General features: G+C 56.7%; 4 protein-coding genes across 6 annotated transcripts; 2 read left to right on the top strand and 2 right to left on the bottom strand.

Moving 5' to 3' along the window:
• Nucleotides 1–2,028: 2,028 nt before the first annotated feature.
• Nucleotides 2,029–77,138, top strand: ASCC1 (activating signal cointegrator 1 complex subunit 1). Of its 2 annotated transcripts, XM_054174727.1 has the most exons (9): nt 2,029–2,143; nt 4,006–4,108; nt 6,072–6,169; nt 10,702–10,880; nt 24,952–25,088; nt 31,056–31,175; nt 37,725–37,849; nt 43,364–43,443; nt 76,991–77,138. In XM_054174727.1, exons 1-9 carry the CDS (start codon nt 2,035–2,037, stop codon nt 77,105–77,107), a joined length of 1,068 nt encoding a protein of 355 aa, XP_054030702.1. In that variant the 5' UTR covers nt 2,029–2,034; the 3' UTR covers nt 77,108–77,138. The 2 variants fall into 2 exon arrangements, with proteins under 2 accessions (XP_054030702.1, XP_054030701.1); XM_054174726.1 differs by lacking the exon at nt 43,364–43,443 and having other exon boundaries at nt 2,035–2,143; nt 76,991–77,027.
• A 3,067-nt stretch (nt 77,139–80,205) lies between these two features.
• SPOCK2 (SPARC (osteonectin), cwcv and kazal like domains proteoglycan 2) lies at nt 80,206–86,844 on the top strand. 2 transcript variants are annotated; one of them, XM_054174742.1, is made up of 10 exons: nt 80,206–80,519; nt 82,715–82,760; nt 83,047–83,161; nt 83,249–83,351; nt 84,314–84,422; nt 84,511–84,630; nt 84,715–84,933; nt 86,123–86,185; nt 86,352–86,489; nt 86,584–86,844. In XM_054174742.1, exons 1-10 carry the CDS (start codon nt 80,316–80,318, stop codon nt 86,727–86,729), a joined length of 1,263 nt encoding a protein of 420 aa, XP_054030717.1. In that variant the 5' UTR covers nt 80,206–80,315; the 3' UTR covers nt 86,730–86,844. The 2 variants fall into 2 exon arrangements, with proteins under 2 accessions (XP_054030717.1, XP_054030718.1); XM_054174743.1 differs by lacking the exon at nt 80,206–80,519 and adding an exon at nt 82,409–82,585.
• A 2,184-nt stretch (nt 86,845–89,028) lies between these two features.
• Nucleotides 89,029–90,911, bottom strand: TYSND1 (trypsin like peroxisomal matrix peptidase 1). Its single transcript, XM_054174694.1, has 4 exons — nt 89,815–90,911; nt 89,625–89,732; nt 89,345–89,568; nt 89,029–89,246 (listed from the first exon to the last, which is right to left on the bottom strand). Exons 1-4 carry the CDS (start codon nt 90,834–90,836, stop codon nt 89,035–89,037), a joined length of 1,566 nt encoding a protein of 521 aa, XP_054030669.1. The 5' UTR covers nt 90,837–90,911; the 3' UTR covers nt 89,029–89,034.
• Nucleotides 90,912–92,898: 1,987 nt separating this feature from the next.
• Nucleotides 92,899–101,852, bottom strand: SAR1A (secretion associated Ras related GTPase 1A). Its single transcript, XM_054174675.1, has 7 exons — nt 101,737–101,852; nt 101,141–101,215; nt 99,881–100,000; nt 98,676–98,741; nt 97,289–97,392; nt 96,154–96,285; nt 92,899–93,049 (listed from the first exon to the last, which is right to left on the bottom strand). The coding sequence occupies exons 2-7, from the start codon at nt 101,196–101,198 to the stop codon at nt 92,933–92,935; spliced, it is 597 nt and encodes a 198-aa protein (XP_054030650.1). The 5' UTR covers nt 101,199–101,215; nt 101,737–101,852; the 3' UTR covers nt 92,899–92,932.
• Between the last annotated feature and the right edge of the window lie 242 nt (nt 101,853–102,094).

Below are 102,094 nucleotides of genomic sequence, written 5' to 3'. Positions count from 1 at the left end.
AACTGGAGCAGGGCAGATTTAGCTTGGCCATCAGGAGGAAGCTCTGCACAGTGAGAGTGGTGAAACCCTGGGACAGGCTGCTCAGGGTTGTGGTTGAGGTCCCATCCCAGCAGACATTCAAGATCAGACTTGGTGTGGCCCTGGGCATCCTGATGTAGTTGGAGGTGTCTCTGCTGAGTGCTTGGACAAGATGACCTTTGAGGTCCCTTCCAACCCAATGCAAGCTGTGAATCTGTGAATCTATACCACAGTGCTCTGGGGTGGAGGGCAGGAGGGATAACTGCTTACACCAGCCAGCACTGAGCCCTTGGTTTCCCTTCCCCAGCCACCTCCTAAGCAGATACATGGAAGTGGGTTTGAAAAGCTTTTTAGGCTGTTAAGAAAGGGAAAGTGGTGGAGGAGTATTTTGGAAGAGGTCAGTGTTGAGGGGGAATCCTTGCAAGAGGCTGGGGTCTGCTTGGGCTGCAGCTGTGGACAGCAGTGAGGTGAAACCACTCAGAATCCTAAATGGTGCTGAAGCTGGATATTGGTGGGGGCCACAATGGGTTTCAGCTAAACCCTGTAGAGTTTTAGGGAGTTCAGCAATCAACTGCTGACCTTGCAGGGGCAACCCCCCTGATGTGCCCTGTTGGGTATCTTACATTGCTTCATTTTCCCATTTTCCCCTGGATTCTACTTTGTGAGCTGACAAAGAGCACACTTGTGAGTTCATAGAATCATTAAGGTTGGAAAAGACCTCTAAGATCATCAAGTCCAATCTTCTACCCAGCACCTCCATGGCCACTAGAGCATGTCCCAGAGTGCCACATCTGCTTGGTCTTTAAAGCCCTCCAGGGGTGGTGACTCCACTCCCTCCCTGGGCAGCCTGTTGCAGTGCCTGACCACTTCTTCAGTCAACACATTCTTCTTAATGAATATCCAACCTAAACCTCCTCTGGTGCAGCTTGAGGCCATTTCCTCTTGTCCTGTCATTAGTTCCTTGGGAGAGGAGGCCACCACTGGCCTCACTCCAACCTACTGCGGGTGCTGGTTGATGGTAGGCTGAACATGAGCCTGCAGTGTGCCCAGGCAGCCAAGAGGGCCAATGGCATCCTAGCCTGCATCAGGAACAGTGTGGCCAGCAGGAGCAGGGAGGGCATCCTGCCCCTGGACTCAGCACTGCTTAGGCCACACCTTGAGTCCTGTGTCCAGTTCTGGGCTCCTCAGGTTAGGAAAGAGGTTGAGCTGCTGGAAGGTGTCCAGAGAAGGGCAACAAAGCTGGGGAGGGGTCTGGAGCACAGCCCTGTGAGGAGAGGCTGAGGGAGCTGGGGTTGCTTAGCCTGCAGAAGAGGAGGCTCAGGGGAGACCTTCTTGCTCTCTGCAACTCCCTGAAGGGAGGCTGTAGCCAGGTGGGGGTTGGGCTCTTCTCCCAGGCACCCAGCACCAGAACAAGAGGACACAGTCTCAGGCTGCACCAGGGGAGGTTTAGGCTGGAGGTTAGGTAGAAGTTCTATACAGAGAGAGTGATTGCCCATTGGGATGTGCTGCCCAGGGAGGTGGTGGAGTTGCCATCCCTGGAGGTGTTCAGGAGGAGACTTGATGGGGTGCTTGGTGCCATGGGTTGGTTGTTCAGGTGGGTTGGATTGGTTGATGGGTTGGTCACGATGACCTTGAAGGGCTCTTCCAACCTGCTTTATTCTATGTAATTCTACTTTCAGGTGGCTGTAGAGAGCAAGGGTTTTTTTCCTCAGCCTCCTCTTATTCAGGTTTAACAATCCCAGCTCCCTCATAAGAGCTGCTCTCCAGTCCCCTCACCAGCTCCATTGCCCCAGAGTGAGGTAAGTGAGGTAAGGTTTGAAAAGCTCCAGAGTCTCTCACTTGTATGCCTAGAAGGAGCCACTGCTGTTCTGGAGGTACAGACCTCCCTCTTGACTGCTGAGCCCCCAGGAGCTCCCCTGATGCCTCTTGCAAAGTGCCACCAGGAAACAGCAGCATTTACCTTTCCTTGGATCAGCTGGCAAAGCTGTCTGTGTTTTGTGCCACAGGAGGGGCAGGATGGAGGTGCTGAGGCCCACCCTGATAAGGATCGGGGAGAGAGTGTACAGGAAGAACGCCATTCAGGAGCAGCCCTACCAGCAAGAGGAGGAGGAGGACTTCTCTGCAGGTGAAGAGTGGTGCCTGTGGTGCTGCCTGGGTGAAATCATTGTCACTGGATGCCTAGGGAGCTCTTGGTGTCCTCTCTGGTGTCTTTGTGCACTCAGAGACCTGCCTGTGTGGTAGAGTGAGGTGTTCAAGGATGAGAAAAGTGCTTTGTGTGGGTGCCTGGTGATTCTGCTGAGCAGAGAGGATGTAGTCCTGGCAACCTCATGTGGCTTTGGGTGGCTGTGCTGCTGGCTGCCAGCTGTGTTTGCTGACTGTGAAAGATCTCCAGTAAAGAGGAGGAAAGAAAGGGAAAAAAGATCTCCATGGATCTGCTCTGCCCAGGTTCCTGAATCACAGAATCATTTTGGTTGGAAAAGGCCTTCAAGATCATTCAGTCCAACCATGCCCTGACTCTGCTCAGTCTGGTGCTGACCCATGTGCCTCAGCACCACATCTCTGCCTCTTTGAAACACACCTCCAGGGGTGGGGATTCAAACACCTCCTTGGGGAGCCTGTGCCAGGGTTTGAGAATCCTTTGAAGGGAAAAGTTTCCTCTAATGGCCAACCTAAAGTGCTTTGCTTTGCAGCAGCTCAGTTTGCAGGATGCTGTGCTGCCATCCTGAGGGCTGGCCAGGCTGGAGAGCTGGCTGAAGGGGAACCTCATGAAGTTTGAAAGGGACAAGCATAGGGTCCTGCATCTGGGGAGGAGCAAAACCAGGCACCAGTGCAGACTAGGGGTTGTCCTGCTGGAGAGCAGCTCCACATAGAAAGACCTTGGAGTGCTGGGGGGCAGCAAGCTCTGCAGGGGACAGCAATGTGCCCTGGTGGCCAGAAGAGCCAATGGGGTCCTGGGGTGCAGCAGGAAAAGTGTGGCCAGCAGGGCTGGGGAGGCTCTGCTCCCCCTCAGCTCTGCCCTGCTGAGACCACAGCTGGGATACTGTGTCCAGTTTTGGGCTCCCCAGTTCAAGAGAGACAGAGACCTGCTGGAGAGAGCCCAATGGAGAGCCACAAGGGTGACTGCAGGAGAGAAGGCTGAGAGTGATCTTATCAATGTCTGTAAGTACCTGGGGTTGGGGGTCAGGATGAAAGTGCCAGGCTCACTGGTGCCCAGTGTTAGCACAAGCTGGGGCACAGGAAATGTGACCTCAACATGAGGAGAAGCTTCTTTGCTGTGAGGCTGCTGGAGGACTGGAACAGGCTGCTCAGAGGGGTTGTGGAGTCTCCTCCCCTGGAGACTGGATGCATTCCTGTGTGAGCTGCCCTGGGGGATCCTGCTTTGGCAGGGAGCTTGGACTTGATGGTGTCTGGAGATCCCTTCCAACCCCTAACATTCTGTGATTCTGTGATCCCTGGCTGTGCTGGAGAGGAGACACAAACCATGGCCTCTTTCTGGAAGTCATGTAAGGTCCTGGCAGCCCCAGCTGAATGGCCCATGGGTGAAATGTGCTTCTCTTCCTCTGTGCTGAGGGTGGAGGAATTTCTCTGTTGGTTTTCTGATCCTGTCCTCACCTTTTCTTTACATGCTTCTGCAGCATTGAATTTCTGCTCAGGTCTCTGAATGGGATGGTGGCTTCCACCCTGCCAGGAGAAGAAACCATGCCCACTGGGTAGTTGCACAGCTTCCAACTGAGAGCAAACCTGGGCTGTAACTACAGCCCTCCTCTGCCTCCCAGCATGATGGGTTTAGAAGCAGTCATTATGCTTCCCAGAGCTGGTAGTCGGGTGAAACAAACAGCAGTTAGCCATAATGGAGATGAGTCCCTTTCTTCCTCTGTGTAACCTTGGGAGAAGGTGACAGTGAGATGTGGCCTACATAAAGCTCTGCCAAACTTTACAGAGCTTGTACAAGGTCTGGTGCTTTGTTTTGTTTTGTTTTTCTTCTAGTAAGCCCTGGTGACTGCTCAGATGAACCCTGTGATGCCTTTGTGGTGGAAGAGACTGAGAAGGGCTTCCAGTGCAGAGTGGAGGTCCCCAGCCCCTTATACAAGTGAGCCTGTGTGTCTCTGGTGTATTTGAGGAAGATCAGAGGGCTGGAGCTGCTCTGCTGTGAGGACAGGCTGGGGGAGTTGGGGCTGTTCAGTTTGGAGAGGAGAAGGCTCTGAGGTGACCTTCTTGTGGCCTTCCAGCATCTGCAGGGGGCTACAGGAAAGCTGAGGAGGGACTTTTGAGGGTGTTAGGTAGAGATAGGACTAGGGGGAGTAGATACAAGCTAGAGGAGGGGAGATTGAGATTGGATGTGAGGAAGAAGTTGTTGCCCAGGAGGGTGGTGAGAGCCTGGCACAGGCTGCCCAGGGAGGTGGTGGCAGCCTCCTGCCTGGAGGTGTTTGCAGCCAGGCTGGATGTGGCTGTGAGCAACCTGCTGTGGTGTGAGGTGTCCCTGCCCATGGCAGGGGGTTGGAGCTGGCTGAGCCTTGAGGTCCCTTCCAGCCCTGGCAGTTCTGTGATGGTGTGAGTGGCTGCTGGCTGGGGAGGAGGTGGTGGTTGAGCTCAGAATGTTTGGTTTGAGCCCAGAATATCTCTTTTGAGGTTGGGGCAGGGGTGAGATCTGTGAAACTTCCTGTGTCTGGGGCTGTGGAGTTTAGCACTTGGGAAGAGAAGATTGTTAGAAGCCTCTCTATTTGCAGCTGTGCCTCTCTTGACTCCCAGCCTTCCCTGTGACAGGGACAGCAGGGGGTGCTTTCTTGCTGGCAGCAGAGGTTCTGAGCCTCTCTTCCCTTGAACAGAAAAGCATCAGGGAGGGTGGGAGAGAGAACTGGGGCGAGCAGCCTGGCAGGGGGAGTTGGTGAAAGCTTGGAGAGGAAGCACACATGACTGGAATTGACTGTTGACTCAAATCTGCTGTTGATTTGGAAGCCTGTGGTGTTCCAAGCTTTGTCTAGTTATTTTTGACAGCTTTATTGGTTGAATAGCTTTGCTGAGATGGAGAGGAGCAAAGTGCTCTGTTGTGTGTTTGGACACTGGCAAATGACTACCTTGAGCAGAGCAAAATAAGCAAGAGAGCAAAAGGCCTTAGTTCTCCTGCAGCTGCTGTAAAAGCTGTGGCAGGGTGTGCTGGGCACAGCTGCCATGAACCAAATGACTTCTCTTAGCTTAAGCTCCTTGTGAGCCACAGCTCAGCATCGTCCCACGGGCCTGGGCTGCTCATCTGTGCAGTCCTGGGAGTAGCTTCTGTGCTTGGGATGAGTCCAGCCCATGGAGCTGAGTGTGTGCATCCCTCTAGCACAGAGAAACCCAGGCTGGGAGAGAAGGCCAATGATATCCTGGGGTGCATCAAGCAGAGTGTGACAAGTAGGTCTAGGGAGTTTCTTCCCCTCTGCTATGCCCTGGTGAGGCCACAGCTGCAATGCTGTGTCCAGTTCTGGGCTCCCCACTTCAAGGAGCACAAGGAGTTGCTGGAGAGGGTACAGCAAAGGGCTATAAAGATGGTGAGGGCTCTGGAACCCCTCTCTGATGAGGAAAGACTGAGAGAATTGGGGCTCTTCAGCCTGGGAAAGAGCAGCCTGAGGGGATCTCATCAGTGCTGTTAAGGATTTAAAGGGTGGGTGTCAGGAGGGTGGAGCCAGTCTGCTTTCAGTGGTGACAGGGACAGGACAAGGGGCAGTGGGTACAAGTTGAGCTTAGAAGGTTCCATCTAAACATGAGGAGGAACTTCTTGGATTTAAGGGTAATAGAGCCCTGGAGCAGGCTGCCCAGAGAGGTGGTGGAGTCTCCATCTCTGGAGATATTCAAAACCCACCTGATCCTGCTCCTGTGTGACCTTCTTTAGGTGAATCTGCCTTGGCAGGGGGGTTGGACTGGATGCTCTCCAGAGGTCCCTTCCCAGCCCTGCCATGTTTTGATTCTCAGACCCTGGTTTCTCTGTGGTGGGGTTCATCTGCTGGCTGGACACACTTCATGGAGTGACCCAGTGACACTGTGTAAGTGACTGTCTCATACTTTTATTCCTCCAGGTACATCATTGGGAAAAAAGGGGAGACCAAGAAGAGACTAGAAACAGAGACTAGAACCTCCATCAGCATTCCCAAGCCTGGAGTGGAAGGAGAAATTGGTGAGTTAGAAGCAGCACAGAATGGAAGCTGTCTTACCAACTCTTGCCCAGACACAGTGTGAGTGGGAAGAGGGCACAGGAGGTGTCTTCTTTTCATTCCTGCCTCTGACATGGCACTGACTCACTTTATGGCCCTGGGAAAATGGCTTCACTCTTCTCCTGAGTTTAGCTTCTCTGTCTATAAATCCTTATAAAGCAGGGTCAGGGTTTGTTGGGTCAGGGCAATCCTGAGCACCAATACAGGCTGGGCAGGGACTGGCTGGAGAGCAGCCCTGAAGAAAAGGCCTTGGGGTGCTGGGGGAGGAGAAGCTCCCCAGGAGCCAGCAGGGAGCACTTGCAGCCCAGAGAGCCAAGCAGAGCCTGGGCTGCAGCAAGAGAAGTGTGGCCAGCAGGGCAGGGAGGGGATTCTGCCCCTCTGCTCCACTCTGCTGAGACCACAGCTGGAGCTCTGGGGCCAGGTCTGGAGCCCCTAGCACAGGAAGGATCTGGAGGTGCTGGAAGTGTCCAGAGCAGGGCCATGAGGATGAGCAGAGGGCTGGAGCTGCTCTGCTATGGAGACAGACTGAGAGAGCTGGGGCTGTTCAGACTGAAGAAGAGAAGGCTCTGAGGAGACCTTCTGGTGGCCTTCTAGGATCTGAAGGGGGCTATAGGAAAGCTGGGGAGGGACTTTTGAGGGTGTCAGGGAGTGATAGAACTGGGGGGGATGGAGCAGAACTAGAAGTGGGGAGATTGAGATTGGCTGTGAGGAAGAAGTTGTTCCCCAGGAGGGTGGTGAGAGCCTGGCACAGGCTGCCCAGGGAGGTGGTGGCAGCCTCCTGCCTGGAGGTGTTTGCAGCCAGGCTGGATGTGGCTGTGAGCAACCTGCTGTGGTGTGAGGTGTCCCTGCCTATGGCAGGGGGTTGGAGCTGGCTGAGCCTTGAGGTCCCTTCCAGCCCTGACAGCTCTGTGAGTCTATGAAAAACATCCATTTGAAGCCTGTGAATGCTCTCCCTGAAGTTGATTCTTGGCCTTGATGAGTGGCTTTGGGATGGAATGTGTTGGATTTGAGGTGTTTTAGTCTGGGTATGAGAAGAATGCCATGGCCATTCATAAGGAACTGCAGTCCACATCCAGGACAAAGTTACCTTGCTGAATATTTATGTGGAAATCATCTTCAGCATCTGCTTGGAGAAGCATTTTGATGATGTTGCTGCCTTTCTGGTGCTGTCACTTGATCCTGAGAGTGCCAACAGGCTTCCTTGTACTGTGTGTTCCTTCTCATCCCTTCTTGTGACTTACAAGGAGAGGAGACATTGCTCATGAGGGCTGCCCTAGGTAGGTTTCTGCCTCAGTGCATCAGAGAATGGTTTGGGTTGGAAGGGACCTCCAGAGGTCACCCAGTCCAACCCCCCTGCAGTCAGCAGGGACATCCTCCACTAGATCAGGTTGCTCAGAGCCTTGTCAAGCCTGACCTCGATTATCTCCAGGGATGAGGCCTCAGCTACCTCCCTGGGCAACCTGTTGCAGTGTTCCACCACCCTCATGGTGCAGAACTTGTTTCAATCTCAATCTGCTCTGCTCTCATTCCAAACCACTGCCCCTCACCCTGTCACTGCAGGCCTTTGTAAGCAGTCCCTCTGCAGCCTCCTTGTAGCCCCCCTCAGGTGCTGGCAGGCTGCTATGAGGTCTCCCTGGAGCCTTCTCTCCTCCAGGCTGAACACCCCCAGCTCCCTCAGCCTGTCCTCAGGGCAGAGGTGCTCCAAGCCCTTTATATTTTCCCTGGCCCTTTTCAGGACCCACTCCACTGGGTCCCTGCCCTTCCTGTGTTGAGGGCTCCAGAGCTGGATGCAGTGCTCCAGGTGAGGTCTTAGCAGATACCTGGAGGGCCCCTTACACATGCCTGGGTGATCAGTAGCCTGATGGGAAGTTATTCCTCACCAGTCCTAGGGATGAGGGGGATCCAGCTGTGGGGCTGCACAAGTGCATGGCAGCACTTCTCAAGAAGTGGATCTTGGCTTCTTCCTGAGGAGCATGAAGGGCTATTAAGAAGGATGAGAGATGCTGAAAACATGTAATAATAGGAAGCTTGCTTCTTGCAGCTCTTTCCTTTCAGGCTGAAGTGTTCTCTGTTTGGTGCCCTGAAGTGCATGCACAAGTGATACAGGCCATCTTGATCTCTGATAGCCTTTCCTTTCTTTTTATTACTGTGACTGCCTTTCTGAACACTTGAAATAATGCCCTGAAGAGCTGCTGAGCTGGTGGAGTCCTGGTCACTGCTTTTTAGGCCCTCAGAGCTGACATTCTTGAGAGCAGAGGGATGCTTTGGATGGCATCATCCTGTCTGTACAGAGGAAAGCACAGCCATGTCAAGCATTCTCTGTCAAGCAGGGAGTCTGACAGGAGACTCACTGCCAGAGAGGGTTCTCCCCCTTTACTCCACTCTCCTTGGACCCCACCTGTAGTGCTGTGTCCAGCTCTGCAGTCCCCAACACAAGAAGGACAAAGAGCTCTTAGGGAGAGCCACAAGGATGAGCAGAGGGCTGGAGCACTTCTCCTGTAGAGACAGACTGAGAGAGCTGGGGCTGTTCAGTCTGGAGGGAGGGCTCCCAGGAGACCTCATTGTGGCCTTCCAGTATCTGAAGGGGGCTACAGGAAAGCTGGGGGGGAACTTTTGAGGGTGTTGGGTAATGATAGGACTGGGGTGATGGAGCAAAACTGGAAGTGGGGAGACTGAGATTGGATGTTAGGAAGAAGTTGTTCCCCAGGAGGGTGGTGAGAGCCTGGCACAGGCTGCCCAGGGAGGTGGTGGCAGCCTCCTGCCTGGAGGTGTTTGCAGCCAGGCTGGATGTGTCTGTGAGCAACCTGCTGTGGTGTGAGGTGTCCCTGCCCATGGCAGGGGGTTGGGGCTGGCTAAGCCTTGAGGTCCCTTCCAGCCCTGGCAGTTCTGTGAGTCAGTGATATTTGAGGTCCCTTTCAACCCAAACCATTCTATCTGATTCTATTTCTCTGTGGGTGGTTGGGGGGGTTAATGCCTAACCTTTCTTCAGAGAGCCCAGGGCTGGCAAGTGGAGAGGAGCTGCTGGGCAGGTTTTGCCAGCTCCCTCCTGGCCTCTCCTGGGTGAGATGCTCTCACAGTCTCACAGTATCACTAAGGTTGGAAGAGACCCCAAGGATCATCCAGTCCAACCTGTCCCAACAGACCTCATGACCAGACCATGGCACCAAGTGCCACATCCAATCCCCTCTTGAACACCTCCAGGGACGGTGACTCCACCACCTCCCTGGGCAGCACATCCCAATGACGAACGACTCGCTCGGTGAAGAACTTTCTCCTCACCTCGAGTCTAAACCTCCCCTGGCACAGCTTGAGACTGTGTCCTCTTGTTCTGGTGCTGGTTGCTTGGGAGAAGAGACCAACCCTCACCTGTCTACAACCACCTTTCAGGTAGTTGTAGAGGGCAATGAGGTCACCCCTGAGCTTCCTCTTCTCCAGGCTAAGCAACCCCAGCTCCCTCAGCCTCTCCTCACAAGGCTGTGCTCCAGACCCCTCCCCAGCCTTGTTGCCCTTCTCTGGACACCTTCAAGTGTCTCAATGTCCTTCTTAAACTGAGGGGCCCAGAATTGGACACAGGACTCAAGGTGTGGCCTAACCAGTGCAGAGTCCAGGGGCACAATGACCTCCCTGCTCCTGCTGGCCACACTATTCCTGATGCAGGCCAGGATGCCATTGGCCTTCTTGGCCACCTGGGCACACTGCTGACTCATGTTTAGGCAGCTGTCAATCAGCACCCCCAGGTCCCTCTCTGTTTGGCAGCTCTCAGCCACTCAGACCCCAGTCTGTAGCTCTGCCTGGGGTTGCTGTGGCCAAAGTGCAGCACCTGGCACTTGGACTTGTTGAATGCCATCCCATTGGCCTCTGCCCATCTGTGCAGTCGGTCGAGGTCCCTCTGCAGAGCCCTTCTGCCCTCTAACTGACCAACATCTGCTCCTAACTTGGTGTCATCTGCAAACTTGCTGATGACTGACTCAACCCCCTCATCCAGATCATCAATGAAGATGTTAAAGAGGATGGGGCCCAGCACTGATCCCTGGGCCCCAGCACTGATCCCTGGTGCCTGGCTGCCAGCTGGCTGTGGCACCATTCACCACCAGTCTCTGGGCTCAGCCTCCAGCCAGTTCCTAACCCAGCTCAGAGCTGCTGCTGTCCAAGCCAGGGGCTGACATCTTAGCCAGCAGTTTTCTGTGGGGGACGGTGTCAAAGGCCTTGCTGAAGTCCAGGCAGACCACATCCACAGCCTGCCCACATCCCCAGGCAGTCACCTGATCATAGAAGGAGCTCAGGTTGGAGAGCCAGGACTCTCCCCCTCCCGCTCCCCTCCAGTGCTGCTGATTCACAGTGCACAGGTCAATTGCATGTCCAGTCACCACCTGAGGTACTAAGCCAGCAGCTATAATAAAGACAATGACTCTTGGGGTGGAGTGAGGCCTGGGTGTCAGCAGTCTGCCTGCAGCTCCATGCAGAGGAGAGAGGCATTGCTGTGTCTGCATTGCAGTGATCACAGGGCAGCAGCGCAGCGGCGTCACCTCCGCCCGCACGCGGCTCGACGTGCTCCTGGACAGCTTCCGCAGGAAGCAGCCCTTCACACACTTCCTGTCCCTGCCTCTCAACCAGCCCAACATCCAGGAGAGGTTCCTGCAGTTCAAGGAGGAGGTGCTGGAGAAATGCTCACAGGTAAGAATCCACTGGAGAATCAAAGCCCTGCAGCGGAGTGCCCTTGAGGTAGCTCCTTGGTGTTCACCTTGAGGGGCTCAGAGGTAGCTCCTTGGTGTTCACCTTGAGGGGCTCAGAGGTAGCTCCTTGGTGCTCACCTTGAGGGGCTCAGAGGTAGCTCCTTGGTGTTCACCTTGAGGGGCTCAGAGGTAGCTCCTTGGTGTTCACCTTGAGGGGCTCAGAGGTAGCTCCTTGGTGTTCACCTTGAGGGGCTCAGAGGTAGCTCCTTGGTGTTCACCTTGAGGGGCTCAGAGGTAGCTCCTTGGTGTTCACCTTGAGGGGCTCAGAGGTAGCTCCTTGGTGTTCACCTTGAGGGGCTCAGAGGTAGCTCCTTGGTGTTCACCTTGAGGGGCTCAGAGGTAGCTCCTTGGTGTTCACCTTGAGGGGCTCAGAGGTAGCTTCTTGGTGTTCATTGCTCTGGTGAGACCCCACCTGGAGTATCACAGGATCACAGAATGTTAGGGGCTGGAGGGGACCTTGAAAGAGGTGACCAGAGCTGTGTCCAGTTCTGGAGCCCCTATTACAGGAAGGATCTGGACATGCTGGAAGGTGTCCAGAAAAGGGCCATGAGGATGAGCAGAGGGCTGGAGCTGCTCTGCTCTGGAGACAGACTGAGGGAGTTGGGGCTGTTCAGTTTGGAGAAGAGAAGGCTCCAAGGAGACCTTCTTGTGGCCTTCCAGTATCTGAAGGGGGCTACAAGAAAGCTGGAGAGGGACTTTAAGGTGTCAGGGAGTGATAGGACTGGGGGGGATGGAGCAAAACTAGAAGTGGGGAGGTTGAGATTGGCTGTGAGGAAGAAGTTGTTCCCCATGAGGGTGGTGAGAGCCTGGCACAGGCTGCCCAGGGAGGTGGTGGCAGCCTCCTGCCTGGAGGTGTTTGCAGCCAGGCTGGATGTGGCTGTGAGCAACCTGCTGTGGTGTGAGGTGTCCCTGGCCATGGCAGGGGGTTGGAGCTGGCTGAGCCTTGAGGTCCCTTCCAGTTCTGTGATTTAACTCTCTTCTCTTCCCCAGGAGTGCATTTTTAGCAGGCCTTTTCCTGGAGCTGTTGGATCCATTGTGACTTTGTGGAGTGCTGTTGTGAAATCTTCTGTAGAGTGGAATGGCTTAGAAGTTGTTAGTAAAGCATTTCTGTTGTGCTCCTCAGAGGCTTTCCTGGGCAGGAGGATGTCTAAGATGCAGAGGAGAGCTGGGGAGGTTTTGCTTTGAATAGCAAAGCCACTAAATAATGTAGCAGCCTTTGCTGTGCTTTAGATGATGTCTGCACTCCAGTGAGGCCAGGTAGGACTTCATAAGTTTGCTGCTGCTTCTTATGTCGCTTTCCTTTTGCTTCCAGGCAGTGCAGGAAGATGGGATGTCATTGCTGCAGCTAAGTGAGGGCTGGCTTGGCAGCACATACCACTCTGCAAGTGGCATCTCTGCCCTCCTTCCTCATGAGGCTTTGTGCTGACACTCCCTCCTACCTGCCTTCAGACCTTGCCTTGAGAGCAGCAGGGAGCAGGCACAGGGAAGGGAGGAGCAGACTGAGGTGGAAGCTGAGTGTTCCCTGCTTTAGTTTTGAGTGCTTCTGCTTTGCCAGGAGTGGTGTGGCAATGCCCAGGGCCAGGCTGAGGGGAGGGGATGGTGTAATTACCTTAGCACATCCTCTCAGTCTGCTGGCAGGACATCCCTAGGCAAGAGAGGAGCGTCCCTGTTGTGTGGCTGCTGCAGGTCAGATTGCACACTCACAGCAGGGCTTTGTAGGCTGATGCTCTTACCTTCCTGTCTCTCACTTCTGCTTGTGCCTTTTCAGGGGGAAAACAGACTCTTGCCAACAGCAGAGTTGAAATGGTTTCCTTCCCTGTGTCTCTGTGCTGTGGGTGGGAATTATTTGCTGTCTGGGAAGACACTGAGTTCTTGCCCAGGTGTTCCTGGGCACTTGCATGTCAGTTGTCTCATCTCCAGGAGCAGAAGGGAGCTGGCTTTGCAGTCTTGTCCTCCCTGGCAGTTCTCTTCTCTGCCCATCTGAGGAGCTTTTGGTCACTCAGGCTTCCCCCTGGTGTTAAATACAGCTGAGAGTGGCCAACAGGGCCAGGGATCAGCAATGGAGCAGTGCCATGCACGCCCTCTCCTCAGGCTGGGGGGATGTCCCTGGCTCTGTCACTTATCCCCAGCAGCCTCTGCCTTTGTTAAAGGGAAGCCCTGAAGGCAGGGGGATGGAAACATCAGCCTGAGGAAGCTTGGCTGGACAAAGAGTGCTGGGCCTCAGGCTGGCATCAGTGGTGGCCTAGCTCCCTCTGTTGGTTTCCTGTTCCAGTCCTTGTGTGGGGACACCAAAGTCACAGGGAGAGAAACAGCTCCTCAAGGGGCTGCTGACCTCAGCACAGAGCTCTCTCAGTGGCTGTCCCTCCTGTTGGCCCTGGGCTGAGAACACTGCTTCTGGTTTGCTGTTTCTTGTGCCCTTTATCCCCTTCTCCCTGGGCTTATGGCTGTTACAGACCTTTCACATCTGGCCCTACTCTGCTTGAGTTCTTGGCACCCTGGACTCTGCTTGATCCTCCTCCTCCCTCTAGCTGTCTTCCAGCAGGTCCTGTGGGTCTGTCTTGTCCCTCCCTGTGGACAGCAAAGCCAGACCTCCCTGCATGCACAGGGCAGGAGCCTCAGTGTCCTGCTGTACCTCTGGCTTCCAGGCTGCCTTGGTGTCAGGCAAAGCTTTTCATCTCTAAGATGTGGCCTCTTTTATTCACCTCTGCATCTGATGCTGTCATTTGTGTTCCCATCCAGTGTCCTTAATCCTTCAAACCACTGGCTTCATGCAAGGACTCTCCTTACAGAGCACTCCTCTTTCCTGCCTGCTGGTTTGGTGGCGTCTCTGCAGCACTCCACTGGCCTCAGCTGGTGAGCTTCCTTGCTCTCCAGACCCCTCCTGATGTCTCTGTCACATTGCTTGTCTCTTGCTCACTCTTGAGTATCAGTTTGCATCCCTGAGTGGGATGTTCATAGAGGCATTTGGTGCCTTCCCCAGTGCTGTCAGTCACATTCAGCAGGAGCTGCCTGGAGGCATCTGCAAGCCTTCATGTGCTCCTTGTCCTGGAAAGCTGCAGAACCTGGAGCTCAGTCAGGGGAGTGCTGAGACCCAGTGCTGGCCAGGCTAGTGAAGCTGGCATTCCCCCTCTTGCCTGCCTTTGTCTCTCCTGCAGCTTTTGTTCTGTGTCTGGGCAGCACTAAGCCTTGTAAGGCTCTGCTTTGTGGTCAGGGATCCTGCAGCATGGGTGTGCAGGGGGGACACATTTCAGCCTAAAGGCTGTTTCTGGCTTACAGTCTCACAGTATAACTAAGGTTGGAAGAGACCCCAAGGATCATCAAGTCCAACCTGTCTCCACAGACCTCATGACTAGACCATGGCACCAAGTGCCACATCCAGTCCCCTCTTGAACACCTCCAGGGATGGGGACTCCACCACCTCCCTGGGCAGCACATCCCAATGACGAACGACTCGCTCAGTGAAGAACTTTCTCCTCACCTCGAGTCTAAACCTCCCCTGGCACAGCTTGAGACTGTGTCCTCTTGTTCTGGTGCTGGGTGCCTGGGAGAAGAGACCAACCCCCTCCTGTCTAGAATCACCATTCAGGTAGTTGTAGAGGGCAATGAGGTCACCCCTGATCCTTCTCCTCTCCAGGCTAAGCAACCCCAGCTCCCTCAGCCTCTCCTCACAGGGCTGTGCTCCAGACCCCTCCCCAGCTTTGTTGCCCTTCTCTGGACACCTTCCAGCAGCTCAACCTCTTTCCTAACCTGAGGGGCCCAGAACTGGACACAGGACTCAAGGTGTGGCCTAAGCAGTGCTGAGTCCAGGGGCACAATGACCTCCCTGCTCCTGCTGGCCACACTGCTCCTGATGCAGGCCAGGATGCCATTGGCCTTCTTGGCCACCTGGGCACACTGCTGGCTCATGTTCAGGTGGCTCTCAACCAGCACCCCGAGGTCCCCCTCTGCCTGGCTGCTCTCAGCCACTCTGACCCCAGCCTGTAGCTCTGCCTGGGGTTGCTGTGGCCAAAGTGCAGCCCCTGGCACTTGGACTTGTTGAATGCCATCCTGTTGGCCTCTGCCCATCTGTCCAGTCGGTCGAGGTCCCTCTGCAGAGCCTTTCTGCCCTCTAACTGACCAACATCTGCTCCTAGCTTGGTGTCAGCTGCAAACTTGCTGATGACTGACTCAACCCCCTCATCCAGATCATCAATGAAGATGTTAAAGAGGATGGGGCCCAGCACTGATCCCTGGGGCACACCACTGGTGCCTGGCTGCCAGCTGGCTGTGGCACCATTCACCACCAGTCTCTGGGCTCAGCCTCCAGCCAGTTCCTAACCCAGCTCAGAGAGCTGTTGTCCAAGCCAGGGGCTGACAGCTTAGACAGCAGTTTGCTGTGGGGGATGGTGTCAGTAAGCTCAGGCTTGAGCTGTGCTCACAACCAGCACCCAGATGTGGATCCTCCTGGTAGCAGCAGGAGTGTGGCTCTGCAGATGTGCCTTTGGCTGCTGCCCAGTCACCAAGGTGCTTGGAGGAATCCCACAGAGTGGTGGCAGCTGAAGCTGCCCTGCAGCAGGACACATCCTGGAGGTGCTCAAAGTGGGGCTGAAGAAGGCTAGGGGCAGCCTGGTCTAGGTGCCCCTGATGACTGCAGAGGGGGTTGGACTAGATGGGCTTTGGAGGTCACTTCCAGCCCAGCCCGTTCTGTGACTGTGTGAATGGTGAAAGCAGAAGGCTGCAGGCCCTGCTGGCCATGTTGTGTGGGCACAGGGTGCCCTGGCCTGGAAGCTGCAGGATTGTGCTCAAACTGCTTGGTGCCTTAGGCCTCTCCAGAGGGCCTGAAGTGTTCCTGGTGCTGCTTACATCAGCTGCAGAGCTTCCATTTTGAGTTGGCAATGTGGAATTTGGCCAGTAGCAGCTCTGTGGGGGGTTGCAGATGTATAGCCTAGGAACAGAGAATCAACAATTGTTTGGGTTGCAACAGACCTCCAAGATCATCAAATCCAACCACCAACCTAACACCACCATGGCCTTCAAACCATGTCCCACAGTGCTGTGGCCACAGGTTTCCTGAGCACCTCCAGGGGTGGTGACTGCACCACCTCCCTGGGCAGCCTGTTCCAACACAGATGACACCAAGCTGGGGGCAGGAGTTGATCTGTTAGAGGGCAGAAGGGCTCTGCAGAGGGACCTTGACCAGCTGCACAGATGGGCAGAGGCCAACAGGATGGCATTCAACAAGCCCAAGTGCCAGGGGCTGCACTTTGGCCACAGCAGCCCCAGGCAGAGCTACAGGCTGGGGTCAGAGTGGCTGAGAGCTGCCAGGCAGAGAGGGACCTGGGGGTGCTGATTGACAGCTGCCTAAACATGAGCCAGCAGTGTGCCCAGGTGGCCAAGAAGGCCAATGGCATCCTGGCCTGCATCAGGAACAGTGTGGCCAGCAGGAGCAGGGAGGTCATTGTGCCCCTGGACTCAGCACTGGTCAGGCCACACCTTGAGTCCTGTGTCCAGTTCTGGGCTCCTCAGGTTAGGAAAGAGGTTGAGCTGCTGGAAGGTGTCCAGAGAAGGGCAACAAAGCTGGGGAGGGGTCTGGAGCACAGCCCTGTGAGGAGAGGCTGAGGGAGCTGGGGTTGCTTAGCCTGGAGAAGAGGAGGCTCAGGGGAGACCTTCTTGCTCTCTCCAACTCCCTGAAGGGAGGTTGTAGCCAGGTGGGGGTTGGTCTCTTCTCCCAGGCACCCAGCAGCAGAACAAGAGGACATAGTCTCAAGCTGTGCCAGGGGAAGCTTAGGCTGGAGGTGAGGAGAAAGTAATTCCTAGAGAGAGTTGTTAGCCATTGGGATGTGCTGCCCAGGGAGGTGGTGGAGTCCCCATCCCTGGAGGTGTTCAGAAAGGGACTGGATGTGGCACTTGGTGCCATGGTCTGTGGTGACAGGTTGCACTTGATGATCTCTGAGGTCTTTTCCAACCTTATTGATTCAGTGATTCTGTGCATGCCTGAGCACTCTTGCAGGAAAGGAAGTTTTCCTCATCTCCAACCTAAACTGCCCTGGCACAATTCCAGGCTATTTTCTCTTATTCTGTCACCTGACACTAGGGAGAAGAGACCAACCCCCACCTGGCTACAGCCTTCTTTCAGGGAGGTGCAGACAGAAAGGAGGTTTCCCCTCAACCTCCTGTTCTCCATATCACCTATGCTATAATCTGCACCTTCGATACTGGCTTCAGTTTTGGGCCCCTCACTACAGGAAGGACATTGAGGTTCTGAAGCACAGAACCTGAAGCTGCTGAAGGGTCTGGAGAACAGGGCTGGTGAGAAGCAGCTGAGGGAGCTGAGGGTGTTTGGCCTGGAGGAAAAAAAGGCTAAGGCAAGACCTTCTGACCCTCTACAACTCCCTGACAGGCAGCTGGAGTGAGGTGGGGGTTGGTCTCCCAAATAGCAAGTGTCAGAGTGAGGGGAAAGGGCCTCAAGTTGTGCCTGGGGAAGTTTAGGTTGGACATTAGGAACAATTTCTTCCTGGAAAGGGAGGGTTTGCAAGCCCTGTAACAAGCTGGTTGTGCTGGTGAGCTGATAGTGCTGGGCTGATGGTTGGGCTGAATGATCTCAAGGGTCTTTTCCAGCCATCCTTCTCTGCATTTCTGGTGCCTTATTTTTCTTGCCTTCCTGCCCCTGTTACCAGCAGAAGGAATCACAGAACTGTCAGGGAAGTGACCCCAAGGCTCAGCCAGCTCCAACCTCCTGCCATGGGCAGGGACACCTCACACTGCAGCAGGTTGCTCACAGCCACCTCCAGCCTGGCTGCAAACACCTCCAGGCAGGAGGCTGCCACCACCTCCCTGGGCAACCTGTGCCAGGCTCTCACCACCCTCCTGGGGAACAACTTCTTCCTCACATCCAATCTCAATCTCCCCACTTCTAGTTTTGCTCCATCCCCCCCAGTCCTGTCACTCCCTGACACCCTCAAAAGTCCCTCCCCAGCTTTCCTGTGGCCCCCTTCAGATCCTGGAATGCCACAATTAGATCACCTCAGAGCCTTCTCCTCTCCAGGCTGAACAGCCCCAACTCTCTCAGTCTGTCTCCAGAGCAGAGCAGCTCCAGCCCTCTGCTCATCCTCATGGCCCTGCTCTGGACAAGGTCCAGCACCTCCAGATCCTTCCTGGCATAGAGGCTCCAGAACTGGCCCCAGAGCTGCAGCTGTGATCTCAGCAGAGTGGAGCAGAGGGGCAGAATCCCCTCCCTGCCCTGCTGGCCACACTTCTCTTGCTGCAGCCCAGGCTCTGCTTGGCTCTCTGGGCTGCAAGTGCTCCCTGCTGGCTCCTGTTGAGCTTCTCCTCCCCCAGCACCCCAAGGCCTTTTCTTCAGGGCTGAAGCAAAGGATGTCTGGCTGCATCTCAGCCTGTCAGCTGCAGGAGCCCACTGCAGCTGCCTGTGTCCCTGGGTCGCTCTGCCAGCCTCTCTGGTCCCACTTCGTCCCGCAGCAGGGACAGCACAGCAGTGATGGAAAGCAGTCATTGAAGCTGTGCCTCCCAGAGCAGTAAGGGAGCTCAGGGATTTGTCCAAAGCAAGGGGGACTCTCAGGCTGCCAGGAGAAACCTGAGCAGGCCTCAGGGCCAGGAGCAGCCTGGCTTCTCTTCCTGGTGCAGTTTGCTGGTGCAGGATTGGCAGAATTAGGCAAAAGCCAAGCTTTGCTTGGTCGTAACAGTGAGGAAGGGAAAGGACCAGGGGGGTGTGTGAGAGAGGGAGGGTTTCTTCTGCCCATTGAGCATTTCTGAGGGCCTCTGTGTCTCTCTGAAGCAGTTGCCATGACAACCATTCATTTATCTTCCATAGCAGAGAGGTGTGTGGTGAATGCTTCTCAACTTCTGGGGTTTCATTCTCTGTGTGTCTTTAAGACCTTCTCTAAGGTGAACCTTGCGGTGAAATATGGAACTCCTCAGGCGCCATTCCTGCTGGTGCATGGTCAGGGCTGCCAGATGGTGAAGCAGGGCTGAGGGGAGGCTCTTTTGAGGCTCATTTAAGATAAACATGGGGAGGTGGCTCACCTGGGCAGGCTCTGCGCTGGTGTGGTGCAGTGGGAGGGTCTGGATGACCTTGCGAGTCTCCTCTCACCGCCGTGTGTCAGTGAGGAGGACTGAAAGCATCTGTCTGAGGGGTGTGCAGGTGGACTGTGCAGGAGTACTGCCATGAGGAATCACAGCTGGGGCTCTCAGAGCTGTGCAAACACTTACCAGGCTGCAGATGTAGCAGGGAAAAGGAATGTGATTGCTGGAATTTGTGGTGACCTGTGAGCATCAGACACTGCTAACGAGATTCTCTGTCGGAGTGGAAGGGACAGAAAGTGGGAGGGGTTCTCTCAGCCTGCAGCTCTTCAGTCACTCCTGAGGAGCTGCTGCTTTCCTGCATTGCTCCTTTGTCTGTGGAGCAGGGTGGGAGAGGGCATACTGCTGGCACACAACATCCTGGTAGTAAGAAAAAAAAGCCCAATCCATAGAGCTGTCTGCAGGCAGCAGGCACCTGTGCTACCAGGACAAGCTGAGGGGGCTGGGGGTGTGCAGCCCAGAGAGGAGAAGGCTCCAGGGAGACCTAAGAGCAGCCTGCCAGGACCTGAGGGGGGCTACAAGGAGGCTGCAGAGGGACTGCTTACAAAGGCCTGCAGTGACAGGATGAATGGTTTGAAATGAGAGCAGAGCAGGTTTAGATTGGGTGTTAGGAACAAGTTCTGCACCATGGGGGTGGTGGAACACTGCAACAGGTTGCCCAGGGAGGTAGCTGAGGCCCCGTCCCTGGAGCTATTCAAGGTCAGGCTCAACAAGGCTGTGAACAGCCTGATCTAGTGGAGGATGTCCCTGCTGACTGCAGGGGATTTTGGACTAAATAACCTTTGGAGGTCCCTTCCAACCCAAACCACTCCATGAAGCTCTTAAGACAATAGAGGAGATGCAGGCAGCACGGAAGAGCTGAGGAGCCTGATGATGCAGAAGGCCTGAAGTGTTTTGTGGTCTCTGGTTGCCCTACTGCAGGGCCTTAGATTTGAAGGAACAATGTGCTTGGGCTATCCAGAGAGAGGTGAAGACTCCAGAGAAGTCCTTTTCTGTGCTCCTTCTAAAGGAGGAGGGCAAATGTAGAAGCTGAAGAACCAGGAGGAGGGAAGACAAAGGATTTTTTAAGGCTGAGTGGGAATGAGTTGGAGTTTTTGGACCATGTCAGGGAGAGCCACAAAGTGAGATGGGCAGTCATCACATAGGGCTGGTGTGTGAAGGGGATCTTCTTCCTGCCTCTCAGTACAGCCTTCAGCAGCCAGGGCTGAATCTGCAGAGAGATGACAGAGTGTGGTTTATGTGTTTGTATCTCCTGGTGTGTTCCTGCAAACTGCTCTCCAATTCCCCTGCGGGATCTTCCCTCCTGTGAGCCCTCACCTATCCCCTCATCTGGTGCTCTGCTTTCCTCAGGGCTGGAAGCTCCTGCTTGCCACAAGCCCCTGTGATGTGTGCTGCTATGAGGGGTGCCCATTTCCCACTCCATGAGGGAGGAAACCAGGGGAAGGGAAGCTTGCTGCGGAGGGGCACTCAAGGAGCATCTCTGCCCATCTCTGATGGTGAATCTCACTCTTCACTCCTGCTTTTATGGTTGGAGCTTACCTTGAAAGGATACCTTAGGCATTTGGAAGGTGCTGATAAAGCCCCAGAATCACAATGTTGGCAGGGCACTGGAGCAGGTTGCCCAGGGAGGTTGTGGCTGCCTCCTTCCTGGAAGTGCTTCAGGCCAGGTTGGATGAGGCCTCGAGCAGCCTGGGCTAGTGGGAGGTGGCCATGCCCATGGCAAGGGAGTTGGAACAAGATGGTCTTTAAGGTGCTGCTCTTTGGGTCAGAAGGTCTGAACCAAACCATTCTATGACCATGTCTCTTGGGCTCGTTCTCCCTGGAGGAGGATGTGATTTTCCCCTGTGAACATATTCCTTGGCTCTGCGTTGCTGTCCTGTGGCCCTGCTGGTCAGGTCAGAGGACTGATGGCATTGGACAGGTGACTTCTCATGAGGTGACTCAGGGGTGGCTGATCTCATACCATAATCTGGGATTAGAACAAGGGGGTTCAACATCTCAACAGGCAGCACCCAGCCGTGATGGGCTGCTGAGAGGCCCATTGAAACACTGCCTTACCTCTGGTGCAGTATCTGCTTTATGCCTGGGAGCAGTGGGGTCTGCTGGCCTGTCAGAGTAGAGGTGTAAGCATGGCTTTTTAGGAGCTGCCTGAATGACTAGGGACCAAACTGGGAAGATTATCTGGGTCTTGGCCTGCTCACTGTGTGCTGCCCTTCCCTGCTAATCTCCTCAGCAGCGGCGGTGCGGCGTGCGGGGGGGATGTGCCATCGCTTTGTCATCTCTCGGCACACACTCAGGTGCTGGAGGGCTCAGGGGAAAATGCTGGGCTTGGGGCAGGTTGCACAGGTGGTACAGTACCAGTTATACTGAGGCAGAAAGCAAGGGGAGGGCTTTGCTTTCTCCTCGCTGCACATCATCTGTGGGAGTGACATCAGCTGCTTGGCCGCGGCGAGGCCAAGCCGAACTTTCTCCCAGTTCCCGTTACCCAAGCTGTTGTTCTGTCATGGGCCAAATATTCTCTGGCTACAGACAGTGTTGGGAGGAAAAAGGCTGACAGAGAGAAAGCATGTCCTGTCATGCAAGCTAACAGCAGGGTGAATGAAAAGGAGCCCCAAGATTATCACTGCCGAGAGGGGAGGGTGGGGAGAGGCGAGCTGGAGCCATCCCTCTGCTCCGCTCCTGCTTGATGTGCCTGATGCACTTAGTCTCTGCTTGTTTCAGGCTGCTGACTGACTTACAGCATCACAGTGTAACTAAGGTTGGAAGAGACCCCAAGGATCATCAAGTCCAACCTGTCCCAACAGACCTCACGACCAGACCATGGCACCAAGTGCCACATCCAATCCCCTCTTGAACACCTCCAGGGACGGTGACTCCACCACCTCCCTGGGCAGCACATTCCAATGACGAACGACTCGCTCGGTGAAGAACTTTCTCCTCACCTCGAGTCTAAACCTCCCCTGGCACAGCTTGAGACTGTGTCCTCTTGTTCTGACGCTGGTTGCCTGGGAGAAGAGACCAACCCCTACCTCCCTTCAGGTAGTTGTAGAGGGCAATGAGGTCACCCCTGAGCTTCCTCTTCTCCAGGCTAAGCAACCCCAGCTCCCTCAGCTTCTCCTCACAGGGCTGTGCTCAAGGCCTCTCCCCAGCCTTGTTGCCCTTCTCTGGACACCTTCAAGTGTCTCAATGTCCTTCTTAAACTGAGGGGCCCAGAACTGGACACAGGACTCAAGGTGCAGCCTAACCAATGCAGAGTCCAGGGGCAGAGTACAGCATGCTGCTGAGGTTTGCAGCCTCCTTTGCCACTAACAGCATGGTACAACTTGGGGACCTGATGGATCAGATCCAGAAAAGGGCCATGAAAATGATCAGGGGCTTGGAGCACCTCTGCTACAAGGACAGGCTGAGGGAGCTGGGGGTGTTCAGCCTGGAGAAGAGAAGGCTCCAGGGAGACCTAAGAGCAGCCTGCCAGTACCTGAAGGGGGCTGCAAGAAGGCTGCAGAGGGACTGCTTACAAAGGCCTGTGGCAACAAGACAAGGGGGAATGGTTTGAAATGAGAGAAGAGGAGATTTAGATTGGGTGTTAGGAACAAGTTCTGCACCATGAGGATGCACTGGAACAGGTTGCCCAGGGAGGTGGGTGAGGCCCCATCCCTGGGGATAGTCAAGGTGAGGCTGGACAAGGCTGTGAGCAATCTGATCTAGTTGAGGATGGCCCTGCTGACTGAGGGGGGTTGGACTGGATGACCTTTGGAGGTCCCTACCAACCCAGACCATTCTATGATTCAGTCAGCAATAAAGTAATCAGCAGCAGTGGAAGGTAGGTTCCTGCTCTCTGTCTTCTGGGGAGCACAGTGCTTTGCCAGCCTGGAGCTGCTGGAGGAAACCCTGAACCTCTGTGTCGCTGACTTGCTCATCTTCAGTCCAGCCCATAATCACTGCTGTAGAGAAGGGTATGGATTGCAGAATGCTGGGATGTGGGGCATTCAGCTCTGGCAGGCTGGGGTGCTGCAGCATTTAAACAGCTGACAGGGCTGGTTTCAAACTCTGAACTTCAAAGCTGTCCTCAGTTTTCAGCCTGAGAGAGGCTTTGGTGGCCTGGCGAGTGGCGGTGGCTTCTTCTGCAGTTCAAAGCGGAGGTTATTTAATGCCCTGATGGGAAATGGCCACTACATGGGAAGAATTGTTTTATTATGGGTGTGTTAACCATCCTCAAGGTATTCTTACAAATATCCTAGAACAAAAGAGCCTTTTTTTGTGTGTGAATGCCTTTAAAGCTGAGAGTAACCGCTGCTCCACCTGGGAGCGGCTCTTCCCCAGCAGCAACACGTCGCCCTTCTTGCAGAGGGAGTTTAAACTGAATTCATCTTGGCAAACTACAGGGCACATGGGAAGAAGAGAAATGTAATTATCAGGGCTGGTATTAGCTGTGCTTGTGTTGTGAGGTGCAACCTGTGTTTAGACAGGATTTAGAGACCATTTAGAGCTTGTTGCTGCAGCTGGTTCCGGCTTTATTGAGCAAAAAAACCAACATGAAATGGACTTCTCTCAAGCTGTAAATCTCTGCTGCCTGGTGCTGAGTTCTCTGCTGGTGGCAGCTGCCATTTGGACAGCTCTGGAAGTCTCCTCTCCAAATCCTGTGCAAGGCAGAGCTGCTGTTCCTGGGTCCTGAGGTAGAGCCTGTCTTTAATGAGCTTCCAGGCTGCTGCTCAGTAGCTTGGATGAAAAGGCAAGGGGGGGGGGGGTGGGGGCTGCACCTTGCCTGCTCACAGAGCCTGGGAAACCTTGTTCCTGCATTCAACTTTGAGTCACCACCAACCCCACCAGCAATGCAGATCACAGAGTGTTAGGGGTTGGAAAGGACCTCTGGAGATCATGGAGTCCAAGCCCCCTGCCAGAGCAGGAGCAGAGAATCCAGCACAGGGCACACAGGAACACATCCAGATGGGGCTGGAAAGGCTCCAGAGAAGGAGACTCCACAACCTCTCTGGGCAGCCTGCTCCAGGGCTCTGGCACCCTCACAGTGCAGAAGTTCCTCTTCATGTTTCTATCCATTGCCCCCTGTCCTGTCCCAGGGTGCAGGTGAGCAGAGCCTGTCCCCTCCCTCCTGACCCCCAGCCCTCAGATATTTGTAAGACATTTATTAAATCCCTTCTCAGGCTTCTCCAGACTGAACAGCCCCAGGGCCCTCAGCCTCTCCTCACAGGGCAGTGCTCCAGTCCCTTCAGCATCTTTGTAGCCCCCCCATTAGACTCCCTCCAGCAGATCCCTGTCCCTCCTGAACTGGGGAGCCCAAAACTCGATGCAATATTCCAGGTGAGGTCTCACCAGGGCAGGGCAGGGCAGAGCAGAGGGGGGGAAGATCCTCCCTGGACCTGCTGGGCACTCTCCTCTGAATGCACCCCAGGATCCCATTGGCCTTCCTGGCCACCAGGGCACATTGCTCTCCCATGGAGAACTTCTAGGTCCTTCTCCAGGGCTGCTCTCCAGCAGGTCACCTCCCAACCTGTACTGGTGCAGTCTGTCCTTCCTTCCCAGGCACAGGACTCTGCATCATCCTCGTTGGACCTCATCAGGTTCCTCTCTGCCCAGCTCTCCGCTCTGTCCAAGTCTCTGAATGGCCTCACAGCCTTCAGGTGTCTCTGCTGAACCTCCCAGTTTGGCATCACCAGCAAACTTGCTGAGCAGGCTCTCTGCCTGTCTGTCTGTCCCCTCACCAATGCCACTGATGCAGATGTTGAACAGGACTGGACCCAGCACTGATCCCTGGGGGACTCCACTGGTCAGAGCTTTCCAGCTGGGCTTGGCACCACTGACCGGCTTTGATATCAGTGGCTTGGGACCTGTCCTCTGTTGTATTTCCCCTCTGGTGGAGGGAGGGGGGTGTGTGTTTGTGAGAGAAGGCAGCCAGAGGTGACTGACTGACTCGTTTGCAGGACCCTGGGGTCAGCAGCAGCCTGTTCCAGAACCCTGCCAAGCTTCACCTGACCCTCGGGACGCTGGTGCTGCTGAACGAGCAAGAGATCCAGAGAGCCTGCGACCTCCTGCAGCGATGCAAAGAGGACTTTGTGGAGTAAGTGAGGGGAAAAAAGGGGATGTCATCTCCAAGGGCTTGTGTGGAGGGAGAGCAGCAAGCTGTCTTTGAGAAGGGACAGCAGAGAGAAAAGCAGCTCAGCAGTCTGTTTCAGTGCTAGAAAAAGGCTGAAACCTTTCAGGTGGGAGCAAGTAGGAGTCAGCAAGTGGTCCCCAAGTGCCTAGCAGCATCTTGCAGCTCAGCTCCAGCCCTCAGCTCTCCCTGCAAGCCTGCTCTGCCCCTTTCTTTTCCTCACCTGCTTCCCTATTCTCTTTGGGTGGGTAGGCTTTGCTGCTGTCCCCTGCCTGCTGCAGAGGAAGGATGAGCTCCCTTACCTTCGGGCGCCGTGTTGCCTGCAGCGGGCTCTGGCACGCTGCTTCCCTCCCGCCTCCCTGCAGATGCTGAGGTGTCCTTGACATGCATTTCTGGACGTGGGGAGCTGTGTGCAGGGAGACCAGCAGGAGCTGTGCAAGTAAGCACTCTGCAACCTTCAGTGCTGCTCCGGGAGCAGGGCTTTCTGGCTGCCTGTTAACACTGAGCTGCAGATGTTAGGGCTTTCACCATCAGTGTGGGTGAATGACACTGTAATTAGCTTATCTCTGCTCAGCTTAGAAATTGGAGGTGGCCTGAGGGATTGCTTTATTTATTCCTGCAAAGCCTTTTGCACAGGGACCCTCCAGCCTTATTTATTTCTTTGTTGCCCTGGTGCATGAAGAATTGGCCACGCCGTGCCAGCTGATACCTGTGGGAACTGGTGCACGGCCCACATTACCTGCCACTGCCTCTGCAGTAATGGCTCCACTTGCTCAGCTGTTCAGTCCTGTGTTTCCAGGAGAAGGCTCTGCCAGCACTGTTTGGAAGGTGCCAGCTGCCTCCCAACTTTGTTGAACCAAGGGGGAGAAAATCTTTACTCTCCCTTTACTCTGCCTTTAGTGGAGGGGAAATCAACACCCGGAGGTAACCTTTAGGTCTGGAGAGCAGGGCTGGTGAGGAGCGGCTGAGGGACCTGGGGCTGCTCAGCCTGGAGAAAAGGAGGCTGAGGGGAGACCACCTTCTTCTTTACAACTCCCTGAAAGGAGGCTGGAGTCAGGTGGGGGTTGGTCTGTTCTCCCAAGAAAGAAGCAATAGGGCAAGAGGAAGTGGCCTCAAGTTGCAGCAGGGGAGGTTTAGATTGGGTTCTGGAAGAACCTTCTTCACTGAAAGGGTTCTCAAGCACTGGAATAATGAGAGAGAGGGCAAGAGAACATGGCCTCAAGTTGCTCCAGGGGAAGCTTAGGCTGAACATTAGAAGAAACTTCTTCCCTGAAAGAATTCTCCAGCACTGGAACAAGCTGCCCAGGGAGGTAGGTGTATCCCCAGCCCTGGAGGTGTTTAAAAGCCAGAGATGTGGTGCAGAGGGAAATGGTTTAGCACCAGACTTGGTAGAGTTAGAGAATGGTTGGTCTCAATGGTCACAGAACTGTCAGGGCTGGAAGGGACCTCAAGGCTCAGCCAGCTCCAACCCCCTGCCATGGGCAGGGACACCTCACACCACAGCAGGTTGCTCACAGCCACATCCAGCCTGGCTGCAAACACCTCCAGGCAGGAGGCTTCCACCACCTCCCTGGGCAACCTGTGCCAGGCTCTCACCACCCTCATGGGGAACAACTTCTTCCTCACAGCCAATCTCAATCTCTCCTCCTCTAGCTTGGATCCATTCCCCCTAGTCCTGACATCCTAAACAGTCCCTCCCCAGCTTTCCTGTAGCTCCCTTCAGATCCTGGAAGGCCACAATTAGGTCTCCTGGGAGCCTTCTCCTCTCCAGACTGAACAGCCCCAACTCCCTCAGTCTGTCTCCATGGCAGAGCAGCTCCAGCCCTCTGCTCATCCTCATGGCCCTTCTCTGGACACACTGCAGCCCCTCCAGATCTGTCTTGTACTAGGGGCTCCAGAACTGGACTCAGAGCTCCAGGTGAGGTCTCAGCAGAGCTGAGCAGAATCACCTCTCTCACCCTGCTGGCCACACTTCTCTTGAAGCTTCACTCAATCTCAAAGGTCTTTTCCAACTGAAATGGTTTGATGACTTCCCTTGCCACAGCCACAGAAATGTACTTTGGCAGTGGGTTTAGGCTCCCAAACCTTAGCTGGCTTGCACTGAATCTGCCAAACAGAGGCAGTGCCACTTGAGGGAAGCTGTGCCCTTATAGCCCTGGTTTAGAAATCACAGCCTCCTGGGATGCTTGGCTGAGAATCTCAAAGGCAAGCTGAAAAGTGAGCAAGGTCAGAGCAAAGTCAGGCTCCCTTTGTGAGCTGGTGTTCATGCCTTGTGCCTGCCCAGACACTCTGTCAGCAGCGCTTGGGAGCTCTGGCTGCGGCGCTCTGCCTCCCTGCCACGCTCCGCCGGGAGAGGCGAGGAGGGCAGAGTGTGTGGAAGCAGAAACACTTCACAGTGTGTCTGCAGCTATGGGAGGGCATCTTCTCTCCAGCAGGCATTTTGGGTTTCACCTTCCTGCTGGAGGAGGTGGAGCTGGTGTTGGAGAGCAGCTCTGTTTGCTTCCAGCCCTTCCGAGCGGGTGCTGAGACGCACTCAAGAGCTGCCTCCAGCGCCCAGCGCTTTTCACAGCCAAAAGCAACGAGCTGGAGACCTTGTGTCATGATCACAAGAGAAGGCTGGAGCACAAGCTCTCTGGGCAGCCTGCTCCGGGGGTCCTGCACCCTCACAGCAAAGGAATTGAATGATGGAATGGTCCAGGCTGGAAGGGACCTCCAAAGTCATCCCGTCTGACCTCCCGCACTCAGCAGGGACATCCCCAGCTAGATCAGGCTGCCCAGGGCCTTGCTGAGCCTCACCTGCAATACCTCCAGGGAAGGGACCTCAACCACCTCTCTGGGCAACCTGTTCCAGTGTTCCAACACCCTCATAGGGAAGAACTTCGTGTTCAGATGGAACTTCCTGGGTTCCAGTGTTTACCTGTTGCCTCTTCTCTTGTTGCTGGGCACCACTGAAAAGAGGCTGGCCCCATCTTTATTGGCTGCCCTTTAGCTCTTGATCAGCATTGACAGATCCCTCCTCAGGCTGCTCTTCTCCAGGCTGAAGAGCTCCAGGTCTCTCAGCCTTTCTTCCTCACAGAGCTGCTCTTGTCCCCTCTTCTTGAACTGGAGTGCCCAGAACTAGACCTGGTACTCCAGATGTGGCCTCACTAGGCCAGAGCAGAAGGGGAGAAAACCTCTCACAACCTGCTGGCCACACTCTTCCTGATGCACTCCAGTGGCCTTCTAGGCCACAAGAGCACAGTGCTGGTTCCTGATGAACTTCTTGTCCACCAGCACTCCCAGATCCTTCTCCACAGAGCTGCCTTCCAGCAGGTCACCCCTCACCTGTACTGGTGCAGGAGGTTACTCCTCCCAGGTGCAGGACCCTACACTTGCCCATGCTGAACTTCATGAGGTTCCCCTCTGTCCAGCCATCCTTCATGCTCCTCCTGAGGCATTTCCCTGAGGAGTGAGAAGGAGCACACAGAACAGTCCGTGTTCTGCACATGTACAACGCTATTGATGTGTCTTCTACTGGAGCTCTGTGCTTGCTTTAGCTCTGTTTGGGAAGTGCAGCACATCAGTGCCTCACAGTATCACCAAGGTTGGAAGAGACCTCAAAGATCATCCAGTCCAACCTGTCACCACAGACCTCATGACTAAACCATGGCACCAAGTGCCACATCCAATCCCCTGTTGAACACCTCCAGGGATGGGGACTCCACCACCTCCCTGGGCAGCACATTCCAACAACTCTCTCAGTGAAGAACTTTCTCCTCACCTCCAGCCTAAACTTCCCCTGGCACAGCTTGAGACTGTGTCCTCTTGTTCTGGGACTGGTTGCTAGAGAGAAGAGACCAACCCCCACCTGTCTACAACCTCCTTTCAGGTAGTTGTAGAGGGCAATGAGGTCACCCCTGAGCCTCCTCTTCTCCAGGCTAAGCAACCCCAGCTCCCTCAGCCTCTCCTCACAGGGCTGTGCTCAAGGCCTCTCCCCAGCCTTGTTGCCCTTCTCTGGACACCTTCAAGTCTCTCAATGTCCTTCCTAACCTGAGGGGCCCAGAACTGGACACAGGACTCAAGGTGTGGCCTAACCAATGCAGAGTCCAGAGGCACAATGACCTCCCTGCTCCTGCTGGCCACACTGTTCCTGATACAGGCCAGGATGCCATTGGCCGCCTTGGCCCCCTGGGCACACTGCTGGCTCATGTTTAGGCAGCTGTCAATCAGCACCCCCAGGTCCCTCCCCGTGCTGTCTGTGGAGACATTGGCAGCTGCTTCTAACTTTCCAAACCATCCATGAAGATGATCAGAGGGCTGGAGCACCTCTCCTACAAGGACAGGCTGAGAGAGCTGGGATTGTTCAGCCTGGAGAAGAGAAAGTTCCAGGGAGACCTTACTGGGACCTTTAGTACATAAAAGGGTCTACAGGAATGCTGGGGACAGACAGGTCCTGTGGAGACAGGACAAGGGGCAATGGTTTTAAACCAAAAGAGATTTAAACTAGATAGAAGATGACATGCTTTACACTGACAGTGGTGAGACATTGGCCCAGGCTGCCCAGAGAGGTTGTAGATGCTCCATCCCTGGAATCATTGCAGGTCAGCTTGTTCGAGGCTGTGAACAGCCTGCTGTAGTTGCAGGTGTCCCTTCTGAGTGCAGGGTTGGACTGGATGGCCTTTAAATGTCCCTTCCCACCCAAACCATTCCATCAAAAAGCAGCTGGATGTGGAGAGCTGGTGGAGCTGTGGATCTCTAGAGTGCTTTAGAAGTCCCTTCCCAACCCAAACCATTCTGTGGTTCTGGGATTCTATGGTTGCTGTGCTCACAGGGAAGGCTTCCCTGGAGTGAGAACTGGAACCATTTTACTGCCAGTGAGTCTTCTGGACCATAATGGAGATCTCTGCACTGACATATCCTGTGGACAGAGACAAGCTGACTTCAATATTTGTCTAAACCTCTGAATGTAGGAATTCAATTGTTGGGGATGATGAGACAACAGCTGCTGGAGCCTTTGGTGCTGTAGAGAGCAGGGAGGGCTTCTGTGTTGGCTTTTTTTCAGTGCAGAGTCACAGAAGCATTCAGGTTGGAGCAGACCCTGGGGATCACCAAGCCCAACCCAGAACCCTGCCCTGCAAGGGTCAGCCCTAAACCATATCCCCAAGCACCACATCCAAACCACCTTGACACACATCCAGGGTTGGTGACTCCACCACCCACCTGGGCAGCACATTCCTGACCATTCCTGCTGTGAAAAAATTCTTCCTAGTGTCCAGTCTGAACCTACCCAGTCACAGCTTGAGGCCATCCCCTCTTGTTCTATCACTAATTACCTGTGAGAAGAGACCAGCAGCAGCCTCTCCACAGCCTCCTTTCAGGTAGTTGTAGAGAGCCAGGAGGTCTCCCTTCAGCCTAACCCTCCCCAGCTCCTTCAGTTGCTCTTCCTAAGATTTATTTTCCAGGCTCTTCTCCAGCTTGTCCTGAAGTGCCCAACACTGAACACAGTACTTGAGGTACACAGAGCTGAGCCCCAGGGGACAATCCCCTCCCTGCTCCTGCTGGACACAGCATTTCTGATCCAAGCCAGGATGCCACTGGCTTTCTTGGGCACCTGGGCACACTGCTGGCTCCTGTTCAGCTGCTTGTGCAACCAACCTGAAAGACATAGGAAAGAGAAGTCCTCAGTGGAGTTCACCACCCCACTGAAGTCCCACTTAGGATCAAAGGTAGTTGATGTCATTCCTTTAGGAAGGCCAAACACTGCGGTGCACAAGGACTGCCATGCTTCTCAAAAGCAGGTGTGATGTTGTGTGGCACTTGTCAGCTTCTCTGGGGCTCTGAGCAGCCTGCTCTGCTTGCAGAAGTGCCTGCTGACTGCAGGGGGGTTGGACAAGATGCCCTCTCAAGGCCCCTCCCAACCCACACTGTTCTGTGATTCCCTGGTTTGCACTTCAGGCAGATTGCTGGAGGTGAGCCCCTGACCGTGGAGGTGGCCGGCGTGGAGTACATGAACGATGACCCTGCCGTGGTTGACGTCCTGTATGCCAAAGTCCACATGAAGGATGGCTCAGACAGGTGAGTTCCCCATGCCACAGACTCAACCAGCTTGGGAGACCTCCAAGATCACCAACTCCAACCCATCACCAGCCCTAACTAATCAACCAGACCATGGCACTAAGTGCCTCCTCCAGGCTGGACTTAAACACCTCCCACCAGCACCAGAACAAGAGGACACAGCCTTAAGCTGTGCCAGGGGAGGTTTAGGCTGGAGGTTAGGAAGAAGTTCTTCCCAGCAAGAGAGATTGGCCATTGGGATGTGCTGCCCAGGGAGGTGGTGGAGTCCCCATCACTGGAGGTGTTTGGGAAGAGTCTGGATGGGGTGCTTGGTGCCATGGTTGAGTTGATCAGATGGTGCTGGGTGATAGGTTGGACTCAATGATCTCAAAGGTCTTTTCCAAGCTGGTTTATTCTCTTCTCTTCTATTCTAAACTTCCCCCTGGCACAGCTTGAGACTGTGTCCTCTTGTTGTGCTGCTGGGTGCCTGGGAGAAGAGACCAACCCCCACCTGGCTACAACCTCCCTGCAGGGAGTTGGAGAGAGCAAGAAGGTCTCCCCTGAGCCTCCTCTTCTGCAGGCTAAGCAACCCCAGCTCCCTCAGCCTCTCCTCACAGGGCTGTGCTCCAGACCCCTCCCCAGCTTTGCTGCTCATGCTCCTTTCCTTCCTTGCTCCTCCACATGCCACGTCAGTGTGCCCAAGAAGCCCTCTGAAGCTGGTGGGTACTGCTTAGCAGTCCTTGGGCCAACAGTCAGTGGAAGATGAAGTCATTCTTGCTTCCTAAACCAGTTAAGGCAGTGATGTGTTTGCTCTTTCAATCAGTCACTGGTGGTGCAGCTGAAAGATGTCATTTGTCTCTGCAGCAGTTTGTCAGCTTGAATGATGGTGTCGTGGCTGATGAGGTGAGAGGATGGCCAGGGAGATGCTCCTGGGATGACTGAGAAGGCAGAACAGCTTGGCCTCTGCTGTCTAGTTCCCACCCTGCAGCCCAGATTAATCTGGACAGCCTGGCATATTCTGCAGCACTTAATTATTCTTAAACCCCAGTTAAGACCAGAAGGTCCTCAGAAAAGCATGCCTTGGTTACAGAGTTGGGGGTTGTGTCTGTCAGCAGCCTGGAGCAGGCTGGCTGTGAAAGATGTCTGCCTTCTGAGCTGCTGGTGTGAGCTCTCCCAGCCTGGCTGGTGTCAGTGCCTTTGTGCTGTCCTGCACTCTGGCTGGTGGCTTGAGCTCTACAGCCTCTGGACAACCTGCCTCCATCCTGCTTTTGACAAGTCACCAGTAAGCACCATCTTCTCTCACAGTGCTTTACTGGGAAGACTGGGGAAGCATGAGAGCTGTTGTACTCTGTGCTGCTGGTTGTGAGGTGGGTGCAGAAGTGGCAGGGCAGCAGCCAAAATGAGCTTGAGCCTTCTCTCCCTGAGCCTTAGTCTCGTCTCTTCCTGGCAGGGCTGCCCTTTTGAGTCTGTTCCTGTTGCTAGAGGACAGCAGGAGCCAGCAGGGGAGCATGGAGCTGTGCAGCTGGAGGAGGGAGGCTGCACGCAGGGACTGGCTCAGGGAAGAGAGGACGTGCTCTGGCATCTCCTTTCCCCAGGGGCTGGGCAGCCAAGGGGAGAGCTCCTGCTCAAAAGCACTTTGGAGGCTGTGGTGAAGCGAGAGATGGGAAGTGGGTGGGAAAATGGAAATGCAAGAGGTGCTGGGAGGCAGTAGGGATGGAAATCTTTTCCTCTTTGTGGCTCTTCCACTTTGAAGTCTGAAAGAGGTAAGACAGAACCAACAGGGTGGGTGGAGAGCCAGGCCAAGCCAGAGATCAGCCAGGAGACACAAGTGCAGGGAGGAGTGCTCAGGAAGGTGAGACAGAGGCAGACACTGGATGGCCCACATGTACTGAACTGGATGTGTTCTGGAAAGCACCCAAAGTATCACCTCTGAGAGCTGAGGTGTGGACCTCTCTTCTCCTGAGTGACCAAGCTCTGATCATCTGAGGTGCAGTCCTTGAGAGTCTGCTGGCACCTGAAAACAAGTCTGTGACCTGAGGAGCTGGGGGAGGGATTCTGCAAAGCAGGGCCTAAAGCAAGCCAGGGATGGCTGCCTGTGCCTGGAGACAGCTTGAATTGTTGGTGCTAGCACTGCAAGCTGCTTCAGATGCCAGCCCTAAGCCTTCTGCTGAGAGCCTGCTTGGCCACAGTGCTGATGTGCATTAGGGGTGGCAGAGCTGGTTTTGGCAGGGGACAGAAAGGAGGTCTTCAAATCCACCTTGCCTTGAAAAAACAGCTCTCACTCACCCTCCTGAGAGAGGCCTGATGTCTCCTCTGCTAGTTGAGGTTGTGAACAAACCCAGATCTGGTGCTTTCTGTGGCACCTGGAGGCTGCTCAACTGCTCTTTCTCAACAGCTTTCTTGCTTAGTGGTGTGCTCAGAGAGGGCCAAATGATTGCAAGCTTTTAGTCTTGGCTGAGGCCAGTCCTGCCCTCACCTGCAAATTAATTCATCTGGCACTTCAGAGAACTGGCAGGGCTGGAAGGGACCTCAAGGCTCAGCCAGCTCCAACCCCCTGCCATAGGCAGGGACACCTCACACCACAGCAGGTTGCTCACAGCCACCTCCAGCCTGGCTGCAAACACCTCCAGGCAGGAGGCTTCCACCACCTCCCTGGGCAACCTGTGCCAGGCTCTCACCACCCTCCTGGGGAACAACTTCTTCCTCACAGCCAATCTCAATCTCCCCACTTCTAGTTCTGCTCCATCCCCCCCAGTCCTATCACTCCCTGACACCCTCAAAAGTCCCTCCCCAGCTTTCCTGTAGCCCCCTGCAGATCCTGGAAGGCCACCAGAAGGTCTCCTGGGAGCCTTCTCCTCTCCAGCCTGCACCACCCCAACTCCCTCAGTCTGTCTCCATAGCAGAGCAGCTCCAGCCCTCTGCTCCTCCTCCTGGCCCTGCTCTGGACACCTTCCAGCACCTCCAGATCCTTCCTGGCACAGAGGCTCCAGAACTGGCCCCAGAGCTGCAGCTGTGGTCTCAGCAGAGTGGAGCAGAGGGGCAGAATCCCCTCCCTGCCCTGCTGGCCACACTTCTCTTGCTGCAGCCCAGGCTCTGCTTGGCTCTCTGGGCTGCAAGTGCTCCCTGCTGGCTCCTGGGGAGCTTCTCCTCCCCCAGCACCCCCAAGGCCTTTTCTTCAGGGCTGCTCTCAAGCCATTCCCTGCCCAGCCTATAGCAGTGCCTGGGGTTGCCTCAACCCAGCTGCAGGACCTTGCCCTTGGCCTTGTTGAACCTTATTAGGTTGGCATGGACCCACCTCTCACTTCTCCCCTAATACAGTTCTTTAACTATAAGCAAGCATCCAGAAACCATTTAGCTTTGGAGTGGAGAAGGAAGATGTGTTGCTGGAGAGCAGTGAAAGCTGCTTTTGCTTCCTTGGAGATTCCAGGTGATTATGAAGAGAGGACACATGGTGATCCCTCCAGAAAGCTGTGCTCTGTTTTGTGACCTGCTGAATGGGTCGCTGCTGAGCAGCTCCCTGCACCTCTTTGCCTTCTAAAACCTGCTGTGCTTTGCTTGGGGGAGATGGATGTCAGGTAATGGTGGGACTAGGGGTAATGGAAAGAAATAGAAATGGGCAGATTGAGATTGGCTGTGAGGAAGAAGTTGTTCCCCAGGAGGGTTGGTGAGAGCCTGGCACAGGCTGCCCAGGGAGGTGGTGGCAGCCTCCTGCCTGGAGGTGTTTGCAGCCAGGCTGGAGGTGGCTGTGAGCAACCTGCTGTGGTGTGAGGTGTCCCTGGCCATGGCAGGGGTTTGGAGCTGGCTGAGCTTGAGGTCCCTTAGAGCCCTGCCAGTTCTCTGATTCCACGATTCCGGGGGGAGTGCAGGCAGGGAGCAGCTTCTCGGCTGCAAGGCTGAGAGCAGCAGCCACGCGGTTTGCTCTGCCGGGTCAGACTGCTGCAGCTGCTGGTGGAGAGAGGTGTGTGCCTTCCTGTCTCATGCAAGACCTCTTCTAGCTCCTCCTGGCGTGGCTGAGGGGTGGAGTTCCTTCCTGATCTTTGGCTGATCTTGATCAGCTTAAAGCTGCAAAGCAGGAGATTTGGTTTACCCTGACCTCGCTTGCGTAACTGCAGACGGAGCTGGGGGCTGGCCAGCCCTGCTGCACACAGAGTGGCTCAGCCCGAGAGAGAGGGATCATGCTCTGATGCCTCCCACGTGGCAGCTCATTTCCATTGTAATTCCTTCTAATTTGTTTTATTTCCTTGATTAACTTTATAAGGCCATGAAGCAGCATTCTCACTTCAGCTCTTCTCCCTTAATTGGTTTCAGCCTTGTCCTTAATGGTCGGCGTTTAATCTTTGTCATTGCTAACGGTAACAGGCGCTGAGGTGTAGCCAGCAAGGGGTAGAAATCTGTGAGGATTGGTGATTGAGAGGCCTGAAGTCCTCACAGCAGGGCCAGCAGCCCTTGAGGGGCAGCACACAAAGGTGGCATCGGGGTAGGAGCTGGCATCTGGAGCATGGCAGCCCCAGGCTCTGGGGGCCGGCCTCGCAGGGGCCACGCACGCTCTGCCTCTCCAGCTGCAGCTGAGACGCCACAGAGGTGGGACCTGCTGGAGCAGAAAGCTGTCTGATCCCTTGGATGCAGTGAGAGGAGCCCCCACATTCTTCTGTGTACTCTCTTGCCATGCTTTGGGGGATGGGAAGCTCTCATTCTAGCACAGTCTTGGTAAGGCTGGGGCTCTGCAGGTAATGCGTAGTGGAGAGCAGCAGGCTGGAAGTTCCTTCAGCTCTTTAGTCATAAGGGATGTCAGTGCACTGTTCTGATCACCTGCCTCCTCCTCCTGCCTGTCCTAGGACAGATCCTGGCAGCCATGGTGTGGTGGGTTGAAATTCCCCCCCCCACCACCATGAGCTTTGCCAGAGCAGCTCAGTTGGAAGCAAATGGAAGCTGTGTTTACAAGCAAAGCTACAATCCACAGTGGGATGCAGTGAAGATGTACCAAATACCCAGGAGTTACAATATTGACAGGGATTTACAGCTAACAAACAGCACACCCCCCTCCCTGGTCAAGGACTAGCTTCTCCCTTTCTGCTACCCCCTCACACCCTGCTACTAAAGAAGGGACAAGAGACAGAAGCAGAGAAGTTAATACCCAAACAGTGCAGCCAGAGTCAAGCAGAAGCAAGTTAGGGTCTCTCCAGAGTGAGGGAGTGAGAAGAGAAGAAGGATTGTTTTGGTACAGCCAGTTTTGAGTTCCTTAGCTCTCCAATGGGAGGGTTTAGAATGATCTTGATTTCCTTCTCCACACCCAATGGTGATTTATTTGCATTTTGCTACTTGCTGTTCAAGATCTGGGGAAAAAATGGAAGGCATAGCCCAAAACTACCACACACAGGGCTGCTTTCATCCCTGACTGAGGCCAGGCAGCAAGGTGGCAGTAAGTCCTTGGAATGGAATGGAATGGAATGGAATGGAATTGAGTGGAATGGACTGGACCAAGTTGGAAGAGACCTTTGACATCACTGAGTCCAACCTATCACCCAGCACCACCTAATCAACTCAACCATGGCACCAAGCACCCCATCCAGGCTCTTCCTAAACACCTCCAGGGATGGGGACTCCACCACCTCCCTGGGCAGCACATCCCAATGGCCAAGCACTCTTTCTGGGAAGAACTTTCTTCTCACCTCCAGCCTAAACCTCCCCTGGCATAGCCTGAGACTGTGTCCTCTTGTTCTGGTGCTGGGTGCCTGGGAGAAGAGCCCAACCCCCAGCTGGCTACAACCTCCCTTCAGGGAGTTGGAGAGAGCAAGAAGGTCTCCCCTGAGCCTCCTCTTCTGCAGGCTAAGCAACCCCAGCTCCCTCAGCCTCTCCTCACAGGGCTGTGCTCCAGACCCCTCCCCAGCTTTGTTGCCCTTCTCTGGACACCTTCCAGCAAGTCAACATCTTTCCTAACCTGAGGGGTCCAGAACTGGACACAGGACTCAAGGTGTGGCCTAAGCAGTGCTGAGTCCAGGGGCACAATGACCTCCCTGCTCCTGCTGGCCACACTGTTCCTGATGCAGACCAGTCTGCTTATGAGGAGCTCCAGAGCTGGAGCCCTCACCAGGATGTGCTGTCTGGGTTTCTGTCCTCTGCACCCTGTTCTGGGCTCTCCCACTGTCTAAGCCCAGCCACTGGGCTGTTTGTTTGGGACAGAGAGGGTCTGAGCTCCAGCCCAGCGCAGTCCCTGAGCAGAGCAGGTTTCAGCATTTGTAAGAAGAGTCACATTGTGCTTGCTGGCAGGGGAGAGATGAATCCTGTGAGCCTCAATAACATCTGTCAGTGTGAAGAAGCTCTCTGCAGTGCTATATTTGCCCCTCTCCGTGGAACATTTGCAGCAGGAGGCTTTGCAAGCAGACAGAGCTTCTCGCCTTAGCGCCGAGTCCTGATGGCTCTGTTTGCTTTCCATCCCAAGCTGCCTTTCCCTGTGAGTGTGCAGGGACTTCATTTCACACATGCTGCCCTCCCTGGCTGGAAAAGCTGACGCTGCAGAGGTTTCTCCTTGCTTTGCACTGCTCTGTTCTTTCCTCTGTTTTGCCTTCCCAGGCTGCAGGTGATCGCTGACCGGCTGGTGGAACGGTTCGTAGCCTCTGGCCTGATGCTGAAAGAGTGGGACAGGGTGAAGCTGCATGCCACAGTCATGAACACTCTCTTCAGGAAAGATCCAAGTGGTGTGTATCCCTCACCCTTACTGATGAATGCATGCCAAGCAGTCCTGCTGATCAGGAAATGCTTTTGTGGCTTTTCCATTGGCCCTGCAAGGCTGGGGGGGTGGGGGCGTGGAGGTGTCACTGAACAAAGCCCAGAAGAAAATGACAAAGCAGTCAGCAGAGCTGGGGATGGCAGATGTGCTTTGAGCACTTTGGGGATCTTTTCTAAGGTTCTTTTTCAGAGCTTTGGAAACATAATTGCCCAGTAGTGTGCTCAGGTACCATGTGGCATCCAACATGAAACCCAGTTACAGAATCATGGAATGGTTTGGGGTGGAAGGGACCTTAGAGACCATCCAGTTCCAACCCCCCCTGCCATGGGCAGGGTACACATTCCACTGGACCAGGCTGCTTAAGGCCTCATCCAACCTGGTCTTGAAACACCTCCAGGAAGGGAGAGTCCACAACTTGCCTGGGCAACCTGTTCCTGAGTTTCACCACCCTCACTGTAAAGATTTTATTCCCTCATATCCAGCCTGAATTTGCCCTCTTCCAGCTCAAAATCACTCCCCCTCGTCCTATCACTACGAGCCGTTGCAAAAGGTCCCTCCCCAGCTTCCTTGTAGGCCCCCTTCAGGTACTGCAAGGCTGCTGTAAGGTCTCCCTGGAGCCTGCTCTTCTCCATGCTGAATAACCCTGAGAAGAGAAAGCTCCAGGGAGTACCTGATGGGAGCCTACAGTGTTGAGCTGAAACTCAGTGGCAGCTCGATGTGCTGCTGTGCTGCCCTTGGAACAGGATGAAAACTTGGTCCTCTTTGGCCAAGTTAATAATTGCCCCTTGGTTCAGGAACAGGATTCCAGCCCCTTCCTTGGTGAATTAATTTACAAGGGCATGCAGCAAGTGGACAAGGGGCAGTGGTTTTAAACTAGAGAAGGACAGATTTAGACTGGACATTAGGAAGAAGTCCTTTGCTATGAGGGTGGTGAAGCACTGGAACAGGTTGCCCAGGGAGGTGATGAAAGCCCTTGGGAGACTGAAGGTTATACTTGATGGGGCTCTGAGCAGCCTGATCTATTTGGGGATGTCCCTGCTCACTGCAGGGGAGGGGGGGTAACCTTTAGAGGTTCCTTTCAACCCAGTGCATTCTGGAGTTCTGTGAGATCAGATTCAGACAGTCATGAGGCCGAACCTGAGCTCTTCCTGAGCACACAGGGCCTGCTGCCTGTGCCAGAGGATGTCTGCATCTTTCCTCCTGCATGACTTTATGGAGCAGCCTCAGATGTGTTGCACTGAGGGAGGGGAAGGACATTACAGCATGGGGGTTGGTCTCTTCTCCCAGGCAAGCAGCAACAGCACAAGAGGACACAGTCTCAAGCTGCTCAGGGGGAAGTTGAGGCTTGATCTTAGGAAGAAATTCTTCCCAGGAAGAGAGCTTGCCCATTGGGATGTGCTGCCCAGGGAGGGGCTGGGGTCAGCATCCCTAGGGGTGTTTAAGTCCAGCCTGGATGAGGTGTTTAGTGCCATGGTCTGGTTGATTAGTTAGGGCTGGGTGATGGGCTGGACTTGATGACCTTGGAGGTCTCTTCCAACCTGGTTGATGATTCTGTGTGGTTCTCCATGTGCCCCCACGAAAGTGCTCTGGCATGTTGTAGTGTGCAAGCCTGAAGAGCAGTGCACTAAAGCTTCTCACAGCTCATTCTGGCCTGGTGGCCTCTGCTCAGGGCTGATAGGTTGTGTGGAATGTTCCTCAGGGCTCACTGTTGGGACCACTTCTGTTTAACATTATTGATGACCTTGATGAAGACAGAAAGTGTGTCAGCAGTAAGTTTGCAGATGACACCAAGTTAGGTGGGAGTGTTGCTCTGCACCAGGGTAGGGAGGCTCTGCAGAGGGGCTTGGATGGATCGGATCCATGGCCAGTGTTAATGGTCTGAGCTTCAACAAGGTCAAGTGAGGTCCTGCACTTGGGTCACAGCAACCCCAAGCAACGCTGCAGGCTTGGGGCAGTGTGGCTGGAAAGCTGCTGGCAGAAAGGGACCTGGGGGTTCTAATGGACAGGCAACTGAATAGGAGCCAGCAGTGTGCCCAAGAAAGCCAAAGGCATCCTGGCTGGGATCAGAAATGCTGTGTCCAGCAGGAGCAGGGAGGGGATTGTCCCCTGGTGCTCAGCTCTGGGGAGGCCACACCTTGAGTGCTGTGTCCAGTTTGGGGCACCTCAATACAGGAGAGGTGTGGAGGTGCTGGAGCCAGGGCAGAGGAGGGCAGGGAAGCTGGGAAGGGCCTGGAGAATAAATCTGATGAGGAGCAACTGCAGGAGCTGGGGATGGTTAGTGTGAAAGAGAGGAGGCTGAGGGGAGACCTCCTGGCTCTCTACAGCTACCTGAAAGGAGGCTGTGGAGAGGCTGCTGCTGGTCTCTTCTCACAGGTGATTAGTGATAGAACAAGAGGGAGCAGCCTCAAGCTGTGACTGGGTAGGTTCAGACTGGACATTAGGAACCATTTCTTCACTGAGGGAGTGGTCAGGCATTGGAATGTGCTGCCCAGGGGAGGTGGTGGAGTCCCCAACCCTGGAGGTGTTTGAAGGTGGTTTGGATGTGGTGCTTGGGGGTATGGTTTAGGGCTGACCCTTGCAGAGCAGGGTTCTGGGTTGAACTTGGTGATCCCCAGGGTCTGCTCCAACCTGAATGCTTCTGTGACTCTGTGTTTACTGGTGGTGGCCTCTATGATTCTCGGTGCCAACAGTGGTGGCAGCAGATGGTTTGTGCTGTGGTTTTCTGTGCACCCAGCAGCAGGCTTTGGGGATGCCTGCTGCTCAAGCAGAGAAGCATGCTCAGGTAGTGGAAACATGAAGAGATGGGCCTCAGCTATGAAAATTGGTGAAAATGATCAGCTGCAACTCTTCAGGTTTGGGGAAAAAGTGGCTGGAAAGCTGCCTGGGGGAAAGGGGCCTGGGGGGTGTTGGTCAGCAGCTGGCTGAACATGAGCTAGCAGTGTGCCCAGGTAGCCAAGAAGGCCAACATCATCCTGGGCTGGATCAGCAATAGGGTCTTGGCAGGACCAGGGCAGTGATTGTTGCCCTGTACTTAGCACTGCTGAGGCCACACCACGAGTACTGGCTTTGGTTTTGGGCTCCTCACGCCAAGAAGGACGTTGAGGTGCTGGAGCATGTCCAGAGAAGGGCAATGAAGCTGGGGAAGTGTCTAGGGCACAGATCTTGTGAGGAGTGGATGAGGGACCTGGGATTGTTTTGTCTGGAAAAAGGGAGGCTGAGTGGAGACCTTCTGGCTCTCTACAACTCCCTGAAAGGAGTTTGGAGTCAGGCGGGGATCAGTCTCTTCTCCTTAGTATCAAGTGACAGGACAAGGGAAAGGAGCCTCCAGTTGCACCATAGGAGGTTTAGGTTGGACACGAGGAACAATTTCTTCTCCAGCAGAGTTGCCAAGCCCTGGCTCAGGCTGCCCAGGCACTGGTGGAGTCCCCATCACTAGAGAGATTTCAACACCTTGTAGATGTTGGTGCTGAGGGACATGGTTTAGTGGTGGACCTGGCAGTGCTGGGTTCATGGTTGGACTTGATGATCTTAAAGGTCTCTTCCAACCAAAACAATTCCATGATTGTATGAGAAAACTGAGGCCCAAGTGCTGCTGTGTCTCTCTGTTTGGGGGAGGCCCAGGGGCAGCTGCCCCCAGCACCACGAGTCTCTGTTCTGAGCAGCCCCATGAGGCGTGCGAGCCAGGCGGCCACAGTGCTGAGAGCATTACCCAGGCAGCCCTGGAAATCACTTTGTATTCAGGACAGGATTTGAATGGCTTGCTAGGTGTGAGTGAGACTTCATAGTCCATGCTGGGGATGAAAAAAGGAATATTGACTGTGTGCAGTGAGCGAGGCAGAGGTCCTGTGGAAAGAACAGGATTATGTAAAGCTCCAGGCGTGCTCCAGGGAAACGGATCTGAGACGCAGGCATTTGGCTGCAGGCCTGGGCTGCTATTCTTAATGTCTGTGTGTGGCTGCCTGCCCACCCTGCAGAAGCAGACACACCACACGCCTGTGCTTCCCTGGGCAGGCAGCAGAGGTTGGGATATGGGATAGGTGCTGTCTGGATCGCTCCTGGCACCGTGCTCCGCTGCTCCGGCTGCTATTTGGTGCTCTTCCAGGCCGTGCCAGCGCTCACACTGCTGACTCCCACCCTGGCACGATGTGGGATTCAAATCAGTCAAGCAGAAGCAGATCACAGAATCAGCAAGGCTGGAAAAGACCTCTACAATCATCAACGCCAACCATCAACCCAACACCACCATGGCCACTAAACCGTGTCCTCAAGTGCCACTTCGCAGGTTTCTTGAACACCTCTGGGGGGGTGACTCCCCCACCTCCCTGGGCAGCCTGTGCCGATCCCTGATCACTCTTGCAGGAAAGAACTTGTTCCTAATCTCCAACCTAAATCTCCCCTGGCACAACTTGAGGCCATTTCCACTTGTCCCATCACTTGCTACTGAGGGGAAGGGTCTGTCCCCCACCTGGCTTCAACCTACTTTTGGGTAGTTGCACTGAGGTCTCCCTTCAGCCTCCTATTCTCCAAGCTAAACAGCCCCAGTTCCCTCAGCTGCTCCTCACCAGATCTGTTCTCCAGACCCTTCACCAACTTTGTTACCCTTCTTTGAACACATTCCTACAGCTAAATATCATAGAATCACAGAATCATAGAGTGGTCTGGGTTGGAAGGGGTCTGCAAAGGTCATCTAGCCCAACCCCCCCTGCAGTCAGCAGGGACATCCTCCACTAGATCAGGTTGCTCACAGCCTTGTTGAGCCTCACTTTGAATATCTCCAGGGAAGGGGCCTCAACCACCTCCCTGGGCAACCTGTTCCAGTGTTCCACCACCCTCATGGTAAAGAACTTGTTCCTAACATCCACTCTAAATCTGTTCCTCTCTGGTCTGAAGCCATTGCCCCTGGTCCTGTCACTGCAGGCCTTTGCAAACAGTCTCTCTCCATCCTTCTTGTAGGTTCCCTTCAGCTACTGGAAGGCTGCTATTAGGTTTCCCTGCAGCCTCCTCTTCTCCAGGCTGAGCACCCCCAGCTCCCTCAGCCTGTGCTTGTAGCAGAGGTGCTCCAACCCCCTGATCATCCTCGTGGCCCTCCTCTGGACCTTCTCCATCAGGTCCATGTCCTTCCTGTGTTGAGGGCCTCCAGACCTTCTTGTAGTGAGTGGCCCAAAACCGGCCTCAGGATTTGATGATTCAAGATGGGGTGGCAGTGAGCCATCAGCTGTACAGAATGCCCCTGGCAGTACCCTTGGGGTAGGTCTTCCCTCCAGGTGATGCAGGTGGTCCCCTCAGAGGCACCAACCCCTGCATCTTCAGCGCCGTTCTCTTTGAAAGTGATTTTTGTTGCACCAAGAGCTGGGCAAAGATGGTTTATTAGCTGGCAGCTGACTTTGGGGAGGGAGAGAGAGTGGGGGGGGGGAGGTTGAAGTACAGCACACACAGTTCTCCCATCTGAAGCTCATTCTGGTGGTGGCTTTTGTCCTGACAGCTGAGGAACGACACAATCCAGCGCCTGGGAGATCATCTTGCAAGGAGCGGGAGTCCTTCAGCGGCCGAAACATCCTCAAGGTCGGTGTGGCACAGCCAGGGCAGCCCGGCCAGCGCGGCATGCCGGAGGGCCGGGAGAGCTCAAAGCACCTCCTCAAGGCTGCTTTTGTCTTAGGCTTATGAGATCTCCTGCGGCAGGGGTGGTGGTGGGGGGAGGAAATCTGTTTAGGAGATAAACAATGCAGATCTCTCCTAGCTGGGAGCATTACAGCATGGAACAGGAGCGTTCCTAAGGCTGCTGAGGCTGGGAGCAGGAACATGTAGCACGAATGCTAAGTGGGTGTTGGTGTTGTCGTTTACTTCGCTCCTGTTTTTACCCTGGAGACTCAGGCTCGTGTGGATTCTCAGCCCACCAGAAAGCAGCACTTTGTTGCTCCTGTTCTACTCACTCAACATGTATTTGTGAAACTCCAACCCCCAGCCTTTTCACTTAACTTTTTTAGTCTTTTGGGACATCTATGTATGTTTTTTTTAACCTCTGTTCCCAATTTGTGTAGTTTTGCTCCATTAGAAAAGAGCAGCCAGCCATAGGGAGTCCCACCAGCCAGGCTCTGAGGGGCTTTGGCAGGGATCAGAAGGTAGAAGGAAGGATTCCCAGGGCTGTGGAGGGGAGGCACGGCTCAAAGGGAAGCATCCTGCAGCCTCCCAGGGTTGAGACTTGCAGGCAGCCTCTGCTGCTCGTCCAGATGGCAGTGTCAGACCGATGCTGTGGCACTTGGCCCCTGCAAGTGTCCGGGGAGAAAAGACAAGCACAGAGAAGCCAAAATGGAAACCAGCTCTGCCTTGTAAGCAAATCTGCAGTCCTCATTGTGTGAGGGGATTTGTTGCAGGCATCTCTCTGATAAGAGAGAGATGGGACAATGTCTGAATACCTTTGGGAACGGCCCGAAGATATTGAATAGAATGGAATTAACCAGGTTGGAGAGATGCGAGGGAGGATGCAGGCTGGGTGGGAGCTGGGGCAGCCCAGAAGGACTTCAGGGCAGCAGAGCAGGGGAAGGATTGAGCTCTGTGTTTGCAGTTCCGCCGTGCGCTGGGTGAGGCGCTGGATGCAGGGGGATGCGAAGGCAGGGAGTGGAACTGACTGATCTCCTCTCTGCGCAGAGGACAAACAAAGGGACAAAATTAGGTTAAGCTCTCATTGTCCTCAAACGGTCTGTGCCAGCGCAGTGTCATGACTCAGCGTCGCCACATGTTGAGCGCTCGGTGTGAGACTGCAGCGCTGCAAGCCGGAGCAGGGAAGCCACAGGCCGGTCCCTTCCTTAGTGCCATCGGAGAGCTTTGGTTCGCTGCCCGGTGTCCGGGAGCTGGCTGCAGAAAGGGGAAGGGGCGGTGCGGTGGGAGCCCCGAGTGCCCGCAGTGACTCAGCTGTCAGGGCGTGCAACCCTTTGCCCTTCGCTCGTTTCTCTTGCATCTGTTGAGCTCGTCCTCGGACTGGGGAGACGCGGAGTCAGACCTTCCCTCTGCCTTGATGCTCCCTATCCAAACCCGCGTTCGGTCGGGAAGGCATTAGCGGTGCTCCCTCTGCTGGTCACACCGCGGGTGGACCGCGCTGCCGGGTCGGGGTCCGTGGGCCTGGTGGTGCCTCAAAACGCCTCGGGTGGCTGCTGCTGCTTCTCGCTGCTCTCTGCAGCACGAGGGGGTGCGTTTTTAAGAGCAGGCTGAGAGGCGACCTCCACTGGCCCACAGGATGGTAGGGGTTGGAAGGGACTTCCAGAGGTCCTCGAATCCACCCTGCCCCTGCCAGCGCAGGAGCATAGAATCCAGCACAGGTCACACAGGAACACATCCAGATGGGTCTGGGAAAGTTTCCAGAGGAGACTCCACAACCTCTCTGGGCAGCCTGCACCAGTGCTCCCTGACCCTCACAGTGCAGAGGTTCCTCCTCATGGTGAGGTGGAATCTCCTGTGCTGTAGTTTCTATCCATTGCCCCTTGTCCTCTCACAGGGTGCAGCTGAGCAGAGCCTGTCCCCTCCCTCCTGACCCCCAGCCCTCAGCTATTTATAAACATTATTAAAGTGCCCTCATTAATGTTTATAAACATCTGAAGGGTGGGTGTCAAGAAGAAGAGGCCAGGCTCTTTTTGGTGGTGTCCTGTGATAGATCGAGGGGCAATGGACACAAACTGGAACCCAGGAAGTTCCACCTCAGCATGAGGAGTAAGTTGTTTGGTGTGAGGGTGCTGGAGCCCTGGAGCAGGCAGCTCAGAGAGGCTGTGGTGTCTCCTTCTCTGAAGACTTTCAAGACCCACCTGGATGTGTTCCTGGGTGACCTGCCCTGGGTGATCCTGCTTTGGCAGGGGGGGATCTCTGGAGGTCCCTCCCAACCCCTGTGGTTCTGTGATTTTGTGCTGATGCAGCCAGCAGAGCTGCTGGCTGTTTGGACTGTGGGCAATTACTTCAAAGCATGTCTTGCTGCAAGAAATGTCATCCTCCTCCCCCCCACCTCCACTGCATCTCCTAACCTGCTCCCTTCCCATTTCCCTTTGGTCTCCCACGTGCCTGCAGCAGAACGAACGCCCATTGGCATTAATTAATTACATGAGTCATAAATAGCTCCAGGCTTCTTACCGGAGGAGCCCAGCCTCAGCCAACCACTGATGCATTCTAGCATGACCTTGCAGGGATGCAGCACTTCCCTCCCAGCCCCCTTCTGAGATACATTATTTATCTGCTGCTGGGGGAGGCTGCCCTCTCGCAGGGCGGCTGCATTAACTTCGGCGGCAGGATCTAAGCCACCGGCTCCTCATGACTGTGGCTGCAGTTAGGCAGCTGGCTTCTGGGTGCTGTCCCCTCGATGTGTTTCCAGGCTGTGGGGCTCTGGGATGTCAGCAGCATCCTGGCCTGTGTCAGGAATTTTGTGAGAAGCGGGACCAAGGCAGGGACTGTTCCCCCAGACTCAGCACTCAGGAGGCCACACCTTGTGTCTTGCGTTCGGTGTTTGGACATTGAGGTGTTGGAGTGTGGCCCGGGAAGGGCAGTGGAGCTGGGCAAGGGTCTGGTGAGGAGTGGCTGAGGGAACTGGGGTTGTTTAGCCTGGAAAAGTGGGGGTTCAGGGGAGACCTTCTGGCTCTCCACAACTCCCTGAAAGGAGGTTGGAGCCAGGTAGGTGTTGGTGTCTTCTGCCAAGTACCAAATGGTAGGATGAGAGGGGATGGCCTCAAGCTGCTCCAGCAGAGCTTTAGGTTGGACATTAGAAGAAACTTCTTCCCTGAAAGGGTTCTCAGCCCCTGGAACAGGCTGCCCAGGGAAGTGGTTGAATCCACATCTTTGGAGGTGTTCAAAAGCCACAGAGGTGCAGTGCTGAGGGACATGGTTTAGCACCAGGCTTGGTAGAGTTAGAGTGCTTGGGCTGCACCTCAAAGTCCTTTCCACCCTGTGACTCTGATCCTACAGCTGTCAGCTGGCAGTGTTCCCACCTGGAAAGCCAATAAGGCACAGCCACTTCTAGGAGGGCATCAAGTTGGGAGAGTTGAGTCTCATCCTTCTTGTTTCCATTGTGCAGCTATGCCCAGCACAGTCAGGCCAAAGGCTTTGCCTAGCAGAGGCCAGGACCTGAGCCACCAGAGCAGGATGAGGTGGCTGTGGTTCTGGACTTGGGGGTGCTTGGGGTAAGCTTGACATGAGCCAACAGTCATAAAATCACAGAATGGTCTGGCTTGGAAGGGACCTCTGAAGGTCATCCAGTCCAACCCCCTCTGCAGTCAGCAGGGACATCCTCCACTGGATCAGGCTGCCCAGAGCCCTGTTGAGCCTCACTTTCAGTACCTCCAGGGATGGGGCCCCAAACACCTCCCTGGGCAACCTGGGCTTCATCTGAAAGGTCTTTTCCACTTGAAACAGTCCTGTGATTCTGTGATCCTATAGCCATGTCAGGTGGCAGTGTTCCCACCTGGAAAGCCAAGCAGGCTCAGCTACTACTAGGAGGCCATCAAGTTGGGAAACTTCACACAGGATCACAGACTCACAGAATGTTAGGGGCTGGAAGGGCCTCAGGACATCACCCAGTCCAACCCCCCTGCCAGCACACGATTGCCTGTACCAGGTCACACAGGAACACAGCCAGGCAGGTCTTGAGTGTCTCCAGAGAGGGAGACTCCACAGCCCCCTGGGCAGCCTGCTCCAGGGCTCTGCCACACTCAAAGGGGAAAAAAATTTCTTCATGTTTCCATGGAATTTCCTATGCCTCAGTTTCCACCACTGCCCCTTGTGCTGTCATTGGGCATCACTGACATGTCTGCAAGTACCTTGAGTCTCATCATTTCTGTTTCTATTGTGCAGCTATGCCCAGCATCATTGTGCTGGGTGCTGCACATTGGCCACAGCACCCCCATGCAGAGCTACAGGCTGGGGTCAGAGGGGCTGGAGGGCAGCCAGGCAGGAAGGGATCAGAGGGTACTGGTTGACAGCAGCTGAATATGAGCCAGCAGTGTGCCCAGGGGGCCAAGAAGGCCAAGGGCATCCTGGCCTGCATCAGGAACAGTGTGGCCAGCAGGAGCAGGGAGGTCATTGTGCCCTCTGCTCAGCACTGCTTAGGCCACACCTTGAGTCCTGTGTCCAGTTCTGGGCCCCTCAGGTTAGGAAAGAGGTTGAGCTGCTGGAAGGTGTCCAGAGAAGGGCAGCAAAGCTGGGGAGGGGTCTGGAGCACAGCCCTGTGAGGAGAGGCTGAGGGAGCTGGGGTTGCTTAGCCTGGAGAAGAGGAGGCTCAGGGGAGACCTTCTTGCTCTCTCCAACTCCCTGAAGGGAGGTTGTAGCCAGGTGGGGGTTGGTCTCTTCTCCCAGGCACCCAGCAGCACAACAAGAGGACACAGTCTCAAGCTGTGCCAGGGGAGGTTTAGGCTGGAGGTGAGGAGAAAGTTCTTCCCAGAAAGAGTCATTGGCCATTGGGATGTGCTGCCCAGGGAGGTGGTGGAGTCCCTGTCCCTGGAGTTGTTCTAAAAAGGCTTGGATGTGGCCCTTGGAGCCATGGTTTAGCTGTCAGGAGGTGTTAGGTATCAGGTAATAGGTTGGGCTTGATGATCTCTGAGGTCCTTTCCCACCTGGTTGATTCTGTGATGATTCTGTCAGGCTTTGCCTAGCAGAGGCCAGGACCTGAGCCCTCAGAGCAGGAGGAGGTGGCTGTGGCTCTGCCGCTGCAGCCTGCGGCTCCCCGTGGTGGGAGCCGGTGCGTGCCCGCCTGCAGCTGCGCTGGTGGCAGGGGCTTTGCTGGTGGCCTGCCCGCCTCGGCCCAGGCTCCAGCTGGTATCTTGCTCTCAGCCCAGCCTTTGTTCTCCCCCTTCCCCAGAGCCACGCAGCCGCTCCTGTTCGCGCTGAGACATGGCTGCGCGGGCCTGCCTGCCTTCCCACACGCCTCAGAAAATAGATCCTGTAGGACGAGTTGCCTTTGGGAGGCTTGGGAGGCTTCTGGCTTGGAGAGCATCTGAGAGAGGCTTCCTGGCCTAGCTGGGGCTGGAAGCCCAAGGGAGCTCGTGACCCCACAGCTGAGGGCTTGGGTCTCTCACAAAGGCACGACACGCGGTCAGCTTGTCCAGACCCAGGCAGGCTGATGGACCACTTCGTATCACAGAACGCCAGGGGTTGGAGAGGGCCTCCAGAGATCACAGAATCACAGGGTGTTAGGGGCTGGAAGGGACCTATAGAGCTCTTCAAGTCCAACCCCCCCCTGCCAGAGTCTCATCTGTGAGATTTACACTGCTAGGACCAATGTGGTCTCGTGAGAAAAAGGCAACTCAGTGACCCAGAGTGACACATGGAGTGACAGCCCAGAGTCACTGAATTGCTGTGGGCTCGGAGGGACCTCAAGGCTCAGCCAGCTCCAACCCCCTGCCATGGGCAGGGACACCTCACACCACAGCAGGTTGCTCACAGCCACATCCAGCCTGGCTGCAAACACCTCCAGGCAGGAGGCTTCCACCACCTCCCTGGGCAACCTGTGCCAGGCTCTCACCACCCTCATGGGGAACAACTTCTTCCTAACCTCCAATCTCAATCTACCCACTTCTAGTTTTGTTTCCATTGCCCCCAGTCCTGGAAAGTAAAATGACTTCCCTGATAGAAACAGGCAGCCTGCAGCATAGAATCATCGAGTCCAACCCCCTGCCAAGCAGCAGCACTTAGGGCAGGTCACACAGGCATGCATCCCACTGGGTTTTGAAGGAAGGGCAGGTCCTGCCTGACCAACCTGATCTCTTTCTATGAGCAGGTGACTGCCTGGTGGATGTGGGGCAGGCTGTGGATGTGGTCTACCTGGACCTCAGCAAGGCCTTTGACACTGGCCCCACAGCAAACTCCTGGCCAAGCTGTCAGCCCCTGGCTTGGACAGCAGCTCTGAGCTGGGTTAGGAACTGGCTGGAGGCTGAGCCCAGAGAGTGGTGGTGAATGGTGCCACAGCCAGCTGGCAGCCAGGCACCAGTGGTATGCCCCAGGGAGCAGTGCTGGGCCCCATCCTCTTTAACATCTTTATTGATGATCTGGACGAGGGCATCGAGTCCATCATCAGTAAATTTGCTGATGACACCAAGCTGGGGGCAGGAGTTGATCTGCTGGAGGGTAGAGAGGCTCTGCAGAGAGACCTGGACAGGCTGGGCAGATGGGCAGAGGCCAAGGGCAGGAAATTGAACACATCCAAGTGCCAGGTTCTGCACATTGGCCACAGCAACCCCATGCAGAGCTACAGGCTGGGGTCAGAGGGGCTGAGAGCAGCCAGGTGGAGAGGGACCTGGGGGTGCTGGTTGATGGTAGGCTGAACATGAGCCTGCAGTGTGCCCAGGCAGCCAGGAGGGCCACTGGCATCCTGGCCTGCATCAGGAACAGTGTGGCCAGCAGGAGCAGGGAGGTCATTCTGCCCCTGTACACTGCACTGGTTAGGCCACACCTTGAGTCCTGTGTCCAGTTCTGGGCCCCTCAGGTTAGGAAAGAGGTTGAGCTGCTGGAACGAGTCCAGAGAAGAGCAACAAAGTTGGTGAGGGGTTTGGAACATAAGCCCTACGAGGAGAGGCTGAGGGAGCTGGGGTTGCTTAGCCTGGAGAAGAGGAGACTCAGGGGGGACCTTATTACTCTCTACAACTACCTGAAGGGAGGTTGTAGACAGATGGATGTTGGTCTCTTCTCCCAGGCAGCCAGTACCAGAACAAGAGGACACAGTCTCAGGCTGTGCCAGGGGAGGTTCAGGCTGGATGTTAGGAAGAAGTTCTATACAGAGAGAGTGATTGCACATTGGAATGGGCTGCCTGGGGAGGTGGTGGAGTCGCCATCACTGGAGGTGTTCAGGAGGAGACTTGATTGGGTGCTTGGTGCCGTGGGTTAGTTGTTTGGGCGGTGTTGGATTGGTTGATGGGTTGGACACGATGATCTTGAAGGTCTCTTCCAACCTGGTTTATTCTATGTATTCTATGTATTCTATCTCTAGAGCTGTAGGAGACTCCACAACCTCTCTGGCCAGCTTTCTGCAGGGCTCTGTCACCCTCACAGTAAAAAAGCTTTTTCTCATGTTGAGGTGGAATTTCCTGTGACTGTCCATTGGCCCTCATCCTGTCCCTGGGTATCACTGAAAAGAGAGTGGCCACATCCTCCTGAGAGCCACCCTTCAGGTGTTTGTAGACATTGATAAGGTCTCCTCTCAGCCTTCTCTTCTCCAGAATAAACAGCCCCAGGTCTCAGCCCCTCCTTGTTAAAAAGTTACTCCAGTCCCTTCACCATGCTTGTAGCTCTTGTCCTGGATGATGAACTCCTTTGAACATCTGAAATCTCACTCTGGTGAGGAGCAAAGTGTCTTTTGAACGTTTGCTTTCCATGGCTACCTGAAAGGAGATTGGAGTGAGGCTGGTGTTGGCCTCTTCTCCCAAGTAACTAAGGACCGGACAAGAGAAAACGGCCTCAAGCTGCACCAGGGAGGGTTTAGACTGGAGATGAAGAAAAATTTCTATCCTGCAAGAGTGGTCAGGCATTGGAACAGGCTGCCCAGGGAGGTGGTGGAGTCACCATCCCTGGAGGTGTTCAAAACATGAGTAGATGTGGCACTTCAGGACATGGTGATGGAGGTGCTGGGTAGAAGGTTGGACTTGATGATCTTAGAAGTCTTTTCCAACCTTAAGGGTTCCATGACTGGAGAGCAGGGCTGAAAGCTGAAGAAAAGGCCTTGGGGGTGCTGCTGGAGGAGAAGCTCAATAGGAGCCAGCAGTGAGCACTTGCAGCCCAGAGAGCCAAGCAGAGCCTGGGCTGCAGCAAGAGAAGTGTGGCCAGCAGGGCAGGGAGGGGATTCTGCCCCTCTGCTCCACTCTGCTGAGACCACAGCTGGAGTACTGCATTCAGCTCTGGAGTCTCCAGGAAGGATCTGGAGGTGCTGGAAGGTGTCCAGAGAAGGGCCATGAGGATGAGCAGAGGGCTGGAGCTGCTCAGCTGCTCTCAGACTGAGAGAGTTGGGGTTGTTCAGTCTGGAGAGGAGAAGGCTCTGAGAAGACCTTCTTGTGGCCTTCCAGTATCTGAAGGGGGCTACAGGAAAGCTGGGGAGGGACTTTTGAGGGTGTCAGGGAGTGACAGGACTGGGGGGGATGGAGCAAAACTAGAAGTGAGTAGATTGAGATTGGATGTCAGGAAGTTGTTGCCCATGAGGGTGGTGAGGTACTGGCACAGGTTGCCCAGGGAGGTGATGGCAGCCTCCTGCCTGGAGGTGTTTGCAACCAGGCTGGAGGTGGCTGTGAGCAACCTGCTGTGGTGTGAGGTGTCCCTGGCCATGGCAGGGGGTTGGAGCTGGCTGAGCCTTGAGGTCCCTTCCAGCCCTGACAATTCTCTGATTCTATGACAGCAGCAGCTCCTTCCCTGCTCCAGCAGGGTCAGGCTGGGCGGGCAGCCGGCCCCTGGGGAGATGCTTTTCTTGGCAGCCCCTCTGCCTTGCCTCCTCCTGTGTCCCGGGCCGTGGCTCTGTGCCCTGCCTCGCAGCTGGCCGAGCGGCACGGCGCTGGCACAGGCGGCCCAGGCAGCTGCCCGCATCTCCGGAGATGAGGCTTGGCTGCCTCCAGGCTTTTATTTATCTCCCCTTAAAAACTGAGGCTGTGGGGAATAAACAAAAACACAAGAGAAAAGCGAAGGGAGTGCCTGCCAAGAGCTCCTCTCGGACGCTCTTGAGGGACAGGAAGGTTTGCAGCAGGAGGGAGCCCACCTGGGCCTTCGCCGGGCTGAGAGCGGAGCCGGTGTCGAGCTGAGGAGTGGCCTCTGCCCGGTTCAGAGAAGGGAAAGGCAAAGTTTGAGTGCAGAAAAAGACAAACCCTGCTGCTTAGCAGAGATCCTGTGCATTAACAGCTTACAAGATTAAAGACTGAGGGAGCAGCTACCGAGGGAAGCTGCGCATCTTATGTCTTAGGGCATTAGGGGAGACTCTAAGCCGGGATGGAAGGCTGGGAACTGGATCAGTCCAGGCTGTGTGACACATGCTGCCCTGCCCCGGTGCAGCAGCAGGAGCAGAGAGGCTGGGCTGCAGGACTGCTTGGGGAGGGCTTCTGGGTTGGACAAGGCTCCTTCTCTTTTGAAGGGACCTTGTCTGCTTTCCCATGGAGCAGGGGGAAGGTGCATTTGCTGACTGACAGACTGGGGCTAGCAGAGGGCTGATCATAGCAAACAAATCCAGTAGTGCTCTCTGCCATCATTTCTGTCTTGCTGGGTGAGAATAGTGCAGTAGTTCAGTTTAAGACAGCTGACAGAGGGACCTGGACAAGCTGGAGAGGTGGGCTGAGGAGAATGTCGTGCGGTTCAACAAGTCCCAAGTGTGAAGTCCTGCACTGAGGTCCTCCACTTCAGCTGGGTGATGAAATTGAGAGCAGCCCTGCAGAAAAGGACTTGGGGGTGCTGCTGGATGGGAAGCTGGACATGAGCCAACAGGCATAAAATCATAGAATCACAGACTGCTTTGGGTTGGAAGGGACCTTCAAAGGTCATCTAGCCCAACCCCCTCTGCAGTCAGCAAGAGCACTCTCAACTACATTAGGTTGCCCAGAGCCCTGTCAAGCATCATTGTGAATATCTCCAGGGATGGGGCCTCGACCACCTCCCTGGGCAACCTGTTCCAGTGTTCCACTACCCTCATGGTAAAGAACTTGTTCCTAACATCTGATCTAAATTTGCTCTTCTCTACTTTGAAGCCATTGCCCTTTGTCCTACAGCTGCAGGCCTTTGCAAACAGTCTCTTTCCATCCTTCTTGGAGCCTCTTTGAGGTACTGGAAGGCTGCTATTAGATGTCCCTGGAGCCTCCTCTCTTCCAGGCTGAACAACCCCAATGTGCACTTGAAGCCCAGAAGGCCAATGGCATCCTAGGCTGCATCAAAAGCAGCGTGGCCAGCAGGTCAAGGAAGGTGATTCTGCCCCTCTGCTCTGCTCTGATGAGACCTCACCTGGAGTACTGCATCCAGCTCTGGGGCCCCAAACACAACAGAAACAAGGAACTGCAGGAGCGGCTCCAAAGGAAGGCTGCAAAGATGATCAGGGGGCTGGAGCACCTCCCCCAGCAGGACAGGCTGGGGGAGTTGGGACTATGCAGCCTGGAGAAGGGAAGGCTCCAGAGAGACTTTATAGAAGCCTTCCAGTACCTGAAGGGAGCCTACAAGAAAGCTGGACAGGGACTTTATACAAGGGCTTGCAGTGACAGGACAGGGGGCAATGGACTGAAGCTTGAGGAGGGCAGATTGAGACTGGAGATTAGGAAGAAATTCTTTCTGGTGAGGGTGGGCAGACACTGGCACAGGTTGCCCAGGGTGGCTGTGGATGCCCCCTCCCTGGAGGTGTTCAAGGCCAGGTTGGATGAGGCCTTGAGCAACCTGGGCTAGTGGGAGGTGTCCCTGCCCGTGGCAGGGGGCTTGGAACTAGATGATCTTTAAGGTCCCTTGCAACCAATGCCATTCTGTGAATCTATGAGGAGTCCTTCTCATGCTCTGCAGCCATTGGTAGCCAGGACTTAATCTGTACAACTTCTGTTACTGAATTTTAGAAGACAGAGTCTTTTCTGGGTCTATTTTTTCAGCTGAGGTGAAATCAAAGGGCCAAAGAACCAGCATTAGGTGAGACCAAGACTGCCTGGTACTCAGAAAAGGATAAGAACATCTTGTTACCCTCAGCCAAGGTTGGAGCCAGGTGGGGGTTGGTCTCTTCTCCCAGGCAGCCAGCACCAGAACAAGAGGACACAGTCTCAAGCTGTGCAGGAGGAAGTTCGGAATAGAATGGAATAGAATGGAATAGAATTAACCAGGTTGGAAAAGAGCTTCAAGATCATCCAGTCCAACCTATCACCCAGCACCATCTGATCAACTAAACCATGGCACCAACTGCCTCATCCAGGCTGGTCTTAAATACTTCCAGTGCTGATGACTCCACCACCTCCCTGGGCAGCACATTCCCATGGCCATTCTCTCTTTCTGGGAAGAATTTCTTCCTAACATCCAGCCTAAACCTCCCCTGGCACAGCTTGAGACTGTGTCCTCTTGTTCTGGTGCTGGCTGCCTGGGAGAAGAGACCAACCCCCACCTGGCTACAACCTCCCTTCAGGGAGTTGTGGACAGCAATAAGGTCTCCTCTGAGCCTTGAGCTTGGGAAGAAGTTCTTCCCAGGAAGAGAGTTTGCCCATTGGGATGGGTTGCCCAGGGAGGGGCTGGGGTCACCATCCCTGGAGGTGTTTAAGACCAGCCTGGATGAGGCACTTAGTGCCGTGGTCTGGTTGGTTAGATATGGTTGGGTGATGGGTTGGACGTGGTGATCTCGGAGGTCTCTTCCAACCTGGTTGATGATTCTGTGATATCCAAAGCAGGACTGGCAACCGGAGCGAGGACCTAACAGGAGGTGGCTGCTTGGAAAGGTTAAGAGTTAAAAATGCCCACCACAAATCCCCTGGGGTGAGAGCAGAGCAAAGAAGAGATTGTGGTGCAGCAGCCCTGTGTCAGAAGCCAGGCAGTGCTCTCCTTGCCTGGCTCCTGCAGAAGCCTCCGAAGCAGGAATGGAAAGGCTGGAAGGCTGCTCTGCGGAGGAGAGGATTTTTGCCTTCAGTTCTGATCTTGCCATTATTGAGGGATGCTGGAATCCATCAAGGGGGCTCAGCAGTGTGCAATTAGAGCAGCAGTGGGATGGGAAGATGTGACAGTTGAGCAGATGAGATTGGAGATCAACGTTTGTATGCTCTTGGGCGGGGGGGCAGGGGGGTGTGGAGGGGGGGAAAAAAAAGGAGATTAAATTGAGGTTGCTGTGAAAAGGCTTTCCTAGGAATGGAATCCTTGATGTTCTGCAGGAGGAGGAAAGAAAAGAAAGGCATCTTCAGATTATTTGCATTCAGTGAAGCAGGAATCTAAAGTGGCATTTGAAAAAATCAGACCAGACACGGGAGGAGGAAGGTCTGTGTTGGAATGCCTGGGCCGGGCAGCAGCGCAGCGAGGCGGCGGCGGGGGTCTGGAGGGAGGCTGAGATGCAGCAGCCCTCTGAGGAGAAGGCAGTGCAGGAAGAGCAGAAGGTTTGTGCTAACTTCCCTCTGTGTGTGTGCCAGAGATCCGTTTGGTGACCCTGCCATTAAGGGCAGCAGCCTCTGGGTTTGTGCAGGGGTGCTCAGCACCTCTCTGGATAATTTCAGCGGGGCATGCGAGTGCTGGAAGAGGAAGGATTTGATGAGAGGATTATGAAGTTTCTGGATCCTCTTGCCCCTTCCAGGCAGGGCTGCTTGCACCACTGCAGTCCTCTCCAGCCCAGCAGTTCAACCATTTTCATAGAAGCATAGAATGGTTTGGGTTGGAAGGGACCCCCAAAGGTCATCTAGTCCACCCCACACACACCCCCCTGCAGTATCGACTACCTCGGGTTGCTCAGAGCCTTGTTGAGCCTCCTTGAATAGCTCCAGGGATGAGGCCTCAACCACCTCCCTGGGCAACCTGCTCCAGTGTTCCACCACCTTCATGGTGCAGAACTTGTTCCTGACATCCAATCTAAATCTGCTCTTCTCTCATTTCAAACCATTGCCCCTCATCCTGTCACCACAGGCCTTTGTAAGCAGTCCCTCTGCAGCCTTCTTGTAGCCCCCTGCAGGTACTGGTAGGCTGCTCTTAGGTCTCCCTGGAGCCTTTTCTTCTCCAGTCTGAAGAACCCCAGATCCCTCAGCCTGTCCTCACAGCAGAGGTGCTCCAGCTCCCTGATCATTTTCATGGCCTTCCTTTGCACCCACTCCATCAGGCCCATGTCCTTCCTGTGCACTGCTGGATGCAGTACTCCAGGTGAGGTCTCCCCAGAGCAGGGCAGAGGGGCAGAATCACTTCTCTTGACCTGCTGGTCATGCTGCTTTTGATGCAGCCCAGGATGCCATTGGCCTTCTGGGCTGCAATTGCACCTTGCTGGCATTTTGGAGATGCTGTGTGTGCCTCTGCCTTTGGAAGTCATGCTGTTGGATACTCTGCATCCCAGCTCCTCATGTCCCCGAGCGGCTCTTCTGCCGCTGGCCAACCACAACCTTATCGCCTCTTTGATCTTAAGAGGACAATCTTTGTCAGTGGAGCTGGCAGGATTTGGATTACAACAATGCCTTAATAGAAGATCCAGCACATTAAGTGCAGACCCCCCTCCCCACCAGCCCAGCACATCGATTAGCAGGAGCAGGCAGCTCATCCCCAAGGTGCCACGACCCTTCTGCAGGATAATTTCCTGGCTCTGGCCAAATTAATTTGCTGGCTCTGTAGCTGGGCTCCTCCCCTTGGTTGGGTGAGCACAGTGAGCAGGGTCACATTGATGAAGGGAGCTCCATGTCAGAGCATTCCCAGACGTGTCTCAAGCCTCCTGGCACCTCTGCAGCAAAGCTGAGGCTCTCAAAAACTCTTGCTGCCTTTTTGCTCTGACAGTGCTGGGAGCCACAGGGATGAGACTTCTGTGGAGAAGCGCAGTGAGTGGATGATCATTAATTTCCTCAACCAAGTGGTACTGTACATCCCTCCTGTTTGAGGCATAGCAGGCTCTGGGAAGTTAGCAGAGCCTGGAACACGCTGGAGGGTGGGGTAGTTTTGTATCATTCCTGTCTGAAAGATGTGCAGAGAAAAATCTGGTAACCTCCAAATGTCCCACTTGTATTTGTTTCTTAGTTTGCAGATTGCCTTTCACCATAGCAACTAGGGTTTGATTCCCTGAAGCTCATGAATTTCCATGGATTTGTGGCAGGGGGGGGGAACAGACCCAAACCCCTGAGCTAAGGTTTTGCAGCCTGGCAGTGGCAGGAGCACCGCTAGAATTGGCTCATGAAGGAGGAGAGCCCTGGAGGGAGAGGATCTCAGCTGAACAAAGGCCTGCACCTGGTTCTATTTGCAAGAAAGCAGGCCTGACAGATTAATTTAGACTATTGCTGAATGCCACCCTCCCCACTGCTGCATCACCCTCTGGCAGCTGAGGTGGCTGTGCTCCAGTTTTACAAAGAGCTGAGGTTTTGCACGGCAGCAGTCGGAGGACAGGGATCAGCTGCTCTTCCCACACTGACAGAGCTCAGCTGGAAAGGTTGCACCCTGCCCACCCATGAAGGTCAGAAGGGTGTTATGGGCAGCATGAAACATGCTCCTCTTGGGTCTGCAGGTGAAAGCCATCTGGGAAGAGGCAGGAGAGAAGAGAGCTCCAAATGAGCTTGAGAAATCAGGCACAAACAGATGGATAGCTGTGAACCAGGGCTGGTCCAGGAGGGAGTTGGGGGGGTTGGTGCAGGTTGAAGGATGCAGGAGGGTTGGACTTGATGATCTCCTGAGGTCCCTTCCAAGCTCTAACATCCTCTGGTCCTGTGAACTGCCTTGGTACCAGCCCCATGGACCAGGGTTTGTCTTCTGGAGGATTGCTTCAGACAACAAGCTGGCTGAGAGGTGGTCTGTGGAAGTACAAGAAAGAATCAAATGTCTCTTTGTAAATGTAAAGTAAACCTCTGGGGGCTGTGCTTAGGCTCTCAGCCCCCAGCTGAAGTACTTGTCCAGTTTGGGGCACAGTGGATGGGTGCAAAGAAGCCAGAGAGCAACAAGAAGATAATCAGAGAGTCAGAAAATATCCAGAAGCTGAGGCTGAAGGAGTTGTTCTGAGGTTGTTAAAGGGAAGGAGGAGGACAAGCACAAAGGAAAAACTCTTTAGGCATGTAAAAGCTTTTGCCAGGAGTGGAGACTCTGCCCTCCATGCTCTGATGGCAGGGTAATAAATAAGGGGCTTAAACTGCAGCAAGAGATTAGGTGTTGGGAAAATCCTTGTAATGGGAAGGATAATGGAGCACTGCTCCAGAGGAGCTAGAGGAATGAGGTCCTGGTTGCTTTGAGTGAGCAGAGATGGTAATCCAGGATCTGCCACCACCTCCTGCCTTGGGGAAGCAGAGGCTGGTGGAGATGGTGATGATCTCTTTTGTTCCTTTCCTCAGCTTGTTGCTTTTATGATTGCTGTGTGAAGTAGATACAAAGCACCCAGGAGATGGCATTTGTGAACGTACCAAAAGCTTCCTGGCATTTACCTGGCATTTACTGTGGCTTCATAAAACACAACTGTAAAGAAGAACCCTCCTGTTCTATACACCTGGGACCTCTCTCCCTGAACCCCATACATGCCTCTTCCTCTGTCACTGGTGGTACTTTTCCAGCTAGAGATGATGATGATGCTGTTACTGCTTTCTGAGGGATGGCACCAGTGATTTAATGGGAAGGGCTTTTCCTGTGCTGTAGAGGAGAAACCCCAGGCTTGCATCCTGTCTCCAGCCTGTGCTGAGCCAAGGTGCCTGCTCCTTTGTGATTTCAGGTCTTGGTGATTCATGGCAAATTGTGTGGGTATCAATGGCTTCAGAAGTAGTGAGAGGAGTGTAAATGATAAAGGAGCTGTGTTTGGTTTGTCATGGAATTCCAGCATGGTTGAGGGTTACAAGGAATCTCTGGAGATCACCTAGTCCACCCCCACTGCTAAAGCAGGGCACCCACAGCAGCTTGCCCAGGACCACAATGTCCAGGTGGGGTTGGAATCTCTCCAGAGAAGGAGGTTCCACAGCCTCTCTGGGCAGCCTGCTGCAGGGCTCCAGCACCATCGCAGCAGAGAAGTTTTTCCTCATGCTCAGATGGAACCTCCTGGGTTCCAGTTTGTGCCTATTGCCCTTGTCCTGTCTCTGGGTACCACTGCAAAGAGTCTGGCTCCTTGGTCTTGCCTCCTATTTAGCTATTGATCAGATCCCCTCTCAGGCTGCTCTTCTCCAGGCTAAACAGCCCCAGGTCCCTCAGCCTTTCCTCCTCATAATGATGTTCCAGATACAGATCAGCTGTTCTTCCAAAAGGTAGGCCACTGGGGCTTTTCTGGCCACCTTTTGTCTCTCCTGAAGTCTGCATGCATTATTCTTCCTCTGGGAGATGAGGTGAAAGAGCCTCTGCTGTCACCAGTTCAAACCTGCCAGGGGCTGAAGGAAAATGAGAAGGGAAGAGCTGTTCCTCACGCTGAGTGGAAGGACTTGATGCTATATTGGGGATGGAGAGACACTCCAGGGCCAGCTGCACACTTGGAGAACAAAACAGATGATCCACATACACCCTCTGAGCTCTGTGGCCGATGCTGGGAGGCCTTGGTGCAGGCAACGTGCTCAGGGTGAAAGCCCAGATGACAGCCACCCTCCCTCTGCCCTTGCTCACCCTTGCCTAGTGACTATGCACAACATCACAGAATCACAGAGACATCCAGCTTGGAGCAGACCCTGGGGATCACCAAGTCCAACCCAGATCCCTGCTCTGCAAGGGTCAGCCCTAAACCCCAAGCACCACATCCAAACCACCTTCAAACACATCCAGGGTTGGGGACTCCACCACCTCCCCTGGGCAGCACATCCCAATGCCTGACCACTCCCTCAGTGAAGAAATGGTTCCTAATGTCCAGTCTGAACCTACCCAGTCACAGCTTGAGGCTGCTCCCTCTTGTTCTATCACTAATTACCTGTGAGAAGAGACCAGCAGCAGCCTCTCCACAGCCTCCTTTCAGGTAGTTGTGGAGAGCCAGGAGGTCTCCCCTCAGCCTCCTCTGTTTCACACTACCCATCCCCAGCTCCTGCAGTTGCTCCTCATCAGATTTATTCTCCAGGCCCTTCCCAGCTTCCCTGCCCTCCTCTGCCCTGGCTCCAGCACCTCCACATCTCTCCTGTATTGAGGTGCCCCAAACTGGACACAGCACTCAAGGTGTGGCCTCCCCAGAGCTGAGCACCAGGGGACAATCCCCTCCCTGCTCCTGCTGGACACAGCATTTCTGATCCCAGCCAGGATGCCTTTGGCTTTCTTGGGCACCTGGGCACACTGCTGCCTCCTATTCAGCTGCTTGTGCAACCAACCTGCAAGATGCAGGAAAGAGAGGAAGTCCTCAGTGGAGTTCATTGCTCCATTTTAAGTCCCACTGAAGATCAAATTTATTAGATCTCATTCCTTTAGTAAAACCAAACACTGTGGTGCAGGAGGAGCACCACCTCTGCAGTGAGGGAGGGGGCTGGATGCCTGGCCAGTGCTCCTTCAGAAGGCAGTGACTGGTTTGCAGGGGAGGTGGGGAATGCCAGGAAGGAGCCACCCCTCTGGCTGAGTGCCTGTCTACCTGCTTCCCCCCACTTCTCCTGCTTTACTGCTGGCAAACTTTCAAGCACAATTAAACCTCTGACAGATAATCATTGGCAGAGTGGTGTCCAGAGTGAATAATACAGGAATCAGATATTTCTTTTTTGGCACCAAACTGTTCCAGAAAACATATTTTGAATGTTGAAAATAGAATGAAGAGGGGAAAAAAAGAGGGGGAAAAAAAATCTATTAATTGAACAACCTCCACAGCTCTTGACACACTGCCCAGTTGTATCTCATCTTCTGGGAGCCACCAGGGGATTTGGTTTAGGGTTTGTTTGTCATAGTTTTGGGGGAGTTTAGGTCGTGAATGGGAAAGGTTTTGATGCATTTCTCAGCATAAAGAAGAAGGAGCTCTGCCAGCACGTCCTGCAGCACAGGAGCTGGGGCAGCTTCTGGGGAGGCAACAGCCTTCTGGAGACCTTTGGGGTGGTCAGCAGGGAGGTGTTGGTAGCATGAATCTGCACTGCTGAAATGGGGCACAGGCAGTAGTTCCAATGCCCCTGCCATGGGCAGGGACACCTCACACCACAGCAGGTTGCTCACAGCCACATCCAGCCTGGCTGCAAACACCTCCAGGCAGGAGGCTGCCACCACCTCCCTGGGCAACCTGTGCCAGGCTCTCACCACCCTCCTGGGGAACAACTTCTTCCTCACAGCCAATCTCAATCTCCCCATTTCTAGTTTTCTTCTGTTCCCCCCAGTCCTATCCCTCCCTGACACCCTCAAAAGTCCCTCCCCAGCATTCCTGTAGCCCCCTTCAGATACTGGAAGGCCACAAGAAGTCTTCTTGGACCCTTCTCCTCTCCAGACTGAACAGCCCCAACTCTCTCAGTCTGTCTCCATAGCAGAGCAGCTCCAGCCCTCTGCTCATCCTCATGGCCCTTCTCTAGACACCTTCCAGCACCTCCAGATCCTTCCTGTGCTAGGGGCTCCAGAACTGGATGCAGCACTCCAGGTGGGGTCTCACCAGTGTGGAGCAGAGGGGCAGAATCACCTCCCTTGACCTGCTGGCTACTCTTTTACCAGCAGCTTTCTGCTGCTGACCTGCATTCACAAGCCAGCCTACCAAGGAACAGCAGAGATGCTCCTTAGAGCTGAGAGGCTCCAGCAGGTCTGTGTGGGAGGTCACAGGTGTGAGGCATGGTAAGCAGATAGGTGGGATCCCAAAAGCAGGGTTGAAGGCTGTGGTTCATGCAGCAGAGGTGGTTAATCAGAAGAGGTCTGAGAGACTCCGCTGAATTTCAAGCTGACTCTGTCAATGTTTCTGAGGGTAACTTTCACATTTCTACACCTGGCTTATTTTCAACCCATCCATGTTTTCTGCCATCAGTGACTTTCCCCCTCTCCATCCCTTTTGCTTATGGCTGGTATTTGCTCTGTAACAGGGCAGCTTGCTGAAGAGCTGGTCCCTTCCCTGCTGTAGCTGGCATGGGTACCACAGTTGTGCCTTGGCCAGACGATTTGGAAGAGCTCTGCTCTTCTGTGGCATTTTCCACCCCAAGCTGTGGACACATTATACAAGCTTTAATTCAAATGTATCATCCCTTATGAGATGAAAGAGCCTGAGGTTTACTGGAGCATGGTCTGGTCCTGTCTGGATGCTTTCCCTTCTGTGTAGTGCAGGTAGGGCTTGGGGCTGTTGGGGTCATGCTTTGCTGTGAGTCTCACCAGGATCAAGGGAGTTCAGCAGATCCAGGGAGGTTCTCCTCCCCCTCTACTCTGCCCTGGTGAGGCCTCACCTGGAGGATTGCATTCAGTCTTGGGCTCCCCAGTCCAAGAGGGACAGGGAGCTACTCAAGACAGTCCAAGAGGGAGCTGCAAGGATGATGAGGGGACTGGAGCACTGTCTTATGAGGAGAGGCTGAGAGCCCTGGGGCTGTTTAGTCTGGAGAAGACTGAGAGGGGATCTAATAAATGCCTATCAATATCTGAGGGCTGGGTGGCAAGAGGAGGGGACAGGCTCTGCTCAGCTGCACTCTGTGATAGGACAAGGGACAGTGGATAGAAACTACAGCACAGGAGGTTCCACCTCAAGATGTGGAGAAAGTTCTGCACTGTGAGGGTCACAGAGCCCTGGAGCAGGCTGCCCAGAGAGGTTGTGGAGTCTCCTTCCCTGGAGACTTTCCAGCCCCATCTGGATGTGTTCCTGTGTGCCCTGTGCTGGATGCTATGGTCCTGCTGTGGCAGGGGGGTTGGACTCGATCATCTTCAAAGGTCCCTTCCAACCCCTACCCTCCTGAGACCCTGTGAATATCCAGGGGAAGGTGCAGAGAGCCTGCAAACAAACAGGTTTCAGCGCCCCGCGTTGAGGCATCTCTCCAGGAACACCGCTTCATTTTCCTTGTCAGCAGGTGCCAGGGATTTTGTTTGCTTCTTCCCTTCCCTGCAGGGGATCACAGCACCGTGGCATGCTGATTTCCCAGGGAAAACACCCCCGTCCCTGCCGGCTCGCCCGCTTCATTGCTTCCGTCACGGCTGCTCCCCGTCAGGACGAGCCGGGGGTAGGGGCTGCCGCCGGCTGAGCTGTGGCTGTTGTCACGGCGGGCAGAGCAGATGAAGCTGTAAAGCCTGAGGCTCCTCCGAAGCTTCAGTTTAATCTCCTGCTCTCAGCTCTCTCCTGGCTGCTGCTGCTGCACACCCATTTCCTGGCGTGCTCTTGCGTGGCCGCAGCGCTGGGTTGCCTGTTCCAGCCTCAGAGAATGGTAGGGGCTGGAAGGGGCCTCTGGAGGGCATCCAGTCCAACCCCCCTGCCTGAGCAGGACCACCTGGGGCAGGTCACACAGGAATCCATCCAGACGGGTCTTGAACGTCTCCAGAGAGGGAGACTCCACCACCTCTCTGGCAGCCTGCCCCAGTGCTCCTGACCCCTGACAGTAAGGAAGTTTTCCCTCACGTTGAGGTGGAGCTCCCCGGGTCCCAGTTTGCATCCTTTGCCCCTGTCCTGCCACGGGGCAGGTCACAATCAGAAGCGATCTTCTTGCCCGTGTGCTCCCATGAGGGCAGGGACAAGCGGTGCTCAGCCCATTCACATGCTTCCTGGAAGGGATCCATGGGGAGAGGCTGAGAGCCCTGGGGCTGTTTAGTCTGGAGAAGACTGAGAGGGAGTCTAATAACTGTCTGTAAATATCTGAGGGCTGGGTGGCAAGAGGAGGGCACAGGCTCTGCTCAGCTGCACCCTGTGACAGGACAAGGGGCAGTGGGTAGAAACTCCAGCACAGGAGGTTCCACCTCAGCATGAGGAGGAACTTCTTTACCGTGAGGGTCCCAGAGGCCTGGAGCAGGCTGCCCAGAGAGGTTGTGGAGTCTCCTTCCATGGAGACTTTCCAGCCCCATCTGGATGTGTTCCTGTGTGCCCTGTGCTGGATTCTATGGTCCTGCTCTGGCAGAGGGATTGGACTCAATCATCTTCAAAGGTCCCTTCCAACCCCTTAACATCCTATGCTCTTCTGGTGGATAAACACCTTCAGCCAAAACAGAGGAGAGGGGATTGCTCGCTGGTGGCCCATCCTCAGCATGGACTGCACAGCAGGAGTGGCAGCAAGCCATGCTCATTCCAGGTATGGAAAACAGGAGCCTCCACTGGGTTTCTCAGGCTGACTGGTCACAGGCTGCTGCCAGGCCATGCCTCTGCTTGCCAAGGACAGTTTAGTCCTGTTGATCCCTAGCCTAAGGCACTGCAGGGTCTGACAGCCAGGCCAGCTCCCCGCAGACCCTGCCTGTGTCTGTGTCTGTGCATCTCATCCCCCCCTGACGCTGCTCTGTGGTGGTGCTCTCTAACCACGAGGCGCTGGGGGTTCCCTCAGCCTTCCTGAGCGCTGCCTGAAGTCGTTATGAATTCAGGGTGGGTGCCTTGTTTCTCCTGGCTGGCTCCCGTGGCCGGCGTAAGGCGTTCAAAAGCTGATCGATAACCCCGGTGGTAGCAGCGAAGTCCAGGCCAGGGCAGCGTGGAGCCCAAGCCCACCGCTACGTGAAGGAAGTTTTAAACACTTCGGACTCCCTCCCCTCGTCTGCACTTACTTTGTCCTCCACTGCCCACAGCATCTCCAGGTGCATCCACGAATGCTGCTCCGTGCTGCCGAGCCCCTGCCGGGGGCCTCAGACGCTGCCCTTAGCCTGGGCACCTCTGCTCCTCACAGCCGGGGCTGCCGGTCCTCAGCCCGGGCTAGCAGCAGTGCTTCGCTGCTCTCCAGCTCTGAACACAGAGGTGCTGTCTCATTCTGGGGGACACCTTGGCTGTGGGAAGCGACTCATCCCCCCTCCCCAAGGATGGCTGCTTGACAAATGTCCTTGCTCAGGCACACAGCATCCCTTCAACACACGGTTTGACTGCTTCAGCCGGGGACTGGCCTCTGCATTGCTTTCTGCAGTGCATCCTCCTTCTCCCTCTTCTCTTCCTTCTCCCTCTTTTCCTTCTCCTTCTCCTTCTCCTCCTCCTTCTCCTCCTCCTCCTCCTCCTTCTTCTCCCTCTCCCTCCTCCTCCTCCTCCTTCTTCTCCTTCTCCTTCTCCTCCCTCTCCCTTCTCCTCCTCCTTCTCCTCCTTCTCCCTCTCCTTCTCCTTCTCCTTCTCCTTCTCCTTCTCCTTCTCCTTCTCCTTCTCCTTCTCCTTCTCCTTCTCCTTCTCCTTCTCCTTCTCCTTCTCCTTCTCCTCCTCCTCCTCCTCCTTCTCCTTCTCCTCCTCCTCCTCCTCCTCCTTCTCCTCCTCCTTCTCTTCCTCCTTCTTTTCCTCCTCCTCCTTCTCCTCCTTCTCCTGCTCCTTCTCCTCCTACTGCTCCTTTTCTTCCTTCTCCTTCTCTTCCCTCTCCTTCTCCAGAGACTTGCAAGACCCACCTGGATGTGTTCCTGCGTGACCTGCCCTAGGTGATCCTGCTTTGGCAGCGGGGGTTGGATCTCTGCTGGCCCCTTCCAGCCCCTACCATTCTGTGATTCTATGGTCCTACAGGTGGAGGCAAAATTGTGTAGAGGGGGAAAAGGCAGAGAAGAGGTATTGATCTCTTGCTCTGCCTATGGTAGAGAAGTCATTGTGGTCTGGGGGGCTGAAGTTTGGATGGGCATCTTCATGGATGAGCACCTTGAAGATCATCTAATTCCAACCCCACAGCAGGGGGAGTTGGAAGTAGATCATCTTTAAGGTCCCTCCCAACCCAAACCATTCTGTGGTTCTGTGATACGTGGGTCAGGTTTGCAAGAGGTTGGGTGGTTTGATGTGTGATTCTTTCTCTCCCAAAACAAGTCTTCAGCCTCCTGTCTTCCTCCAGAGGAATGACTGTCACAGCCCTGCGGGGTGGTTTATCGAGGGGAGCAGAGCTTGGGGGAAGAAGGGATTCCAGCACCTGAACAGAATTGTCCTAAATGAGAGAAATTAGGGTGCTGGGCATGACAGGTGTGCTGCTGGCTTCTCCTGGCTCAGAGTAAGTGATTTTGGAGGAGAAATGGAGAAAAAGCTGTGGGAGCTACCACAGGGCTGCCTGCCTGTTACCTGCACTGTTGTATCCTTGGGCCCAGTCCCCGAGAAGGTGGAGGGAGAAGGAGGAGCATGAACGTACAGCAGTTTGCAGGCTGACCTGTGAAGCATGGGTTATCCATGTTTCCATATCCATATCCCACTCATGGCTTTGGAGAAGGCTGCAGTCCCTGCCATGCTCTGCAGGTGCTGGGCTGCTACTCCCTGGCTTGTATCCACAATGGTGTGACCAGCAGGGCTAGGGCAGGGACTGTCCCCCCCAGACGGCGTGCTAAGGAGGCCGTCGCTTGCACTTGATGATCTTGGAGGCCTCTTCCAACCTGGTTGACTCTGTGACACTGTGCTCAGTTCTGAGCCTCTCGCTACAAGAAGGATGTGGAGGTGCTGGAGCACGTCCAGAGAAGGGCAACAAACCTGGAGAAGGGTCTGGAGAATAAGTCTGGCGAGGAGCAGCTGAGGGAACTGGGGTTGTTTGGCTTGGAGAAGAGGAGACTGAAGGGAGACCTGTGACTCCCTGAAAGGAATCTGTAGTGAGGTGGGGGTTGGTCTCTTCTCCCCAGTAGTAAGTGATGGGACAAGAGGAAACATCTTCCCAGTTGTGCCAGGGGAGGTTTAGTCTGGGCATAAGGCAGGATTTCTTCCCTGAAGGGTTGTCAAGCCCTGGGCCAGGCTGCCCTTTGGGGCATTTCAAAGCCCTGTGTAGATGTGGTGCTGAGGGACATGGTTTAGTGGTGGGCTTGGCAGTGCTGGGTCAGTGGTTGTACTTGGGGATCTTAAAGGTCTCTTCCAACCAAAGTGAATCTGTGATTCCCAGGAGGATGCTGCTCTGCTCTGTGGGCACCCGCTTGGCACGGGAGGTGTGAGGCTTCCCTGAGCAGCTCCTGCCCCTTTGGCTGTGGTTTGAAAGTCAGGGCACATCTCTGGCAGGTTTGCTTAGAGGTGCTGGCTGCTGGGTTAAAAGTTAACAATGCTCTTTCCTCATTCAGTTCTAATTTAATTTGGGAAGGCAGCAGGGAAGACAGAGGGCACTTAGTCTGGAAAGTGCTGTTCCCCTGGTGGGAGTTAGTTGCTTGCACAGCGTGGCTTCCTAAGCTGACCTTTACCTCCATCGGGTTCGCTTTCATTTATAACACTTAAAAAGGGGAAAAGAAACACAAACCAAACCAAACCAAACAAAACCACCACCAGAAATCCCTGCACAGCCTCCCCCCACAGGCCTTTTATTCATTCTGTAGGCAGTGAGGATGTAAATCCTCTGGCATGTTTGGATTTATAGAATGTCAGCGTAGCCAGCAGGTCAAGGGAGGTGATTCTGCCCCTCTGCTCTGCCCTGCTGAGACCCCACCTGGAGCACTGTGTGCAGTTCTGGAGCCCCTAGCACAGGAAGGGTCTGGAGGTGCTGGAAGGTGCCCAGAGCAGGGCCATGAGGATGAGCAGAGGGCTGGAGCTGCTCTGTATGGAGACAGACTGAGGGAGTTGGGGCTGTTCAGTCTGGAGGAGAGAAGGCTCCCAGGAGACCTTCTTGTGGCCTTCCAGGATCTGAAGGGGGCTACAGGAATGCTGGGGAGGGACTTTTGAGGGTGTCAGGGAGTGATAGGACTGGAGGGAATGGATGAAAAGTAGAAATGGGTAGATTGAGATTGGCTGTGAGGAAGAAGTTGTTCCCCAGGAGGGTGGTGAGAGCCTGGCACAGGCTGCCCAGGGAGGTGGTGGCAGCCTCCTGCCTGGAGGTGTTTGCAGCCAGGCTGGAGGTGGCTGTGAGCAACCTGCTGTGGTGTGAGGTGTCCCTGCCCATGGCAGGGGGTTGGAACTTGAGGTCCCTTCCAACCCTAACAAGCTATGATTCTATGATTCTATGACTGGGCTGTGGCTGAGCCCCATGTCCCACCCCGAGCTTTCGGTAATCATGCAGCCGATCGCCTTCCTCCTCCTCCCACCTCCCTCCTCACTGCTCCTGGTCTCTGAGCCCTGCCTCTTCATGCTCCCTACACACATTTTGGGGAAAGGTGGGACCTTGGCACCCTGGGAAGGCAGAGGAGTGGTGGGACACCAGAACAGGTTGCCCAGGGAGGTTGTGGCTGCCCCCTCCCTGGAGGTGTTCAAGGCCAGGCTGGATGAAGTCTTGAGCAGCCTGGGCTGGTGGGAGGTGTCCCTGCCCATGGCAGTGGGGTTAGAATTAAGAGTCATAGAATCATAGAACATTAGGGGTTGGAAGGGACCTCCAGAGGTCATCCAGTCCAACCCCCCTGCCAGAGCAGGATCACCTAGGGCAGGTCACACAGGAATGCATCCAGGTGGGTTTTGAAAGTCTCCAGAGAAGGAGACTCCACAACCTTTCTGGGCATCCTGTTCCAGGGCTCTGGCACCCTCACAATAAAGAAGCATCTTCTTGTGTTGAGGTGGAGCCTCCTGTGTTCCAGCTTGTACCCCTTGTTCCTTGTCCTACCACTGGGCCCTGCCGGAAAGAGCCTGGCCCCTTCGTCTTGACACCCACCCCTCAGATGGTTATAGGCACTGGGTATCACTGAAAAGAGAGTGGCCACATCCTCCTGACAGCCACCCCTCAGATGGTTATAGGCACTGGGTATCACTGAAAAGAGAGTGGCCACATCCTCCTGACAGCCACCCTTCAGATGGTTATAGGCACTGGGTATCACTGAAAAGAGAGTGGCCACATCCTCCTGACAGCCACCCTTCAGATGTCTGTAGGCATCCATAAGGTCTCCTCTCAGCCTTCTCCTCTCAAGTCTCACCAGCCCCAGGTCCCTCGGTTTTTCTTCACGGCTGATCTTTAAGCTCCCTTCTAACCCAGCCCATTCTGTGATTGGGCAGCTCTTGGAGTCACCAGCATTTGTGTGTGAAGCAGAACAACCTCCAGCTACCTTTTTTGCCTGGGCCCAGAATAAAAAACCTGCTGAGAAGCTGTTCTGGGAGGCACTTGCTCAGCTGTGCTGCAGGCCTGCTCCCAAAGCGGAGCGTTTCCGTGGCGGCTGGGGAGAGGGGGGAGATATAAATATCTTCCTTGGCTCTGCTTGGCTTCTCCCCAAGACAAATAGAAGTGAAAGTCAAAAGCAGAAGCTCGGCCTGCTGAAATCTCCTCCTGAGCGCTCAGGGACCTGAGTGTGGCAGGGGTCTGGCAGGAGGATGTTTGGGGGGGGTCTCCTTCCCCGCTGCCCCAGGGAGGTCTCAGCTGCAGGGTGGCTGAGCTGTGGTCTCCTGGCCTGGCATCGGGGGGCTGCTGTCGTGGAAAGCCTCAGGGAGCGAAGAGGCAGTGAGAAGAAGTTGGCTTGAAACAAGAGCGGGAAAGGGGCAGGGGGAGTCAGTGGTTGTCCTCTAAATCTTGTGGCATGTCTGCTCTCAGGAAGTACAGCTGCATCACCAAAAATCAATAGTTCCAGCAGCATTCTCCCTGGGAAACACACACAGCCTCGGACACACCGGAGGAGGCAGGGCTTAGAAAAGCCAAGGGAATACAAAGAGCTTCGGTGCAAGGCTTTTGCTTGGCTTCTAGCAGCCTGCAAATGGAGGGCCCTTGACCAGGGCAGTGTCTGCTGGGACCTTCTGATTGTCCTTCTGGTCCAGTGTGCCTGAAGCTGTGTGAGGCTGGTGGGCAGGGCTGCTCTCATGCACTGATCTGTGCTTTGAAGTGTGTGTGGTTTGTGTGACAAGCAGGCTGTGGTGTGCAGGGGAATTCAGAGAGTGGGCTGGGTTGGAAGGGACCTCCAAAGGTCCAAACCCCTGCAGTCAGCAGGGACATCCTCCACCAGATCAGGTTGCTCAGAGCCCTGTCAAGCCTCACCTTGAATGTCTCCAGGGATGGGGCCACAACCACTACTGTGGGCAACCAGTTCCAGTGTTCCACCACCCTCAGAGTAAAGAACCTGCTCCCAACATCCAATCTCTATCTGCTCTTCTCCAGTTTGAAACCACTGCCCCATGTCCTGTCACTGCAGGCCGTTGCAAACAGTTCCTCTCCATCCTTCTTATAGGCCTTCAGGTACTGGCAGGCTGCTATTAGGTCTCCCCAGAGCCTCTTCTTCTCCAGGCTGAGCACCCCCAGCTCCCTCAGCCTGTGCTTGTAGCAGAGCTGCTCCAACCCCCTGATCATTTTCATGGCCTCCTCTGGACCCTCTCCATCAGGTCCATGTCCTTCCTGTACTGAGGGCTCCAGACCTGCACACAGTACTCCAGGTGAGGTCTCCCCAGAGCAGAGCCAAGTGGCAGAATCCTCTCTGTGGATCTGTGGCAGTGCTGCTTTGGATGCAGCCCAGGATGTGATTTGCCTTCTGTGCTGCAGGCTCACACTGCCTGCCCATGTCCAGCTTCTCCCCCAGCAGCACCCCCAAGGCCTTCTCCTCAGGGCTGCTTTCTCTCCCCTCCTCCCCCAGCCTGTACTGACAGTGAGGATTGTTCCAGCCCAGCTGCAGCACCCTGCACTTGCTCTTGTTGAACCTCAGGAGGTTCACCTGGGCTTCACCTCTCCAGCTTGCCCAGGTCCCTCTGGATGCCATCCTGTCCCTCTGGTGTATGGACAACACCACTCAGCTTGGTGCTGTCACCACTGCACACTTGCTGCTGCTGCTGCTGCCTCTATCCCACTCTGTGTCATTGAAACAAATGTGCCACAGCACAGGTCCCAGCACAGACCCCTGAGGGACACCACTTGTCACTGCTCTCCATCTGGACTTCAAGCCTTTGAGTGCTACCCTCTGGATCCAGCCAATTCCTTAGCATTTGAAGCACTGTTTCTTTGGCTGGTTTGTGAAGGGTTTGACTTCCAGGGCTGCTGCTGGGACTGCTACATCCCAGTGTTCTCTTTTCCCCCATGTTTCATTGTCCAGACCATGCTTTTGCTGAGAAAGTTGGACCAGATGATAACAGGAGCCAGCAGTGTGCCCAGGTGGCCAAGAAGGCCAATGGCATCCTGGCCTGCATCCTGGGAAGAACTTCTTTCTAAGATCAAGGCTCAGGGGAGACCTTCTTGCTCTCTCCAACTCCCTGAAGGGAGGTTGTAGCCAGGAGGGGGTTGGTCTCTTCTCCCAGGCAAGCAGCAGCAGAACAAGGGGACACAGTCTCAAGCTGTGCCAGGGGAGGTTCAGGCTGGATGATAGGAAGAAGTTCTTCATAGAAAGAGAGATTGGCCATTGGAATGTGCTGCCCAGGGAGGTGGTGGAGTCCCCATCCCTGGAGGTGTTCAGGAGGAGCCTGGATGGGGTGCTTGGTGCCATGGGTTAGTTGATTCTATGACTCTGGGATTCTATGATTCATTCTACAGAAATAAATGCATCTCATCTCCCTTCTTTAATGAATCCTTTTCAAATCCCAGTGTCCTCTTGCTTACTGCTCTGCCTCCTGCTCCCATGCTAGAATTGGAGAGGATTTCCATTTTTCCTGGGTGGAGAGTGCTCTGTGGAGGACAGGAATGTGGATATAGAATCACAGAACTGCCAGGGCTGGAAGGGACCTCAAGGCTCAGCCAGCTCCAAGCCCCTGCCATGGGCAGGGACACCTCACACCGCAGCAGGTTGCTCACAGCCACCTCCAGCCTGGCTGCAAACACCTCCAGGCAGGAGGCTGCCACCACCTCCCTGGGCAGCCTGTGCCAGGCTCTCACCACCCTCCTGGGGAACAACTTCTTCCTCACATCCAATCTCCCCACTTCTAGTTTTGCTCCATCCCCCCCAGTCCTGTCCCTCCCTGACACCCTCAAAAGTCCCTCCCCAGCTTTCCTGTAGCCCCCTTCAGATACCAGAACACCACAATTAGGTCTCCTCAGACTCTTCTCCTCTCCAGGCTGAACAGCCCCAACTCCCTCAGTCTGTCTCCATAGCAGAGCAGCTCCAGCCCTCTGCTCATCCTCATGGCCCTTCTCTGGACACCTTCCAGCCCCTCCAGAACCTTCCTGTGCTAGGGGCTCCAGAGCTGGATGCAGTACTCCAGCTGTGGTCTCAGCAGAGTGGAGCAGAGGGGCAGAATCCCCTCCCTGGCCCTGCTGGCCACACTTCTCTTGCTGCAGCCCAGGCTCTGCTTGGCTCTCTGGGCTGCAAGTGCTCCCTGCTGGCTCCTGCTGAGCTTCTCCTCCCCCAGCACCCCCAACTCCTTTTCCTCAGGGCTGCTCTCCAGCTAGTCTCTGCCCAGCCTATGTCAGTGCTTGGGATTGCCCCAGCCCAGATGTGAGTGACCCAGATGGGTGTTAGGGCCTGGTGTGAGTGGCCATGCTGATGGCAGGCACTGCAGCAAGCCCTGGAGAGCTGGCAATCTCCCTTCCTTCTCAGATCAGGCGAAGGAAAGAGGAGAGGAGACCAGCCCCTTTTTACTACCATCTCTTATTAATGAGACATTTTATCCTAAGTCCTCTAACATGAGCTACACAGGCTTTCAGGAATGTAATTAATCTTTCATTGTATAAATCTTTAATTGTGTAAAATGGAGTTTGGATGGCCCTAGTCATGTGATTTCTCTACTCTCTTTCCCTGCTCCCCAGGTTTGAGATGCTCCCTTACAACAGCTTCTGTGCAGTGGCTGCAGGGAGTCACCCACAGGCTGCTGTGGAGGGGCCTCCTTGCTGGGGTGGGCACCTGCCTGGCCCCTGTGGAGGGTTAGTATGAGACTGAGTGATTACCACTGGCTGATTGACACTGGCACAGGCTGCCCAGGGAGGTGGTGGCAGCCTCCTGCCTGGAGGTGTTTGCAGCCAGGCTGGAGGTGGCTGTGAGCAACCTGCTGTGGTGTGAGGTGTCCCTGCCCATGGCAGGGGGGTTAGAACTTTGAGGATCCTTGAGGTCCCCTCCAGCCCTGACAGTTCTGATTCTAGAAGTTAATTATCTCAGTCCCTGTGCACAGTAAGTCCTTGTGCTGATGTCTTGAGGGACTAAAGGCTACCCCAAAGGCAGGGTGAGCTGCAGGGAGGTGCAGACAAGCTGCCCATGGCCTCTCCAAGGCAGGCACGCTGTGACTAAATGGTCTGGTGCAGAGAAACGCAGTTCTTGGTGGCACTTGGGCTACCCCAGATGCTTTTGTGTGCAGAAGCAGCTTTGGGGGGTCAGCTGCCCCTGCTGCCCCTGCTGCCACATGGGCAGGGCAGAGGAAGAGGAGGAGGTGGTCCCTGGCAGGTGGGCTCCTGGCAGCACGTCCAAGTGCAGCTGCAGCCTTTTCAAAGCAAAGCAGCCATGGCTGGGAGCTGGCTCTGCACACACAAATAAGCCTTCTCTTCCGAGATGCTGTGCTGGCTGTCATCTCTTGATGAGGAATTGCTGGCCTCAGCCAAATCCTGAGTGGAGAGTTTGTCTGGATGAGCTGGCAGCCTGGAGCTGGCCCTGGGTTCATCCTGGTGGCTGGTCAGTGGCCTGCATAACTCAGTGGTACTCACTGGGGTGAAGCCCTGCTTGCTCTCCCTGGGAACTGCATTCCCTAAGGAACTTCTCTTTTGTTGGAGGAGTGACAGTGAAACCAGAATCAGAATCACAAACTCGTGGGGGTTGGAAGGAACCTCTGCATCCACCCCCCTGCTCCAGCAGGGCACCCACAGCAGCTTGCCCAGGATCACAATGGCCAGGTGGGGTTGGAATCTCTCCAGAGAAGGAGACTCCACAGCCTCTCTGGGCAGCCTGCTGCAGGGCTCCAGCACCTTCACAGCAAAGAATTTTATCCTCCTGTTCAGATGGAACCTCCTGGGTTCCACTTTGTGCCCATTGCTCTTTGTCCTGTCACTGGCTACCACTGCAGAGTCTGGCCCCATCCTCTTGCCCCTCATTCTTCAGCTATTGATCAGCATTGATCAGACCCCCTCTCAGGCTGCTCTTCTGGAGGCTCAGCAGCCCCAGGGCTCTCAGCCTTTCCTCCTCACAGAGCTGCTCCAGGCCCCTCAGCATCCTTGCAGCCTCTGCTGGACTCTCTCCAGCAGTTCTCTCTCTTTCTTGAACTGGGGAGCCCAGAACTGGAGCCAGTACCCCAGATGTGGCCTTGCTAGGGTAGAGTAGATTGGGAGTCGATCCTCCCTTGACCTGCTGGCCACACTGTTTAGAATGTACCCCAGGAGACCATTTGGCTGCCTTGGCCCTGAGGGCACATTGCTGGCTCTGGGGAACTTGTCCACCAGCACTCCCAGGTCCTTCTCTGCAGAGCTGCTTTCCAGCAGCTCCCCCCTCGCCTGCACCGGTGCAGGAGGTTGCTGCTCCCCAGGTGCAGGCACTTGGCCCTTGTTGAACTTCCTGAGGTTCTCCTCTGCCGAGTTCCCCAGCCTGCCCAGGTGCTGAAGGGCAGCACAGCCTGGTGGTGTGCCAGCCACCCCTGCCAGCTCGGTGTCATCAGCAAACTGGCTGAAGGGACCACACTTCATCCAGGTCAGTGATGAAGATGATGAACAAGGTCGGACCCAGACCTGACCTTTGGGGATTGAGCAATTGTCCCGAGAGAAACCTGAGGGCTATTTGCAAAGTAGAATACCCTTGGGAGAAGCAACAAAAGAGCAGACCTGCCCAAAGCAGTGCCAGGCAGAGCCAAATGCCTTTGGGAGGAGGTGAAGGGCAGCCTTTCAGATGCTAAGTAGGTCTTTGGGGTTTGGATGGAGGAAGTGCTGCACCATTGGCTCTAGGAGGACGTGTTGTCGGCAGCGGGCAGGGGGTGTGTGAGGCTGTCTTGAGCCGGTGCCTGCAGGGATAGACAGAGAATTCAATAGGAGACAGATGGAGTGGACATTCTGGAGATCTCCGCGGTGGAGAGATGTCACTGCTCAGCCCCTCGGTGCCTCTCAGCGCTCTCATTAAGCAGAGTCTCGAAATTAGCATCAAAAAGCTTTTCCTAAGGCACAATTGATGCTTCCAGGTGGAGCAATTTCCTGCCTCTTACTGGAAGGTGAGCAGCACTTTACACTCTGGGGCATGTCCAGCATCATTGCCCAGCCTCTCTGGAAGAAATTCTGACGTCATTTTATTTGGGTCTGCTTCATGGACTGGATTAATCAGCAGAGCCAGGCCCTGGAGGACCCAGAGTTGGCTTGCTGTCATTAATTTGCACTCAAGTCTTTGCAGGACAAAGAAAGGTTTGTTGAACAAAGCAGGGTCAGTGCTGGGATGAAGAACCTTGAGCCTCCAGCCTGCTCGTTGGGATTAGGACTGAGCCCCCACTGTTAAATCATACATCCTGTGGCCTGGGTTGGTGACAAACAGCCTGGCCTCACTCTCTGCTCCTTGCCACCTCAAGAGCCACCCTGGGGAGGTGAAAAGCCTCCCTGAGCTCCCTAAATCATAGAGCCATGGAATCATAGAGCCATAGAGCCATGGAATCATAGAGCCATAGAGCCATGGGATCATAGAGTCATAGAACCATAGACTCATAGAGCCATAGAATCATAGAGCCATGGAATCATAGAGCCATAGAACCATAGACTCATAGAGCCATAGAATCATAGAGCCATGGAATCATAGAGCCATAGAACCATAGACTCATAGAGCCATAGAATCATAGAACCATGGAATCATAGAGCCATAGAACCATGGATGTTAGGAAGAAGTTCTATACAGAGGGAGTGATTGCCCATGGGAATGGGCTGCCTGGGGAGGTGGTGGGGTCGCCATCACTGGAGGTGTTCAGGAGGAGACTTGATGGGGTGCTTGGTGCCGTGGGTTAGTTGTTTGGGCGGTGTTGGATTGGTTGATGGGTTGGACGCAGTGATCTTGAAGGTCTCTTCCAACCTGGTTTATTCTATGTATTCTATGTATTCTATGAATCATAGAGCCATAGAACCATGGAATCATAGAGCCATGGAATCATAGAACCATAGAATCATAGAACCATGGAATCATAGAGCCTTGGAATCATAGAGCCATAGAGCCATGGAATCATAGGGACATGGAATCATAGAGCCACAGAATCATAGAGCCATAGAACCATGGAATCATAGGGACATGGAATCATAAGGCCATGGAATCATAGAACCATGGAATCATAGAGCCATAGAACCATGGAATCATAGAGCCATGGAATCATAGAACCCATAGACTCATAGAACCATAGACTCATAGAGCCATAGAATCATAGAATCCATAGAATCATAGACTCATAGAGCCATAGAATCATAGAGCCATAGAATCCTAGAACCATAGAATCATAGAACGGTCCAGGCCAGAAGGGACCCCCAAAGGCCATCCAGTCTGACCTCCCCACACTCAGCAGGGACATCCCCAGCTAGATCAGGCTGCCCAGGGCCTTGTTGAGCCTCACCTTGAACACCTCCAGGGAAGGAGCCTCAACCATCTCCCTGGGCAACCTGTTCCAGTGTTCCCCCAGGTGAGGCACAGTCACGGAGGGCTGGTTTGAGCAGCCACTGCTGCAGGTAAAGTGAGGCACTGGTTGCAGACCCCGCTTGCTCCAAAGGCTAAGGGCAGTCTCCCAGGGGCAAAAGTCACGTAAAGAACAGTTTCATGAAAGGCTTTTTGCAAGGCCAGCTCGTGAGAGACCTGTGGAGCAGCTGCTAGGTGTCTCCAGGTGCCACTCCAACGGTTTCTCTTCTCTTTTCAGCTCTTTGAGAACTTCTACTTCGGAGAGGTGCGGCTGGACTCGGTGCGTCTTTCCCAGAGGTTCTCCTCGGATGCCTCCGGCTACTACGCGACGTCTGGGCAGCTGACCTTCTGCTGAGGCCACAGCAGGGCCATGCTGCCAGCAGAGGCACCTGGTTTGTCCATGAGATGTTTGTACAGGACAGGAATTTGGGATAGGAGCCTGGGCACTCCCAAGCAGGGATGCCTTGCGACTCCTCAACAGCGCCTCGCAGCCCGGAGCGGCGGCACTCCCCTGCGGCGCTTCCTACACCTCCCTTCCGCCTCCTTTCACTGGCGGTAACCAAAACGTCACCAACTTGCCTGGTGCCTGTTTGTTTTCCAAGAAAACAGCTACAAGAGCTGCAGCAAGTGGGGGGTAGTGGGGGGCACACCACCAGTGCTGAAGATTGGCTTTATTTCAGGAGGAGGAAGTCCTTAAAAGCACAGAAAATCCACGAGGGCTTCCCAGTGAACGCTGGCGAGGTCAGGCACTGCTTGGCTCTCCAGCAGCGCTCCTCTGTGATGCAGAGCTCCAAATAAATGAATTCCCTTCCAAAGCAGAGCCTTTATCTCCTGCTGCATTGATGGTTCCTGTAATTAAACCCTCCAGCACGCAGCCATCCTCAGAGGAAAATATTTGCTGTGGGAAGAGGTCTGTTTCCAGGTGACCAGTTTTGGAGCGTGTCAAACCCCCATGTGTCTGGTGGGGGTTTCTCCAGTAAGAGAAGCACAGAAGTCTTTGATACCATTGTGAACCCTTCAGAGCTCTGAAGGCAACTGGCTTGCTTTGGAGATCTTTGGAGCTCGGCAGGAGCAGCCACGCGGGCTCTCGGCTCACCCCGGGATCAACGCTTTGAAACGGGGTCGGTGAGCAGCTGCTTTGAAGCAGCTGTGGCCACATGGAGGTGGTGCTGGTGGGAACTTCCTCCTCACCTCCAGCCTAAACCTCCCCTGGCACAGCTTGAGACTGTGTCCTCTTGTTCTGGTGCTGGCTGCCTGGGAGAAGAGACCAACCCCCACCTGGCTACAACCTCCCTTCAGGGAGTTGCAGAGAGCAAGAAGGTCTCCCCTGAGCCTCCTCTTCTCCAGGCTAAGCAACCCCAGCTCCCTCAGCCTCTCCTCGCAGGGCTGTGCCCCAGACCCCTCCTCCCCGAGCGAGCTGGCCGCGTAGCCGCATGCTGGCTGCATGTGCAGCAGCGGAGGGTGGGCAGGATTCAGGGTGCCTTCCCTTTTTTCCCCCCAATAATCCGTTGCCAGTTGTGTTTCCAAGACCATCTCTGCTTTCAAGCCTGCCAGGAAATCGAACCCACCAATGCTTTTCCCAGGTGCCCTTTCCCCTGGCTCCCACACTTGCACCCAGCTCCAACCGCTGGGCTTTCTGTCTGCCTTTCCTTGCGTCTTTGTGCTCTCCAAGTGGAGGAGGAGGAGGAGGGTTTGCTGGGTGAGCTGAGCAGCCCAGCGCAGGGAGGTGCTGAGAGCACTTCACACTGGTTGCTGTCATCTTTCTACCACGTGAAGAGGTACTTGGCAAATCTCAGCTGCCTGAAGAACTGCCCTGGGAGCTGCTCGTGTGGCCACCAGCTGCGCTGCCAGCAGCAGGGAGGGATCAGGATGCACCTCGGAAGGCTTCTGCCTGCTGGGTTTTGAGCAGCTCTCACCCAGAAGCTGAGTGCCACAGGTCACGGGGGGCTGCTGGCACTTGGGGTTCCCATTAGGTTTCCCCTAACAGGGTGCTGGTGGCCTGTCTGTCACACCTGCTTTCCTCCTCTTGTCACCTAATACCTGAGTTCTTCTCTCACCTGATTCTGAGTCCTTCCTCACTGAGGTGGGCACCATAGCATGGCTGGCTTTGCAGCTGAGCCCTCACCCCCCCCCTGATGTTAAGGGAGGGGATTTTGCCCATCTGCTCTGCTGAGCCCCCACCTGCAGTGCTGGGGCCAGCTCTGGAGTCCTCAGCACAGGACAGACATGGACCTGTTGGAGTGGGGCCAATGGAGGCCACAGCAATGATGAGAGCGCTGGAAGCCCTCTGCTGTGGGGCCAGGCTGAGAGAATTGGGGGTGTTCAGCCTGGAGAAGAGAAGGCTCCATGGAGACCTTCTTGTGGCCCTCCAGTACTTAAAAGGGACAGTCAGAAAGCTGGGGACAGACTTCAATCAGGGCCTGTTGTGACAGGACAAGGGATGATGGTTTAAACTTAAAGAAGGAGGTTGAGACTAGAGAGGTGGTGAGACCCTGGCCCAGGTTGCCCAGAGAGGTGGCAGAAGCTCCATCCCTGGCACCATTCCAGGTCATGTCTGGGGCTGTGAGCAGCCTGCTCTAGCTGCAGATGTCCCTGCTGGCTGCAGCCAGCATGAGTTGTCAACATCACCAAGCCTAAGCAGCCAGAGATGTCCTGAGGTGAAGGGCTGGGAGACAGGGGATAGGGATACAGGGGTTTGGTGGGGTGTAAGGGGAAGGCATCACAGGGATGGGGCCTATAGGATGGGAACATGGCAGGGATCAGGGATGCAGGATGGACACAGGGAAGGACCAAGAATTCAGGATAGGGATGTGGATGGGGGCCATGGACTGTGGGATGTGAATGTGATAGGGACTGGGAATGCAAGATGGGGAGGACATGGGGGGGCTGGTGTGAAAGACAGGGATGTGGCAGGGATAGAGGGTGCAGGATAGGGACAAGGTGAGGACCAGAGATACAGGGTGAAGGGTGCAGGATTGGGGGCTTGCCAGGGCAGGGAATGAGGGATGCAGGATGGGGGTGTGGCGGGGACTATGGTATGCAGGATGAGTGACGTGGGACAAGGAGTAGAGAGCAGAGATGTGGGATGAGGGACGAGGAGTGGGGACAGGGGATGGACCAGGGATACAGGATGGAGGCAGGACAGGGACCAAGGCCGCGGGGTGAGGGATGCAGGATGGAGAAGGGGGTTGGACCGGGGATGCAGAACGGGGGATGCAGGATGGGACAGGGAATGGACTAGAGCTGCGGAGTTAGGGTTGCGGGATGGGGAGAGGGGATGAAGGATGCGGGCCGGGCAGGGACCGAGGATGCGGGGTGGGGGCAGGGGTGACCCGGGACTGCTGCCGAGCGGTGCGGTGCCGTTCCGTGCGGCGCGGCGCCGACGGCTCCTCCGCCCCAGTGCCGGCGCGCAGGTGCGGCGGGCGCGGCGGAGGCCCCGCCCCGAGCCCTCCCGCCGGTGCCGCCCGGTGCCGCCCCGCGGCCGCACTCGCCGCCGGCGCCTCCCCGTGCGCACCGCACAGCTCCGCACCGGCCCGCTCCGCTCCCCCCGGCGCTGCGGCAGCATGCGGGGCTGCGGCGGGCGCCGTGCCTTGCTGGCCCTCATGGCCCTGCTCCTGCCCGCTGCCGCCGCCGCCACCGGCCCCGCCGCCGGCGCCGGGCCCGCCGCGGCGGGGGAGAGCCCCGGGAATTTTATGGAGGACGAGCAATGGCTCTCCTCCATCTCCCAGTACGGCGGCAGGATCAAGCACTGGAATCGCTTCCGAGACGTGAGTCCGCGGCGGGCTTGGGGTGGGGGGAACACGGGACGCGCCGGCGGGCACCGGGAACACCCCCTCCCCGCCCTGCCGCTGCGGCTGCCGCAGCGCGACCCTCCCTCCGTCCCCGGCCCCCGGTTGCCGGTCCCGTGGAAGGAGGCCGGCAATGGTCGGTGCTGCCCGCACCCCGCTGCCACCCTCCCAGGGCGGCTGCCTGTCCCGCTCCCCGGGGTACGGTCACCGTGCCCGGCAGCGCCGTGCCCCGTGCCACTGTGCTCGACGCCACCCTGCCGGCTGCCACCCTGCCTGTCGCCAAAGCTGGTGTGGCTGATGCCGAGGCCGCCGTGGTCGGCAGGCTGGCGCTGAAGCCAGCCCAGGGCACCTGGGGGTGTTGTCCCCTGCACCCTCACCCCCTGCACCGCATCGGGGCCTGTGCCATGTCCTCAGCCCCTCGGTGACAGCTCTGCGCAGGTCGGGGCACGGCCACCATCCTGGACTCCCCTGAGCCCCGTGGGGCCGGTGGGGTGGTGGCGCCTGGGGATGGGGGAGGCGCAGGGCAGAGAGGACGAGGAGGCGGCCGGTGCCGGAGCGGTGGCAGGTGACTGGCACGCTGGGCTCAGCATCCTCCAAGCCTTCGCTCTTACGCAGCCCTTAATAACGGCCTCGATGGCACCCTTGATTTTATAGGGCACCCCCGTTACCCCCAGCTCCTGTCGCCCAGGGCGGGGGCACAGCGCTGCAGCCCCAAGCCGGGGTGGGTCTGGGGAACCTGCAGGGAGGGGGTACACTCCGAGCCGCGGCCCCCCCACCCCGAGCCAGCCCCTCTGGTCTTTGTTCCGATGCGTGCTCAGGTTCTCTTTGGCAGCAAGAACGCGCTGTGAGACGTGCCCCATCGCGGGGCCGGGCGGGTGGGGGGGGGGGGCACCAAATTAAAGCCGGTCAGGGGGGCAGAGCATGGGCGAGAGTTTAAGGACTGGGATAAACACCTCCCGGGAGGCGCCCCCACCAGCAGCATACCCGGGCTGGCCAATGCCAGTCTGGGCACCTGGGACCTGGGCCAGCTGCGGAGAGCCAAGCAAGGAGCACGTGCAGATGTGCCCCCCCCCCCATGCTGGGCATCCTTGGAGGGGGCTTCAGGACCCCTAGCCCTGGGTGCTAGCCGCACGCGTGGGGCCCACCCGGCTGTGCCAGGGCTGCCAGCCCGGGGATGGGGGGCGGAGGCGGGAGGGGGAGGGCTGCGGCCCTGCCGGCGGGTAGTGCGGATTAATAAGCAAATCCCATGGATTTGTGGGGTTTGGGGATATGAGGGGTGTGCGTGGGGGTGGGACGCAGCGGGAGCCGCCGAGCGGCGGGGAGGAGGCGGCCGGTGGCCCTGCCGAAAGCCGCGCCGCAGGGAGCCGCCGGGCGCCGCAGTGTTACTAATCACGGCACGGGCACGCGGGTATCGATTGCGGTGTGAACGCCGCCGGAGCGACAGGCACCAGCCCCTCGGAGCCGCATCCCGCGCCTCGGCCGCCCGCGGCCGCCCAAACCCCCTGCCCGGCTCCCCCGGGGCGGCCCGATCCCGACACCCACCCCAGAGCATCCTGCTGCCTGCGGCTCCCTCCCACCCTCAGGATGCTTTCGGGGCCCATAGGGAGCAGCTCTGCGTCCCCAGGCAGTGACATCCATCTTAGCCTGATCCTTCTGGGCTCGCTGCTGGAAAACTGGGGCAGCAGCAACAGGGCTGTCACCCCACGGGGATCCCAACGGGGCCTAGCTGGGCTCCCGGGGGCTTCTCCACCCAACGCCTCTTCTATCCCTCTCTGTCCTGCCTTCCCCAGCCAGCCAAGAGACGGTGGGGGAAGGTTTATCTTGCCTCAAGGCTCTCCAGGACCACGGCACTAGAGTCACATCGGTGGTGGGCACCAGTGACATCTGGGACCAGGGACTAGAGCTTTGGGCCCCTCAGAAGGTGGGGGTGGGCTGGGGGCTTTGGGCTGCCCTGGGGCTGACGGTGGGCGCTCCTGCTCTCCCTTTCTCTCTCTTTTCTCGGTGTCTGCTGGGTCCTCTCGCTGTCACGCTTCCAGGAGGTGGAGGTGAGCGTCGAGGGGTTGCCAGGGCTGCCTCACCCCTCTCCGGGTGGCCCCGAGCTGGGCGGTGGTACACCTGGCCCGGTGTCACCTCTCCCGCCCCCTGTGCTCATCCAGTCTCTCCCCACTTCGCAGGATGACTACATCAAGAGCTGGGAGGACAACCAGCCCGGGGATGAAGGTACCATTGGGATGGAGCTGGGATAGGGCACAGGGGGCTCGGTGCCAGCTGGCATGGAGGGAAGACACTTTCTGCCCACACCCCCCCTCCCCCCAGCCCGGGCCTTTTCCTTCCGGCTGGGGCCGGAGCCGGGAAGCGGCAGCTGGTGCCGAGGCAGTGGCCCAGCTGCAGCCTGAATGGTGCTTTGTGCCGGGCCGGCTGGCGGCCAGCGCTGCCAAGGGTCCCCTGGGGGGGTCCCTGCCTGGCCCCCCCCCACCTGCCTCGGCCCCTCTCTGCCCTCCCCTAGCCCTGGACACCACCAAGGACCCCTGCCAGAAGGTGAAGTGCAGCCGGCACAAGGTGTGCGTGGCGCAGGGCTACCAGCGCGCCATGTGCATCAGCCGCAAGAAGCTGGAGCACAGGTAGGAGGGCGGTGGGGCCGGGACTGAGCCGCTGGCATAGTGGGGGCACACCCTGAGCCAGGCTCTTGCTGCTGTCCCCCTGCCCAGGATCAAGCCACCGGGCACCAAGGGCCACGGGAACTGCAAGCCCTGCCATGCTGCCCCCCTCGCCGCCGTCTGCGGCTCCGATGGCCACACCTACAGCTCGGCGGTAAGGATGGTGGCAGCTCGCCGTGGGGACAGGAGACAGCAGGTTTGCTGAGGACCACAAGCTGTGTGGTGCAGCAGACAGGCTGGAGGGAAGGGATCCATCCAGAGGGACCTGGACAGGCTGCAGAGCTGGGCCCAAGCCAACCTCATGAGGTTCAACAAGACCAAGTGCAAGGTCCTGCACCCGGGTCAGGGCAATCCCAGGCACTGATACAGGCTGGGCAGGGACTGGCTGGAGAGCAGCCCTGGAGAAAAGGCCTTGGGGGTGCTGGGGGAGGAGAAGCTCAGCAGGAGCCAGCAGGGAGCACTTGCAGCCCAGAGAGCCAAGCAGAGCCTGGGCTGCAGTATGAGACACATAGCCAGCAGGGCAGGGAGGGGATTCTGCCCCTCTGCTGAGACCCCACCTGGAGTACTGTGTCCAGTTCTGGAGCCCCTATTACAGGAAGGATCTGGAGGTGCTGGAAGGTGTCCAGAGCAGGGCCATGAGGATGAGCAGAGGGCTGGAGCTGCTCTGCTATGAGGACAGACTGAGGGAGTTGGGGCTGCTCAGTCTGGAGAGGAGAAGGCTCTGAGGAGACCTTCTTGTGGCCTTCCAGTCTCTGAAGGGGGCTACAGGAAAGCTGGGGAGGGACTTTTGAGGGTGTCAGGGAGGGATAGGACTGGGGGGAACAGAAGAAAAATAGAAATGGGCAGATTGAGATTGGATGTTAGGAAGAAGTTGTTCCCCATGAGGGTGGTGAGAGCCTGGCACAGGCTGCCCAGGGAGGTGGTTTGCAGCCAGGCTGGATGTGGCTGTGAGCAACCTGCTGTGGTGTGAGGTGTCCCTGCCCATGGCAGGGGGTTGGAGCTGGCTGAGCCTTGAGGTCCCTTCCAACCCTGACAGTTCTGTGATTGTATGTTTGTATGACATGGTGCTGTGCCCCACACCTCCTTGCCAACATCCTGCTGCCACCCTCACCACAGTGCAAGCTGGAGCAGCAGGCATGCCTGGCCAGCAAGCAGCTAACGGTGCGGTGCGAGGGGCAGTGCCCCTGTCCTACCCCACACAGTCCTGCCAGTGACGCCAAGCAAGGTGAGGGGGATGAGGGTCACCGGGGCTGGGGTGGGGGTGGGTCCCTTAGCTCTGCCTGACCTGAGGCTGCCCTCCTCGGATCCCCCAGAGCCGTGCACCGGGCAGGACCTGGCCGACCTGGGCGACCGGCTGCGGGACTGGTTCCAGCTCCTGCGGGAGAACGCCAAGCAGAACGGCTCCGGCGGCCTCCCCGCCGGCCCCACCACCGGTACGCAGGGCCTGGGGCACGGGCAGGGCGCCGCCCCTGGCGGGAGGGAAGCCAGGCACCCAGGGGTGCCCTCCCGCCCTGCAGCGCTGGAGCGGAGCGTGGCGGCCAGCTGCAAGGAGGCGGTGGGGTGGATGTTCGCCCGGCTGGACACGAGCGGGGACCTGTTCCTGGAGGCGGCCGAGCTGGCCGCCATCAACCTGGACAAGTACGAGGTCTGCATCCGCGCCTTCTTCAACTCCTGCGACACCTCCCGCGACGGCCGCGTCTCCGCCCCCGAGTGGTGCTTCTGCTTCTGGAGGGAAAGTGCGTCCAGCACCTGCCCGGGCCGGGGCACCTGCCGGCGGGGGCGGGGAGGGCAGGCCACGGTGGGGACGCGTGCACCCGGGGGTGGCGCGCCCTGTAGGGGGCGACTGCCAGGGGGTCATGGAGAGGTAACCTCGGGGTCACGGGGAGGCACAGCATCAGGTCAGGGGGGTGTGCGCCGTGGGGCTGGGGGCATGCAGGCCATGGGGTTACGGATCTGCACGCCAGGGGATCGTGGGGATGCACACTGGGGGGGTGAGGGGGCACACGTTGGGTTGGGGGCATGCACACCGTGGGGTTGGGGTGGGTGATGCATACCATAGGCTGGAGGGGATGTACACCCTAGGGTTGGGGATCTGCACACCATGGGGGCAGGGAGGGCTGCACGCCATGGGATGGGCACCATGAGACTGGGGGGTGGGGGTGCACACTGTGGGGGGTCATGGGGAACGTGTGGTGTGGGGGTCGAGGTGGAGGCTGCACACTGTGTGTGGGGAGGTCATGGGGAAGCAAACCATGGGACTGGGGGGGGTGTGCTGCATGATGAGGGGTTACAGGGTCTGATGCTGTGGGATCATGGGGGGGGGGGGCACGGTGCACACCATCTGGGGGGGGGGTGTCACAGGGAATCTGTGCTGTGGGGGCAGGGTGGGGGTGGGATACTTGCCATGGGAGGACACAATGGGGTTAAAGGGGGGGTGCACACCGCGGGGGGGGACGGATACTGTACCACTTGGGAGGAGTCACAGTGGGGTCATGTTGTGTGGTGCAGGAAGGGACTATTGGGGGGGGGTCAGGGGGATGCTCACCATGGGCTGGGGTGGGATCCACACCATAGGGCATGCACGCTGCAGGGTCTGGGGGCTGCACATCATGGGGTCACAGTGTGGGGTTCAGGAAGGGACTATTGGGGGGGGGGTGGGTGGGTCATGGGGATGCTCACCATGGGCTGGGGTGGGATCCACACCATAGGGCATGCACGCTGCAGGGTCTGGGGGCTGCACATCATAGGGCCAGGGGGCTGCACACCATGGACTGGGGGGGGGATACACCGCGGGGAGAGGCACGATCCAGGGTGTGGGGAAGGGGGCGGGGGGAGGTGTGAATGCCACGGGGGCAGGGGATGGCCACCACGGAGGGGGCTGTCCACCCACTCTAAGCCCGGTGTGTGTGGGGATCGCTGCTGCAGAGCCGCCCTGCCTCCGGGAGCTGGAGAGGATTCAGATCCAAGAAGCTACCAAAAAAAAGCCGGGTGAGTGGTTGGGGAGGGGTCCTGAGGCCCCCTGCGGGTGAGTGTCGGGAGGGACCCTGGGGCTCCCTGTCCCCGGCCATGCTGCACCGAGGATGGGGGAGTCCTTGGGGGTCTCTTGCATTGCGTGGCGTGGGGTTTTTCGGGGGGTGTCATCGCTTCCCCACAGGCACCTTCATCCCCAGCTGCGATGAGGATGGCTACTACCGGCGGGCACAGTGCGAGCCGGGCGGGGGCGAGTGCTGGTGCGTGGACCAGCAGGGCGTGGAGCTGACCGGCACCCGCAGCCACGGCAGCCCCGACTGCGGTGAGCAACGCGCGGCGGGCAGCGCCCCCCGGCGCGGGGAGGGGGCCGCGGCCCCGGACCCGGCCCCCAACCTCCACCCCTCACCCGCCCACAGAGGAGGCCACCGGCTTCTCGGGTGACTTCGGTAGCAGCGTGGGCTGGGAGGACGAGGAGGAGAAGGAGCCGGAGGAGGCGGGCGAGGAAGGCGAGGAAGAGGAGGGCGAAGCGGGCGAGGGTGACGACGGTGGCTACATCTGGTAGAGGGGCAGGACAGCCCGGCGGGGGGCACGGCCAGGCAGCAGCCCCCAACCTCCCGACCCCCGCCCCAGCCAGGGGTGCCCGTGCCCAGCTTCCCCCTCACCTTGCCGCCGGCGTGGCAGGGGGCGGGTGCATCCCCACCCCGGCCCCCCTTGGGGTCGGGGCGGGACAGGGCAGTGGGGGTGCTCGCCCGGGGAGGGGGCGAGCAGGGGGAGGGCGGTGGGGGAGGGAGGGGGGAGCGGCGCTTGTGCGAATTGGAGCTTCATTTTCCTTTGGGTAGAGCCATGTAGGCTTCGTGTGCTGCTGCCTGCGCCTCACCCGGCAGGCGCCGCTAATAAAAGTGGGAAAACAACCCAAAACGAAACAAAAAAGGAAAACAAAACTAAACTCCATCCCCCCCACCCCCTCCCCAGACGAGCTGCCGCCCCCCCTCCCCGCACCCCCCGCCCCCCATCTCTGTGCTGTGCTTGCGCGGCCCCCCGGCCCCCGGCGTTGTGTAGCAGCTGTGAAATAAATACCCTGTGCTGTGTCAAACGCTCCTTCCTGCCCCCCACACCGCCCCCCCCCGTGCCCACCGGCCCTGCACAGCCTGCTGGCAGCGGCTGGCACTGCCCTGCTGGCTGCTGGTCGCCCGAGGGAGGGCAGGGGTGCGGTGGTTTGCGGCTCCCCTCCCCCCCTACAACTGTCCCGGGGGATGGAGCTGTCATATTCCCCTCCCAACCCCAAAATAGGTCCTAGCCCCAAATACACTCTTGCTAGACCAGCCCCTTGATGCCCTCCAGGACCCCACCCCTAAACAAGTCCCTTCCCATGCCCCTGCCTCTGCCAAAGACCCCGAGTGTGGCAGCACACAGACCTGGCCTCCCTGTCCCCATGTCCCTCCCCCCCCCCGCCCCAAGCAGGACCCCAACCCTAGCCCTGATCTAGCCTACCCCTTACAGCTCCCTCCTTCCCCCATCCCTGCCAAAATCCAACCCACACCCCAGCCAGGCCCTTCTCAGGCACAGTCCCCTGCTGCCCCCACCCCCTATGACCCTTCCCAAGGCCCTGACCCTAGCCTAGCCCTCAGCCACCACCCCCTTGCAACCTGACTGCAGACCTTCGCATCAGCCCTGCCCTCTCCTTACCCCAGACCCATCCTCCCCTGCACCTGTGAACCGCTCCATGCTACAATGACCCAGAGCATTGCTCCCCCACCACCCACTCCACCCCTTCCCCTTGATAAGGACCCCAGGCCCAAAACAGACCTGACACTCCCCCTCCCCAGCAGCAGTATGCAGGTGCCTCTCACATGCAGCTTCACCCCAGAACTGCCTTTCAGACAACCCTGTGCCCCAGAGAGGGGGGACACAGGGCCACCACCTCCCTGCCCCCCTAGTTGCTTAGCACCACTGGACACCAGGACCTCACCTCACAGCATTTATAGCTCCAGGGAGCAGAAGAAAGAAACCAACCCCCAAACCTCCCCAGTTTGGGGTCAGCAGCAGCTGGCAAAGGCACTGTGCCAGGCCCTCCACCCCTGTGCCTGCAGGGTACAGGTGCTTGGCCTTCACACCACCAGGGCCAGAAAAGGCGATGTGGCAGCTGCAGCCCAGGCAAAAGGGCCCCAGGATGGGGTCAGAGCTTGCTGGGGGGGCCCTGGCTGCCTCTGGAGCTGCCATGCTGCCTGCACCCCCTCATCTGCCCAAGGCCCCCCCAGGAAGGGGGTCAGAGCTTGCTGGGGGGGCCCTGGCTGCTTCTGGAGCTGCCATGCTGCCTGCACCCCCTCACCTGCCCAAGGCCCCCAGGATGGGGTCAGAGCTTGCTGGGGGGTGCTGGCTGCTTTTGGAGCCGCCACGCTGCCTGCACCCCCTCATCTGCCCAAGGCCCCCAGGATGGGGTCAGAGCTTGCTGGGGGGCCCTGGCTGCCTCTGGAGTCACCAGGCTGCCTGCACCCCCTCATCTGCCCAAAGCCCCCAGGATGGGGTCAGAGCTTGCTGGGGGTGCTGGCTGCCTCTGGAGTCACCAGGCTGCCTGGCACCCCCTCACCTGCCCAAGGCCCCCAGGATGGGGTCAGAGCTTGCTGGGGGTGCTGGCTGCCTCTGGAGTCACCAGGCTGCCTGCACCCCCTCATCTGCCCAAGGCCCCCAGGATGGGGTCAGAGCTTGCTGGGGGTGCTGGCTGCCTCTGGAGTCACCAGGCTGCCTGCACCCCCTCATCTGCCCAAAGCCCCCAGGATGGGGTCAGAGCTTGCTGGGGGTGCTGGCTGCCTCTGGAGTCACCAGGCTGCCTGGCACCCCCTCACCTGCCCAAAGCCCCCAGGATGGGGTCAGAGCTTGCTGGGGGGCCCTGGCTGCCTCTGGAGCCGCCACGCTGCCCGCACCCGCTCGCTGGCCCGGTTGAGCACGGCGAAGGCAGCAGGGTCGGCGGTGCGGTGGTAGCGTTCCACGGGGGGCTGCAGGACAGAGACTGGGATGCAGAAGTTGAGGTGAGGGTAGGTGGCTCCCACGCTGGTGTCCCTCGTGTTGCTGGTCACAATCCCTGCCGGGGAGAGGATCATCACCTCTGCCACCAGGGCTGGCTCTGGGATATCCGAGGGGTCCCACCCCACCCTACCCCTGGGGGACCCTCTGGCTTACCCAGGAGGTGTCCGCTGCGGGAGGAGATGAGGGGGCCCCCGCTGGACCCCCCGTGGACAGCACAGGTGGTCTGCAGCATGACCGGGCACCCGGCCACAGCCACCACCGCCGAGAGGATCCCCGACGTCACCGAGGGGCCGCACGCACGCCCCAGCGCCCCGAAGCCCACCACGCTCACCTCTTCTCCTGGGGGGAAGGGGGAAGGTGGGTCTAAGGGGGATGACCTGCCAACCCTGCCACCCCACGTTCCCCCAGAAGCCACGCACCTGGGAGGAAGCACGGGGGAACGAAGCCTGGCACGCTCTCCTCCAGCTCCACCACTGCCACGTCAAAGGGGGATGACTCCTCGGTGGCGAACACCACGCGGCCCTTGAGGACAGTGGCAGCCCTAAGGACACAGCTTGTGAGATGTCACAGCGAGGCGAGGAAGGGGAGGGGAGGGGGCGGGAGGGCCAGGCAGCCGCACTCACCGGCCAGGGCCGACCGCCAGCGTCACACGGGGCCGGGACCCCGCCTCCACCACGTGCCGACAGGTGAGGAGCAGCTGCGGGGCCAGCAGCACCCCTGAGCCCCAAGTTGCCCCACACTCCACCAACACCACCCAGCCCAGGGAGTCCTGCCCGCTCCCTGCCTGCACCGCGGCCACCTGCCCCGGCACCGGCGGCACCGCGATGCCGGCGTCGCGCAGGACACCGGCGCTGCTGCGCAGGATGGCGGCGAGGGAGCAGAGCAGGGTGAGCCCCACCCACTCAGCACCCTTCCAGCAGAAGGACGCAGCGATGACGGCCACCAAACGGGGCCCGGCGGGCGAGGGCAGGAAGGCGCCGCCACCCTCGGTGCCGGGCAGGCAGCGGGCGTCTGTGAGGACGAGGGCGTTCTCCTCCCCAGACAGGTTGCTCACCACCCCTCTGCTCAGGGTGTTGAGGAAGAGGTCGGGGCAGAGGGCACCGAAGGGCGAGCCGCAGGCCAGCAGCCCCTCGCCTTTCCGCAGGCAGCTGGCGTTCGCCCGCGCCGTCCAGCCGCCCCCGGGGCTATCGAAGCCGGGAACCCGAAGCCAGGCGAACCAGTGCAGGGCAGCCCGCTCGTCCCCTGCCTCCTCCCCGCCGAAGTGCCACGGCTCTGTTGTGCTAAAGGCCCGCGCCAGCGCCCGCTGAAAGGCTCCGCAGGGCACCAGCGCCAGCAGCCGGGCTTCGTACTGCTGCAAGCGGTCGGCCGGGTCCCGCGGTGCCGCCGGGGCTTCGAGGGCCGGGGGCTGCAGGACCAGGAGGCGCAGGCCGGGTCGAAGTGCGTCGGGCGGGAGGACGCGGGGCCGGGCCCAGGCAGCGGAGCCGTCCCGCAGGAAGGGAGCGAAGACGGCACCTTGGCACAGCACCAACCCGGGGCCGCGGCTCAGGATCACCCCGCTGCAGCTCCAGGGGCCGGCTACCGGTTCGGGTGCGTCGGGCGGGCCGGAGACGCTGACTACACAGCAGGCCTGTTCCTCCTCCGCCATGGCGGCGGCTGTGGGGCCGGCTGCATGCGGGGCAGCGCGGGGCCGGCGCGGTAGGGCAGCGCGGCGTAGCGCACGGGGGACCACGATGCGCGGTGCACAGCGCGGCAGCCCCGCGCCGGACGGCGACCCCGGGTCCGCCGCCGGGCCCGCCTCTGCCCACGCCCCCCCTCGCCCATTGGCTACGACGGGCGCGTCTCGCCCACTTCATTGGCTGCATCGGGGCGCCAGGCACAGCCCATTGGCTGCGGCGGGGGTGGTGGCGCCCCCACCATAGGGGTGAAGGCAGAGCGACGTGGCGGGAGCGGTGCGCTCGGCGCCTCTCGCGCGCCTCCGGCCCCGCCTGGCCACCGGCCCCGCCTCCGGCTCGCCCTCCGGCCCGGCTCGGCTTTCCGCCCGGCTCTCCACGCTTCCGCAGGGGATGCCCCCGTCAGCGGCCAAAGGGATACGCCGGTGGAGGTCCCCGCTGCGCAAAATCACAGCTTGGTTTGGGCTGGGACCCAGGTCACCTAGCCCAACCCACCTGCAGTCAGCAGAGACCTTTGCAACGAAGTAGGTTGATGAGAGCCCCAAACGGCCTGACCTGGGCACCCTGGGTCAGTGTCTCAACACTCGGTGTAAAACATTCCCTCCTTTTCTCCAGTCTGAGTGCCCCTCTTTCAGTTTCAAACCATCACCCCTTGTCGTGTCACAACAGCGACAGTGCTAAAAAGTCTGTCCACACCTTTCCAATTGCTCCCTTTAAGTGCAGAAATGCCACCCGAGGGGCTCCATGGAGCCTTCTCCAGGCTGAACAACCTCAACTTTCACAGCCTGTCCTCACAGCAGAGAGCTTGCAACCCTCCCACCATTGCTGTGGCCTCCTCTGGCCCCACTCCCACAGGGCCATTTCTTTCCTGTGCTGAGGACTCCAGAGTTGGCCCCAGCACTGCAGGTGGGGTCTCAGCAGAGCAGAGGGGCAGAACACCCTCCCTTCACCCACTGGCCACGACTGAGGGAGGTGGGAAAGCTTAGTCCCAAAGCCACCTGCACCACGAGCTCTCCCCCGTGCAGAACCCTGGGATCCAGGTCTGTCCTGACAGCACCAGCCCCCACCCACCTCATCCCCTTCGCTGCTTACACCGAGTGAGGAGCAGGGACTGCTTGGGAGGAGAAAGTCAGGTCTTTATTAACTGAAAAGGAGTGCCAGACAGTAATGAAACTTCAGACCAACCGAAACTAAAGTAATAAAATAATGAATCTGGAGTATAAAAGAAACCGGAGCTCAGCCTCACGACACGCACACAGCGCCGCCAGCAAGAGGATGCCTCGCCCTCCCTGGGGGAGGGGACCAGGCAGTCCTGCCGGGGCCACCACCTGCCAGTGCTGGGAGAGCAGGCGCTTTCCCCTCCCAGCTCATCCCCAAGCCCCCACCCCGGAAGCTGGGCTGGCCACGCGTCAGGCCGGCCGGCGCCCGGGCGCCCCGTCGGTCAGCGTGGCGCCGCCCCGGTGAAGGCCCAGCGCTACCTTGTACTGGGGGGCTCTCTAAAACACGGTGAGAAGAGCTGGGTTCAGTAATTTGTGAAACACCTAAATACCGTTAAATATGTCCTTAAAAAAACCAAACCACCCAACCAACCACCCAAACCCCAACCACCCCCTAGGCCCGGGCTCTGGACTCGACGAGAAGGATGGTAAAGTAAAAAGTTAGGAGGGGACGCCGTCTGTGTGAAGACTCTTTAAAAAATAGAATTGCTTTGTGGTGGTGTTGTTGTTGGGTTTGTAGCCTCTTTTTTGTCTGAACTCAATGGGCCACAGCGGTGAGACCGGCAGAGTCTGCTTCCCCAGCCCCCTGGAACCGCACCCAAGGGGGCCCGGGGGGGACACTCCGCCGCCCCGCAGGCGGCCGTCTCTCCTCCCCTCCCCGCCCCCCAGCCCCCCGTGGCAAAGAGCTGCGTCACCGCTGTGCCAGAGGGCAGCCCAAAAAACCCCAAGCGAACAACCAACCAGGAGTCTCTCGGTGAAGGCGGTGCGGAGCCCTCCCACGTCCCGATGGCACAGTCCGCGGGGAGCTGCCGGGCGGGACCAGTCCGGAGGAGCAGAGGCCTGGGGCGGGGGCGTCAGTCGATGTACTGCGATAGCCAGCGGAAGCCCTCGCCGTAGCCTTGCCTCTTCAGCACGCTGCACATGAACACCTCCATGGGACGCGCGTTCAGCTCCTTCAGCGGCACGTTGCCCTAGGGGGAGCCCGGAGTCAAGGCCGGAGCCCTGGCGCCCTCGGGGGCGGCTTGCCAGCGCCCACGGAATTGTAGAGTGGTCCAGGCCCGAAGGGACCTCCAAAGGTCATCCAGTCTGACCCCCTCTGCAGTCAGCTAGGTCAGGCTGCCCAGGGCCTCACCGAGCCTCACCTTGAATAGCTCCAGGGATGAGGCCCCAACCACCTCCCTGGGCAACCTGTTCCAGTGTTCCACCACCCTCAGAGTGAAGAACTTCCTGATACCCACTCTAAACCTGCTCTTCCCTGGTCTGAAGCCACTGCCCCTTGCCCTGTCCCTGCAGGCCTCTGCAAACAGTCTCTCTCCATCCTCCTTGCAGCCCCCTTCAGGTACTGGCAGGCTGCTATTTGGTCTCCCCAGAGCCTCCTCTTCTCCAGGCTGCACACCCCCAGCTCCCTCAGCCTGTGCTTGTAGCAGAGCTGCTCCAACCCCCTGATCACTTTCATGGCCTCCTCTGGACCCTCTCCATCAGGTCCATGTCCTTCCTGTACTGAGGGCTCCAGGCCTGCACACAGTACTCCAGGTGAGGTCTCCCCAGAGCAGAGCCAAGTGGCAGAATCCTCTCTGTGGATCTGTGGCAGTGCTGCTTTGGATGCAGCCCAGGATGTGATTTGCCTTCTGGGCTGCAGCTCACACTGCCTGCTCCTGTCCAGCTTCTCATGCATCAGCAGCCCTAAATCCTTTTCCTCAGGGCTGCTTTCTCTCTCCTCATCCCCCAGTCTCTATTGGTAGTGAGGAAACCCACAGAAACCCTTCAGTGCTGCAGCCACTGCTCTGCAAACGCTGCTGGGATGCCTGTAGAGGGCACAACTGTCCAGCTGACCAACCACAAGCTGCAAACCTGTTCTCATATGTGAGCCAAGAACAACATCCTGCAGAAGCCACCTCCTTGACATGCTGGCACCCCTTACAGGAGAATGATTCTGAATTATGTATGTGGCTGGGTGTTACTGGTTAAGATCAGAGCATGCTGCAGGGTTAGGGTTTCTCTTCGGGACCTCTACTGCTGTTGGCCACTTCTGCTGTTAAGGGCTTCTGGGGGTTTCCATGTTAAGGACACTCTGAGACTGTAATGCTTGGGGTTCTGCACTGCTGTAGTAAGGGACTTCTGATAGGACTGCTGAGATTCAAAAGCAGATCCACAGAGGGGATTCTGCCACTTGGCTCTGCTCTGGGGAGACCTCACCTGGAGTACTGTGTGCAGACCTGCAGCTCTCAGTACAGGAAGGACATGGACCTGATGGAGAGGGTCCAGAGGAGGCCATGAAAGTGATCAGGGGGTTGCAGCAGCTCTGCTACAAGGACAGGCTGAGGGAGCTGGGGGTGTGCAGCCTGGAGAAGAGAAGGCTCCAGGGAAACCTAATAGCAGCCTTCTAGTGCTTGAAGGGGGCTACAGGAAGGATGGAGAGAGAGTGCAAAGGCCTGCAGGGACAGGGCAAGGGGCAAAGGCTTCAAACTAGAGAAGGGCAGATTTAGACTGGATATCAGGCAGAAGTTCTTCACTCTGAGGGTGGTGGAACACTGGGCCCAGGGAGGTGGTTGAGGCTCCTTCCCTGGAGATACTCAAGGTAAGACTCAACAAGGCCCTGGGCAGCCTGATCTGGTTGGGGATGTCCCTGGGACTGCAGGGAGGTCAGACTGGATGGCCTTTGGAGGCCCCTTCTGGCCAGGACCATTCTGTGATCCTCTACTATCTGCATTCCTGGAATCCTGTTGTGAAGTGGGGATCATGCCTCATTCATCATGTCAAATGGCACTCCCTTCTCAGGGGCTACTATGACCACACCAGCACCCCAAAACAGGGGTGTGACACTTCAGCCATGGAAACCCCTCAGCTAGGGAGGTTCCTCTTGCCCAAGGAAACCCCTCAGCCAGGGAAGCTCCTTGGCCAAGGGAAACCTCCCAGCAGGGGAAGCTCCTATGCTTCAAGGAATTCCCCTGCCCATGGCATGTTTTGGGCCAGCAGTGCAATAGGACAGGTGCTGGGAACAGCAGTCCCTGGGAACACTGACCCCAGCCATTTTGGAGGCACAACCAAGGTAGCTGCAAGGCTTGGCAGCATGGCACAAGAAGCAAACACCAGTGCCTGCCAAGAGTGGCCTCATGGTGTTTGACCACCACCACCCAGCACATTGCTGATCAATTCTCCCTTCACTGTGCTGGTTTTAACCACTGAAAAGATGATTTGATGGATGGAAATGGAGAGGAATGGAGCCAGAAGAGCCAGATGCCAGCTCAACACCTAGCTCCCCAACTGCTGCTGGACGTGCTGGAGCATGTCCAGGGAAGGGCCATGAGGATGAGCAGAGGGCTGGAGCTGCTCTGCTATGGAGACAGCCTGAGGGAGTTGGGGCTGTTCAGTCTGGAGAGGAGAAGGCTCCCAGGAGACCTTCTTGTAGCCTTCCAGGATCTGAAGGGGGCCTACAAGAAAGCTGGGGAGGGACTTCTGAAGGTGTCAGGGAGGGATAGGACTGGGGGGGGTGGAAAATAAAAAGGAAATGGGTAGATTGAGATTGGCTGTGAGGAAGAAGTTGTTCCCCAGGAGGGTGGTGAGAGCCTGGCACAGGCTGCCTAGGGAGGTGGTGGCAGCCTCCTGCCTGGAGGTGTTTGCAGCCAGGCTGGAGGTGGCTGTGAGCAACCTGCTGTGGTGTGAGGTGTCCCTGCCCATGGCAGGGGGTTGGAGCTGGCTGAGCCTTGAGGTCCCTTCCAACCCTGACAATTCTGGCAGTTTCAAACCTCACCCAAGGGCACTTCTGTGGCTACTGAAGATTCACCTTGGACAGTAACACGGTGGACAAACTCCCAGTAACACCTCAGCTGTTTCTGGGCAAAAGCTCATCCTGCACATCAAGCCCTAGAAACACAACCAAGGATGTGGGCAGCTCCCCAGGGACATGGGCAGCACCCTGGGACATGGGCAGCTCCCCAGGGCTGTGGCAGCTCCCCAGGGACATGGGCAGCACCCAGGGACATGGGCAGCACCCAGGGACATGGGCAGCTCCCCAGGGACATGGGCAGCTCCCCAGGGACATGGGCAGCTCCCCAGGGCTGTGGCAGCTCCCCACCTTGCCCGTGGTCTGTCCGTAGAGCCCGAAGATCTCCCGCAGTTTCTCCTCGCTGATGGCCTCTGGTCTGTCGATTTTGTTCCCCAGGATGAGGATTGGCACGTTGGATATTGTTTCATCTGTCATGAGTGCCTGCAGGCAAGGTGGGAGAAGAGTTAAACTGAGGCAGAGCATTCATCACTTCAATAAAACCCTTTTTGTTTCATCCCTGCCACCCACAAGCACGGTTTTCTGGTTCCTGTGGAAGGTCACAGGAGGTTAGAGGTTGGAAGGGACCTCCAAGATCATCAAGTCCAACCCCCCTGCCAGAGCAGGACCATGGAACCCAGCACAGGGCACACAGAACACATCCAGATGGGGCTGGAAAGGCTCCAGAAAAGGAGACTCCACAACCTCCCTGGGCAGCCTGTCCCAGGGCTCTGTGACCCTCCCAGTGAAGAAGTTTCTCCTCATGCTGAGGTGGAACCTCCTGTGCTGCAGTTTCTATCCACTGCCCCTTGTCCTACCCCAGGGTGCAGCTGAGCAGAGCCTGTCCCCTCCTCTTGCCACCCAGCTCTCATAAATTTAGAAACTTTTATTAAATCCCCTCTCAGCCTTCTCCTCTCCAGGCTGAACAGCCCCAGGGCTCTGAGCCTCTCCTCCTGTTCCTTAATCATCCTTGCAGCCCTCCCTTGGACTCTCTTGAGTAGCTCCCTGTCCCTCCTGACTGGGGAGCCCAGAGCTGGATGCAGTATTCCAGGTGAGGTCTCAGCAGGGCAGAGCAGAGGGGGAGGAGAACCTCCCTGGCTCTGCAGGACACAGAATGCACCCTGGGATCCCATTGGCCCTTGGCCACCAGGGCACACTGCTCACCCATGGAGTCTCTCTGGAGATGTTGCTCAGAAGAAACTCTGAGCTAAACCCCTGGGCTCTTTAAAATCTCCTCCAAAGGCTGCTCAAGAGCCCCCCAGTCAGACTCCTCCAGCCCCAGGAGTGTCCTACTGATAAATGCACAAGGTGCAACTTCCACCACGGACACACTTCGGACAGCCACATCACCACCCTACAGGTGCCCTGGGAGTGGGAATCCCAAACACAAGGCTCTCAGAGGTCTGAAGAGCTGAGAAAGGGGACAGAAAGAGAGAAGTCTATTTACATTAAGCTCCACTTTGGATTCCATAAGACGTGAGTGGTCTGCACAGTCCACCAGGAAGACGATGCCGTTGATGGCAGGCAGGTAGTTCTTCCAGACCCGGCGAGCTGGAACACAGGCAGCCACAGACTGGTTTGGCTTGGAAGGGATCCCTAAAGGTCACCTACTCCAACCCCTCTGCAGTCAGCAGGGACATCTGCAGCTAGAGCAGGTCGCTCACAGCCTCAAACAAGCTGACCTGGAATGGCTCCAGGCATGGGGCATCTACCGTCCCTCTGGCCCACCCGGGCCGGGGGCTCCCCACCCTCAGTCTAAACCACACAGACTCACAGGAGGCCAGAGCAGGATCACCTACACACAGCAACACATCCACGCAGGTTTGGAGTATCTCCAGAGAGGGAGACTCCACAACCTCCCTGGGCAGCAGTGTTCTGTCACCCTCCCAGGGAAGTAATTCTTCCTCCTGTTTCCATGGAGCTTCTGTGCCTCAGCTTCCACCACTGCCCCTTGTGCTGGCACTGGGCATCCCCCAGCAGAGCCTGGCTCCAGCCTCTGGGCATCACCCTGCACAGCTTTATCCACATTAATTCTTGTGCCCTGTCCTGTCACAACAGGCCCTGCTCAAAAGCCTGTCCACAGCTTTCTTTGAGGCCCCTTTAGATACTGAAAGGGCACAAGAAGGTCTCCTTGGAGCCTCTTCTTCTCCAGGCTGAACAACTCAAACTCTCTCAGCCTGCCCTCAGAGCAGAGGAGTTCCAGCCCTCAGATCACTTTTACGGCCTCCTCTAGAACCACTCCAACAGGTCTGTGACACTCCAGGTCTCCAGAAGCCACAAGGAAAGCACTATGTGGAGCAACAGGAAAAGTACACCCAAGAAAGGAGCCACCCTCTGGGTTGTGATCTGCTCAGGGCAGCGCAGGGCTGCGCTGAGGGAAGGGTCTGGCTGAGGCCACAAGCTGGGCAGTGCAGGAGGCTGGCCTGTCTGCCTTCCACTACTTTTGTGTATTAATAATCAACACAAACCAAACTGGCAGGAAAAACACTTCACCTACAACTTCTGGAAAGCCCCAAACCTAACCCCCCAGCCCCTCAAGGCTTCCACAGCCAGAAACATTCCAGGTGGCAGAACACCACCTGGCAGCACTTTTGTTTCTCAGCTGCCATAAATGAAGCCCAAGTGCTGAACCACTGGGATGCCAGAGCCAGGAGGTGATTCCCTCATACCACTCCATAAATTATCTGAGGCAACAAATAATTAGGTGCTGCTAATTGCCTTCACTGTTCAGTATCCCCTTTCAGTGGAGCTTCCTTGAGGAGGCTGGAGAAGGCGCCAGGGAATCAAGAAGGGAACCTGACTCGGTGCCTCCTGCTCTGCAGCTTCACTTTTACCTTGCTCGTGTCCACCCAGATCAAAAGTGGTGAAGGTCATTCCAGCAATTGTCAGCTCCTCTGATGCTGTAAAAGCAAAAACACAGGCTGTGGGGCAGGGAAATGAGGAGGCCACCGTGGTCACAGCTTCCAGTGGGCTCATGTTACTGTCACACCTGCTCCTCATGCAAGACAGGCCGAGGAGTCCAGGCCCTCCCAGTAGCACTCACTCCCTGAAATGGTTTCACCAAACCATGAGAGAGAGAACAGAGCTTCTCCCACCTCCCCACTTCAGCACAAGCTCATTAACCTGCAGGTTTTCAGTAAGAATCACAGAACTGTCAGGGCTGGAAGGGACCTTGAGGACCACCCAGCTCCAACCCCCTGCCATGGGCAGGGACACCTCACACCACAGCAGGTTGCTCACAGCCACCTCCAGCCTGGCTGCAAACACCTCCAGGCAGGAGGCTGCCACCACCTCCCTGGGCAGCCTGTGCCAGGCTCTCACCACCCTCCTGGGGAACAACTTCTTCCTAATCTACTCACTTCTAGTTTTGCTCCATCCCCCCCAGTCCTATCACTCCCTGACACCCTCAAGTCCCTCCCCAGCCTTCTTGTAGCCCCCTTCAGATCCTGGAAGGCCACAATTAGGTCTCCTGGGAGCCTTCTCCTCTCCAGACTGCACAGCCCCAACTCCCTCAGTCTGTCTCCATGGCAGAGCAGCTCCAGCCCTCTGCTCATCCTCATGGCCCTGCTCTGGACACCTTCCAGCACCCACTTCCTCCCCAAGACAGGCACATCATATTAACCAACCACAGCACTTTTGGGCCTCTGTGTTTTATATTTGAGGAGAAAATGCAAATCTACCTCATCCTGGGCAACCAACTCACAGCTGCCCCCTCAGGGGTAGTTTTAAGACTCTTAAAAGTCTGGGGGGGGGGGTTGTGTGTTCAAAAATGTTTTAAAGTGTCTTCAAAATTAGGATAGGATAGAACAGAACAGAGTGGGGCAGGGCAGGACAGAGTGGGGCAGGGCAGGATAGAACAGGAGTTTTAAGAGAGAATGGAGTCTGAAAGAGTTTTATGACTCTTAACCCCCAACACACAGCTATCACCAAGCCCCAGCAGCCTCCTGGCAGGGTTTTTCAAAGGACAATGTTCCCCAAAATTAAGGGGGGGAAACCCCCCAGCAGGAGGCAGATGTGGCTTGGTCAGCAGCAGACTTACTGGGATGTAGTGTGGGGACGTGCTGGCCCAGCCTGTCGTCTTTGAGCATGTGCAGCAGAGTGGTTTTGCCAGCATTGTCCAGGCCCAGGAACACGAGTTTTCCAGACTTCTTGTATAAACCTGGAAGGAAAACAAAGAGGCAAGAAAAACTCCAGCAGGGTTATCTTGGCAGGGGAGGAGAAACAGGAACCCCTCAGAGCTGTGCTGTCACCTGGGTGCTTACAGGAGTTTCAGCACAGATTTAGAACTCCAGGGGGAAAAAACCCCAGTACAGCCTGAACTGGTTTGTACCCAGGCAACACAAGGTGATGCCTGCAACAGCAGAGAGTTTCTAGGCTCCTGTTTCTCTGAGCAAGGTGTTCTCTCCTCAGATACACCCCAGCAGAAGAGTGTGCAATGGGTCATGGATCAGTCTGCCACCCCTAAGGAGTATCTACATGTGAAAATGGAGTAAACTCATGAAAGACAGCAGCAAGTTGTTGAAGAAAAAGTCCAAAGCCTGAAACATGATCATTTTCTCTAGACAGCCTTTTTTTCCTCCTTCCAGGTACGTATCTGCCACAGTGAAGTTCCCTATGCTTTCCAGCAGGCCTTTTCCTCATCCTCCTCTACCCACCCTGAGGTTCCCCAGACAGAGAGCACCCTGTCCCCAGTGAGGGCCTCCACTGGTACCCACAGCTCTGGCAGGAGGAGCTTTGCTGTCACCCACACCTTAGGCAAGGGCTGCTTGTGCCATGGTGAAGCAGCCAGCCTGGCTGTGCAGGTCACCTTTGAAAGGGCAGCGGTTTGGCCAAGACCTTCACACAGAGCCCTCAACTCTGGTTGCCAGCAGGTCCCCAGGAATGCCACAGTGAGCAGCCTGGTGCAGGAAGGGATAAGGGTTAGGGGAGAAGCAAGCCAGGAAGCTGCTGGTGGAGGTGGAGAGCTCAGAGAGCAGTATGGGGACAGGATTCCCTCCCTGGATGGGCAGCATGTCTGCTGCTCTACACAAGCCCTTGGCACCATCCCAGCTGCTCTCACAATTCTAAACACCAGGAGAAAGGTTGAGTAGGAGCCAAACACCTCCAAGTGATTCTCAGGGTTCCTCCTCCCAGTGTAAAAAGGCCTTTATTGGTTTGCAGCTTTCTCACCAGACTTTATACTGATCAGAGCCCTCATCTGCTGCAACAGACATGGGCTTTAATCGCTGACTTTCAAGAGATCCTGGCAACTGGCACAAGCCAAACTGACCCCAGGGCGGCTGTTGAGGAGCAGCATTACCTAGGAACTGCAGCACGCTGCTGAAGCTGTTGTAGAGCCATTCAAAAATGAACGACATCGCTGAAGATTAATCGCCTGCTGGGGGGCAAAACCACAGTTACAAGCGCTGGCGCTTGAGGGAAGCCGGCTGTATGCCCCCCCCCAGCCCTCCCCGCCTCCACAGGATGCTGCCACCCACTCCCATCCTCTCCCTTCCCCCCGGCCGGCAAACCGAGCGCAGCCGGGCAGGAGCAGAGGCGTTCCGCCGGGACGTGACTAACCCCCCTCGGGCGAGCTTCCCGGTGGCGAACAGGGGAGGCGGCAACCGCAGGACCACGATGCCCCACCGCCGCCTCACTACCGCAGCTCTCCCCACCCCAATTCCGGCTCCGGGGAAGCGCGAGGGGCCCGTGGCGGTGAGAGGGACCCCAGGGACAGGCGGCCCCGGCGGCGGCCTCAAGGGCGGGCGGCGCGGCCTAGCCCCCACCCCGCCCCCGCCCTGCCTGCGTGTCACCCCCCCGCCGCCGTCCCGGCGCCGCCCCGGCCCGCCCCCCGCCGCCCCGCTCAGCCTCACGCCGGGGCCGAGCCGCTCCGAGCCGCTCCGAGCCGCCCCTCACCCCCAGCTGTTCCTGGGCCGCCGCGCCACCGACTCCCCTCCGCGGCAGCCGCCAGCTCCCCGCCGGAAATACGTCGCGCCGCGCGCGCCGCCCACTTCCGGCCCGGCGGGGTCGCCGCGCTGGCTCCTCACGTCGGCCGTGCGTCTGAAGTTATCCCGGCGCGGGGCCGCGCCGCGGGCTCCACACCGCCCCCCAGCGGCGCCACCTCGCGCACACGGGTGCCGGGGTCGAGGCCAGCCCCGGGCGGGTCAGTGCCCGTGAACGGTCCTCGCCTGCCGGCAGGGTTGGGGGTTCAAGAGACCTCTGGTGATGACCTAGTCCAAGTGCCCTGCTAAAGCAGGGGCACCACGGCAGCTGG

Source organism: Dryobates pubescens, chromosome 30, assembly GCF_014839835.1.
Source record: "Dryobates pubescens isolate bDryPub1 chromosome 30, bDryPub1.pri, whole genome shotgun sequence".
In the NCBI taxonomy this organism is placed as follows: Eukaryota; Metazoa; Chordata; class Aves; order Piciformes; family Picidae; genus Dryobates; species Dryobates pubescens.
Note: the sequence above shows the minus strand (reverse complement) of the source record. Positions and strands in the feature narration are given on the sequence as shown.

Excerpts from the sequence above, each read along its gene's own strand:
- SAR1A (XM_054174675.1), bottom strand. The coding sequence starts at position 101,198 with ATGTCGTTCATTTTTGAATGGCTCTACAACAGCTTCAGCAGCGTGCTG. Across the intron at positions 97,393-98,675 it reads TCTGGGTGGACACGAGCAAG|CTCGCCGGGTCTGGAAGAAC; the intron begins GTAAAAGTGAAG and ends CCTGTGTTCCAG. Across the intron at positions 93,050-96,153 it reads ACGGACAGACCACGGGCAAG|GGCAACGTGCCGCTGAAGGA; the intron begins GTGGGGAGCTGC and ends GGCTCCCCCTAG.
- SPOCK2 (XM_054174742.1), top strand. The coding sequence starts at position 80,316 with ATGCGGGGCTGCGGCGGGCGCCGTGCCTTGCTGGCCCTCATGGCCCTG. Across the intron at positions 84,934-86,122 it reads CTTCTGCTTCTGGAGGGAAA|AGCCGCCCTGCCTCCGGGAG; the intron begins GTGCGTCCAGCA and ends TCGCTGCTGCAG. Across the intron at positions 86,186-86,351 it reads AGCTACCAAAAAAAAGCCGG|GCACCTTCATCCCCAGCTGC; the intron begins GTGAGTGGTTGG and ends GCTTCCCCACAG.
- TYSND1 (XM_054174694.1), bottom strand. The coding sequence starts at position 90,836 with ATGGCGGAGGAGGAACAGGCCTGCTGTGTAGTCAGCGTCTCCGGCCCG. Across the intron at positions 89,733-89,814 it reads CTGGCGGTCGGCCCTGGCCG|GGCTGCCACTGTCCTCAAGG; the intron begins GTGAGTGCGGCT and ends CTGTGTCCTTAG. Across the intron at positions 89,569-89,624 it reads GTGCCAGGCTTCGTTCCCCC|GTCATCCCCCTTAGACCCAC; the intron begins GTGCTTCCTCCC and ends CAGGGTTGGCAG.
- ASCC1 (XM_054174727.1), top strand. The coding sequence starts at position 2,035 with ATGGAGGTGCTGAGGCCCACCCTGATAAGGATCGGGGAGAGAGTGTAC. Across the intron at positions 6,170-10,701 it reads TGGAGTGGAAGGAGAAATTG|TGATCACAGGGCAGCAGCGC; the intron begins GTGAGTTAGAAG and ends TCTGCATTGCAG. Across the intron at positions 31,176-37,724 it reads ATGAAGGATGGCTCAGACAG|GCTGCAGGTGATCGCTGACC; the intron begins GTGAGTTCCCCA and ends TTGCCTTCCCAG.